The 116,287-nt window shown below is 47.5% G+C and overlaps 10 protein-coding genes across 19 annotated transcripts; 6 read left to right on the plus strand and 4 right to left on the minus strand.

Moving 5' to 3' along the window:
• The first annotated feature begins 490 nt into the window (after positions 1-490).
• Recq4 (RecQ4 helicase) lies at positions 491-7,480 on the plus strand. The gene is made up of 10 exons (XM_076793897.1): positions 491-969; positions 1,191-1,508; positions 1,736-2,036; positions 2,085-4,192; positions 4,348-4,459; positions 4,524-5,323; positions 5,446-6,069; positions 6,234-6,393; positions 6,492-6,811; positions 6,911-7,480. The coding sequence occupies exons 2-10, from the start codon at positions 1,398-1,400 to the stop codon at positions 7,139-7,141; spliced, it is 4,767 nt and encodes a 1,588-aa protein (XP_076650012.1). The 5' UTR covers positions 491-969; positions 1,191-1,397; the 3' UTR covers positions 7,142-7,480.
• On the minus strand, positions 7,337-11,046 carry LOC143357419 (uncharacterized). The gene is made up of 3 exons (XM_076793898.1): positions 10,745-11,046; positions 8,876-9,047; positions 7,337-8,307 (listed from the first exon to the last, which is right to left on the minus strand). Exons 2-3 carry the CDS (start codon positions 9,041-9,043, stop codon positions 7,915-7,917), a joined length of 561 nt encoding a protein of 186 aa, XP_076650013.1. The 5' UTR covers positions 9,044-9,047; positions 10,745-11,046; the 3' UTR covers positions 7,337-7,914.
• Positions 11,047-12,051: 1,005 nt separating this feature from the next.
• Dhc16f (Dynein heavy chain at 16F) lies at positions 12,052-31,256 on the plus strand. Its single transcript, XM_076793748.1, has 61 exons — positions 12,052-12,365; positions 12,474-12,558; positions 12,808-12,978; positions 13,167-13,390; positions 13,473-13,614; positions 13,691-13,930; positions 14,129-14,285; positions 14,378-14,480; positions 14,572-14,755; positions 14,855-15,024; positions 15,155-15,556; positions 15,813-16,044; positions 16,130-16,279; positions 16,333-16,461; positions 16,563-17,243; positions 17,329-17,475; positions 17,548-17,724; positions 17,820-18,131; positions 18,272-18,382; positions 18,486-18,622; positions 18,694-18,884; positions 18,997-19,112; positions 19,250-19,395; positions 19,489-19,634; positions 19,714-19,846; positions 19,941-20,157; positions 20,251-20,385; positions 20,641-20,826; positions 20,926-21,127; positions 21,199-21,380; positions 21,487-21,710; positions 21,794-22,002; positions 22,081-22,336; positions 22,592-22,783; positions 22,863-23,087; positions 23,228-23,483; positions 23,568-23,758; positions 23,926-24,098; positions 24,175-24,358; positions 24,438-24,609; positions 24,715-24,876; positions 24,996-25,172; positions 25,238-25,434; positions 25,544-25,789; positions 25,882-26,119; positions 26,271-26,573; positions 26,656-26,841; positions 26,926-27,098; positions 27,272-27,632; positions 27,718-27,951; positions 28,121-28,261; positions 28,361-28,551; positions 28,612-29,057; positions 29,143-29,442; positions 29,542-29,684; positions 29,795-29,965; positions 30,065-30,244; positions 30,342-30,437; positions 30,547-30,747; positions 30,811-30,928; positions 31,027-31,256. The coding sequence occupies exons 1-61, from the start codon at positions 12,208-12,210 to the stop codon at positions 31,254-31,256; spliced, it is 12,342 nt and encodes a 4,113-aa protein (XP_076649863.1). The 5' UTR covers positions 12,052-12,207.
• A 100-nt stretch (positions 31,257-31,356) lies between these two features.
• LOC143357365 (nurim homolog) lies at positions 31,357-32,811 on the minus strand. Its single transcript, XM_076793787.1, has 3 exons — positions 32,395-32,811; positions 31,739-32,219; positions 31,357-31,656 (listed from the first exon to the last, which is right to left on the minus strand). The coding sequence occupies exons 1-3, from the start codon at positions 32,525-32,527 to the stop codon at positions 31,533-31,535; spliced, it is 738 nt and encodes a 245-aa protein (XP_076649902.1). The 5' UTR covers positions 32,528-32,811; the 3' UTR covers positions 31,357-31,532.
• A 143-nt stretch (positions 32,812-32,954) lies between these two features.
• On the plus strand, positions 32,955-38,068 carry LOC143357364 (BTB/POZ domain-containing protein KCTD20-like). Of its 5 annotated transcripts, none has more exons than XM_076793783.1 (7): positions 32,955-33,249; positions 33,957-34,079; positions 34,824-34,940; positions 35,211-35,348; positions 35,445-35,716; positions 36,146-36,343; positions 36,871-38,068. In XM_076793783.1, exons 1-7 carry the CDS (start codon positions 33,131-33,133, stop codon positions 37,338-37,340), a joined length of 1,437 nt encoding a protein of 478 aa, XP_076649898.1. In that variant the 5' UTR covers positions 32,955-33,130; the 3' UTR covers positions 37,341-38,068. The 5 variants fall into 5 exon arrangements, with proteins under 5 accessions (XP_076649898.1, XP_076649897.1, XP_076649901.1 ...); XM_076793782.1 differs by having other exon boundaries at positions 35,211-35,346; positions 35,392-35,716; XM_076793785.1 differs by lacking the exon at positions 32,955-33,249 and adding an exon at positions 33,263-33,367 and having other exon boundaries at positions 33,955-34,079; positions 35,211-35,346; positions 35,392-35,716.
• A 601-nt stretch (positions 38,069-38,669) lies between these two features.
• Positions 38,670-49,096, plus strand: LOC143356966 (protein nervous wreck-like). Of its 3 annotated transcripts, XM_076793069.1 has the most exons (23): positions 38,670-38,938; positions 42,984-43,081; positions 43,617-43,662; positions 43,734-43,819; positions 43,890-44,034; positions 44,236-44,372; positions 44,482-44,545; positions 44,636-44,764; positions 44,857-44,979; positions 45,251-45,354; positions 45,476-45,620; positions 45,688-45,765; positions 45,829-45,880; positions 46,004-46,107; positions 46,318-46,471; positions 46,602-46,777; positions 46,956-47,265; positions 47,334-47,548; positions 47,643-47,742; positions 47,844-47,996; positions 48,098-48,129; positions 48,218-48,844; positions 48,917-49,096. In XM_076793069.1, exons 1-23 carry the CDS (start codon positions 38,918-38,920, stop codon positions 48,920-48,922), a joined length of 3,105 nt encoding a protein of 1,034 aa, XP_076649184.1. In that variant the 5' UTR covers positions 38,670-38,917; the 3' UTR covers positions 48,923-49,096. The 3 variants fall into 3 exon arrangements, with proteins under 3 accessions (XP_076649184.1, XP_076649185.1, XP_076649183.1); XM_076793068.1 differs by having other exon boundaries at positions 38,672-38,938; positions 48,218-49,096; XM_076793070.1 differs by lacking the exons at positions 48,098-48,129; positions 48,917-49,096 and having other exon boundaries at positions 38,671-38,938; positions 48,218-48,371.
• A 414-nt stretch (positions 49,097-49,510) lies between these two features.
• Scu (hydroxysteroid 17-beta dehydrogenase 10) lies at positions 49,511-52,289 on the minus strand. Its single transcript, XM_076793081.1, has 4 exons — positions 52,146-52,289; positions 51,799-51,969; positions 50,551-50,715; positions 49,511-50,229 (listed from the first exon to the last, which is right to left on the minus strand). Exons 2-4 carry the CDS (start codon positions 51,805-51,807, stop codon positions 49,636-49,638), a joined length of 768 nt encoding a protein of 255 aa, XP_076649196.1. The 5' UTR covers positions 51,808-51,969; positions 52,146-52,289; the 3' UTR covers positions 49,511-49,635.
• A 10,303-nt stretch (positions 52,290-62,592) lies between these two features.
• On the plus strand, positions 62,593-67,306 carry Valrs-m (Valyl-tRNA synthetase, mitochondrial). 3 transcript variants are annotated; one of them, XM_076792938.1, is made up of 16 exons: positions 62,593-62,785; positions 62,885-63,077; positions 63,156-63,402; positions 63,481-63,709; positions 63,784-63,963; positions 64,053-64,177; positions 64,251-64,513; positions 64,599-64,827; positions 65,151-65,273; positions 65,572-65,679; positions 65,748-65,907; positions 66,008-66,276; positions 66,421-66,633; positions 66,708-66,819; positions 66,888-67,069; positions 67,178-67,306. In XM_076792938.1, the coding sequence occupies exons 1-16, from the start codon at positions 62,698-62,700 to the stop codon at positions 67,253-67,255; spliced, it is 2,799 nt and encodes a 932-aa protein (XP_076649053.1). In that variant the 5' UTR covers positions 62,593-62,697; the 3' UTR covers positions 67,256-67,306. The 3 variants fall into 3 exon arrangements, with proteins under 3 accessions (XP_076649053.1, XP_076649052.1, XP_076649054.1); XM_076792937.1 differs by having other exon boundaries at positions 66,888-67,255; XM_076792939.1 differs by lacking the exon at positions 62,593-62,785 and having other exon boundaries at positions 62,963-63,077; positions 63,194-63,402; positions 66,888-67,255.
• Positions 67,307-67,315: 9 nt separating this feature from the next.
• LOC143356897 (kelch domain-containing protein 4) lies at positions 67,316-69,631 on the minus strand. Its single transcript, XM_076792941.1, has 8 exons — positions 69,426-69,631; positions 69,118-69,288; positions 68,772-69,007; positions 68,536-68,702; positions 68,309-68,458; positions 68,012-68,230; positions 67,577-67,930; positions 67,316-67,492 (listed from the first exon to the last, which is right to left on the minus strand). The coding sequence occupies exons 1-8, from the start codon at positions 69,537-69,539 to the stop codon at positions 67,329-67,331; spliced, it is 1,575 nt and encodes a 524-aa protein (XP_076649056.1). The 5' UTR covers positions 69,540-69,631; the 3' UTR covers positions 67,316-67,328.
• A 228-nt stretch (positions 69,632-69,859) lies between these two features.
• Fmt (phosphatase 6 regulatory subunit 1-like protein fmt) lies at positions 69,860-75,713 on the plus strand. Of its 2 annotated transcripts, XM_076794042.1 has the most exons (20): positions 69,860-69,971; positions 70,045-70,292; positions 70,665-70,744; positions 70,823-70,974; positions 71,068-71,189; positions 71,268-71,438; positions 71,583-71,761; positions 71,883-71,996; positions 72,111-72,246; positions 72,360-72,512; positions 72,622-72,735; positions 72,816-72,880; positions 72,971-73,169; positions 73,287-73,355; positions 73,446-73,543; positions 73,801-73,879; positions 73,971-74,130; positions 74,367-75,096; positions 75,169-75,331; positions 75,422-75,713. In XM_076794042.1, exons 2-19 carry the CDS (start codon positions 70,233-70,235, stop codon positions 75,314-75,316), a joined length of 2,829 nt encoding a protein of 942 aa, XP_076650157.1. In that variant the 5' UTR covers positions 69,860-69,971; positions 70,045-70,232; the 3' UTR covers positions 75,317-75,331; positions 75,422-75,713. The 2 variants fall into 2 exon arrangements, with proteins under 2 accessions (XP_076650157.1, XP_076650156.1); XM_076794041.1 differs by having other exon boundaries at positions 75,169-75,713.
• The last annotated feature ends 40,574 nt before the right edge of the window (positions 75,714-116,287 follow it).

Consider the following 116,287-nt stretch of genomic DNA (forward strand, 5'->3'; position numbering starts at 1 on the left):
AGCGAGCTTCAAAACGTAGATCGTAGAGGCTTGCAAAAGTTTGTCAGCTGAAAACTTATCGCGAGCTGGCAATTTCATTTATTTCAACATTTTCGAAACTTCAAACGAACTGCTTCCTCGCGATCTTAACCTTTTTATTATAGCACGCCGATGGAAAACCAACCACGAATCGACGTGAAATCCCTACCCTACCACGCGATGCATACTTTGTCATCGGACATTGTCATTCGACTTTCATTTATTCGGATCGATGCCACACGGCCACTCGCTACACATGCGTGCTTGCCCTGGTTACCTGCCGGTCGTTTCTGTAATTCTAATCAACCGTGTCGATTAAATTTCACGGTCAAAAAGTCAGCCAATTAAAATGTTCAAGAGGAACTCTTCGTCGCATCATTCCTTTTCGATGCGATTGTCATACTTTTTATCTCGTGCGATGACTTTCTATCTGGAAAGAACACCTGTTCGGTATGCGTCTATTTTCTTATAACGGTACCTTTTATCGTTTTACCAAATATAGCTACATACGTACGTGCGGGAACATGTTTATTAACATGATTAGATTTTTCGTAAGAAATCGTGTTAAAATTAACACAAAAACGTTATTCGAGACTGGAATATGCGTTTACGGTTCGAACTAGAACTGCGTCCACGAACTTGGGTCAATGTTACTTACCGTGAAACTTTGGTGCTTACGTAACCACTCCCACTATTGTGCCTAACATGTAGATTTAGAATATGAATGAGTACCCGATGTCAACATTCCAGAACACGTGCGTATAGCACGCAAACGCGAGAAAAATTCTACACAAAGAGGGTCAAACACGCGGGAATCGATATATCTGATCATCCAAAAATCCAAACGTGTCGAACAAGACCACCTATATATTTAGTCAAAAGAAAAAAAAAGTACGCACAGATGGAATACGGTCTTGTTGTAGGACAACTCGGGACCATGTAAATATCAAGGTATGTGGTGAAAAGATCCGACGCAATCATTATTACGCTATACTTTATTACGCTATCTTCTTACTTAAAGTATATTATTATCAGTATAATTAACAAAGTGTGAGATGTATTTGTATACAAATTGTACGGTAAAAATAAAACGGGTTGTATCGTGAAAATGAAATAATGAGAAATTAAAAGAACGTCACTCGAATGTATCGAACGTTACTTTTTTTCAAAAGAGCTCGCATCTGGTAGCGAAACGGACAGGCTCGTCGACTGTCGCTGTCATGCGCACTTTGCTCCTGAATACTTGTATATAGTATTTTACGCGGGATGCTCCCGCAGAGTTTAGGGTACTCGCGTGATCTAACCTTCAATATATTACAAATCGTTCTCATATGTAGAAGTGCATCAGTTTTGCGAGTATTATTATTCCACATCCGAACATGAATATATTAGAGGATCCTGTTTTCAAAACAACCTATCAGAAATACAAGGTTCGCGTCAAATTATGGGAAAGTCGCTTTACGGAAAAACATGGACGTAAACCAAACAAGGTATTTATATATACACTATTTATGTAGTTTTTTTGTTGCAAAATAATCGGTGTTTAGAAAGACATACTTTAGTTTTCAATATCGCTTATCAATCGGACCATAGTCTTCGTTAAATGTAGACTATTGAAAATTAATTTTACTTACCGTTTTCTGTACACATCAATTTACAGAAAAAAATGCTATATAAATACCTTGACCTTTAACAAACATCTGTTTGCAATTTTTAGAATGATATAAAGGAGGCTGACATAAAAATAAAAGAAGCGTACAAAATGTATTGGAAATTAAAGACACGCGCCTTAGAAGAAACGCTTACGGATATTACATTCTCGGACGAGGTACAGGAGGTTATTTCTAAAGAAATCGTAACACGTATGTCGGTCGAAGAGATTGGAAACAAAAGCGAAATATCGATGTACGACGATAAGTATTGTACGAAAATTACAATCGCGGAAACCACTGAAAATGCGCATAAAGACAGAACGATCGTAGTAGATGGCATAGAGAAAAAGAATACCGTAAACGCTGGTACGATCGATACGATAAACATAAATGAAAAGAATCTTGAAGATGCAGGGACAAAAAGTACAGAACCTGTAGAGGGGAAGAATATCGAAGACGCGGGTGCAAAAGATACAGAGAACGTAGATCCGTGTTGCAGCAAAAATCAATCCACGGATTGCAATTTTGTAAAAGAGGTAACAGAATTGAAAAATGTGAAAGGAGTTTGGGGCGAACATTTGAGTAAAAGCAACGAACAAATGCCTAAAAAAAGACAGTCCTTAGTTATAAGTAGATCAACGTCTTTTCAACTATCGCAGAATAAATTTCAAGATTCGAGTTTTACAAAGAGGAATCCTAGAAAATCTTTATCCGCGACAAAGTTAAAAGTCAAGTCAGAAAAAAGCATCGATGCCGATGCGAACGGTAACGCATCGACGAAGGAACAAACCGCAACCACAGACACAAATATCAACAACAGAGTTGACGTCCTCGAGGAGACGAAAGGTATGTTTGGAGATCCGGTGAAAGTTACGATCGTCGAACGCAAACCAATCACCCAAGCTATCGGCACGGTGCAGCAATTAATAGAGGGTCATACGGTTAATAGAAATTTGAATCCAGGCTGGTTGGATAGGTGTACCAAGCAGAATAATTTGGAATATCCAACACTGGATTCTCAGAGACTTTCCGGTACAAGTGATTCCGGAATCGAATTGATGGAATCCAGCGTTCGCTCGCCCAAAGAGTATATACAAGCGCAAGCACCTGGATTCGTACAAATATCCGACGAAGAAGATTTTGTCTGTAACAGCGATTCGGAAGAAGACCATAGAAAACGTATCAGAAACTTTAAAAAACGATCAAACGACCAAGATAGCTGTCCCGCTAAAAAGCTCTGCATAGATAATAACGTCAGCGTCCGTATTATGAATTCGAATGGCAATGTTATTACACCTCCGAATGAACAAAAACCGTGTACCGATTATTATTATAGCGCTAGCACTATTCCTGCAGTGAAAACTAACGATTCAAGCGATAAAGAAACAAAAGCAAGAAACAGTAGCAGCAGCGGAACAAGCAAAAATATAATAAACGATCCACTACATACTGCAAACGCAAAGTCGAATAACGAACAAGTCGCGGATGAATCGTCTAACGAAAAACAACCGCGTCGCCGCAAAGTTGCTAGAAGGAGAATCAAAAATGTTTCGTCGGACGATGAAGGTGACGATCCAGATTTCAATGAAAACGACGGAAACGTTACGAACAAGAAAACGAAAACGCGAGCAAGTACCGCCGGCAAAAGAAATACCGTAAAAGGAACGAATAACAAAAAGGAGAAGAAAAGTACTTTGGAAACAACGAGATCTTCCAGAAGGAAAAAGACTGTACGGCGTGACGACGACACAGAGGACGATTTTCTACAAACCGAAACTGCAGGTGCGAATAATACGACAGAGAAGAAACAGCCGACGATATACGCTATAGAAACTCTACAAGCTGTTCCACGTTTTATGATCAACAAGAAAAGTCAAGGAGACCTTATCGAGCTGTGCTCCGAGTCAGTGTTTTCTACCACTGACGATGTACCCGTCGATTCGGCTCTATCCACGAGACCAAAATCAAAATTGACGGATAAAGAAAAATTGGAGAAAAAGGTAACCGACGGGAAGATAAATGAGAACTTTGTCAGAATAAATTTAAAAAAGAAAGTGTTTGTGCGCGGTAAGAAACACTTTAATTTCTCAAAGTACAAGAAAAATCAGTGGAAACAACGGAAAAAGGAATTGGGAGCTAGCGAGGGTAGTTTGGAGGTGGCTGATTTCGTTGAGAAACACAGCGTCGCGACTTGTTTCCGGTGCGGCGACGTTGGTCATTTCTCGAGACTTTGTCCGAAAAGAAAAGGCGACGACCTGATACCTTTGGACGAGGTGGACGAATCCTCGGAATTCCCAACGTTGGAGGAGGCACAACAAATGGCTAGTCAAAATGCGATTGTGGCGCATGCTAATAGAATCGATCGGTTACCTCAAAAACCAGCCTACTGCTCCAAGGTGGTAGAAGATCAGTCGGCCAAAGAAGAAACCGAGAACGAGAAGGAGAACGAGGACGGGGACGAGGACGAGGACGAGGACGAGGACGAGTCCCACGACAATCTATGGGAACCTATCGAAGACGAGGTAATGTATTGATGCATACATACATACATACATACATACATACATACATACGAGATAGCACTTTGTCACTTTGTAATCATTCGTACTTACCTATACTTACTCGTAATTAGTTATCAGGTATAATCGCTCTACTCTGTACTCGATGAAATTTCTAGGTACTTTTGAGCGGACATAAAATTCCCGAAGATTTGATATCGAAATTGCTACCGCCCGAGATCGGCATTGTACGGCCTCTCTACGACACCAAGGAAGATCAATCTTGCATAGGTATCGTCGTCGCGTCGATAATTATAGGCGTTTCAGTAAAATAACCTTTTACGCGTGGTTGCAGAGACACCGTCCGAAGTCTTCGAAGCGTTACGGCAATTCGGCCACGAGACTTTCAGACCTGGACAAGAGAAAGCTGTGATGAGAATACTCTCCGGTCAATCGACTTTGGTCACCCTGTCGACTGGCTCCGGCAAATCTTTGTGTTACCAATTACCGGCGTACCTTTACGCGAAACATTCGAATTGTATCACTCTGGTAATATCGCCGTTGGTGTCTTTGATGGACGACCAAGTGACGGGCGTGCCGGAATTTCTAAATGCGGCGTGTCTGCACACGGGTCAAACGCAAAAGGTGCGGGACAATGTAATGCAAATGGTGAAGCAGGGTAAAATGGATATTTTGCTAATTTCTCCGGAAGCTGTGGTCGCCGGCGAGAAGTCCACCGGATTCGGAGCGTTGCTCAGACAGCTTCCCCCGATCGCTTTTGCCTGCATAGACGAGGCTCATTGCATCTCGCAGTGGTCGCACAATTTCCGTCCATCTTATCTAATGGTATGTCGGGTGCTCAAAGAAAAATTAGGCGTCCGAACGGTGCTGGCTCTCACCGCTACCGCAACCAAAACAACCGCCGAAAGCATCGTAAATCACCTAGGCGTACACGATGGAATGGGTGGGGTGATATCCGATATTCCAATGCCACGGAACCTGTTGCTAACAGTCTCCAGGGACGAGAACAGAGATCAGGGTTTAATCAAATTATTGCTGAGCGATAGGTTCCAGAAGTGCGACTCGATCATTATTTATTGCACTCGTAGAGAAGAATGCATGAGAATTGCTGGCCTCGTCAGGGTGTCCTTGCAGGTACGATCATTTTTATTCGCGCGGCATTAATAACAATTACGATAACAACGATAAAAACGACGCAAGCACAACTACAACTGCAAGACTGCGTCGAGCGTTCGTAATTCGTGTTTCTTCAACAGGATCCACAGAATCCCGATAGATCCAACAGCAAAGTATCTTCGTTAGCGGAACCGTATCATGCCGGCTTGTCGGCCTATCGTCGAAAAACCGTTCAGAAAGCATTCATGAGCGGTCAGACCAGAATCATTGTGGCTACCGTTGCGTTTGGTATGGGCCTGAACAAGCCAGATATTCGCGCCGTTATCCACTACAATATGCCCGGAACGTTCGAAAGCTACGTCCAGGAAGTCGGAAGAGCCGGACGAGACGGTCTCTTGGCGCACTGTCATTTGTTCTTGCACCCTAAAGAGGACAACGACAAGTGGGAATTGCGACGGCATATTTACGCGAACGGCGTCGATAGGCACACGATAAGACGGTTACTTCAGAAAGTTTTCGTCCCGTGTTCGTGCGCAAAGCTGCGCGAGAGAAATGGCGATCGCAGATGTCCTGGCCACGAGGTCGCCATTCCGGTCAACGAAACCGTCGCAGCTTTGGATATCACGGAAGAGTCGATTTCGACCCTTCTATGTTACCTCGAATTGCACCAGAAAAGGTTCATCACCGTCCTTTCGTCTGTGTACGTAAGCGCTACGGTGTCCAGTTACAGTGGTCCTCAAGCCTTGAAACAAGCGGCGCAATCGGTGAGCCAATTTGATCAATTTTCTATTTCTATTACTATTACTATTACTATTACTATTACTATTACTATTACTATTACTATTACTATTACTATTACTATTACTATTACTATTAATATTAATATTAATATTACTATTGACTATTACTATTCCCATTCCTATTTTAGTCACCACCGCTCGCTATGGCGATAGCGTTGGACTTGCAGAAGGGTATATCGCACCAAGACAACAGTGTTATCGAGTTTCCAGTCGTAGACGTGGCATCCGCTATTGGATGGGACAGCGGAGTGGTAAAGAGTCATCTTAAAAACTTGGAATGGAAGACAGGTGTGTCCAATTATAATTATCGACCGATAAGAGGACAGATTCGAACGCGTTACACGCATTCGAATACTGATTTGTTTGGTATGCTAATATGCTTGCAGTGAACGGGACATCGAAGCGTTCATCGATTTCGGTCAGATACGATAAGCTAGGATTAAGAGTGAGAGCACCCGGCGATCTCACGGAAGAGGAGCTGGACGAAGCACTGGACGCGTTAGTTAACCGCGCACAGTTCCAAGAAGTGTCGGCTTTGCAACAACTCGAGACGATTAGCATGACGCTTCATAAGTTTAGCATGCCGTCGGTGACTCATTGCACGACCATGACCGAACAGACGACCAACAAGTCCGACGAATTGAAGATCATTATTCGAAAATACTTTGCTGGAGAAGTACTCCTAGACATCGATCCAAAACAACAAGTACGAAATACAATCGGTCCGAAAGATATCGCATACTTGCAGAAACGAACGTGTCGTTTCTCGAAACGACTAAGCGCGTCTTTTATACTTTTGTTTCAGATGAAACTGGAAAACGAGGCGGAGGTTGTCGGCGATATTCGAAACTTGATCGTAAGCTATCGGGACAATAATTTTAATGGCCGCGCGGTTGCTCGAATCTTACACGGTATACAGAGTCCAAATTATCCCGCGTACGTTTGGAACAAATGCCGTTTCTGGAGATCTCATCTTGCCTGCAACTTCAATGCTCTGTGTCAAATAGCAACCAGGGAAATTTTAGCATTACGTTAGGACGACGCGTTCGCGCAATCATAATTTATTTCTATAGAACCGTTGGCAGTGGACGCCTCTTGAAACACATGTCGTAGGACGCGATCGATCATTCGGTTAATTGTACTACGCGTAGAACGTCTAATTATTTTCAACGGGTGTTGAACCGGAGTATTTTTACCTATAGAGAAAGGAGGAGAGAAAGAGAGCGAGAGATATAATGAGGAAAATTTTATTGCTTCGATAACGAGTGACAAAGTTGTTTATACAAGTTGTGATATGCAAAATATTTGCTTACAAGTGCCTTAACGGAGTAACTTATTTTTTACATTCATGGAATAAAGTTTAATATATAACGCCTTATATTTTTTTAAATAAACGATAATCCAATGGTCTCGTTCTCGTTTCTTGTTGCAGTTTGAACGTGTAACAGATATGTTTTCGTTAATCTTCTCGAAAATATAATAGATATGCGCGAAACTAACTATCGTCACATATACTTTTCTGTTCTTATCATTATTCGATAGAGGAAATCCCCGATAGAAAAATGTTGTTTTCCCGCACCAGTTACTTGCTATCTTCTACATTCTATACATGTCGAATCCGCGCGTTAGTAATTTCGCACAACTGACAACAATAAAAATGCCTAGTAACTCGGTTACTTTCTTAATACTAAATTATGTGTAATACCAGACGCGCGTTTCTGTTGCGTTCTTCGCAACCGACGAAGGAAGAAACGATTGTAAATTATAACGCGACGCTTTGCAATGTTTCCGCGACGATGCCCAGGTTTCTCACGTTACGATGCGTTTCATATAATCGCACTGTCGCAAAAATCTTTGCATTCGTATTTGCTGCATTTTCCCAACGCGATCCATGCACGTCTCGTTTTGGCAGATCGCGCAGAATTCGGACGAGATCGCGTGAAACGGCGAACGAAAGTAAACGTTGGCATTCTTCAGTGATTTATTTTTGCGGTGTGCCCAAATGTGGAACGCCACCTCCAAGACCACGATCACCGTTAAGAACCAGCGAAAGCACACGATTGCCAGCAAGAACACGCAAATCGGGTGTATCTGGCCGAAGAAGCACGTACCAACGGGAACGGGTTCTAGTTCCCTCAGATTTTCGCTGGTCTTCTTGGAACCGTCCTTGGTCGACAACGTTTCCTTCACTTCTTTCGGAATCTAAACAATTGCTATTTATTATTATTATTAAGTCTTTGACGTACGTACCCTTAGCGTACAGGTACACGAAAAGAAGTACGATCACGGTAAATGGATGTTTATCGTTGGTCGTTCCGTTCGGACCAGTTTCGCGCGAAACGAGGGGTTTGTTCGACTCGACGACGAGTTTGACGCGAAATCGAGTTTTACAGTTTTACACGTCTACATGTTTCAATTTAACCTAGCAACTTTTCGTTTTCACTGCTCCGATTGTTCGCATTCGCAACTGTCGAGTGATTCAAAAGTAATCGAAAGTAATCGAAAGTAACCGCGGGAATCGGTCACCGTGCTTACAGCGCTCTTCGCGGCGAGGTCAGAAAACGTATCGCTTCGTACGAACGCGATATCTACGTGTATGTATGTATCGTGGCACGAATCGGTCGGTCCATTTCAAAAAATTTCTACTTACGTACAATCGGAGATACGATATTTAACGATAGAACGTTACGAGGACAGAAAAACGACTACACGGCCAGTACAGGACGGTTGTTTCGAACTAGATTTCTAGACACGCTACTTATCGTTTTACCTGGAAGCGCACCCTTCGGGTCTTGACGGTATTCGTCCCCAACAAGTTCATCTCCGGTTCCCCGGTTTCGGCATTATTCACCGCGATCACGTGCCGTCGAACCTCGTATTCGGTCACTGGCAGGCTTATGATCTCGCCAGTCTCTTCGTCCACGTAAATTCTGTCCATTTCCCTGCGAAAGATTCTCATAAGTATCGAAATGTATTCGGTACACTTACTTCCCACTTCCCTCTCTCCCCTCTTTCTCGCCCCTGTCCACCTGTGTTACTCGCGCACTCTCTCTCTCTCTCTCTCCCCCCCCCCTCTCCCTTCCTCCTGCCATTTGGCGATCGTTTTCTTGGCCGTGGCAATCGCGTATACGACCAAGGAAAACAAAGCTTAATGAATTCGAGCGTAGGTACACGGATCCTCGGGGTCACTTCCCGGATACCGCGATCTATACGATTTTTATTCTAATGGTTGGGTAGCTCGATGCGAACGTTTCTCTAGGCGGAGTGAACACCGGCGATCTCCGATCGTCGGATTACGTCTGCCATTTCCATTGACGCATCGAGTTTGCTCGATTCCAATCAATTTGCATTCTCTGCCGACCGATGTGCCATTCTGAATTTATGTTTATAATTTATGAAACGAGTGTTAAATTGAAATTGAAATAATCAGCTTGACGACAGAAACGAAAAGTGATCGTTACGTTGCGAAATCGAAGAGTCGACCAACCTTTACATTTTCTTCTTTTTTGATGAAACACGACTATTACTGTAAATATAATAATACGTATCGTCTTTGCTTAGTCTGTATCTTTATCGTTATTAATTGACCGTCTTAACTTTCTTTGGTAAACTAAAGAATATTTCATAAGACTTTCACTCTGCATAGACGATGCACAGACGATAGAAAAACGATAGAATATATCTACTCGATCGAAAACATTTAGAAACGATAGAATAAACGTAAACTCGTCTGCTTTTAGCCTGAATTTATTTAGTATCTACAAATCAGTTTTGCGTAGACTTGGAATTATTAGTTGCCCGCTCGAGCAACTCGTCGAAGAAATCGCGAATGAGATCGTTCTCGGAATCTCGAACGCAACCTATAAATGTCATGGCGGAATATTTAAATAAGCTAACGATTCTCAGATAGTGGAATATTTATGATAAAAAGTAACGAACAAACTCGCGGTTAGGAGTAATTGGTGTAATTACGTTCTGATTGCCGTGTTACGTATTCGAAACGTGAGAGCAGGTTTTGCTCGAAGACTCGAAACAACGCTAACCTTTCCGATTCGAGGCGGAACATGCAAAATCGTAATTTCGAAGAATCGTGAAAGCGTAGTTATGCCCCTGATTTATTCGTCAAGCGAAACAAACAGACTACGTATTTAATGCCTGGACGATACGTATTGGATACGTGATAAAAACGAATCGGGGATACGCGGATACACAGAACGCAAGCCGCAAGTCGCCGAGTACTAAACAAAACCGTATCGCATTCCGGGGAAAAAGAGAAAACGGCGAATCTCAAACATCAAAATACCGGACACGCTGAATTCGGATGATCGTTCGATCGTACACGCTAAATAGCAATCGGATCAATTCCAAGTGTTCGATCGAATAATGTACGTTGTATAATCGATACGCAACAACACGATCTACCGTATGTGTGTAGTTAAACGGTTAACACAGGTATTCGGGATAGACTAGCAGATTTTCCTCCTTTCCCGTAGTACGTAAAACGATTCGACTATCGGTGCGTTTCAAGCAAAAACTTCAGCCGAGTTTTCCCGAGGAAGAATAATCACCGATAAGTAAATCGGCGATAACCGAGCAGTCATTTGCATGGCTGAATAGAATTCAATAACATTACACGTACGGACGGTAGGGTGTTCGTGCAACACGCTAGTTGGTAAATAGAAGCGTATCAGATAATTCACTCGGTCTTCGATGTACGGTAGATCCAGGTTACACAGCGAACAAGACTTTGCGTCGCTTCTCTTTTCTTCGATAAGATTTGCACTCCGATGGAAAGTTGAAAGAGAATTTACGTTCGAAACACCGCGTTGCTAATAAACATGTATCGGCATCGAAATCGGAATCGAAACATATTACAACGGGGACACCGTAGCAGACACGCGCACGCAACTCTAGACTCATCCGTAGTCTGTAGTCCGACCAAGTCCGACTAAAGGTGTTCGCCATGATAACCTGTAACTACGCGGACTATAGATGGTCGTGTTTACCAATCAAACCGCTTGATCCAGTGCAGCAATAACATGCGCACGTTTTCATCTATTGTCCCTAACTAAAAATTATTCGACGGTACAACATGTACATATATTCGATTGAAACTAATCCTTACATATATCGCACTATACATCCGCCGCGTGCGAATCAAATCTTTCCATATAAATGTATGCCCATCGAATATACGCATCGTTGTTTCTGTCAAAATTACAGAATACAAGGTAGGAAACGTATCGAAAGGAAAAGTGTCATCGATATCGTAGTTCCATCTGGTTGCATCGACATGTTTCTAAAGTACAGTCCACACTTTTTTATGTTCCGTATGTACGGAATGTTCTACTTTACTATATACCATTTTCCACTGCTAATGACTCAACCCATTCGATGGAATATATAGATATTTACCTTCTCGGGTGCAATACAAAGGTTTTACAGAATTGACGACCGTTCGATTCAAGATGCGAGGGAAACACAACAAAGCCACGTGACTTTTCTCATTGTCGGTAAAGTATCGTATCTATATATATATATATATATATATATGCGTGCGTGCGTGCGTGCGCGCACGTACGTATATGTACACAGTATGTATACGAAGCAGGACCGCGGTAAGGAGAACTTGCGCCTGGGGCCAAAATTACAATTTGCGTCCCCCTAGCTCTACCAGAAGAGAATACAATTTTTTCATTAGATATTTATTCATCGTAAAGAAACTTAAAAACACCCACACAAGCAAGATTAACTATCGCCAACAATGGGAATTAAAATTTAATACCTATCAAAACTCATAACTTCACTTTCCTAGCTTTTCTTGTGGTACATAGAATTACATGGTACATATAATATAGCAAACAATACGTAGCATTTTGATTGGTACAGACGAGATAATGCATCTGTGTAAAAAAAAAAAAGTATTATAGTATTCTATAGAACAATCTGTAATTTGTAATCTGTAATCTACCGTGAAACCAAAATGAAATTTCACTTGTTTCGCTTGTTTCGTTTGTTTAATCGATACGCGACCAGTGTTCAGCGAGAAGTCGAGCGATTAAGTTAACGCGCGATACCCGTCTTCTCGCGGAGGACGATAAAATGGATCAAAATCGGATACGCAAAGAAGAAGAAAGAAGCATAGATCCGATTACCGATTGTGCGGTAGCCGAACACATTTCCGAATGCAGCGTGTTGAAAGAGGGGGTTGCGAAGGATTTTCTATCGAGACTATGTCGAAGACCACCTAGCAGTTATAATAAGTAATTATGATATTCTTCTATCGCAATATACATGGATCTTATCGTCTTTCTCGATCAGAGTTGAATCTTAATGGATGTATTTTCGTTGCCTCTGGTCAATCCTAGAGGGAAAGATGAGATCCCGTTTTTCGTGCCGCACAAGAAGCTGCTCGAGAAGATTGATCAGAAGCCGATGCTACGGGAGCCATTGGTAAGGTTGAGGGCCGAGGGTTGAGGGTTCAGGACTGAACGCTATAGACCTAGGGCTGAGAGCTGCGGGGAACTGCATACAATCACTGCCATTAATATTCGGACCATACAATTTCGATGTTCTTTTTGACAAGTTATAACAATCGGCTTACTACATGTCCGAATATTAATCGAAATCACTGTACACGCATCTCTGTTTATTTCGATGTTGCTCCGTTCGATCAACTTTGAAAGATAATTGCTTTCGTAGACCGGATTTGACGAACAGCAAGAAAAGATTAGACGAGAAGTCTGCAAACCGTATGTTCCACTCGCGAGGCCGCAAGAAGATTCATTTACTTTCGAGCAAACACAGAAGCCCTCGAGTAACGAAAGTTCTATGGAAAATATTCAAATATATTTATCAGCTTTATTAGTCCAAGTATTCTCTATTTTTATGTAAAATAAAGTAAAACTACACGCGTAGAGTAGAGTAGAGTAGAGTAGAGTAGAGTAGAGTAGAGTAGAGTAGAGTAGAGCAGAGCAGAGCAGAGCAGAGAAGAGCAGAGCAGAGCAGAGTAGATCACAGAGTAAAGTGTAGAAAGGCAAACTTGGGAATGATCGTAATAAAACGGGCATTTTCTTTTATGGAAAGAAAGCGAACCGCCACCGTGGGAAAGAGTGGCGGTTGTTGGCGCGGCCGGAGGAGAGATTACAGAGGATGCCGACGCGCCGCCGTTGGTCGATCAGTTGGAGCTGATCGAGCAGCTGCGAGACGATCCAAAAATTGGATTTTTTTACATGATGTACGCGGTAGGACGATCCTCGAAGTATTTCACCCCTTACGCCCTCAAGTGAATAACTTTGGTGCTCTTTGAATTGTTACATCGGCGTTACGAACGGGATTTTAAGATAGTCCCCGGCGATCGTTTTCAGGGTCGTGAATTACAAGGACGTAGGGAAAACGTACATGACGATTAGCGCGAACGGGGTAACGCAATACTCGTTCGACGAAGTTAGTTTCACTCCGATCGAACAATGGCAAAGGGAATACCATTTTTACTTGGAACTAATCAAGGTAAGGAATGCGAATCCTTTTCTGCAAGAGCTTTCCGGGCTTTGAGTAGTAGCTTTTGCGTGGTCTGTCATGTCAGATCAGGTCGTTCGTGGTGTTTCGGAAGTGGAAGGCATTCTTCGTGTGGAGGAAATCGGTCTCCTGCAGAAAGTTCCTGGAAGCGAGAAGTTATTTGGAGGAAAATCTGTTTATATCGGATCCGATTCTCAGCAAGGCTCTGCTCGAAATCAAGTCGATGTGCTCGGTCTTTCTCGACTCGACCTTCTTCGACAGCGCCGTTACCGAAAAGCTGTTGCTCTTTTATTTCGTGGAGAAGCAGGTTTTTCTTTCTCGATACGAACGAACCATCGAACGTCGAAGCTCGCGACCAATACTTTACTTACTTACCTACCTCACTTACTTAGTAGCTTACTTACTTACTTACTTACTTACTTACTTATTACAACAAACCGGATACATACATATGTACCTACTTACCACCCGAGCAATGTTCTTTCATTTTACGCTACATCCGTAGCTAGCCAAATTGGAACGTATCAGGCACAAGTTGGACGAGTTTCGAATACTGGCGAAAGATATCGTTAACAATGCGTGTTTGGGCGCGTTGCTGCGAGCTGGATACACTCCGGACGATTCCAACATAACGATAGAACAAACCGCTTTCGGGAAATTGGGTAATTATTTGCCATGGTGTTTCTCGAAAATCCAAAGTCTTTCTCGAAAGGTTTCAACGTTCAGACGACGACAAAGATCTCGCTTTCCGTAGGCGAATTCGGTGCCGTCAAGTTCAAGATGCCGAAAGACGGCGTTCTCAAGATGAGTTACATCGAACAGGCAAGGAAGAGGAACAAATGTTACAGACTCTCTTGGTACGCTGTCGACTTTCCTCGAAATCCTACCTTCGATTTCCATCTTGGATTCGGATCGACTCGAATGAAAAATCAATATCTTAACGTTTAGCTTCGTTCATCTGATCGATTACATGCAAGCGAACATGATGCACGGTCTCTTGATAAACACCTACGTGGAGTTTATAGATGCTCTGAAGATTCATATGGACTGTTTACCAATAGACGAGGCGATAGATAACGACGAGATCGATCAACCGTTAAAGGAAACTCGGACTTCGACGCACCGCGTTGAGGTTTACCTTCTTGAAATCTAGCTACCCGATCTTGAGAACCCACGGCAACAAGCTTGTACGTATACATACTCCATGTGCCGATAAGTCTGATTCTTTCAGTGGCCATACTTTGTGGTGGATTTGTTGATTCTGCCGTCCTCGGATGTCGTAATGGATCCATCGGAAACCATCTTCCGCTTCGTGATACAAACGATCGAAATCATGTGGGAGGAAAATATATTCGCCGTGAAACCTCTTCTTTCCGATCCGTTCTTCAACTCGTTTACCAGGTAGCGCTGCGTCTTGTCCCGCCCCTCGTTTCGTATCGTATCGTATCGTATCGACTATACGAGACCGTGGGATTTCTTGCGATCGCCGACTACATGTGATTCTCATTTCTGCGATTCCCATTAATTCGAGGCCAATGATCAATCGGAAAGTAGAAGATCGTATTTCCGGTCTTCCGCCGGATATGCACGACGTTCTGAAACAAGACCCGATCACGCACGCACTAAAGGACGAGTTGAGAGAGATTTGGGAACGAAGCTTCGACATCGTGAAACGTTATTGTCGTCGTTTCGACGAGATCCGTCAATTCTATCACGAGGATATGCTGTTCGATGAGAATATTATCCGCGACAATCGAGACTGCAAATTATTCCGAGAGTGGAGCATCCGGTACAGGAGGGAGGTGGAGCTAATCGGTAAAGTTATCGAGTATCAGCAGCTGGGCATTTTTCTCATTCAGCTCGAGCGATTTAAGGTCGCAGCGGAAATCGCTCCCAGAGGGAAGATCGGTGTCCTCGAAGCCGTTATGCCTGGGTGGGTTTCCTGATTCTTTACGACGCATCTCGATTCTACAGAAATTCACGCAACTTTCGTTCGACCTTTCGTTTCTACGTTCAAAACGGCAACCACACCGTTCTATTTCCATTTCCGTTTCTATGTATATCTCTATCTCTATCTCTATCTCTGTCTCTGTCTCTATTTCTATTTCCATTGTTATTTAGATGTATTTCTATCCTTTGAAAAGTCTTCTTCGAAATGTCTCTCGTAAAAGTTCCTTCTGTTCGATTAGTATCGGGAAAACCAGAGTCGATTCTCTGCTAACAACAGCCATCGATTCTATCAAATACCTCGAGTCCGACCCCGTCACGACGGAGGAATACGTCGCGTACATCAAATTCGTCGATAAAGCCCGAGAAACCGTCGACGAAATGGAAGCGCAACTGGATTACGTGAAAGAGCTGTACGACTTGATGGAAGAATTCGGATTTCCTATACCCTCGGTGGACATGGCTAATTACTTGGTAACGATCACGCGCTCGTACAAGCAGCTCCTACTCGTCATTCGTGTATCTTATTCGTTGTTCGTTGTTTGTGGTTGACGTTCAGGGCATCGGTACGCACTTTACCAGTTTACGTTTGGTGATGGAGAACGTGCTGGAAGAACGAGCAAAGTTGATCAACCGATTCAATTCTCAGCTTCAGAAAGACATCACAGCGTTGAACGAAAACATATCGGAGATCCACGACGAGTTAACGGTGAGTCGACTGGTTATTGTTTCCGGTGAGATCTTTACTTCCGTGTTTCGCAGCAACCTTGGCTGTTGGACTCTCAAAGCGACGACCAGGCCTGTCTGAATACCTTGAAGGAGCTCGGCAACCGATTGGCCGCCTGTGCCGCGATCGCCGAGGAGTATCATGCTCATCAGAGGGCCTTCAAGGTACCGATGTTTTACCGATAGCCCGCGTTTTCGGAAAAAGTTCGGTCGGTATTTAAACAACTCGACGTACGATACGTATATCGGCACGGCGCGCGTTACAGCTCGAGCAGACCAGATTCGACGTCTTGGATCAAGTAACGAACGAGTTGAGGCTTCGCACCTTGCTCTGGCAGACTCTGAACGAATGGGAACACGCGGTGCACCAGTGGCTTACGTCCGAATTCGATACATTGGACGTCGAAGACATCACGTCGTTCACGATGCGCACGATGAAGAACCTGATTCAATTGGAGAGAGGCTTGCCACCGAACAACATCGTTCCCGGACTGAAAGACAACGTCGAATTGCTTCGGAACAAACTACCGATCCTCGGATACCTGAGAAATCCCGATCTTCGGGACAGACACTGGCAGAAAATAGAAGCCGTGTTGAACTACGCTTTCAAGCCCGACGAGAAGAAGACCTGGACGCTGATGGAAGATCTCGGCGCGTTCCAGAAACCCAACGAACTGATGGAGATCGCTGCCATCGCGAGCTCCGAGGCCAATCTCGAGAACATGCTGAACAAGGTCGTGGATATGTGGGAGGAGCTACAATTCGTGGTGGTGCCTCACAAAGAGGACAAGGACGTCTATATTTTAGGTAGCATGGAAGAGGTTGAAACCGCGATGAACGAGAGCAGCATCAACCTTCAGACCATAAAAGCGTCGCGTCGCATAGGACCCATCCAACCTTTGGTCGACGAGTGGGTCAAGAAGCTCGATCTCTTCGTCGTCACTCTGGTACCGATCGTATCGTTTCGTTCTCATACGTGTGTAGATATAAAGTGGACGTACCGCGTTTTCATACACTTACATGTACGGACAGGAAGCCTGGCAATATTTGCAGCAACAGTGGTTATACCTCGAGGCAATCTTCTCCGCACCCGACATTCAAAGGCAACTTCCGATAGAAGCAAAGTTGTTCATCGAGGTCGACAAGTTTTGGAAAGATCTCATGAGACGAACGTTCAAGGTACTTTTTGCATTTATTCGTCACCGTGATCGTCTTTATTATATATGTATTATTACTACGTTGTATTCGTAGATGCCTTTGGCGATGCCTTGTTGCACCCAACCAGGCTTGCTCGAACAACTGGAGGAGAACAATAGGCGATTGGACGAAGTGATGAAGTGTTTGTTGGCGTACCTCGAGACGAAACGGGTAGCGTTTCCGCGGTTCTTTTTCCTATCGAACGACGAACTACTCGAGATTTTGGCTCAGGTGCGAGAGCCCCGATCGATACGCGAAAACGCGATAATAAAAAGCTCGATGTCGAGTCGGCTGACCAACTCTAATCCCCGATCGCTCCAACATAGACAAAGAATCCGCACGCCGTGCAAAGACACTTGCAGAAATGCTTCGACGCGATACACAGATTGGAATTCGCGATGAAGGAAAGCGAGACCGGCGACGAGCAGATCCTGACCACCGATATTGTAGCGATGCTTTCACCGGAAGGCGAAAGAGTTCCTCTCGGGCAAGGTCTCAAAGCTAGAGGCAATGTCGAGGATTGGCTGGGTAGAGTGGAAGAAGCTATGTTTATGACCTTGAGAAGAAGGATGAAGCAGGGAATTCAGGATTTCGATGCTAAAGGACGACAGCAATTTTTGTCGATGCATCCGTCTCAGGTTAAACGCGTTACCCTCGATTCGAGACGACTTTGTCGTCTAGTTGATTTTGAACTAATAAATCGATGTAAATAGAAATTGCCGAGTAGCAATTGTCTGTTGGCCATAACATCGTAACATCCCGATTCTGTCCATTCCAGATAGTCCTCACCGTGTCCCAGATCTTTTGGACTCGTAGGATAGACCTAATCTTGGAATCGGAGGGTCGCGTGGTCGAGTCGATGAAAGCGTTCGAGTTGCAGTGTTTCGCGGTTCAGTAGTATCTTATTTTTGTCCGAATTTTTCCGATAAGGTTCCCGTTCCCGTCCCCGTTCCCGTTCCCGCGATAGAACGACCGCTTCTCACGATTTCCAGGATTTGGGCGATCTGGCTGCAATGGTCAGGGGAGAATTGCCAAAACTGATTCGCGACGTTATAATCAACTTGATTACGGTTGACGTTCACGCCCGGGATATCGTGACCAGTTTGGTCGAAAACAACGTATCGTCCAGGTGAGATCTGTCAGATTCGCGTTGCTCGGTAATTCCGTTACCGTCGCGCGTTCTCGTGTCCTTCGCTGTAGCACGAGCTTCGAATGGACGAAAGCGTTGCGCTACTACTGGGACGCGGAAGTCGACAATTGTCTGGCCCGTATGAGCAACGCCGAATACCTTTACGGATACGAATACCTTGGCGCTCAGAAGAGACTCGTGATAACACCGCTGACCGATCGATGCTACTTGTGCCTGATGGGAGCCCTGCAATTGGATCTCGGTGAAAGAGACGAACGATTCGTTTCGCAAAACAAACTCCAGTCTCGCTCGTATTTAGTTGTCGCAAGTCCCAAGTTGTAAGTGGTAACCCGTGTATCGTGTATGTTCGACAGGCGGCGCTCCAGCCGGCCCAGCTGGAACCGGGAAAACCGAGACCACGAAAGATCTAGCCAAGGCGGTTGCCGTCCAGTGTGTCGTCTTCAACTGCTCGGAAGGTCTCGATTACAGAGTACGTTAACCATTCGAGGAGAGAATGGCAATCGGTTATCGATCGACGCGACACGATACGGGACGATTCGTTTACCCGATCGAGGGTTAAGGCTACACACCGTCCTATTACATTACCAACATCGTTTTTTCGCGCAGATGATGGGCAGATTTTTCTCGGGATTGGCCACTTCCGGGGCCTGGTGTTGCTTCGACGAATTTAATAGAATAGACATCGAGGTTCTGTCCGTGATAGCTCAGCAATTGATCACGATCAGGAACGCGAAAATCATCAGAGCGAAAGAGTGCGTTTCGAGCATCCAACAATCCAGACTAATCATTGCAAATTCGATTCGAACCGGCGCGATTTCATTCTCATTCCGTCTTTTCTGTCTCAGATTCATGTTCGAGGGTCGAATGATGAAGCTCGTGATGTCCTGCGCGACATTTATCACGATGAACCCCGGTTACGCGGGCCGTACCGAACTACCGGACAACTTGAAAGCCCTGTTCCGGCCGTTCGCCATGATGGTTCCCGATTACAGTGCGCTACGCGAGATTTTCTCGAATTTATCTCGATCGTCGTTTCTTTCATTTGTCTCTATTTCTTGTTTTCTTTGCAGAACTAATAGCAGAAGTGACTTTGTACTCGGAAGGATTCGAGTCGTCGAAACCGCTGTCGCAAAAGATGACTTTGATGTATACCTTGAGCAGCGAGCAACTTTCTCAACAAGACCATTACGACTTTGGAATGAGGTTTCTAGCATCTTTCTTACATCCTTCTTTCTTGCACCTGTTTTCGTTTGCACGCCTGCGTCCCCTTGACCGTTTCTTTCGCTGGCCGTTCAAGGGCGGTAAAGAGCGTGTTGGTGATGGCGGGCAGTCTTAAACGAAACAATCCCGATAAACCGGAAGACGTTGTTCTGATTCGAGCTCTACGCGAAAGCAACATACCAAAGTTCTTGCGAGACGACGCTGAACTGTTCGAAGGCATTGTTGGAGACTTGTTCCCAGGCATCGTGATACCCGAAGAGGACTACGGTATTTTACAGGAAACAGTTATCGCGGTAATTCTGCTCGAACTCGAACGCGAACGCGAACGCGCACAACGGTGGAAAAGATATTTTTGAATCGCCGATATACATATCTGTTTTTACAAGGTACTGGAAGAAGGCAATCTACAACCAGAACAATGCACCTTGAAGAAGGCTATTCAGCTGCACGAGTGCTTGCAGGTGAGACACGGGGTGATGCTGGTCGGACCAACCGGTTCCGGAAAGACTACAGTTCTTCGAGTGAGTTGCGAACCCGGTAAAGTCTTGATCCAACAAGCCCCCTCCACTGGGGGCTGCATACCCCGCGAGGAGCCGAGAAGCCTAAAGTCTAAACTGTTAATCCAATTGCAAAGCTTCCTTATTTTTAATTGACGGTATGTCGGAGCACGGACCCGAGGATCCGGCTTACGATCGGATCAAGACTTTACCGTATACGTATGGGTTTGACTTTGCCTAGTTTAAGACAAAGATCGAGCAATTTGTTCTCGTGTCCAGACTCTCGCCAGCACGTACAATAAACTGTACAAGATGCGCGTGCCTGGACCTGTTTACCTACCGGTTCACACGTACACGATTAATCCGAAAGCGATCACCATCGGCGAGCTTTACGGACAAGTGGACACGATGACCAACGAGTGGCACGATGGACTGATAGGATCCACTGTACGCTACGCGTGTTCGGTTGGTAGCAGCCTGGAAATCACGATAAACGAATAACGATTCGCAAGTGTTTCAACAGCATTTGTATTAACTAAAATGCTGCTCGGAACGAATGCTTAGTTCGTCACGGAAGATCATCAATGGATAGTCTGCGACGGACCCGTCGACGCCATATGGATCGAAAACATGAACACGGTCTTGGACGACAACAAGATGCTCTGTCTAGCCAACTCGGAGAGAATCAAATTCACACCGTATATGCGCATGCTGTTCGAGGTGATGGATCTTGCACAAGCGTCACCGGCCACCGTTAGTCGATGCGGTACGAGAGTCGACTACCTTCGTGTACGCATGTACATTCGCACGATAATACTTGTCGCATGCCTTTTCAAGGTATGGTGTACGTGGATCCTGCCGAATTGAAGTGGATGCCGTACGTGAAAACCTGGCTGACAACTCTTCCGGAAGCTCTCGTTAAAGACGAACACCGACAGCTTATCGTTGATCTCTTCGAAAAATACTTTGAAGCAGGCTTGGTGTTTTGCAAAACGAGTTGCGAGTTTCCGATTTCTCAGGTAGACACCGTTCTGGATAGACACGAGACAGGACGTTTTCTTTTCTTTCGTTAAACGCGTTGATCGCGCTAAGAACGATACGAATCGAGTTTACGTTTGTCGGTAGGTTGATATCGGCAAGGCGAATATGGCTTGCGCGATCATAGAGAGTTTGCTGAGCGAGCCGGGTGCTATCGAAAGAACTTTGGACAAGGCACGAATCAGAACGTTTATCACTCAGATCTTTCTGTTTGCCTACCTTTGGGCAGTCGGTGGTAACGTCGTGGATACCTCTAGGATCGACTTTGAAGCGTTCGTGAGAAAGCAGTTTGACGACAACGAGGACGCGATGTAAATCTACCGCGCTCGAAATCTTTCCACGTTTTTCCGTTTCCGTTTCCGTTTCCGTTTCCAACGAACCTTTTCCTCTCTAGGATAGCATCGATCGACCTGTGGGATCTGTTCGTGAACGTTTCGGGCCATCGATTCGATATGTGGACGGATATCGTGCCGGAATTCGTATACGACGCCGAGACCCCCTTCTTCGACATACTCGTCCCGACGGTAGACACCGTGCGATTCGGTTACATGATGCAGAAAATGGTGGAGATCAACAAACCGGTATTTTTTACCGGAGACACTGGTCAGCAATATTCGTATCGTAGGAACATGCGTTTCCTTGAGATTTACGCGATAGCGACGCACTCGGTATCGTTTACAGGAGTTGGCAAGTCGTTGATAACAAAGATTGTGCTGAACAACTTGGAGGATACGCAACTCTGGGTGCCGATCACTTTGGCTTTCTCGGCTCAGACCACCAGCGGCAGGACCCAAGAAATTCTCGAATTGAAGCTCGAGAAGAGAAAGAGGACCGTTCTAGGGGCTCCGATTGGGAAACGAGTCTGCGTGTTCGTCGACGACGTGAATATGCCTAAATTGGACACCTACGGATCCCAGCCGCCTATCGAACTTTTGCGGTAGGAAAACGCATCTTACGATTAAGTCCGATCTATGCGGATCTCAACCGGCCTTGCGAACCGGTTGTGTTTCGGAAATGGGAACACAAGGTGGTCGCGCGAGAAAATCTCTCGACGAGCTCGAAAACTCGCAAACAAAAGTATCGATCGGAATTCTATTATATTATAGTTTCTTGCATAGAAAATAACCAACTACGTACGATGGTACAATAGCACAAGTACCACAAGTACACGCGTATTCATCGATCCGCGCAGGCAGCTACTGGATTTCCACGGAATGTACGATCGAGACAAATTGTTCTGGAAAGAGGTGGAGGACATTGTCTTGACCGTAGCGTGCGCTCCTCCCGGAGGTGGCAGGAATCCGCTAACTCCGAGATTCGTCAGACACTTTGCTATCTTGCTGATTCCAGCGCCCTCCGAGTGGACCTTGAAAGGAATTTTCAAGTAAGCTTTTTCGAGAATGAAAAACGATATTTCAGAGTTACTCGAAGGAGGAGGAGTAATCGTCGAACCGATCTTTTAGAGCAATAATGCACGGTTTTTTGACCGATTTCGTCGAGTCGGTCAAACTGGTCGGAGAAAAAATAGTAAACGCGGCGGTGGACGTGTATCGAAAGATCGCCGAGGATCTTTTGCCCACACCGGAGAAGAGCCACTACATCTTCAATTTGCGTGATTTGTCGAAATGTATCCAGGGGATGATGCAAGTTCGCGCCACGGTTATAAAGCAGCCTCAAGAGATGTACAGGTAGATTCTTCGTGCCTTCGAGCTTACGCTTTACGTACACCTACGCATGTAGGTTGTCGAGTTACTTCGAGTTCCTCAACGTTCGGAGAACCTTCGAGAAATTTGAATGCCTTGTTGGATCGCGATTCGACTCTTCGTAGGCTTTTCTACCACGAGTGTCTTCGAGTGTTCCACGATCGGCTGATAAACGCAGAGGACAAGAGTTACTTTTACAAGCTTCTGAACAGCATCTGCGCCGGCACATTTGCCACCGAGGTCGTACGTCTTCCGGACGAGGAAGTCATCGAAAAACCGCCGGCATTGTTGTTCGGTGATTTCATGGCGTTTGGAGCTGCCAGGGAACAAAGAATCTACGAAGAACTCACAGAGATGTCGAAAGTCAAAAGGACTTTGGAGGTGTTTGAACGCGAAACTCTGATTCGATCACCAAATTCGAATCAATTTGAACTCTCGAACAAACGAATACTGTCACGATTCTAGGATTACTTGGAAGATTATCGTTTCTCCGTCGGCAAGGACATGGGTATAATCTTCTTTATGGACGCCATCGAACACGTTTGCAGGCTCGCGCGAATTCTCCGGTCCGAAAGGGGAAACGGACTTTTGGTCGGTGTCGGAGGAATGGGAAAGCAAAGTCTGACGAAACTCGCGTCTCACTTGAACGGTTACAAGTTTGTATCTAGACAGCTCAAGTCCTAGAATTTCTTTCCAAGATGAACGTGATCGAGTCGCATCTCATCGCATCTCATCGCATCGCATCGCATCGAATCGAATCGAATCGAATCGACTTCGAATATCGTATATATACATATATGTATGTACCTTTGAATATTTTAAGGTGCTATCAGATCGAAGTGACCCGAACGTACGACAAAAGCTCCTGGCACGAGGATTTGCGACGTTTTTACTTCGAACCGGGCGCTCTCGCCAAGCACACAACCTTTTTATTCACGGATACTCAAATCGTGCTCGAGGACTTCTTGGAGGACATTAACAACACCTTGAACACGGGTACGTTCGCCGTTTCATCGAAAGAGAATGCAATTTTTTTTTTTTTTGAGAAAGCAACTTATAACATCGTTATAAGGCGAAGTGCCAAACTTGTACGACGCGGATGAACTGGAGAAAGCCATCATCGCCACAAGACCCGCTGCAAAGGCAGCAGGGATCAGCGAGGCGAACAGAGACGCTATCTACCAGTTTTTCATCGGAAGAGTTCGAAATCAACTTCATCTGATGATCTGTATGAGTCCCATAGGCGACGCGTTTCGGTAAGTCGGTCTCGAATTATTCGATAGGTCTCGCGTTAGGACCGATCCGCGTTAGTTTCGCGACTCGTTTCTTCCTCAGGCACCGCTGTCGCATGTTTCCGTCGTTGGTGAATTGCTGCACGATCGATTGGTTTACCAAGTGGCCGAACGATGCCCTCCTCTCGGTAGCAGAGAATACATTGTCCGCGATGCTACCGGACGATTCGAAAATACTCGCCGGACTCGGTTCGATATGCGTCTTGATCCACAAGGTATCCATCCTATTGTCCCTAGGCGAACACGGTGCCATGCCGTCGCGTATCGCGCGATCTTTTCCATTCGTCTTTTCAAACACGCACGGTACGATACAATTGCAGTCCGTCGAAGAAGCAACTGTCCGATTCTTCGCGGAAATGCGTCGCAGGTATTACACCACGCCCAGCAGTTATTTGGAGCTGTTGAAATTGTTTCGAATCACTTTGGAGAAGAAGAAGAAGGAGATCGAGACTCTGAAGAACAAGATTGCGAATGGTCTGAACGTGAGTGGCCTATTCAACGAAAACGGGGGTGGAAAAGGAAAAAGAAAAAGCTAAAGAAACGTGTCACGAGATAGACGATGCATATATACATAACACGTTCCTTCCGGTCGTTTAAACAGAAACTTCTCGAAACCAACGAGATGGTTGCTGTCATGAAAGAACATTTAGTTATTCTTGCTCCGAAGCTGAAGGTAAGCACGGACGAGGTAACGAAGCTGGTGAAAATGATCGCGAAACAGCAGACAGAGTGCGACAAAGCCAAATACGTGGTCAGCGCCGAAGAAGCTACGGCAAAGGTGGGAGAGACGCGATTCTTTCGCCCCGTTTTCTTCGATGTTTATCCAAGTTTGTTTATCGACAGCTGAAAGCCGAAGAGACGGCGATTCTCGAGGCTGACGCCAGACAAGACTTGGAAGCCGCGATACCCGCTCTGATGGAGGCCCAAAAGGCGTTGGAGGCCTTGAACAAGAACGACATCAACGAGATCCGCGTGTTCAACAAGCCGCCGCATTTGGTTCGCTTCGTGATGGAGGCCGTTAATCTGCTGCTAGGCGAAAAGTCTGTTCGATCCCATCGATCCACGAATCTATACTACGTATACATATGTACATGGAATCTTTGCCGCCCAACCAAATTACCAACCAGATCGTCCGTTCCATGTCTCTAGAACGGATTGGCCATCGGCCAAGTTGGTCCTCGGTGACATACATTTTCTCGACCGTTTAATGGCCTATCCCAAGGACGAGATAAGCGACAAGCTTCTGAACAAACTGCAGGAATACGTGAACCATCCAGAGTTCCGGCCGGATCTGGTTGCCAAGCAGAGCAAAGCGTGCAAATCGATGTGCATCTGGGTGAGAGCGATGGACGGCTACGCAAAGATTTACAGGGTCGTCGAGCCGAAACGGCAAAGGCGAGTTACTCCTACAGTTAGAGGACACTCGATTCCAAAGTCGATATCGATAGAGAGATCGAGGTTATTCGGAAATTGGTTGGTCGGCACAGATTGCACGCAGCGGAACAAGAATTGGAAACGATCGAACGAGTCTTGGCCACGAAGCAGGCGCAACTCGCCGAGTTGGAGAACAAGATCTTGCAGTTGCAGCTTCAATACGATTCGGCCGTCAAGAACTTGAACAAACTCGAAGCAGAGATGATGCTCGCGGAAGCCAGGTTGAACCGATCGGGTCGATTAACGTCCGCGTTGGTGGACGAACGGATACGATGGGAACTAATGACAAAGGTGAAATGTTTCTCTTGGACGCGACTCGACGCGACGCGACGCGACGCGACGCCACGCGACGACAGCACGACCACATAATATATTTCGGAAAACACACGACACGACACTCGCGAAACTACATAATCAATTTTCTGTTCGCGCCGACTGTTAGGGGTTCGACAAGCAAATGATCAATTTAACGGGCGACACGCTGGTTGCTGCCGGAGCTCTCGCCTATCTTGGCGCCTTCGCCAACGAGTACAGGGAAGAGTTGATGAAAACGTGGCTAGACAGCTGTAGAAACTATGACATAAAGACCACCGAGAACTACAGCCTTATCTCGATATTGGCCGATCCTTACCAGATCCGTCTCTGGAACACGCACGGGTTGCCAAGAGACAAAGTTAGCACGGAGAACGGTATCTTGGTTACGCAGTCGAATCGTTGGCCTCTGATGATCGATCCCCAAGAACAGGTGCTATCGTATCGACTTGCCAACAAACCCAGCTCGTTTCTTCTTTACTTAACCGTGCACGCGATCCTACGCGTTCGTGCAGGCCAACAGGTGGATACGAAACATGGAGCAGGACAAGAATCTGAAGATATGCAAATTGACGGACGCGAATTTTACGAGAATACTCGAGACATCCATTCGATTGGGGACGCCCGTGTTGCTCCAGGAAGTGGGAGAGGTGTTGGATCCTAGTTTGGAACCGGTGTTGCTCAAACAAATCTTCTTGCTGGTTGGTATTGGTATTGCAATTGCTATTAGCACTCGATCGATATATTATATTTGCTGATAACGCGAGTTTTTTGCTTCCGTTCAGGGTGGTAGGCTGTTGATACGATTCGGCGATTCCGACGTCGACTACGACGAGAATTTTCGACTGTACATCACAACGAAAATCGCGAATCCCCATTACTTGCCCGAAGTCTGTATCAAAGTGACTATAGTCAATTTCACCGTGACCATGGGAGGTCTCGAGGAGCAACTACTGGCGTAATTCTTTGCTTCGCGCAATAGTTTACTTTACTTTACTTTACTTTACTTTACTTTACTTTACTTTACTTTACTTTACTTTACTTTACTCTACTCTACTTTACTCTACTCTACTCTACTGTACGCGATGCTCTCGTTCAGAACGTTTCGAATGTACACCTTTCCACCTATAGAGACGTGGTACGCCTCGAAAGACCCGATCTCGAGTCGATGAGGAACGATCTGATAACAAAGATCAACGCTGACAAAGGTCAACTGCAGAGCATCGAAGACAAAATACTGACGCTGTTGTACGGTGCCGGTGACGACATCTTGGACAACGAGGACCTGATCGAAACCCTGAACGACAGCAAGGAAACCTCGGCGATCATCGCGACCAGACTGATCGAGAGCGAAGCCACCGAAGAGAAAATCTCCGAAGCGCGTGAAAAATATCGATCGGTGGCGAATCGCGGATCTGTCCTCTACTTCGTCGTGGCCAATCTCGCGAATATAGATCCTATGTATCAATTCTCGCTGAAATATTTCAATCAGGTAAATTCGGCGAAATCTCCTCTACGTCTACACCACCGATCGATTCCACCCCGATGATCGATCACCTTTTATCGTTCATCTGTAGATATTTAATTTAGTGATCGAGTCGACCGAAAAGGATGAGAATCTAAGCCGACGACTGCAAATGCTGCTCGTCGAAATCACACTGGCCATTTATACAAACGTTTCGCGAGGTCTGTTCGAAAAGCACAAATTAGTTTTCAGTTTTATGCTGAATATCGCAATATTCATGAACGACAACAAAATCACCCAATCGCAATGGAATTTTATGTTGCGCGGCGCTACTAGAGCCAGCTCGGTGAGTCATAGTCATAGCATCGAAACGAGATCGTTTCATTATACAACAGCGACATGTTCAACAGCAACGTGTTATAATATTATAATAATTTGATCGTGACGCAAAAAGAATCGTATCGCATCGAACGCAAAAGTAAAAGTTTGCACTAATCGCAATGTTCTCGAAGCAGGAAGACAAACCGGATATCCCGACTTTAACCACTCAAATGTGGGTCTTGATCAACTATCTAGCCACTACGTTCGCCAGCTTCGAAAATATCATGAACGATGTCTTTAAGAAAATCCCCTTAACCATCGGATACTTTGAAGAAGTAAGACGCCTTTTTATTAGTTCGAAATAAACTGTAAACTGTAGACTGTAAACTGTAAACTGTGAGGGTAACGGTGACGCCGCGTTGTGTCGTTTTCAGGTGATCAACGTTATTCCATCCAACAGGAACAGCGCGACGGCCGATTGGGACAATCTACTGTCCGACATAGAAAAGTTGATGCTACTGAAAGCTCTGAAGGAAGAGCGTTTGATCTTTGCGATCACGGCGTTCGTCGCGAAGAATCTCGGTCAAAAATTCGTCGAATCACCCATGGCTGCGCTGCCGCTCCTGTACTATAGACCCCGGAACAGAAATGATTTTTCAGAAAAACAAACAAAATTCTTTTTCAGATTCGCAGACACGTCAAACAAGATACCGCTGGTGTTCATCCTGACCACCGGATCCGATCCTTTTAGCGGTTTCCAAAGATTCGCGGCCGAGATGAATTTCTCCGATAGATACAATTCGATCTCTCTCGGGCAGGGTCAAGGGCCTGTGGCCGAAGGACACATACGAAAAGGCACCGTCGAAGGCAGATGGGTATTTCTGCAAAATTGTCATTTAGCTACCTCGTGGATGATCAGCATGGAACAAATCATCCTGGAAATTGCCGAGGAGCAAGAAGGACGGATCCACAATGATTTTCGACTGTTCATGAGCTCGATGCCGAGCGTCGCTTTTCCGGTTTCCGTTCTTCAAAATTCGGTGAAGGTGACTAACGAACCACCAAAGGGTCTCAAGGCTAACATAAAGAGGGCACTTCACGATTTCGACGAGGAATTCTTCGAGTCTCACCGTAAGAAGAAACAACGAAAACGAAAATCGCTAGCTAAGAAACAATGCTCCAAGATGGTTTAATGGAGAGCACACTGTTCTTTCAGATTTAAACGAGAAATGGCGGAAACTCATATTCGGAATATGTTTCTTTCACGCGATTATTCAAGAAAGGAAAAAGTTTGGGCCCCTGGGATGGAATATTCTTTACGAATTCAACGACAGCGACCGGGAGTGTTGCTTGCTGAACCTGAAACTGTTTTGCGTGCACGATCGAATACCTTGGAACGCGTTGATATACACCACAGGCGAAATCACTTATGGCGGCAGAGTTACGGACGGCTGGGACCTTAGGTGTATGAAAACCATCCTAGACATATTCTTCTCTCCTAAAACCCTGAAAGACGGTAAATTTGAAGAAAGTTGTAACCGTTCGACACGCCCGACTTGTCTACTCTACGCTCTACGCTTTGCTCTCTAGTCTCTATAGACTTCCCCGGTTATAGATTACATTTATTCGCACTCCGGGAAATACTACTGTCCAAACTTCAAAACTCTGCAGGAGTATAAAGATTTCGTGGAGACCTTCTCCATAATCGATGACCCGGAAGTATTCCAGATGCACGAGAATGCAAACATTATTTATCAAGTAATCCTCATGCTTTGCTAAACTCAAAGTAGTTTTATAGAGAAGATTATGTGCATCGATCAGCGACCGACCGATTTAATCGTACGAATTAACCTTAACATGAGTAACAGTTGAAAGAGGCGCAATTCGTTGTAAACATCATCTTGGAAGTGCAACCGAAGGAGTCCGCATCCGAAGAAGGAAAATCCAGCTCGGATATGGCGTACGAGATCGCGGATATGATCCTAGCTCGAATTCAGGTCAAGATAGATCCTGCAAAATGTAATCCCAAACATTTGGTGGTAAGTCGAATATTTCCATCTCATTCGGCTTTGACGTTAATCGTCGATCGATCGTCGACTATCTCTCTCTCTCTCTCTCTCTCTCTGTTTCGCTCGCAGAGAGACTCGAAAGGAAGACTTCCGTCGATGACTACCGTACTCGTTCACGAAGTCGACAGGTACAACACGTTGCTGAAGAGAATACACGGCTCGATCGAAAACCTTCAACGAGCCATCAAAGGCTTCGTCGTTATGTCGGAGGAACTGGAGAATGTTTTCGTTGCTCTCGTCAATAATCAGGTTTCACCCTCGTGCTTTCATTCGTCTTGGACGATTGCTTTTTTGCTTTGCAAACTTGCGAGCATTGTACTCGTTGTACAATTTCTATTCAAATTAGGTACCGCAACTGTGGCATAACGCAAACGTCTATCCATCCTTGAAAACCTTGGGAAGCTGGATAAAGAACTTGGAGCTGAGGATCGATTTCATTCAAGTACGCGTGTGCTTCTACCTAAAAACGTTTTCGATCAAACTTCTACCGGAACTGGAAAATTATACGTATCTGTTATCGATCCTTTTGGCAACTTCTTTTCCTGTTCAAGATTTGGCTGACTCATGGAAAACCAATTTCTTTCTGGATTTCCGGTTTGTCGTTTCCACAAGGATTTTTAACGGCTATGATGCAGACCTGTGCAAGAAAGTATAACACGCCCATCGATCACCTCAAGCTGGATTTCATTCCCACCAAAGTACTTCTCGATCAAACAGAAATCGAGGAGGAACATAGGAAGTCGGAGCAGGAGGTTCAACCGGTAGAAATCAGTTTTTAAATACTCTTATCGAACCAACGATTTCTTTACGTCTAGGTGACGGCGGTATACAAAGGTCTGGAAGTGCCAAAGGATGGCGTGTTGATTCACGGGCTGTATATCGATGCTGGTCGATGGGATTTCGAATCCATGATTCTAGTAGACGCGAACATAGGTAACGTGCCGATTCGCGTCAACCGCCATCGATAAACCAAAAACTTTCGATTACACGAGCTACTTACTATACACGTAGTATGTACATACACATTTCAGGCGAGATGCATCCGTCTCTTCCAGTTTTACACATAAACCCGATATTAGAGTTACCGAAGGATGATCCAAGATACGTTTGTCCTCTCTACAAAACAGCTGTACGCGCGGGCGTATTATCCACAACGGGTCACAGTACAAATTTCGTTGTTGCAACTTTGCTTCCATCCGCAAACGAACAGGCATATTGGATCTTAAAAGGAACAGCTCTTTTGATCGAAATTATAGATTAATCTTAAGCTTCAGTTTTTCTCAGTTCGCGAAAACGAATTTTCATTAGAATTACAATGCCAATATCTTATAAGTGTATACATACGTATCTATATCTATATGTACGTGTGTATAATATATATTTATTTATCTTCGTCAAATACATGTTTCAAAATGTAAAGCCACGAAAATAATATTATATTACAAAGGCGTGAATAACTTAAATATAATGAACACAAAGGCCGAGACGTTAAAGTAGCGTAGCGTAGAACACTCTACTCTGCATGTACAAGTAAAGATTAAAATAATTCTGCTTGTTTTCTTCTGACTAGAGTAGCATGATAATTATAATCTTCGTCGTCAATGTTCCACATCAGAGCCATGTAGACTGTGAGTATCGAACCTAACATTATTCTGTCTAATCTACAAAAGGAAAAGACAAAGAAAAAGAAAAATTAATTATTTAATCGTGATACGACAATAATTCTTTCGAAATATATCTTACGTCATGTAAGGGTATATCCATAGGATAATGAGAAATCCTGTAAAACTCGGATGCCTCATGTGAGAATAATAACGTAGCAATCCACTGGATTTCATCGACATCGGACTCGGTCTGGACGAAAATTTATAGTACACTTGTTTCAGTCCGGTAAGCTCGGATATGTCCATCATTAAACATCCGCTATAAATTATCGACCAAGCCAGAACATGGAAACTGGTAAATATGTACCACAGAATATTGTTGGAAGATGTATCGATTTTCCACCATGAAATCGATGGCACGATTTGCCACTGATTAACCAGCAAATGCAGAGTCGCAGCACTGGCAATATTATATATACTTCTCTCCATATAATCCATATGTAATTTCAGAAACAAGCGTTTCATAAAATCGCCAGCCATAAGCGTGTGTTGTAGCATGAATACGCTCAACAAGGACATGTTTAAAATTAATAACCACACCACCGAATCAGCAGAATCATCTGTAATAGAAATTTATCGGATAAAGTCTCAACTTTTGCTAAGATATTCCATGGAACGATAATTGCCGAATTCAGTGTATCGGTATTACATAGATTGTTACAAACTGCACCTTACATATACATCTAGACGTATTTATATGTGTATCAACGTAATTACAGTTACTGTTTAGTTTACCTTTTTCCGGTGACACTCTCGTTCCGTCATTTAATTTGTGATTTGACAAAAAGTACGTCAGGTTACATAAAACGTAGAAAGTGTATAAAAAATACGCGGCACACGTTACTACACTGACACATTTCAGAATCATATTTGTGAAAATGTATAGCTTCTGTGCCACGAAACGAAATGCGATTCAATCACCATCACCAGCAGAAGCGTACAATTATTCTACATCGTACATACAATTACAACTGTACGTTTTAATTGTTGTATCGGCAACAAAATCTATACGATTCGAATGCGTTGATCAATACGAGTCAATATGAGAAGAATCTTATAATCGTTTACAAGTGTTTATTTACATTTTTACATTACAGCTTTCCGAGTCATTGAATATAGGCGAACCATGTAGATCCGAAACTTGGGTGAAATTATTAAACGAACCAACGAATACCTTGGCGCGAGTTCCCATCGTTTCAAAATGTTTCTCGGATGAAACGTGCAGCAATTAGCGATCTTCGGGTGATAACGCAAAAGGATAAAACCAATTCCGAGTTGTTTCATACGCTGCAAGAATATATGTACTTCTTAATCGAGAATTAGCCGATTTACATTGATCGTTGTTCGGTGAACGATATCGTAAATGTTGGCGAGCTACATAATGCGATCCGCAGGTCGGTCAGTGTCTGTCAAAAGGAATTGCCATCTATGGCTGTGCGGTGTTTAGCGTTATCCGTTTCATCGGTTTGGAATGCAACTTCCTGTCAAAAGGAGAGTGCAGGTTAATTTTCAATCTTGCGGTTTCGACATTTGTTCGTCGGCCAGCTGGCTTTTAAAGAAACTCGGCTTTTACCTGTCAATATCGAACATGTGAGTATTCGGAACGCGTGTGTGAATGACGCATAAGCATTTCACAGAGAACACAGAACACGAAAGCGTATAACATAATAGAACGTTTTGCAATATTCCATCGAAACTGTTTACCATGATAAGTATATTTCGAGTGTTGCACAACAACATTGCGATATAATTTTCCACGAAAATACTTGAAAAGTATTTCTTTCCTTCAAACTTTTGCCATACCATTATTTCATCATTTGCGCGTTTCACGTTTTTATTTCGACAAATGATTGCCAGGAAGTGCAACAGTAGTTTGTGAAGTGCTTTTAAACTTCTACATGATCGATTTAATTTTTATTGCATAATCCTACATATGTAAATAGTGTCGGTTGAACATTTCTACATCCAATGAACCTAACAATATTCAAGCATCGCAAGAAACCATACATAACTGTAACAAAACATCTAGACAACATGTTATTTCTCCATGGGGTAGCAAAATGTTTCTTTTCTCTTCGTTTCTGTTGAATTGGACACAAACATGCGTACATACCACTTACAGAAACAACCACAATTTAGCTATCTTGTAGAAAAATAGTTGAGAATGCGTGCAAAATTTCATTACACGTAGGTACATTTGTTACCTGTTTAAAGATTTTCTAGAGAGTGCAAAACAATTTAATTTTCATGGTTGCACAGCGTTTGCTCGATTTTTAATTTCTAACGAATTTTCACAGCTGGTCCAAGATGTCGAACCACGCAGACCACTTGAATTATTTACAGGATAGCAGTAGCGACGCAGAAACGGACAAAGAAACAGACGACAGAGGACGACATCGTATTTATAGGAACAGAATGAGGTACAATGTTTTGTCTATAGAAAGTAGAACAAAGCAGTTATATTTCTCGATATAGAACGGAGCAAGGAAAAACAACGAACCTCGATTACGGATATATAATAATACTTAAACGTTAGCAGTTTAATTTCTTATCTCTGCAAGATAAGAAAACCATCTTAGACAAACGATAACATAACTGTTTTATCCGTAATTTATAAGTCCTTTTAAAATTCTACTTCGGTAATTATACGTTTACATCGTAGCATGTATTTGAGGCTGTTGTCGTACACTATGTTACGTGCATGTTAATTTCTTAATTAAGAACAAATATTCTTTTCTCACGTATACCTTAAATATTAGATTAGTTTGAAATCTATACGTCGAGGAACAATTTGCTCGACATTCTTTCAGCATTTTACATTACTCTCTACAAGTTCTACAACTTTCTTTCATACTGTACGGTCGTATTATCGTTTAACTGGTATCGTGTACGCTTTCCATGGAATTATTTAACGTTAGATGTCTGTTTGTCAGGCTCGTTTAGTAAGAGATCGCGGTAAGATATTAATACATAATTAGATGCATACCTTCTAAGGTCTAATCGGTCGGATAGCCGGTAGAAACGAAGAGGGCGTTATCGTAACAAAATTTCATGTACATACACGATTCTTAATCGAAACCAGTCATCGTATTAGAATTGTAGATAATACACGATGCTTGTCGAATGCAGTCATTAGAAAGGTAATGTCGTTGTTTTGCATGTAGTTGTGGTGGCTCTTCCAAACCAAAATCTTGTCTGGTTCAAAGAGACGGAAGCAATGAAAGGCACTGTCATTCCTTCAATTCTGGCAGGCAAAATACAAATATTAATCAACAGAACAGGTAATAACCGCAGCTAAACATAGGTTTTTGTATTACCATTTCGACAAGGTACACGAACGTATCAGCGACCTTTAGTACAAATTGTTTCCGTACATTGTATAACCGGAAGAAAGTTCGGGCATCGTTATCCGAGAGGTAGGTATTGTTTAGAAATTCGTTCGACACTTGTGCATCGCTTCCACGTGTTTTATTAGCTGCAACTTTTCTGTCTTGTACGGACGTTAGCGGTGAATATATTCGAACGGTCGCTTAAATTCTGCTTTGCTTCAGACTCTGTACCGGGGTTGCTGTTGGAAAAAGTCAGCAGAATCAATGTAGGGACAATTTACCGTCGTCGGCGCCCGTCATCGGTGTAAACAATCCACCGGCCAGCAACGATCGCATTACTCTTATCGTGGATAATACCGTGTAAGTGTATGTTGTTGTTATAGAGTTGGTTCAACTGTTCGAGGTAACACGAATAGAATCGTATGCGTTAACTCGAGACTATGCATTAATGTCCAGATTTATCCTTGACCGTTCCTTGTTCACCGCACATCCAAATACAATGTTGGGAAGAATGTTCTCTTCCGGCGTTGAATATGCTCAACCGAATGAACGTGGCGAATACGAAGTTGCGGAAGGCGTGTCTGCCATGGTGTTTAGAGCTATCCTCGATTACTATAAAGGTGGAGTGATACGTTGCCCACCGACAGTCGCGGTACAAGAGTTGCGGGAGGCGTGCGACTATCTTCTTGTTCCTTTCGATGCTAACACAGTGAAATGTCAGAATTTGAGTAAGTCTAAAGTTCCGATTAACCAATCTATTATACGTTTAAAGGATACACGTACTCGAAGTGGAATACTTGACATACGCAGGCAAGCGGGTTTCTACTAGACACGTACATACATATGTATGTCACTGTTCAACGCGAAATTGAATTTGCAAAGTAACCGCCTAGACATGTGCTCGGTCCTTGGACGATCCTTGGCAACAGATTCAAATTATTTCGAATTGATTTCACGAATCGAACTCGCTTCGATGTTCTTCCTAGAAATCAGATATCTACTAAAGCGGATATTGGAAATCGGACCAAGCTGATCGGTTTGGATCGGTTGGACAGTGTACTACGTATTTTGAAATTCGATTACGGCCACCGCGTAATCCTTTGAGCGCGGTGCGCGTTAAACGGGAAGAACTCTAGAAACTAGACAATTGATTGTAGGAGGGTTATTACATGAGTTGTCTAACGAAGGCGCGCGCTGCCAGTTCGAAGTGTTCCTCGAGGATTTGATGTTGCCCCTGATGGTAAACAGTGCGCGTAGAGGTGATCGTGAATGTCACATCGTCGTTTTACTGGAAGACGATATCGTCGACTGGGACGAAGAGTATCCCCCGCAAATGGGAGAGGAGTACTCGCAAAGTAAGTGCTCGAACGATACCTAGCCTTATTTTTATTACTTTCTCATTTTTTTCTTTTCACGGCACCAAGGTTGGAAATATACGTACATTATACATTGCACGTTGCACATTCTATATAGAACGCTGCCACGGTACGTTGAATATACGTATAAAATAGAAAATCGATAACCACATCGAACGTGTTGTTTGCAACACTTCCGACCATATTAAGTCGGGCCGAGACGCAATCTCCGGTCTCCCATAACGATAGAAAAGATAAGATAAGATGAGACGAGATGCAATGTAATGCAATGCAATGCAATGCAATGCAATGCAATGCAATGCAATGCAGTGCAACGCAATGCAACGCAATGCAATCGAATGGATTGTAATCCCGAAAATCGTTCTTTTACATAGCTTCGTAACCGAAATATTAAACGTGTTCTAGTCTAATTTGGCCGAGCAACATGATTTATCGTTTGTACGATCAAAACAAAACAGTTCTCCGATAGCAGAATCGACCAAAGCTGTCTTTTTACTTTCCAATAGCCGTCAACAGCACCGCTATGTATCGGTTTTTCAAGTACATCGAGAATAGGGACGTGGCTAAGCAGGTGATGAAGGAACGATGCCTGAAAAAGATCCGCTTAGGCATCGAAGGCTATCCTACCTACAAAGAGAAAGTGAAGACAAGGGCGGGAGGACGGTCCGAGGTGATCTACAATTACGTGCAAAGGCCTTTCATTCACATGTCCTGGGAGAAGGAGGAGGCGAAAAGCCGGCACGTTGACTTTCAGTGCCTGAAATCGAAATCCGTGACGAACCTCGCGGAAGCTACTGCCGATCCGGTGCTAGACGCCGGCGCGAACCCCATAGGAATGGGCCTGTTGCAATCTACGGAACCAGCAACCCAACCGGAAGTGGTGATGCCCGCCGGTCCAGAAGCGGACGTCGAAGGAGCCGTGGGATTACCGGCCGATCAGGACCTCGGCCCGATGCCGGCCGACGAGTTACTATGAACATTCGTTTCCGAATCGATCAAACGAAAACTACGGAACTCTGCGACCGTTTGTGGACCGCTTTCTTCTCGCGTCAATTTCAAGCTTCAAATCCAAAGTTGATTTTCCAAAGAGGACGCTTCACAGTGGTTTCCATATATTTCTAAAGCAACCTACCGACGCACGTTAGTCGAACAAACTGTTTCGCTTAACGCGCAAACAACCTTATCGAAGAAAGGCTTAAGAAAGGAAAGGGTGGGAGGGATGCTACGGCAAGAGAGAGAGAGAGAGAGAGAGAGAGAGAGAGAGAGAGAGGCGAGTCGGGTTTCCTCGATTTTCGACCGTTTCACTGTTCCGTCCGGTCGGAGATTAATAAACGTCGCGTCGAGAAAAACGATCGCTTCTCGCTTCGTGGGGAAGGTCGTCTATACTATAGTATCTTGCGATAGTCCTTGTATGCATGTACGTAGCGTTTAAATTTATTTAACGACAAACGTTGCGCGCAACCTTTTTCAATTTTCTATGCGAGACATTCAACGTTTCTTACAACTACATATTACAAATGTGTCAAACGCGAAGCAACGGACTCGTTGTTAGGCAGATATATATATATGTGTGTGTGTGTGTGTGTGTGTGTGCGCGTGTGTGTGTGTGTGTGTGTGTGTGTGTGCGTATATATATCTGCAATAAACACTCTCCCGTTTTATACAATTAATAAAGTTGAATACCGTTTCCGAGTCTACGTTTTCCCTAGTTGTTTACTTATTTCGCCGTAACGCAAACACGATCGATCGAATGATCGCGTACACGATATCTCTTTGCTTCTAAATCGTCCCTTGAGATTCAACCCAAGACCAGGCCCAAGTTCGTCGTTCAAGAATGAAGGGGTCTCGGACAGCTTGGTGGCTCAAAGAAATCAGTCTTTCCAAGGATATTTCTATTCGGTCGTATCGCCTTTTCACTATACGAGTACACCTACTCCATCGGTACCTATTCAATGTAGAGTGCTATTGAAAAAAACTATCGATTATCAACTGTAAACTGCAACGTGAGCGATGAACGATGATATTTTTTCGGAACTACCTACAGGCTCGATAGAATTGTTTAGTTTTCGAAATTGTCTGAATTTTGTTTGCAAACGTTCGACCGAAACGTTTTAATAAACGAGAATATGTATCTGGTGATCGGGTTCATGTCGGTGGTCGGTAAATGCCAAGGAAGCGGAGGTCAGTACAGAGTGCGCGGGTGGCGCGAGAGAGCCGAGTCAAGCCGAACGAACCGTGGACACGTCGAAGAGGGTTCAGAGAGAAAGAGGGAGCGGCATGCATAGGGGAGGATAACGAGTAACGAGAGATCCCGAAGGCGTATCATCGAGAGGACGCAGGCGCGCGTGCGATCAATAAACAGGCTAGTTTGGTCGAGGGCAGGAGAGCAGTAGCGTACGGACACGCGATCTGTGAAGAGGGTGGTTGCGCGTTCATTGTTGTGTGTCGGGTGAGGCGTACGAAAACAACAGAGCACCCCTCCCCGGCCCGGACGGTGTAAAACGGGCTGCCAGCGGTGAGGCTGCGGAGCAGGCCGCTCGACGCTCGTCCAGCATGCAACCACCACCAAGAAAAGTAAGAGAGAAACCCAACAGCCTAACACAGCCTGACAAGCCGAGAGAATCCAACAGTCTAACAGTCGTTTAACGCATCCTCGATCACATGCCAGTCTGTTCTCCTCGAATTTATATGTTCGATCGTTAACAAATTCCTGTTTCTTTTGCCAAAACCGCCCCCTATCTCGTTCTCTGTTCTCTCATTTCTTTACGCGTTCTTTACGCTCGTTACGCCGTTCCTCCGAGCAGATTTCGTTCGTATGTCCTCGCGAGTCCTCGAGAATCGGCCAACGCCGATCTAATCTCCTTGTCTCGCGTCGTTTGTCGCTCGTCGCTCGTCGCTCGTCGCTCGTTGCTCGTCGCGCGTCGCGGAACAAAATTTGCTCGACGCGATATAGACTCGGCGACGCTCCGCAACGAAACGAAACGATTTACGTTGTTTCGGTATCGAAAGAGAGCATGGTTCTCGGAAGGTGTCACGCGACAACGATAGCGACGACGGCAGCTAGAATGACAGTTGGAACGACAACGAGAATACGGGGATCCGAAAGACACCTAGTCCTGTTTTTTAGGAACGATCGAGATGGCCGCGTATCGATCTCGCCCCGCTGGCACGTCTTGGAGAAAAATTGACGTAGAGCCAGCTCGAACGTTGGCCACGATGGGAAAATCGATGCGCGCCGTGTTCGGGTCCTCGTCCGCTCGCTCCCGAGCTTACACGCCGAAAGATGACCTGAAAATCCGCGGAACGGACTAGAAACATTCGGATTGATAGCAGCCTGCAGCGTACACATCGCGCAGAGATCGCTTCCGCGTCACCTCGATCCGCTATTTCTCGCGTCCGTCGAGCGCAATTCCCTCGCACGTTCGATTAGTATTGTAAATACATACATTGTCTTCGGAGACCCAGTTTTCGTCGAATTTCTGACCATTCCTTACATATGCATATCTATAACATCGCGCCCAACCAAATCGATCCGGAATTTTGAATGTAGGACAGTTTTTCGGTAGCCATGTTTCCTCGTGATCGAGACCTCTCTCATGTTCTCGAGTTGTTGGAAAATTCTATCGTTGAAACGCTCGCATCGATCGATCGTTTAGATTCGTTCGGTCACGGTCGTTTCGAGACTACAGATTCATCGTTAAAAGATCTCGCAGCGTCCCTATAGGGAGCATTGTGGTTCGATCAAGGCCGACCATTGGCGATTAGCTTCCATATCTCGTGGAAACTTGAACCGGAAGCTTCGAGCGCGACAGGTTCGATTAAAGGATGTCCGTGCTCCGTGGGCAGTGGCCAGTGGCCCGTGGCCCGTGCTCTGCCTTCCTCGCGCAATAATATAGCCTTTATTATGCACACGGATAACGATTTCTGGTTGACGCTCAACTCTCCTAGCTCCAACATACGTACATATGTACGTATGTACTTACGGTTTACCCCGCCGATGCTCTGCTACCGCTTTCACGTTCGCGACCACGAGAGTCGAAGCCTAATTCAAGTTTCTTCTGAAACGATACCGTACGCCGTACAATATCCTTGAACGGGTTCGTTTAATAGTTTTCTGCTAATCTGGCATTTTCCGGTTGTTCGGAAGGGGCACTGACCACTGACCACTGATCGAGCAACTCCCTCCGACTCTGTCGTTCGCGTGCTGCGATTTACAACTCGGAGAAAATATTTGGCATGTTCTTTCTTCCGCGGCCGTTGTGCGTATTCAGGAGATGAAAATTGAACCATTCAAGTCGGAGGATTGATTGCACACCGCATTCAATCGATCACCTCGAAAATATATATGTATGTATATGGTATGATACGGAAGAAGCACGAACAAATCCTCGTAGATTCTTTAAAAATATGAATATTAGTGCCTATTCCCGACCTAACTCCCGGCCTATTCTCTCGAATATAAATGACAGCTGCCACAAGAACTAATCGTCAAACATTTATTCGGATCGTATCTTGCGTGCAAGTTTCATTAAAACCGGACAGATCGTTTGGCCGACACCAGTTGTCGGTGGCACGCGCGGATGAACTTGATCAAACGAATAGTCCTTTGCGGAGAGGCGGGCTACGTGGGATCACGGAGGAGGCCGTCACCGTGCATGCGAGGGCAATCAAATTTACTGACCTATTTGTCGGGTTGCGCGACCGTCCCTTCGCCCTCTGTTTCACGACAATAAAGTTTCGTAGTTAAAGATCCGGGGATTCCTGACCCACTTCCACTCGTCGACTCGTACGCGTCGCGTCGATGCGAGTTTGAAGCGAACATGCTTTGGTTCCGCACCGCTCGGCATTCTGTTTATTCTTTGCATTCGGAACATTTCGTCGTCGCCTACGGCCGATTTCGCGTTTGACGAACCTAGCCGATCTCTCGCGAAGCGTACTCAACCGAAAATAGTTTCGAAACGCGAGCCGCTCAAACATAAAAATGATACTTTTTTCGGTAGACGAACCATTTCCAAAGTAATCCTCGAACACCGGTTGGCTGCATCCCTTTCTCAACAGCCGGAGGGCCTCGGCGTTGGCTCCTACGATCGATAGATGGCTTTTTCCAAAGTAATAAACGTCTTTGTCGCGGGTGTTCCGGCTATAAATATCCTTGAACGCGGTTTTTTATCCTCAACCGAAAATTCTTCGCTGTGTCACGTCGCCCACTTTCTCTCTCTCTCTCTCTCTCTCTCTCTCTCTCTCTCTCTCTCTCTCTCTCGCGTAGGGTGCTCTTGTGAAATATTCCACGCAACCATGCTGCTCTTGGCTCGGTTTAAAAAAATTCCCGTCGTGCATTAAAGTTGCATTCTTCGTCCTCGAGTCACGTTGGTCGAAGCTGCTGCTTCCAATCGTGTTGGAGACGCATTTCTGACAAGTGGAAAATGATTTTTGAACGCAGGACAAGTAGGAAAGCTCAGAAGAACTAGTGGCAAGGGAAAAGAAGCCTCGAAATTTACATCGCACTCGGCGCCGATGACCACGCTTAGCTTTCCTCCGTTTAACGATCTGCGTAACAATGCTGGAACCAGTGGGCGCGCACGCGGCGATTACGTACTAGTCTTTAGACCGTGGAAGCATTCAAAAATGCAACGCCAGACGTTCAAGGAAAATCGATAGGAGACCTGTCAGAATTTCAACGAGATCGAACGAGGTTACCCCTTTGTGCGAATTGATTAGCAGCGATACGCGCGCGTCGCGTCGCTTCCCGCCGTGCCGCGCCGCGCCGCGCCGCGTCGTTGCGTTGCGACTGGCGACGAGTCATCGCGCTTCGCGGTCAGGACTGTCTGGCCCAAAATCCCCTATACTACTTGAACAGTACTTTCCCCTTTCTCCGACTGTTTTTTATTTCTTGTGACACATAGATGAATTGTTAACGACAAAGCGGATTCGATAACTGTTTCCAACTGTTTAAATTAGCAACTGAGACTCCTCCTATACAGTATACATACAGGGTGTCCCAAAAATGTTGGTTAAAATGTTTTCTCGTTACAAAATCGGATACTCCTTATTGCACGAATCACTGGACTTGTAATCGATTTATAAGCCATCTAATATGTTCAGCGAAACGGCTCTCGGTATCAGGAGAAAGTTGTTCGTTTGTCGTTCATAAACGTAAGAAAATCCATCGAGTTGCCGTCAACCTGGGCTTGGACGTCTTGAAACATCGAGCGTGGTATTCGCTCGGACGAGCATTGACCAGAGTTCACGGGGTCAATACGATCCCCGATGCGTAAAGGGATCGTCGATGCAGCTGTATCTATTACAAAATTGAACTTGACTTCGAACACCGTTGCCGTTGATTAAAGCGTCACCCTTGTTAGCTCCCTTGACCGGTAATTATCGGATGCAACCCGTGCAAACAACCAATAATCGAAGCGGAAAGGGAGACAACCTTTTGTATTTGTTATCCGTCGCGCGGCGCGGCGCGGCAACGCTCCGGTACAACTCGTTTCTTGGATCAGTCGCCTCGCAACGACATTCAATCTGCCGAAAATCTCTTCGGTACTCGAAAACTGTCGACCGATGGAAAAGAAATTGCCGATTCCGCGATGCGATGAAACATTCTCTGTTTCCGTAGGGAAATTACGCAAAATTTCTGAAGAATGTACACGCGGAGCAGGCGGCCAAGTTGCAGGCGAAAAATCAGCACGAGTGCGACCTTCTGGAGGATATTCGGTGAGTTCCGCACTTATGTAAAAGGGGATTAGTTAAAAGACCTTTAAACGCTCTAAGCCTCCAGTCATTTCGCGTCAGCGGTTTCCATCTCTCTTCGACACCGGTCATACTTTTACTTTCGAACGGGATACAAGTTCACTCCGATCGCACCGATTCTTGACGCGAACCATGAATCGTAAATCGTGACTCGTGAATCTAGTGCTATTGCACGCGCATTCCATTGTCGATATCGTCCAGAAATTTCTACTTCGTTATGTTTGTTCGACGAGACGAGACGAGACGCGACGCGACGCAACGATCTTATCCGCATTTTGTTGTTGGAATTTCTTTCGCGTAGAATCTCTACCCGACGAGTACTATACGCGAGTCGGTCCGATATCAATGTTTGATTCATTAATTCACCGGTGCACGGTTGCAATGCCGGGTAGTTTATCGAAATTGATAACTCAACTACGAGCGCTTACGCATGCATATCCATTACATAACAATTAAGGAAACCAAAGTAACGTTATAAATTCTTACCGACTTTTTTCAGGAACTTCACGATAAAAAAATCCGCAATCGAGAAATCATATTCGGAGGTAAGTGGCTGGAGCCGCAAACTATGAAATCCAATTTGTTCGATGAACGCTCGACGAACGGTTTGTTACAGGCGCTCCTCAAAATATCTTCTGCCTATCTGAACAAGAAAATACCAAATATCCCGGACCTAAAGATCGATGGCGGAGACGAAAAATGGTAGGGTCGTCCGTTCAACCGCGATTCTCGATCGCTCTTTATAGAGTTTGAGATGTTTGAATCGCTTCAGGAACATGTGGAACGTTTGGCGGACCGTACTCGAGGAAAACGAGAAGCTGGCTAGAGCTCGGCTAGCAGCTGTCGAGGTTTTCCAGCAGCAAATCGCCGACGACGCTAAAAGCTTGAAGATGCACAAACTCCAAATCTCGAAGAAGGTATAGCGGATAAATAAATCAATATTTTTCCTTGGCACGATCAATTTCATCTTATAATACTCGTACGCTTAAGAGGTTCTCGTCCGACGATGTTCGTCGGTCCTCGAAGCAGGCTGCGAGTCAAACTTGTATTTCCCGCATTCTACTTTTCTCAATTTAGTCTACCGTTGCCGGCCAGTTATTGCACGCGTTCTGTTTCAGGCAATCGACCAACTGATGATAGTACAAAAAGAGTTGCAAATGTGCGTGCAAGACGTAGACAAAACGAAAAAGTTGTACTTTGACGAGGAGCACAGTGCTCACGACGTTCGGGACAAGGCAAAAGATATCGAGGAAAAGTACGTATTCGTCGAAGCCGAAGCCGAAGCTTCGGTTAATGTCACTTTCGCGATCGATCGATCGATCGACGGGGCTAACGATGCTGTGTGGTCGTTTAATCGTTTTCAGATTAAAGAAAAAGAAAGGATCCTTCTTTCAGTCGATAACGTCGTTGCAGAAGAACAGCGCAAAGGTAGAGCGAAAACGAATCAGTCATCGGTAATCGACTAATCGAATATTTAGCACGATAGTGTGTTTGCATTAGAGTATCGATGCCCCGCAGGTCAGCTCGAAACGCGACGCTCTGGAGGAAAAATCAACGGGAGCTCGGAACGATTATCTACTTAGCCTCGCCGCTGCGAATGCCCATCAAAATAGATATTTTGTAGTCGATTTACAGAACACCATGCAGGTCGGTCAATTCGATCCTTAACGTTTCCCTACGATCTTGGACAGTTTTACGGATCTAACGTTTCTCCCGTCTTTCCCATGTACCGCGAACAGTATTTGGAACAAGGCGTTTACGATAAGGTAGCCGAATATTTAACGCTGATGGGTCGCACCGAACTCCTGACCTGTCTGGCAACACAGAACAGCTTCACTAAAATTCGCGACCAAGCGCAACAAGTGAGTGTAGTTCGTTCGACACACGGTACCATAAACGGTACCGCGATAAACGACGAAAGGTTTGCTTCGACAGAAATTCAAACTGTCGGAAGATTGAACGCGATCCGTCTCCTTCTTGTTCAACGATTTTCGTAAACGAGACGAAGGTGTTTTCGCGTCGCGTCGCGTCGGGTTTGACGGTACATAACTGTAAACTCGTACCGGTAGACTACACTAGAAAATCATTTTTAGGAACCGGTCACCGATGTGATTTCTGTCGCTCGTGTTACAGCTCACCAGAGAGTACAACATACAGTGCTGCTGTTTGTACTATCCCGTTTTGAAGCAGCACATACAGTACGACTTCGAGTGTTGCGACAACGATCCCGTAGACAGGTCCGTGAACCATCTACTACGATAGAATCGAATATCAGCCCGTTATCGATACGTGTATCGTCGACTCATCGACATAACAACGATTATCATACTTGCGACGCGGACAATGAATTGTTTGCAGGGTAACCGCCGATCACTCTGCCGCGGCTACGCTCGGAAAAGAGGCTCGTCGCTGGTCGACGAGAATAGCGCGTGAATTAAGCAGCGTCCGGGAGAATACTAGGAAATTGCAGAATCTCGCTCAGCTAAAAGAGTCTGGACAAAAGGTAAACTGAACAAAGAGAGAGAGAGAGAGAGAGAGAGAGAGATTTCATGTTCGTATCGATTTTACAGACTGATCCAAACGATCCGCAAGGTCCGGATATAGACACGAAAATCGACGAGCTGAAGCACGCGATACGACGCGCAGAGGTATGTTTTTTCGATTAAAGAAATATTCCCTTTCTAACGCGTTGTCCATTATTTGTCCATTAGACGGCAAAGTTGAAAGCAGAGGCGCGAATAGATTGCCTTAGGAACGGCGGAGGTACGTAAAATTCTTTTTGTCCAGTCCTCGATCAGTAGTTTTTCGATTAGTTACCGATTGATTGCGTGTCGTTCGCGGTTGCGTCGACCGTCGACGACGCCATCGTTCTCATTGTTTCTTCAGTGAACGTCGACGAGTGGCTGCAGGAGGTCGAGACATTGAGCGTGCAGGACATGCCACGCTCGGCCAGCTCCCTCTCCGTGAGAACCGACGCTTCTGGAACGGCGGTACTCGCAGTCCTTATCTACTTTCGCTAATCCGTGAGACAAAATAATAGGATTGCCGTCCTATTTCTCTTGTACTCGCTATACCTAGCTTCGTTGATCGTTAAAATCGTCCAATAGGATTTGGTAGAATACTTTGGTCGAATCACGCTAGTGCAGGATACGACAAGAATAATAGGATTCCATTAATATGTTGTTTTCGACGTCGCACAGGAACATCCGTCCTCGGATTCGTTTTACGACAGCGACGGAGACGGTGGAAGCGACCTGACCACGGTCGAGCGGCCAGGCAGCGTGAAGAATGTGTCCCAGCAGGAAGAAGAAACGACCGAGGAAAGACAGAGGCACGACAGCGAGGAAGTCGACGGTGAGCGTATGGTTTACGAATCGATCGATCGATTTCGAGAGTACGATCAATCTTCTCCGAGACAAATTCGAACGGGCGTGCGGTTGTGTGCGGCCAACGATAACAATTCTACATTTCGTTTCTGTAACAGCTTTGCTCGAACAAGAGAAACAACGAATAGAGCAGTTGACCGTCGGCTGGGATGATCCCACGGCTGTCGATTGGGACAACGAGGAGAAAGACGAGCAGACAGAGGCCTGCGAAACATCCGAACCGCCTCCTCCCTCGCAACCGATTTACAAGTGCACCGCGTTATATTCCTATACGGTACATATGCACATATTCGATAGTTACTCGACGTTTCGATTTGCCTGGAGTGCCTGCCTCCAAGTGTTTGAATTACGAGATTCAGTGTCGTCGGGCGAAACGGAAACGGAAACGGAAACGGAAACGGAAGCTTTCGGAAACTTTGAAATGGCAATGGTTGCCGTGAATTTCGTTGCAGGCGCAAAATCCGGACGAACTGTCGATCGTCGAGAGCGAGCAGCTCGAAGTGGTCGGCGAGGGCGACGGGGACGGTTGGCTGCGGGCTCGCAACTACCGCGGCGAGGAAGGTTTCGTTCCGCAAAACTATCTGGATGTCGAGCGCGATCCCGAGACCACTTCCAGCCTGACTTCCCAAGGGCCGGGGCTCGTCCATCAGATATCTTTCTCCTCGGTGGACTACACGATCGACGATCACGACGCGGTCGATCCTGACGCTAACTTGCAACAGGTTGCTCCGGAACCAGCCATTCTACAAAATCATATAGGAGGTAATTTCAAGATTCTTCGACCGAACTCGAATCGAATCGACTCTTAATTAATCGCGTTCTTATCGCAGAGCCCGAACAATACTGTATCGCCCTCTACGACTACGACGCCACGTGCGACGAGGAGGTCAGCTTTTACGAGGGCGACGTTGTGAAAATTTTGAGGAAAGATCCGCACGACGTCGACGACGGATGGTGGGAGGGAGAGATCCGCGGGAATCGAGGATTATTCCCCTCTTTGATCATGGAGCCGTGCGCCGCCGACGGTTCACCTTTAACCCCGCAGGTTACCTTTCGATCGGTTTTCGTTCGATTAGCAAACCCAACTGTTTCTTCCTATTCCATCGTCTCGACATTTTCGTTTCAAACCTTACTTTTAGGAGAATATTACGCCGCCGAGCTCCGCGCCTCCCGTATTCACACCTCCCGAAGTTCCAGAGTTTTTCCTGGAGGACGAGTTGACGCAGAGCATGATGAGAGGTATGCACCAGCACGTCGATAACTAGCTGGTACAACCATTCTATCGACAAACAGAGAAACAGAGAAAACGGTGAATGTATGCGTGTCGTGTATGGTTCCAGTGAACGCGGACATGCAGCAGGCTGCCGAGAAAGTCAGCAACGCGAACGTCGAGCAGTCGCAAGATGGTTTCGTGATCAATCTCTCCAAGGACCAGAAGAGCCATTACGGCTCACAGTTCGAGGAAGACGGATCCGAGGGGCCCGGAATCGTAGGTTAGCAGAACCGATTTTGATCGTGTAGTTACCGTTACTAGCATTTATTACTTTTCTCTCTATTTAATCCGTCACTGAATTTACACAAAACTGCCGCTTAGTTGTAGAAGTGTCGGATGAATCTGGAACCAAGGTAAATGTAAAGGTAGTTCAGGGGAGAAACGATCGTTGTCCGTCGCGTAACCGAAATCTATTCACCGTTTCCCGGTCTGTACTTGCAGACAGGTGAAGAAAAAACAAAACAGCCGACGACCACCGAGAACAACAACGAAGACGGTGCCGACGACCAGTCCAAAGATGAATTTGGACTAGGCGTTGCTCAGATCGTGATCACGGCGGCGACCCCGATGGAGGAGGTCGAACACCCGTTCCCTGGAATGGAGGAGGCTGTCGACGACACGGTCAAGTCGAACGAAAGCTCCGAAGGTGGTGACATGCCGTCTAGCGCCACTACCACCGACATGAACGAAAGCGATTGCAAAGAGACCACCGTGATCATGGACGAAAAAGAGGATCAGGAGGAGAGTACCGAGGCACCGGAGGACATCGAGGAGAAGTCAACGGTGGACGATTTGCCGGCGGACTCGGCACCGTTTCCGGTTAGCAGCAGTTCTGGCAGCGAGGCAGACTCGACGACCGGCCCGAGCACAGGAGACAACTCTCAGTCGATACCGTCTCGTGGTACGGTGATCGAGGTGCAGGAACGGAAACGGGGACAGGAGCAGGAGCCGGAGACGGAGCCTGAGGCGGAGGCGGAGGCGGAGAAGGAACAGGAACTCGAACAGCAACAGGAAACAGAAATGGAGGAGATCGAGATCGTGCCGAAGAAAATGGTGATGGCGGGAAGGGCAAGTATTCCAGATGAGTTACAACCCGATCAGCTGGAGAAGCTGCAAAATCTGAAAGAATCGAATGCCTAGGATTGACCAGACCTCGGAGAGGATCCCGATTATCCTGCCTTAACAAATAAACTGGCTCTTCCGAAAAATCATCAAAATAAGTTTCAGCACTTGCTGGAATTCTGGAAATCTCCGGAAGTTATTGGGAAGAAAGACTAACCGGGAATCGTATCGGTAGAAACGGGCAAAAAGGAAAAAAGAGAAACCGAGCAAATTTTTATGTTAATACTATGTACACAACCTTTTTGCTAGACGATACTCTAGTGAACTATTTAAAAAAAAGAAGACACACTCTCTCACAGACACACGCGCGCTCACACATCCACACGCACCCACCCACCCACCCACCCACACACACACACGCGCGCGCGCGCGCAAAAACAAATAAACAGACACAGAGAGAAAAAACAAACGAAGGATGTTGCGACTTTTGCAACATATTTACAAGACGTTAATTGTACAGAGCCATAAAGGTAATAAAGAGAATTGTCGATACCTATGATAGATTGGAAACGTTTAGTTGTTCGTGTACATTTTAAGAGAATTATAATGGTGTTGCATGTACTAAGAACGTTATTCGTTTTCATTTCTCTTGTATACATATATGTATATATATTTCTGTATATCTTTCTGTTGTCCTATGTTACAAGTTTTTCGTTTGAATACAATTGTAAAAAATCCCCATTAAGATCTGATGTTTTTAGACAGTTGCTCGATATTTGTCCGCTCGTATAAATCCCTTAAGGCTGCATCCTGAGAGCACCGTCTAATCTGATCACTTCTCCGTTCAGAAGAGGATTCTCGATGATCTGTTGCGCCAACATAGCGTACTCGTCCGGTGTACCGAGTCTTGTCGGGAATGGTACCGTTTCGCTCAAAAATGCACGCACTTTTTCTGGTAATGCTTGCAGCATAGGTGTATCCATTAATCCAGGCGCTATCGTGACAACGCGAATCCCGACCTTTGCCAAATCGCGGGCCAACGGCAAGGTCATACCGACTACCCCGCCCTTGCTAGCAGAGTATGCTGCCTGACCGATTTGTCCGTCGAACGCCGCAACGCTCGCTGTGTTGATCACCACTCCGCGTTGACCGTCCCCGTTCGGCGTATTTTCGTGCATAAGTTCTACGGCTAATCTGATCACGTTGAACGTTCCAATGGTGTTCACCGTGACAACTTTCTCAAAGTCTTCTAAGCTATGCGGACGATTTTTATTGAAATTATACACTTTGAATGCACAAGCTATTCCTGCCGCGTTTACCACCACATCCAACTTCTGGAACTGCTTCTTCGTTAGCTCTAACGCCTCGGTCACATCCTTTTCCGAAGTCACCTATAAACAAACAACTGTACTACCTTCTTTTACGAGGGACGCAGCAAACGCGATACCTGCATCGCGGTTCGACATTATTACATATATACATAGTTCGTAAACGATAGAAAGAATAGCTATCGCGCGGTGCTATTCGAATGCACAATTGTACGACAAACATATTCGAATAGCAAAACCTATGTTCTCGTTCTACAATTTCAAATGTTATCCGTTGCTCTTTCCAAACAATCCTAAATTCTTGAAACAGATTTTCCGACTGTCCATTCTCATACATCCGTATATTTTTATACCAATACTAATGCTACTTTGGTAAATGCTTACATCCATCGGCGCGAATACAGCAGAACTTCCTAATTTGCTAGCGACATCGTTCCCCTTCGACGTGGGTAAATCGGCGATCACAACTTTGGCTCCTTCTCTTATGAATCTTTGCGTGGTTCCTAGCCCTAGCCCGGAAGCACCTCCAGTAACGAGGGCAACCAATCCCTGAAATACATGTCAATTATAATATTTGTTCAAGTATTCACCTTTACCACATAACATTAAATATCCTTCGATAAATTTCAAATCTTTGCACAGAGACTGTTTATTTTATTGTTAAATCGTATTCTGTGCACGTTGCGAAATGTACATATATGTATACATATATCGTTTTACATATCTTAAAAACATTAAAAACATAACAGCAGATAAAGTAAACAAAATATTCTCTGTATTATTTTTTTCTAAGAATGTTCATTATAACAAGAAAACAACACTTGTAAGAAAAATAAGATAACTATTAGGTTCATAATCATAATATCAATACCAAATATGGACCAGTCTATGAAGTACTATTAATTAGCATGAAACAATTTATACGATTGTCAATTAATCCTCGTCGTATATCATATTTCTTATTCTAAGCGTAGAAATTAAGAAACTATAAGTTTCTCTTATGAAATAATTACTTGTACCTATTGCTTTACGTTAAATGTGGCATAATAACATAGGCAAACAGTTTATTTAATACCTTGACATATTCTGTCGTTATATTGTTACCAGACAATTAAGAACGAACGGTATAATTTTCCTGTGAAATTATTGTTTACTAAAAACAACAGACATAATAAACATTCTTACGTGTCTTCGATGTTACGGTAGACTATTTGCCCATGTATATATTAATAAATTGTTTCAACTGAAACACGATGTATCTACAAATGTATGTGTTATGTGAAATGTCCTTGCATTTTTTTCAAAGTCATCTTGGTGTGTACAATAGATACTTATTTTTTATAATAATCTGATCGAGTTGATTGATCGATATTTTTGATTACAGAGTATGAGAGCTTGCCCCGCAGTACCATGTTACAGTACGCATGGTTTTGCTAATGGATAATTTCAAAGAAAAAAAGTATTTTTTGTAAGAACGTGACTTTAACAACATAAGAATATACGTCTATGGTAATGTAAGATAATAAGAAAATCGCTCACATACGTTACGATAATGCGTAAGTATTACTCGCATTTTACATGATACACGATAACATGAATTGCAATTTTTATTATAGAAAATATGAAACTTACCTTCAACATTATGAAATATTCGAAAAAAAAAAGAAAACAACTGACGCACACACACACACAGGAACGAAGTAGAAAAGTATTGGAAGACAAAGTTAGAAGAGACGGTGAACCGTTTAACGGTTATAATGTACCGGCTCTTGAATTCGAATGGCAACTACAATGTAATGGGACCTGCAAACCAAAAAAACATCATTATAATTCACTTATCTGGGAGAACTTTGGACTGTACGATCGTACCCTACCACCTCTTAAAATTTTATCGGCAATACAGTATACAGTATGCAAGCATAAAAAAAGAAAACGAAAAAGATAAAATAAGACGGCACGTGTGTGTACACTTGACATACCTTTTCCACTAAAATATATGATAAACACATGTATCTATAGAGATGCTTCCATGCGTATACGTAATTACCTATCCACGGGCGTCTCTACGTCTCTACATGTGTAGAACAGGCAACACCGCAAACAGTAAGCCCCAAGTCTAGACTTTAGCAGAGAGCATACTCTCTGACTCTACATAGACAGTAAGAACATCAATCCGATCAAACTGCAGTATATGTGACTTTTATAAAATATTCTATATAATACTTAATAAGGTCCAGTTGACTCATTTACGTTTAAATTTATCTAGGAGATATTAATTTGTTGATAATACTCGCTGTTGTATGTAAATAGACAGTAATTCGAATTTACTGTGTAGAATAGGATTATCTGTTACATAAATTGACCCTGGATCAGCCAGTTTTATAAAAGGATATGGTATTAATTCAACCTATATTTTTTAATTATTCATCTTATTTAAAATTTAAAAATAAAATAGTTTCATAAATTTTTCAAAACGAGAAACAATATATGTATATATATACGGCGTTGTCAAATTTACTATATACCGGCCTGTACTAGAGACGGCCGTGATCTATCCAATTGGTTTGTTGCTTCCACCACTGCTGTGAAAATTTAGATTTCCTTTTAAAAAATATAAAGTAAATAATTTTTTTCCGTTTTAATTTATTATAATTATAAAAGTCGGTTATCTTGCATTTTCACGAGTTATCATTGTAACTATACTTTTACTGTGATATCGAAGTAAACATGTACTTCTACAAATACATATATAAATACTTGTATATGTGTGATATCTATGGTATCTGTAACTTCTGCGCAGTTACGTTATTTTTGCTTCCAAAGTGCATTGTACATGCATCTTTATCATTTATTATTTCTATCAAATATATTCGCTTTTCCTTATCTGTACGTTTTCATTCTTATCCGACTGTGTGTAATGTATGTATATGTATACATGCATATATATATATATATATATATATATATATATATATATATATATCGGAGTATGTGCTAAAATATGTACTAGCATAGAATATTGATTGTTAAAGGATTTTCAAGAAATTTATGTACCGATACCGATTTGTTTACGCTTCAACCTTCATTTATGTGTAGACGCATGTATTGTGGCGAGATAACGAGAAGTGCCCCGGGATAGCGGATACCACAGAGGCAAAAGATATGTAACCGAGATATGTAGGTTTGGCTATTTTGGTATATTATTGCTAGTTTTCAAGCCTAACTTGGGTTAGGATTGGTTTTCGTGGAGATTTTCAATCCTAACCATCCGGACATAACCTTCATCGTTCGGTACACAGCGCGTCTAAACTTTTGATACGCAGTGTACATACACGTTTCCAGGCTAAAGTTGGGTGTTGGATCTGATCCAACCATCGACGACCGTACTGTTAAAGACTGCCAGCCCCTGTGCTATTCTGCGAGCCTGCAAGTGAGTCCCAGATGGTCCCAGGTGGGTCCCAGTGGGTCCTGGGAGTGGTCGGTAATGCGCCTCGCGACACGGCCGACCACGACATATGTGTTTTAGTTTGTTTTAGGATAGTGAGGTGCAGAGCAGTGCAGCAGCAAGTGTAAAGAGTGTACAAAATAAGTGGATGAAGATATTATCATTTGTATTAGTTTGATATTATATGTAATTATCTGTTACATGTATAATTATGTATTATTATGTTTTGAAATAAAATATTGTAAAAATAATGTATTGTTGCAAAACATATTATATCCTTTTATTATATTATATCCTTTTTTTTTATATAAGTTTACTTCTAAATTTATGTAGTAATCGTACTGTACAGTAGATATATGTGTATGTGTTGTTATGTACGTATTAGGGACCCGAAATTACGATACTTGTCTGCAGATGGCACAACCGGTTAATCTATCAATTTCGCGGCATGAGTTCAAACGCCTCAAAGTACTAAGGTACTAAACTCCCGAACGCGGCTTTATCTGGGAAGGGAAAATGGATATAAAATGTTATAAACGTAACTTGGTCGGAAAACTTTACTGTATTTCAAATAATGTTGATGGGTCGACAAAGTGATTTTCGAGATCAAAAACGAGTGTGTCGAGGGCCTTTGCTCTGTTCCTTTTATCGGACCTCCGGTTCCAGGATGCGTTGATAGTGGGGCGTCGTGAGGTCCAATCAGAAGGGTAGTCTCCTCCCCTAAGTTGCGTGGGCCTAGAATGCGTAAGGCCTCGAGGGAGTGGCCCAAGGGGACGTAATCTGAGGGGTTACTCGCGTGTAGCATGCCACGTGCGTTTCGATTGCCGTTCGATGTCTTCGTAGGTGGCCTCTTGTTCGGGGGTGACTAATTTATGTCTTCCGGGTCCTTGAGGGAGGCTGTAGAGCTGTCTTCTCTCGGGTCTGTTTTTCCTCGTTGTCCTTTGCTTAAGCGGGCCTGGTCCTAGTAGAAGTGGTTCCGCTCCGTTATCGCTTGCAGCTGGCATTCCTTGCGTCTCGCTTTCCCTACTCGAGTGACCTCTTAACTTAACATAACATTTTCTAACTGCGCTTTCTTAAAAATTATCCTTATAGAATACGTGTCTGTTCGAATACGCGCGGTATCATGTCTAGTTATTACCGAGATGGCGCCTGTTTCGATTAGGGCGACGTCACACCTCCCCCCTTAATAAAAAGGATGTTACATGTAGTAACAACTTTTACTTTAATACTAGGTAGAACACCTTATAACTAAGCGGAACAATAATAATTAATAATAATAGATTAATAATAAAATTAGCGGTAAACGCAAAAGGAAAAATAATAGCAAAGCGCCAATTGCTACAGTAGTAATAATAATAATAATGATGACAATAAAAAAAAAATATAGTATAGTATGATTATAGTATAGAAAGGGGGTAGTTATAATAATATTTATTATAGAAAGCAGAGGTACTAAAATGCTTAGTAACATAGACAGATATTTTATTTTGATATATAGAATAATAGAGAAAATAACTACTGTAACATAATCATATTAAAGGTATGCATATATACAAAAACACAAAAGAAATTAAATGACAATAGTAATAGCGATCTTAATAATGATGTTTATAATTATAAAAGGATGTGGTATGACTAAGTATAAAAATAGGTGTTACTAACGATACAGCTTATTTAGAAGATATATGCATATATTATTATTCGCCTATATTCCGCATTCATGATACATATGCATACATACGTAAGCACCCTTGCTATAATGCTCGACTCGATATTCTACAGGTATATCAAGGATCTGGTTGTGGATCGGGTAGCGGTTCAGGCCTAATATGGGCTAATTTAAGTTTATTGGTATGGACTATCTTCATACGTGATTGGTTGATTGCGATTTCGGCATTGAAATCATCAAATAATCGGGTTATTTTATACGGTCCGTTCCATTGGGGGTCAAACTTGGAAGTTCGAGGTTCGTGAAGCAGGTACACGTGGTCGTCGATCCTAAACTTGTGTGGGTTGACGTTCCGGTCATAAAGTTTTTTACACTTAGCCTTGGCTTTCTTAAGGGTTTGGGCGGCAGATGCTTGTACGGTTGTTATTGTAGAGAAAAGGTCGTCGAAGTATTGAGAAAACGTTCGGGGTGGTTGTACGTCGGCAAATTCTGAAGGGATGCGGGCCTTTTTACCAAAAATAAGTTCATGGGGAGTGAAACCTGTAGACTCGTGAACCGATGTATTGTAGGAAAACATGCCGAATCGTATCCATTTATCCCAATCTCTCTTAGTGCAATAGTGTTTTAAATATTCGATGAAGACGTGGTGAGCGCGTTCGAGCGAACCTAATGATTGGGGATGGTATGCTGTAGATTTAATTTGTTTGATTTTGAAGATGCGGCAAAAGCATTTCATTATTCGGCTCATAAAATTTCTACCTTGATCAGTGTGGATGGTTTTTGGGCATCCGAAACGAGAAATAAATTGTTCTGCAAGTGCAGAAGCAACAGAGACTGCATCCATTTCTCGGAGAGGGATAGCATCTGAATATTTTGTCAGATTATCTTGGAGAGTGAGGAGATATCTGTAACCTGATTCGGTTACTGGTAAAGGTCCAACAATGTCTAACTGTACCTTATCGAATGCCTGTTGAGGGGTGTCTGTAATACGAAGAGGTTGTTTAATCCCTTTCCTTACTAGTTTGAATTTTTGACAACTGGGGCAGGTTTTTACAAGGTCTGCGATATCTTTTCGCATTCCTTTCCAATAGAAGTCTTCACGAACACGGTTATATAACTTAGTAATTCCTTTGTGACCACCCACCACAGACTCGTGGTATTCTTTAAGGATACGACTTTGGTCGTCCTTTGGGGGAAATTTTAGTTCGTTTGAGCATATAGTGATAGTATACCCTTCCGTCGAGAAACCAGCCTTGAATAGTTTTTCTATATCGATCCAAGGAATTTGATCTAAGTCGTTACGATTTTTCGATACACTGCAAGTAAAGAGGCCAAGTCCCTTCATTAAATTTTTTAAACTATGAATGCACAATTCGATGTTTGTAAGGCTGGTAGGTGAATTGGGGGTTTCTTGGGTAATTAAGTGGAAAATATTGGTTCGACCGGATCGGATGGCAATGGCTTCACCTACGTTGGCATCCACGTTGCGCAATTCATGGATGGAGAACCTCCCTTGTTCGAGTAACTCATTACTAGTTGCAGAAGTTAACTCGTAGTTTGCCGAAATGAAATGAACTATGTGATCTTTTCTCAGAGATAGGAAATCTTTACTGTAGGTAAAACATGAATGGGTTAAAGTGTATAATTCGTTAGTGTTGAATCGGGCAGCGATCGGTGGATCTTGGTTGGATATGTTTCGTTCTTCTGAAAAAGGGTTATCGTCGGGTTCGGTAGCGTCAGAGTCAACCGTGTCCCATAAATACCTTCCCTCGATGCGTGCACTGCAGCCTGTCCGTGGAGACGGTACGGGAATTTGCGCGCGTACCGGAACTCCGACATGGCGTACAGGCGAGATTTCCCTCGTTGCGAGTACGGGTTTTATCGTCGCTTCTCGTTGCACTGCAGCTTGTCCTTGGAGACGGTCTGGGAATTTGCGCGCAGAACCGGAACTACCGACATAGCGTGCAGGCGAATTTTCCAGCGTTGCAGGAAGAAGGGTCCACACTTTACTCCCCGGGACACGATCTACTGTCTTGTCTTGTTGAGTAGTCATGCAAATGTTGTTGCAGGATTTCGATGTTATTGTGGATGGTGTTCGGGTGGATACAAGTTGGTTGTTTATCTGGGGTAGATTTCCTATCTCTTCCGCCAACTTCTCGCTAGCAAAGAAGCAGGCGGCAACGGAAGCTTCACATTCGAGACATTGAGATACTTTGCCAGGATCGTCACCCGTTTCGATATCAGCAACCGGTGTTTTGTCCGCGCGGACAAGCATCTTTTCCTGACATCTAGAGTGAGAATCCCTTTGAAGTTCCACTGCCGTTTGTTGCAAAACCTCATCCGGAACGTTACGGGAAAGAGCATCCGCGTTGGAATTTACGCGTCCTGGCTTGTATACGATATTATAATCGTACTCGTTCAATTTGATTCTCCATCGCATTAATTTGGAGGTTGGATCTTTGGTGTTGTGGAGCCAAACTAGAGGTCGATGGTCCGTGACAAGGGTAAATTTATGGCCGTACAGATAGGGGCGGAAATGATTAACAGCGAAAATTATGGCGAGTAATTCCTTTTCGGTAGTAGAATAGTTTGTTTCGGTGTCGTTCAGTGTTCTCGATGCATAGGCAATAGGAAGATCTTTGCCTATATCACCCTGACTGAGGACGGCACCGATGGCATAGTTGGAGGCATCGGTAGTGACTATAAATGATTTGCGAAAATCCGGATATTGCAGGAGGGGTTGCCGGCAGATAGTGTCTCTTAGGTTTTCAAATGCTTCTTGCGCAGCATGGTTCCAGAAGAATGGAGTACTCTTTTTTAGCAATCGAGTCATGGGTTTTGCGAGTCTCGCGAAGTCCTTGATAAACCTGCGATAGTATCCGATTAATCCTAAAAAGGATTTAATTGTTTTCCTATTCGAGGGTACCGGGAACGATTTCACGGCTTTAATTTTACCGGGGTCCGGCTTCACTCCTTCGTTAGTGATCAGATGCCCTAGATAAGCTATTTCTTTGCGAAGAAACATGCACTTTTCCGGTTGAAGTGCCAGCCCAGCGTTTTGCAAGCGACCTAGCAGAGTGTTTAGTTTTCTAGAGTGTTCTTCGAATGAATTAGCATAGACGACAATATCATCCATGTATACGAATAATTCGATACCCTGTAGACCGACGAGGACACGATCCATAAGCCTCTGGAAGGTGGCTGGTGCGTTACAAAGACCAAAGGGCATTCTATTAAACTCGTAATGTCCAAAAGGGGTTGAAAATGCGGTTTTTGATTTAGGAGAGGGGTCCATAGATACCTGATGAAACCCTGAGGCTAAATCGAGCGTGCTAAAATATTTAGCACCTCCTAGTTGATCGAGGATATCCGTTATATTAGGGAGTGGGTAAGCGTCGTTAATTGTTTTTTCATTGAGTCTGCGATAGTCGATGACCATTCGCCAACGAGGTTCACCAGACGAATCCGGCTTCTTCGGCACGATCCAAACAGGTGAATTATATGGGGAATCGGAGGGTTCGATGATTTTATTGTTAAGAAGGTCTTGGACTTGGTTCTGAATTTCTGCCTTGTGGATCTGAGGATATCTGTATTGTTTGGTGTGTAGCGGGCTCTCATCGGTGGTAATTATCTTATGTTTTACGGTGGTGGTGGACTCTAATCTATCTCCAGGTAAGTGAAATTGGTATGCGTAAGTAGCAACACTTGATAGAATACTAACTCTTTCTTCCTCGTTCAAATTATCTAATTTAAGAAGGCCAGAAAGCTTTGAAAGTCTCTCGGCAGAGGAGCGTTGGTTGTCTATACCTGGGTTACCGATTCGAGCAGAACGGGCTAATGGGGGTTGAGCCTCGAAATCTTCCAGTTCGACCGGAGGTAGAGTAATATTGACCTGATCATACGTACAATTAATGGCGAACAATTTTACATGACCCTGATCTTGCGAAACAATTGCTTCTCCTACGTACACTCCCGGTCCGAAATCCATTTTCCTAACGTAACCTTCCCTTAAATTTGGAGTTTTAGTAGGAATTTTAATTAACGTTTTAGTTCGCGGCGGCAAGTCGAACGAAGGGTGGTTACAAAACGGAATTTCTTTATTCCCTAAGATTAGTGAACTTGACAAATTTTCTCGAAAAGCTAGAAGAGCCTGCTGTTTAGTAAGGAATTCCATTCCAATAATTCCGGATTGTTCTATGGGGAAGCTATGGTCTACTACTTGAAATTTTATTTCGACACTCAGCATATTGAGAGTAATTTCTCCATAGGTTCGACGAGTTCCTGTCCCAATGCCTCTCAAATGATACGAAATTTTAGTGTTAACATGAACCTCTGGAGAAATCGCACTTTCTTTAATTAGATTCAATTGTGAACCGGTGTCAATGAGGAAATAACCCTGGTTGTTATGGAAAAAACAATGATCTATAATTATGACGGGGAGTTGGGTTGTTCGCTTTCGACTGAGATCGTAGTTAACCTGGCAGAGTCGGGTCGCGCTTTTATTGCTACACTCTTCGTAGCGCTGTCTCGAAGAGCGAGATTGGAGTTTAAATTACGCCCAGGTGCAATGTATGATGATGGGTGATTATCCCTACGTCGTTCCTGATCGCGCTTAGTAAAACAATTAAACTCGTTATGACCTTTCCGTTTACAATAAGTGCACATAAGGGCCTCCCGCCGTTTGAAGCTATTGCAGTTTTCTGACGCGTGACCCGGTTTCCGACAGGTATGGCAGTAAAGGCGTGAACGACGATCATCACCGCCTCGTGTTGCCCGGATTTCGTTTACCCGGACTGTCTCTATTTCTTCGCGAGGACGTCTCGTGTCAAATCTTCGTTCTTGCCCACGTTCGCGACGATCGTATCGCACGATTTTTTCCCGACGAACACGAGCTCTATTCTTTTGATGTTCCTCCTCGTCCATCGCCAAATCAATGGCCGCTTGGAGAATCGCGGGTTTTCCTTGACGAACCTGAGTCTCGATTGTATTACTCAATCCCGTGATGTAACAACCGCAGGCGTTGTCTATGGCCCTAGTCCGTACTCCATATGCGACGTCCGGATCACATTCTTCATCAATCGCGTCAAGTATATCGTCTAATAATTCTTTGACTCGATTCCCGTACTGGAGTGCAGATTCTCCGATTTCTTGATACATATTCGACATACGCGTTTGGAGGGTGTCGAGAGTGTGCCTTGGGGTAAATGCACGTTCCAAAGATTTTAGTAATTCTTCCAGATTATACGTATCTCGTTGTCGTCGGATATGACTTTTCGCGTCCTTAATTACTTTTTTCTCTATTATTTTAACAAGAAATTGCCGTTCGTTCAACTTTACCGCCTTCCAAATATCGCGGCATAATCTCGTAAACTCTTTCACCGGTGTAGACTTCCCATCAAATTCAGGCAAAATTTCCGAGGCTAATTTTAAAGAGATTTGGCATCCGCCGACGGATTCGACATTAGAGACAGCGGAAGCAGAAGATAATTCCTCTATATTCGAATTTTCGTACTGTTCAGACACAATCGATGGGGGTTGATACCCCGGTGGCCGAACAAATGGTTTGTCAATTTCATTTCGCATGATCTCAGGGTCACGCCAAGGGATAAGAGAGAAATCGGAGGAGCTATCAGACCGTGAGGTTCCCTGCGGGCACGCGACAACCCACGAGCTAGTCGATCGACTATCGTTACTCATGTTTACACTAGACAATTATCTATCTTAATCTAAATACCAAACTAATCTAATCCTGACTGGTCACTCGAGATAGAAACAATGAACGTGTGTCTTACACTTGAGCTGCTGATGAGTTGACGATGTCCGCTGCTACTGAATTCCAGAAGGGTAGGTTCGTTTACTAGATGTTGTTCCCTTCTTCAAATGGACGTTGAATGTGCAGCTATCAGGATGGCAGGTGCGCAGCAGGTATCCAGTGATTGCCAGTGATTTCAGGGTTGCTTTAGGCTAGCTTGCGTGGCCGCTGATAATCACCTCTTCCGGTATTCACCCGTCGCTCCCTGGGGAAACCACGCCAAAACCCAGGAGGGAAGAGTGGCACGAAAACTCAGTTTGTAATTCACAGTTCAATGTTCACCTGCACTCTTTTATTGTCCTTATTTAATTAAAATACACTGTTAGTTCAGTTCGAATTCTAAGTCACAAATGTGTTCTTTTGAAAAAGCGCGCACGAAAGTTGGCGTATCCCACCGCTGTCACCACTGTTATGTACGTATTAGGGACCCGAAATTACGATACTTGTCTGCAGATGGCACAACCGGTTAATCTATCAATTTCGCGGCATGAGTTCAAACGCCTCAAAGTACTAAGGTACTAAACTCCCGAACGCGGCTTTATCTGGGAAGGGAAAATGGATATAAAATGTTATAAACGTAACTTGGTCGGAAAACTTTACTGTATTTCAAATAATGTTGATGGGTCGACAAAGTGATTTTCGAGATCAAAAACGAGTGTGTCGAGGGCCTTTGCTCTGTTCCTTTTATCGGACCTCCGGTTCCAGGATGCGTTGATAGTGGGGCGTCGTGAGGTCCAATCAGAAGGGTAGTCTCCTCCCCTAAGTTGCGTGGGCCTAGAATGCGTAAGGCCTCGAGGGAGTGGCCCAAGGGGACGTAATCTGAGGGGTTACTCGCGTGTAGCATGCCACGTGCGTTTCGATTGCCGTTCGATGTCTTCGTAGGTGGCCTCTTGTTCGGGGGTGACTAATTTATGTCTTCCGGGTCCTTGAGGGAGGCTGTAGAGCTGTCTTCTCTCGGGTCTGTTTTTCCTCGTTGTCCTTTGCTTAAGCGGGCCTGGTCCTAGTAGAAGTGGTTCCGCTCCGTTATCGCTTGCAGCTGGCATTCCTTGCGTCTCGCTTTCCCTACTCGAGTGACCTCTTAACTTAACATAACATTTTCTAACTGCGCTTTCTTAAAAATTATCCTTATAGAATACGTGTCTGTTCGAATACGCGCGGTATCATGTCTAGTTATTACCGAGATGGCGCCTGTTTCGATTAGGGCGACGTCACAGTGTATATGCGTATGTGTATGTTTGTAGAATCGTATAGCTATATATATAGCTTTTAGTTGAGGTCAGGAGGGAATGGGTCTAGGTGGCACTGCTAATGTCCACACATTATACATGGGAGATTGCTCCCCCTGATATAAGCGATGCACAGAATGCACTGGAATTCACTTGGAAAAATCTTTTAGATTTTGTGAAATATGGGCTATTTCAAGATCAATTAGAATAATTTGTATAATCCTATGAAATGATGAATGATTAATCTTAGTGTCGCGAAATTAATGTTTTGGCGTTACTCTCTGCTTCTACTATTGGTTATGTTTCTTTGAATGAGCACGAAAGCAAACTTTTCAAGTATCTACTGTTACGCTACTGTTACTTTATTTCTGTATATAGAATGTATTTAATGCGATTGAACGATTGTCTACGTAATAATTCTTGTTACAAATATTATTGTAATAGATTTTCCACTCAATCGTTATCAGGTAATAATGAATCTGAAATGATATATTTGTTTTGAAACTAGTAACATTCATCGAAACTTCAATTCAATTTTTTCCCTTATTAACGTTCTTACGTCTTAGATTTTCCAACAACTTTTAATCCTCGAAACATAAAATATGATTGGTATAATTCTTGGGAAAAGAATAAATATTTTATCGTCAGACCCAGTGAAAAAGATGTACTGAGAATGTTATTACCTCCTCCGAATATAACTGGAACATTACATTTAGGACATGCGTTGACTATTACGGTTCAGGATATACTGGCAAGATGGTATGTTTCTAATTAAATTTTTTAGTTTGCAATTAGTCTATCGAATGTAAGTCTAAGCATATTCTACAATATATTTAGGTACAGAATGAAAGGTCATCCTGTTTTATGGATACCAGGTTTAGATCATGCAGGAATAGCAACGCAAATGATGGTGGAAAAGCATCTTGGCAAAACAAAAGGTATGACAATATCCGACATAGGGAGAGAAGAATTTCTTTCAGTCGTATGGGAGTGGAAAAATCAGAAAGAAACTGGGATAAAGAGTCAGTTAAAAGCTTTAGGAGCCAGTTTAGATTGGTCTAGAGAATATTTTACCATGAGCAAGGTATTTCATAAAGTTGATTTTTATCAAATTTACTTAAAGTTCTCAATTTTTATTAGTTTTCTATCGTACAAATTATAGGATCACAACAATGCGGTGATAGAATCGTTCGTAAGACTGAACGAGCGTAATTTAATATATAGGAAAAAAGATTTGGTCAACTGGTGTCCTACTTTGGGCAGTACGATATCCGATATCGAAGTAGAGCATGTGTTTATTACCGAGAAAACGGATCTGGAAGTTCCAGGATACGATAAGAGGGTAACATTCGGCATAATAGCATATATAGCTTATCCAGTTAAAGATTCCGGTAATACTTCAATTCAAACATTTTCTATTTTATTCGAAGCAATCGAAATCCAAGATAATATTACGTTTCTTTAGAAGATGAAATAGTGGTGGCGACAACCAGACCAGAATCTCTTTTCGGCGATGTAGCGATCGCTGTACATCCAAACGACGAAAGATATACGAAATACATTGGCCAAAAAGTTTGGAATCCCCTAAGGGAAACTTATATACCTGTCGTAGCTGACTCTTTAGTCGAGAAAGATTTCGGCACTGGTAAGTGTATTAGAGTTATTAGGTATCGTTATTATGGTTCAGGATACCGAATACTATCTGTAATATACGGTAACAAAAGTAATTTTCAGGAGCAGTAAAAGTAACGCCCGCACACGATCGTACAGACTACGCGATTGCTAAAAACCATGGATTAGACATTATCGAAGTTTTCGATGAACATGGAAAGATCACGGATGCAGGAAAACAATTCAAGGTGCAGCAATATTTACAGAAAACGACCATGTCACGGTTGTTCACAACCAAAACTAAAATAAAACGTGTTATAGGGTATCCCAAGATTCGTTGCGAGAGAGAAAGTTTTAAACGAATTATCAAACAAAGGTCTCCTGAGACGTGTTTGCGATCATAAAATGCTCTTACCAAGGTGCTCGCGATCTCTGGACATCGTAGAATATGTACTAAAGGAACAGTGGTTCGTAAAATGTGAAGACATGGCTCGAAAAGCAATAGATGCAGTGAAAGAAGGTTATTTACACATTCTACCTGCTACACACGAGCAATCTTGGTACGACTGGCTCGAAAATATTAGGTAGGACGAATTCTATAGATAAAATGCATGAAAATAGTTTACAATACCCTCTCGTAACGATTCTCGATCGCAATGCTTGTCCTAGAGATTGGTGTCTATCGAGACAGCTATGGTGGGGTCATCGTATTCCAGCTTATAACATTACCATCGGAGACAAAGTCGAATGGATAATTGCTCGAACTGAAAATGATGCGCGACTTATTGCTCGAAATACCTATGGATCCAGTGTGAAATTAAATCAAGATCAGGATGTTCTAGACACATGGTTTTCTTCTGCGATTCTTCCTTTTGCTGTACTAGGATGGCCAAAACAGGTACAATACACGGACTACTACATGTATATGTATACAACTTGTAATATACTTAACTAGAGCACCTTACCTATTTTTGTATCTCGCTTAGTACGATTAGTTTGCTGGGGGAGGGAACGATGCGATAAGCAGCAAGTTTCTCTCAAGATCATATTTTCGGAATTTCAAGATCATCGATGCTTTCTTCATGTAAAACGAGACTTTGTATTTTCATTGCCAAGATCAAGAATTCGTGTGACCGTTAGTAGCAAAAGATATTCTAATCCAAGTGCTCAAGTTAAGTGGAACACACACCCTGTATGTATGTGTCGTAAATGTATTTTTAGACGAAGGATTTTAAGAGCTACTATCCGTTAACATTGATGGAAACTGGACACGACATCTTATTTTTCTGGGTTGCACGAATGGTTATGCTAGGATTGGAGTTAACCGATCGTCTACCGTTCAATGTAAGACTTCTCTCTTTCCTGACCGAAACTCGTATGCTGCCTCTCAAAAGTTTGGAACATATCGCGACTTAAAGAAGACGTACAAATTCAAGTGAATTCGTTCTCAACTGTAATTACAAGGAAAATGTTTTGATAATTGTCGTTTATCCATATCCTAGGAAAATAATTTGATATAGTAATAATAATAATAATAATCCAAATAACGAAGGATACTCTAAATTTTTGAGTGACAATTTACATTTTTCATTAATGCAATTCATTCGGAACACTGATTCATTTAGATGTTGTTGATGAGCAGGAAGTACTTTTACATGGTATTTTATGCGATGCCTATGGGAAAAAAATGTCTAAAACACTTGGAAACGTTATTTCTCCAGAAAATATTATTAACGGTGCTACAGTAAAAGTAAGTGTGAATGTATATTTTTGAAATTATGTTAATTACTCTTACTCAGAAAATCTTGATACAAACAGGATCTTAATGAACAAATGAAAGAAAGTTATAATTCAGGCATTCTTAGTAAAAAGGAATTTGAACGACTTGTATCTGGAAATAAAAAGATGTTTCCTAACGGAATAAAAGAATGCGGTGCCGATGCTCTACGTATGACATTATGCAGTCATAATGTTAAAAGTCGGTATACGTTCTATCTATAAATATATGTATGTAGATATATGTGAATATACAGTAAAGTCTTGATCTAACAGTAAGCCGGACGTTTCTCTCTGTATAGATGAAAAAATCAATTTCGATATGATGGAATGCGAGACAAATAAATTCTTTTGTAATAAAATTTGGCAAGCAAGCAAATATATTATACTCGTAACAAGCGGTAAACAATATCAACAACCAAAATGTCTAACGGTTATCGACCGTTGGATTTTAAGTCAATTATCCGCAACAGTCAAGGCAGTTAACGATGCGTTTTTGCAACGAGATTTTCACAAAGCTATCGCATCATTAAAATCGTTCTTATACTATCGATTTTGCGATTTTTATTTGGTAAGTCCATATTAAAAAAATAAAAAAAAAATATTGTTTCACACACACACACACACACACGCACACGCACGCACGCACGCACGCACACACACACACATATATATATTGGAGAATAATTAATTCATTGTATTCGTAACTACTTAGGAGGCTACAAAGTGGGGATTCAAAACTGAAAATTCAAATATTATGCAAAGTCATACGTACAGCCTGAGAACCTGCTTGGAAGTTTCAGTACGATTAATTTCTCCAATAATGCCATTCTTTGCCGATGAATTGTATACCAGGTTGTCAGACAAATTTTCCGAATTTTTATCAGTGCCATCGTTAATGGAAGCACCATATCCAATGCCACAACAGGTAGCATCTAATTGTGCTTTAATACAGTAAAACACTATGACATTTCAACATCATACTTGTTACTGTTGTTATAGTTTAATACATGGAAGGATGACATTCTCGATCACAGAATACAGAAAGTGATAGATATGATATTGGAAATTAGGAGCATCACTGCTAATGTTAGTAAAAAAACGGACCCAGAAGGTAATTTGTTGGAATTACGAGAAAAGGTACTATTTTACTGAAAGATTAAAAAATATTTTTATTTTTAGTTCACATTGTAACTTGCGATCCTGAAGATTTTAATTTTTACAATGAAATTATACACTTGATTAAAGGAGGAAGCAAAATCAAGAATATTTATGCATCTTTGAAAAGTAATCATGTTAAAGAAGACAAAAATGGTGTTTATTATTGTTCAAGTTCTCAATGTGTGTTGTTTATTACCGCAAAGGTGACAATTTTATGCTATATTATACATTCGTTTTCGGCTAGTTCACGTTTATACGTAATATCGTGTATTATAGTACTACTGTATGTATTTACATACGTTTCTTTCCAGGATTCTTTGGTCTTGGAGAAAGTGAAAGAAAATATAGATATTAAGATGTCGCAACGGAAGGCCGGTTTAAAAGCTTAATTAGTCAACATTACTTGTGATTATAAAAGAAGAAGAAGAAGAAGAGAAAAACAATATATCATCAACATATACATCAATTTTCATAAACTTCCATACGATCATTGTTACGGTTGTTTTCATCTTCATCACTGGTATCGCTATCTTCTTCTTCCGAACTTGAACTACTCGAGTCGAACCAAGTTTGCGAAGATAAATCATCCGCTATTATCGTCCTCCATTCGTCTAGTTTACGGCAATCTAGACACATACAATAAAGACGTTATGTAAGATAGTTTGTACAATATATGCATTTATATATAACATATGTATGTATGTACGTACCTAAACTGTAGAAATCGTTCAGCGTATACTGACGGTCTCCATCTTCAAACATACCCCCGTACATGTATAAAACATTTTGCTTTATAGCAAGACCTGGATTTATTCTTGGACATGGTACAAACATATTTTCTTGGACACTGTCTCTTTTCTGCATAACAGATCCAGTCGGAGCTGGTCCTACTGTCATTGTGAATATTCCATCTTCGTCAGTAATTGTAGACTGAATAGGAACAGGCACAGTCACAGCTGATGAGTTTTCAATTTCATTATCGCTATTACTTTCTTCTTCAATATCTTCTTTTACTTTCCTTCTGCGACGTCGTGCGATCGCGTCTTTCTTTCCAGTTAACATTACTGAAAGTAACTACAAAACTATTAGTGAAAGTATGGAAATAGCAGTTGGCAAACAATTGTATCGTAATCGATTATCCTTACCCGTGTGCCATTGTAATTTGTCCAAGTCTAAAGCTATCAGGTCATTGTAAAATGTTCCACGAAGTTCTTCCTCGTTATCTTCTTCGTCGAAAACTCCACCAAACATATAAGCTAAATTTGACTGTACTAGAATAGCAGATGCACTACAACGCGGCGATGGTTTGGCTCCAGCCTGTTTTACAGACACCCACTTCCACTTTAAGCCCGTTTCATCATTCTCTGTAATCAAAAATCAACTTATTAATAATATTTTTAATTTTAATTATCTGTAGGACACTACTTTTCGAAATAGCTTACTTTCGGGAGTCATCAGAAACATATCGTTATGAACAGTTCCTTTTTCAACATCCTTCTTTGCTTTTTCCTTACTGTAACCACCATATACGAGAAGCTTATTTTCAGGTGTTGGCAGCACTATACAGCCAGATCTTGGAGGTGGTGGATTACCTAAAATATGATAATTCCATTATCATAGGAACAGTTTCTAAGACAAACTTCTCGTATGTTATCCGTTACAGTATTACCAGATAATTCAATCTTTTGCCAAGTATATGTTTCAAGGTGAAATACGTGCACGTCGTTAAAGTATTTATAGTCTCTTAAATTATCATGAAATCCTCCAAAAACTATCAATTGCCGTTTTACATGGACCATTCTGTGACCGCTTCTAGCCGATGGACCTCCAGGTGCCCTACTCAAATTTGATTAAACCAATAATAAAACAATTATTTTGCTCAACTTTTACAGAGTATGCACATACAGAATTTTTTCCCATTTCCTATCTCCAATCCGATAAACCCACAAGTCTTTATAATGATAAAATTGTGATTCCGATGGACTGGAAAATTCGCCGCCGAATACCCATAATTCCCCCTTATTCGTCTGTGTTGCTACCATTTGGTGGCCACAGCGCGGAGGTGGACCTCCAGGTGCTTTTACCACAGTCCATTCATTTTTGTTTATGTTGTATGTAAACATGTCCCCGTAAACAAACGTCTATGTAAGCAGAAATAAAATTTCATAATATTCATTAATCCTTTCAAGTAAGTATTATAATTTAAGCTACGATTGTATGGCAATAGCGCAGAAGATATTTCTTGAAATACCGTTCGTCCATCATGAAATTCTCCTCCAAGCATAATAAGCTCATCCTTAAAAGGATGCGCTGTTAAACTAAAATTGACACGTCGGGACGGCGGTTCCACCGTCTTTTCAACGACACGTTGTCTTCGAGCTTCTTCCTTTTCAATTTGGGCAATCACACTTTCAATATCATCCTAAAACGAACACGTTAAGTAAAGTAAAGGAATCGATTAGCTTTACAAAAGATCGTTACACCTATATGTACATCTATTATAATTAATAATTTTCTTTTTGTTATTAGGTCTTTCTTATAAATACACGTCCAACTAACCTCTCCGAGTGCGGCTAATTCCTTTTTCTGTTTCGAGTTCAATTTCTTTTCGGTTTTTAATGCAGTTTTCACACTACCGCTGATTTTCTTTTTATTCTTGTCTTTCTTACCCATATTAATTACTAATTTCCTATGAATTTGGCACCAAAATTTGTCTACAAATTCGTATCCATCTGTTTCCGCTCTTTGTGCGATCGATCTGCCCTCTATAAACGAAGCCAAGGTTTGGCCCCAATTTGGCCTGTATTTCTAATTTCTTTTTCATTCTATGAAATTCTTTTGTATTCTCTGGATTCTTTAGGTTCGAATTTTTCAAAAGAAAATTTTGCAAATATTTGTCCAACATGTAAGTAAGTATATGTACCTAAAATTTAGATTTAGATAATAAATAAGCGATGCCCGGCGATACATTTAAATTTATCGAATAGCAGAATCGAGTGTTTGAAATATCATTAGTCGTTCGACTAGTCGATTGCAGTGTATCGCTTCTGCAGCAAACGTCAAAGTTAAAACAATCCTCGACAGTTTCTGCTTTTGGGAGGAAAGGTAACATTTTAAAACCAGTTTTATTTTCAAGGAGAAGAAGCACATTTTATTCGTTGTATTTTGTCTCTTGCAGTGATTGTCACTGCAACTATAGACAGCGTCGTCATCGTTTTAATACGTGTCCATGCGATGTTAGTTGGCTCTCCTTCTCGCGAAGTATTACGTTATTTTTTTAGTGGCCACCACTTCAATGTTGTGATTAGTTTCGCGTCCGATTAATCGTACTGTAGTCGAATCAAAGACAAAACAAACGGCCGCATCATGTTTTGGTCCAAGAATTACGTGACATCGCCTAATATGGAGGCACTCCTTGATAAAGAGGTAAGTAAATTTATTTTCCGTCTATACACAAAGAGAGAAGGAGAGAGGAAGAGAGAGAGAGAGAGAGAGATGTAATTCTGCTGGTTGCTGGTTTGCAAATATTAACAACCAATCAAAAATTCATTTCAATATACTCTTTGCATTATTGCCTTTATCTTTTCTGACAATATAGTTACACGAGATTACAGTGATACTTTTGCATTAGTATATATAATCTAGTCCCCTTATCTTTCCCCAATATCATTTACCTGGGTCTTTCTAAACATAATTAAGAACAATATAACTGTGTAATTTGTATGAAATATCAATTTCTATGAGTCCCAGGCGTTTCATCGACATTCAAAGAAATTGAAAATGTATTTATAATTTTAGGATGTTACTTTATATGAAGTGATGGACGAAGATGATATATTGATAGAATGTAGAACCCAAAATAAAAAACTTGTGGAATAGTAAGTAAAAAAGAAAATAAAATTCGTCAACTGCCAACCACTGTTTTAAAATCGACTCTGCGATATTGTTATTTCTAGTCTAACTAGATCCGACGTGATGGAAGAATTGATAACACTCACAACCAAGGAACCGTCGACAGACATAGAGGAACGTTCCCGCTACAAATATCCAAGTTTAGCTTGCGAATTACTAACTTGCGATATACCAACTTTAAATGAGAAATTGGCAGGTGAGTATTCAAATTAATCAATCTTGGAAAAATATTAAAGATGGAAAAGAGATTACAGCACAGACAATACATGTATGTGTTTATATATTTCAGGCAATGAAGCACTTTTGGCAAAACTGTATTCGTTTATCGATACGGATCAACCATTAAATCCTTTGTTAGCATCATTTTTTAGTAAAACTATCGGAGTACTAATCGCCCGTAAAATAGATCAAGTAATTAAAAATTAATCTGCAGTTTCTTTATAGTATAGAGTTTTAATATAAATGCTACAATTTAATTTTTTTTACCAGAACTGGTACTCGTATCAGTTCACTTGTTTACAGGTTTTAGAATTTTTGATAAATCGCGAAACATGCGTCAATCTGCTTTTGCAACATTTAGAAACTTCCGCAATTATGGACTTGGTACTAAAATTGGTAACTCAGGTTGAAGGCAACGACATACGGCAATATGTATTAAATGTGAGCAATCATATTTTTCATTATTTTTCTTAGTACTACGTATATAATATATTAGGCAGTGCAATACTCGGTTTTAATAATATGTACAGCTAGCTGCTACATTGTTTTGTACAAAATTTGATGTATATATGTTTGCTTTGACAGTGGTTAGATAGTCAACACTTAGTGCAAAGGCTGATCAAACTATTGTCTCCTAATTCTGAAGCGAGTAAACATGCGAACGCTGCACAGTTACTTTGCGATATGATAAGCGTTAAAAGAGAAAATCTACATACATCTACAAAAAATACCGATCCAGATCCTATCTTAAATACTCTTGAATCGTAAGTAGAATAAATCGAAAGGAAATAAAATAAAGATTCGTTATTGGATTATCGCTCCTGAAAATACCTCTAATAAACGTGATTTCTTCATCTAAAGGATGTCGTGTATTCTCTTTTGTAGGTCGGATACGGTGTGTCTGCTGTTAGAAACTATCTTAAACGGAGAACACTTGGAAAGTAGTATTGTCGGAGGAATTCAAGTACTTCTCACGCTTCTTGACAAAAAATGTAACAAGTAAGTATGCAGTTGCTGTTCTTCATATATGTGTACATTGTATAACTATAGTATGTTTGATCGTCTTACAAAGAATCGAATACACTAAAAACAAGAATATTTCTTCTGTATCAGTGCATTAAACGAAGGAGATGTCCATGGTAACGATATTGGGGATGAGGCCACAGATAAGGAACAACGTGTAAAAATTTCGAATGCGACACTGCCTTACTTAGAACAACTTCACAAAGTCTTATTAGATCCACCTTATGTAAGTGTACAAGTAAACATACGGTTCAGGTATAGGTATAGGTTTTTATATACATATAGGTATCTTGTACGTAATAGATAATATTTAAAAAAAATACGTATCTTCTATCGCAGAAACCTCCTGTTAAAACTACTGCAGGAGTGTTAGAATGTCCATTAGGTAATACTCGTATACATGTCGCAAAGTTATTCGCTGCGCTATTGACGGTAGAAAATGTAAAAATTTATGCGACCTTGATAGAACTAGGAACATTCCGAACATTACTGGTGAGACAATACTTACTACTACTACTACTACTACTGATCGTAGAACGTAATGAAATAACGTATCGGTTCAAGTTACACTACATACACAATCCTATGTGTTTTCTTCAAGGATTTATTTTTTAAATATACATGGAACAATTTCCTACACACTCAAGTACAATCGTGCCTGGCTTTAGCTATTAATTGTGATTTTAAGGATGCAAATGACATTATTTATGCTACTGTGAGTATTCTAATCAGTGGTAAAAGTACAGAACGAAAGAGAAAGAAACATTATGAACTCAATGACAAACGAATTTTCAGATATTTATCGAATGCAGATTAATAGATCAAATTTTAGAAGCATGGGACAAGAATAATAATAAACAGTATGTTGAACAGTAATATACATGTTCATCTTTTTTGTTACGAGACTACAAAGGTAATTTTCATTACAACCGTTGTTACCTATATTTCAGATATTCAGAGAATGGCGTTAGAGAAGGATATATGGGCCATTTAATAAATATTGCAAATAATATCGTTGAGCAACGTAAGAAGAGCGTAAACTTAAATAAATTTCTGAAGGCTCATTTATCACGTAAGTGTCTTAACAAATGGAAAAACCTTGTGAATACGGATTTAGCAAAAATTAACGAGACTCATCAAATAATTCTGGTAGGTTACAATTTTTCACAAATCAATTTATCTACTTTTCGATTCTTACAAGGCTATGCTTACGCGGTGTTGTCTTCGTTGTCATGATAATGATTGAATGAAATGCAACATTTTTAGAGTGGAAACGCCCAATTATCCTGCGAAAATCCAGACGGGTACAGTTCTTATCCTCAAGAAGTCGAACAAGTTAGTACACTATTTGTACTATTAAGTAAGTAAGTCGATTCGAAACTGTTTCTTTTATTCTATTACACAATTGTTCTATCACGTAAATAGCTTTACACCAACTACGAGGGTCAACAAATGACACCGCAATTTATCGAAAACTTTGGCTTCAAGAATAGCGAATTTAATGGTACCGATTACAAAATTCAGTAAGTACTTAACATTATGACTTGGCTCATACATATACATAATAGGTATCTCGAAATGTATCCTTCCATCGTGAATGCCGTATCACACACGACCACTAATACATGCTTCTCTATAATCACTTCGAACTCGTACTGTAGATAGTTTAAAGAAATCTGGGTAGAGTACAAGATTCTAAAGTATTATCATCGTGTCGTTCACAAACACTTCTGTTCTTAAAGAAAAAGAAAAGAAAAAAGAATAAAACATATTATTGTAGAGACAAGGTTGATCAATTAACAACGTTGGCCTTTACCGTCAGCGAAGATTACGAAGAGAAAGAAGACATGTTCAATAAGGTACAAAGTGCAGTGCTATATACCCTTTGTGGAGGGATGTAAATTTTCAATATTTTCAGTTCGCTAACTGTGAATGAATAATTATTTGCAGATATGCGAGGAGAAACAAAAAATTGGTTTAGAAGACTGTAGCGCGGGAGCAGAATGGGGCGACGAAGGCGAGCTTACTTTCCAAACTGTTGTAGAGAAACATTGTTGGACAGGGAAACAGCATTGTAACGATTCGAATTCGTTTGACGAAGATGACGAAGGTTTGTGGTGTTTCTATAAATATAAAGCTTTCTATAAATATTCCAACTTATCTTGATATTTATTCGCAGTTCTGTATTTATGAATCAATTCGTGAATAGTAATAATAGTTTTTCGTTATTTCAAAGAAATATTTGTGTAGATGTAGCGTAATTATTAGAAATCCTGTTAATAAATCTGCAATCGAAACATATTTGTGAGAAATATTTTCTCATAGCTGTTAATATTATTATGTCAGCTTGGGATTCAACCGAACCGTTATCTACCGGTAATACGCTTCCTGAAGTGAATCCATGGGATAGTGCACCTTCAGACGGAGTAGCTGATTCTACTGGTTGGGCAAATTTTGATACCAAGTTAGGCGATGAACTTCAAGGAGGAGGAGAAAAAGAAGAAGAAGAAGAACGAGAACGACAAGAAGAAGAGGAAGAGGAAGAAGAAGAAGAAGAGGAACGACAGCAACAGCCTTTAACAACGGATTCGTGTAAAGAAGAAACTGTAGCTGTACCGGTGGTGGAAGCTGTTGAGACGGGTCAAGTGAAAGTTGGAAATACTGATGATAGTACTATTTCAAACGCAAAATCGAATGCGAATCAAACAAGTATCGAGGAGAACTCGTATTCTGTTGTTTCTGCTGTTGCTTCTGTTCCTTCTACTGCTCCAGCTCTTGCTCCTGCTCCTATTCCTGATTTTGCTCCTGCTGCTGCTCCTACTTCTGCTCCTGCTCCGACTTCTGCTACTTCTCCTGCTCCTACTCCGAATCCTACTTTTGCTTCTACTCTTACTCCAACTTCTACTTTTGCTAGTACTCTTGCTCCTTCTCTCGCAACTGCTCCTGTTTCTGCCCCTATTCCAGCTTCTGTTCCTGCTACTGCCCCTGTTCCTGCTCCTAAAATTGCCCCTGCACCCGCTCCCGCTGCTGATAGGAATGCAAATTCAAGTGAAATTCCTGAAATTTCAGATAGCAGGTAATTCAAACATAATTACATTTGTAATATTGTGTACTAATTATAAAAACATACAATATGTGCATATTTCAGAGGAACCTCAAATGAAGAAACCCTAACGAACACGGAACTCGTACCTACTACCGTACAGTGTGAGAAAGCCTTGAACGATAACAAAACTGCATGTAGTTTAAACAACGCGGCGTCGGAAGCGTTGTCGCCACCGAAAGATGCCAAATGAAACGCTATTTCTTAAGTACGGCATTGCAATAGAACAAAGAAAATCATATCAGTATAAATTTGTACGAATGTCAGAGTATATATTACGTCCCTATATTTTCATTAGATCACATTGATTGTGCTTGATTGCGTTGGCGCCCGGGGAACTATAGTTTACAGCAGGGTATAAATGCGGATTGAAAAGTGAAAACAAAAAACTCAACAACGCTCAACTATGTTTAGTGTGTATATTACTTGATATATATGCGCATGTTCTCAGATCGCCAACGTTTCGATTGTAGATACATCTACGTGAAATACAATTTTCCAAACATTCTCGGTGAATATTATTACTGTGAAAGTTTCTCGAAATCTCTTTATTTATGTATACCTAAACAATATAAAAAGTCTACCGGCTATGCGAATATTTGTTCTTTTTTTTTTGTTTCTTCTTTTTCTCTGTTAGGCGTTTGGTATTATGCATAACGTGACGAACAAAGTACAATTTGTACAGAAACCGAGCTGATAGACACTGAGATTGATCGAACTTTTGCTTGATCACTTAATACCTGGTTTCACAGAAGTATTACACACCGTTATACATATACATATATATTGTAATGTTTTAAATGATATCGATACGTGGCTTTTTAAAAGAAAAATCACTCTAAATAACGATATTTTACAAAGAACTGGTGCTTCTGCTTCTTCGTTCGATAAGACAAAGGTACTTATATGTGCAGTGCCTATTGTTTCATTAAAACGTATATGCTCGTGCAACGCTACGATACAAACACGAAAGGAAAATGATGTATTTTTATTACGTTGATAAAATTCAGCCAATGTATACACACGTAATGTAATCGAAGTATGTATTTCAGTGAACTTGTCTTTATTCGCATTCCAGTAAGAAAATTCTACAAGGATAGATAACATATATTATAATGGTCTTTCAAAACGATCTTCCAAAAAGGTATAGAATTAGATTGAGAAAGGTTCCAAACTGAATGTGGTGTATTCTTTGGTTAATAATGTGTATAGTTTTTCTTTTTAAAGTAGAGGTTCACCAATTAAATTCCCTAATTGTTCGAAGGATTTTGTTTGCCTTCAGAATTTTTGCTATAAAAATGTGTTTATAGTACCATACACAAAATATTGTACATAAGTAATAAACAAACAGTGTTCAAAACCCCCAAAATATTATAATTATTACTTACAACCATTATTACTTTTAATACTTTTATTCAATGCTAATACTAGTGTTGCTAGAAAATTTTTTTCCTTTGACCCTAAACGCTGACCCTAACCCTAACCCCACAAACTTAATCCTAACCCTAACCTCCAAGACCGAAATCTAACCCTAATCTCTGACCCTAGCACTAAAACCTAACCGTAACCCCAAAAACACCTAAACCTAACCGCTGATCCTAGACCTAACACCTAACCCTAAACCCAAAATCCAAATAATTTTTCTTTCTTTTTTTCACGTGCTTTCCAACCCGAACCGGGTTAATTGTTTTTATTTCAGCGTACTATAGCTAGATTTCAAAGTTAACCCAGTTAAAATTTGTTTTCACGGCGATTTTCAATCCTAACCGCGTCGGCTCGGGTTGCGATTCGGATTGCGACTTTTTTTTTTTCTTTAACCCTAATCTCTGCCATTAGCCATAAATCCTAACTCTAACCGCTGACCCTAGCTTCAAAACCCAGCCCTAAACACTGACCCTAGCCCAAAAATCTAAACCTAACTGTTCAACCTGGAGCCTCGCGAGAAATTTAGGGAGATGAACTGAATTTCGTTAATTTGCAAGGTGGTCGAGAGATGCTCTAGGAATTCCTTTCTTAGTGGGAGATTCGGTAGAATAGACGGCAGTTGTTAAAGAAAGTTGAGATTTTGATGAAATAGCTCGATTGAGCAGTCTAAATATATTCTCAACAAAAAATACAAAATAACGCACGAAAGATTTTCGCCTTCGCGATAACAAAGCAGAACACGCACGCGTTTGCTACGCAATCTCAAATAACGAACCGCAAGTGCTATGAAAATCTCTATCCGAATCGAAAGTGACGGAGAAACGACACAGAACGCACGGAATCAAAAATGACCGGAAGCTAAATTATGTGGGGTTTCTTGTCGAAAAAGGAAGATAGGCGAAAGAGCCACGAGTGGCTCATGAGCCACCAGTTCAGCAGCCCTGCCATACAATAACATATGTAGCGTGGCCAGTTGACCACGCGAACATAGCTAGATATATATATAGCATCGATTAATGGCGCGGAGAGGGAAATTTAAATATAAGATGTAATCGCGTATTTCATACATACGTATTTTATTTGGGCGCGATAGTTTAGAGTAGGTAAAGAAAGACCGGGAGAGTTCCATAGAGATCCTTGACGAAATTCGAGTCGGCGAGACTAATTGCGGAATTTAGAGAAAGTCACGCAGCCTCTTAGAGTAGCTTCTCCAATTCTACATAAATTAGGGATAGTCGAAGTCCGGAATCAGTTAAGGACAAGAGGTCATAAATTCCGAGTCAAGGACCTCTTGGAACTCCCTCGGACCTCTCTCTCGTTCGGTCCCACATGGCCCCACGTCCCTTGTTTTGGCGGGGCTTCACCCTCACGCGTACCCCACTCCCGTGCGTGCGCTATTAAGATCCATCCACTACCAATCACCATCAAGCAGCAACCGGAACACGAGTGATCCGACGAATCAACGCCTAGCCAGAAGATCCCAATTTTCCTATTGGCTAAGGAAGCGAGAAGGAAGAAGCTAAAAAAGGGATTCGAAGCTCCAGGACGACACAGAACTCATTATAGAACCGAGGGAGTTACATCTCTAAGAATTTCCAAATAAATCTTTAACAATTATTTTCGCCATTTTACTCTGTGTACGAAGTTATTTCTGAACCTCCACGAGCAGAGCGCTTCAGCGCTCCACGGGCACCCGAACCCACAACAAAAGTCCCCATCCCACCACACGGCGACGCAACACATAAAATGAAATATAATAAAATAAAATAAAATGAGTTCAAAATAAAATGAGATAAAATAAGATAATGATATAAAATACAGTAAGATACACTGAAATAGAATAAGATACCATAGAATACACTAAAATAAATACAATATAACAATGAGGTAAAAATAGAAACAGAATAAAATTAAGTAAAATAACTTTTTTTTTTTTTTTTTTTTTTTTTTTTTTTTTTTTTGCCTAGTGTGTCGTGTAATTGGCAATAGGGTTAGTGCCAAGCAAATATACATAGCATTCAATTTTGACTCAAAACTGATTTTCAATGTTTCAGGGCCTGCCACCGCTATCGTTGTTATTCATTCGCCTCTTGCTGAGTTTATCGTTTGATATAGACTCACAAGAGAAACGACTAAGAATTAACCGGACACACACCTTGGACTTTACCCTCTGTCATCAGTAATAACTATGTCAAAAATCTATTTCGCCGCCTACATTCAGAATTTGAAATAATTTATCGCGATCAATGAATGTACTAAATTCTCACCGGTTATCTACCCTCTTTGTGCTCGAGAAGCAAGGGTTCGGACTCGTCGGCGAAGCCGACGAGGCGCAAAGTCGCCGCGATGCAGCGACTTCGCGCCGAGGAGGGGCCTAATCTTCCGAAACAAGTCTTAAATTCATCTGTGCGTCCTTCTCCTTCTTTTCGACCCCTTCCTTTTTTCTCCTAAAATCCTTCGTTTCCGAGAAAAAGCATCCTCCTGCTATTTCTAAGCACTTTTTCGAAATTTTTTCTTACTCCCTCCGACCTCCTACGCCGTGACGTATTGGTTTAGCATCGACAATGCGTAGCCGCAAAAAAATTTTTTTTTTTTTTTTTTTTTTTTTTCCCCCGCTCAAAATTGGTAGCTATTGATAAACTATTGATATGAATATTAATGAACTATTGATGTGTGTATTGATATCACTCCCTACTATACCACTTTATTTTATTTTGTTTAGAAAATTATTAAGAAACACTGAGATTGTTCATTCCTCAATATTTCTACTCTACTCCACTCGCGGTTTATGCAATATCAAAACTCTAACTAAATTTTTTCTCAAATGACTTCCTACAGAGAAGTTTCCTTACACACAATAGTCCCAACCCTAACCCTAAAAACTTAACCGTAACCAACAAAAACCTAACCGTACCTCCAATAAACCTAACCCTAACCATTCACACTAGCTCTAAAACCTATCCCTAATCCTAAAAGTTAACCCTAATTATCGAAAACCTAACCCTAACCCTAAAAAGTTAACTCTAACCACCGACACTCTAACCCTAACCTTCGAAATTCTAACTCTAACCATGAAAATCCTAACCCTAACCATGGAAAACCTAACCCTAACCACGAAAAATCTAACCCTAATGATCGAAAACCTAACCATAACCATGGAAAACATAATCGTAACTTACGAAACCCTAACCCTCAAAAAGTAACCCTAACTCACCAAAACCTAACCCTAACCCTCCAAAATCTAACCCTAACCCTCCGAAAACTAACCCCAACCCACCAAAACCTAACCCTAACCCTCCGAAAACTAACCCCAACCCTCCCAAACTAGCCCAACCTTCCAAAAACTAACCCAAACCCTCCAAAAACCAACCCTAACCCTCCAAAAACTAACCCTAACCTTCCCAAAACTAACCCTAACCCCAACCCTCCAAAAGTAACCCTAACCCACCAAACCTAACCCTAACCCACCAAAACCTAACCCTAACCCTCCAAAACCCAACCCTAACCCTCCGAAAACTAACCCTAACCTTCCCAAAACTAACCCCAACCCTCTCAAACTAGCCCAACCTTCCAAAAAACTAACCCTAACCCTCCAAAACTAACCCTAACCTTCCCAAAACTAACCCTAACCCTCCAAAAGTAACCCCAACCCACCAAAACCTAACCCTAACCCCCCGAAAACTAACCCTAACCCTCCAAAACTAACCCTAACTTTCCCAAAACTAACCCCCTAACCCTCTAAAACTAACCCTAACCCAGGAAAGAGGGTTAGGGTTAGGGTTAGGGTTAGGGTTAGGGTTAGGGTTAGGGTTAGGGTTAGGGTTAGGGTTAGGGTTAGGGTTAGGGTTAGGGTTAGGGTTAGGGTTAGGGTTAGGGTTAGGGTTAGGGTTAGGGTTAGGGTTAGGGTTAGGGTTAGGGTTAGGGTGGGGACCAAGGGGATATGGGCTTAGTAGTGGTGACTCGGATCCACTGCTAGGTATACCACAGTGGTGGTGGTCATATCCCTAAAATCCTCTACGCCCCACCTCCTCGTGGTGGTCCCTGGGAACACACATAGCTGTGTGTTGCTAACGGAGCGAGGGGTATTCCGCGGGAAGTAGTCCCAATGATGTGTGAGGCGATGCCGGCGGGATCTTCGGATCCTGGCAGGGCCTCCCTTGCCGGTAAGGCTCACACGGAGGGATGAAAAACCGCGGAATGGGTCCTGCGATAACGACCGGGGAGGTCGCCGCAGGGCTCTTGCCGTAAACCGGTGGTCATGTTTTACCGGAACGGTGGTCTTGCCTTAACCGGCCGGGCCGCGAGGATGATAACCTCTATAAAAAATCCCCAACCCTAAGCTTCGGTGCGCGGTGAGAGGGTACGCCCTGGCAACAGGGCGTGGCTGGTGGGGTACACCAGTCGCGAGCGCACCAACCACCACTGGATACTTGGCGCCTCCAGTGTGTATGTAGCCTTACCCGGGTAGTGGGGGCTCTGCCCGGGTGGACCTCTTTTCCCGCCGTTCTCGTGGGAATACTTATGGATTCTTTTACAAAAAACATAGAGGGTAAGGAGGGGTTACCACACCCGGAAGTGGTTGAGGGGGGAGCTGTGGTGGCACCTGTGCCATCACAGGTTATGGGACCACCGGCCCCGGTCGACCGTCCGAAGCTCCGGCCGAGGAGGGGGACTCCGGGGCACGATGGACCCATCGGAGAGGAGGACCGGGTGTCGGTCACGTCGGCCAGATCGGTCACGTCGGCCGGGTCGGCCGTCCCCTCCACCAGCGGTGCGGGCAGTAAACGCCCGCTCACCCCGACTCCGGGGAGAGCGTCGCCGACCCCGTCGGATAAGCGGGACAGGCTAGACGGGGAAGTCACCTTCTCCCGGCTCCCCTGCGTGGAGGTGAGGGGTATGCTCCCCGGGGAGCTAACAGCTCTCCTCGTGGGGTTGGCCCGGGAGAACCGCGAGATGGCCGAGAGGAGTCGGAACCTCAAGGGAACCTACGTCAAAGGTTTCCGCGACTCCTCCGACTTGATAGAGGAGGTCGCCAACGAAATCGACCGCAGGGGCTTCCCGGTGGGAATCCCTGCGGTTGGCGCTGGCACCTCCACCCCCGCGGATCGCGAGTCCGGCCTGCTACGGGAGCGCTGCGCGGCCCTTGAGAGGGAGTTGCGGGAGACCCGCGACTCCCTCGAAGCCATCAGAGGGGAATTGATGGCTGTCAAGCGGCTGCGTGACGCTCCCCCCCTGCCGGCACCGGTGCCCGCCGTCGTCGGGGATGCCGCGGCGCCCGCGTCGGACCTAATGGTCCAGATGCGGGCGCTCATGGAGGCCGGGCTTAGCTCCATCCGCCAGGAAATGCGGGTGGAGCTCCGGCGGGCGGTCGAGGCCGTTGCCCCGACTGCGGGGGCGCGTGGGCCACCTCGCCCGTCGCCTCGCGGGCCGCTGGCCCCATCAAAGCCTGCGCCTGCGCCTGCGCCGCCGGCGCCCGCGCCGCCGACGCCGGCCCCTGCCCCTTCCCCGGTGACGGGGAAGAAAAATAAAAAGAAGAAGAAGGGTAGGAAGGCTGGGGAGATCCCCCAGCCTCCGGTCGCCCGTCCGGCGCCGCCCCTGGCACCGAAACCGGGTCTAACGAAAGAGGAGACCTGGGTAGAGGTGCTGGGGAGGAAGGCCAAGGCTGCGGCCAAGGCTGCCGCCGCCGTGGCCGCTGCGGCGGTAGCGGCCAAGGCGCCGGCGGGCGCCCCGAGCAAAGGGAAGGCCGCTGCCCCCGCCTCGAAAGGCGGGAAGGCGGCGGCCAAGATTAAGGCTCCCCCCCGGTCAGCGGCGGTGACGATCACCGTCCCGGAGGGGAGCAAGGCCTCCTACGAGGAGGCCATTAGAAGGGCCCGCCAGGGCGTCGACCTCGACGCCCTGGGCATTGGGGCCCTTAATTGGAAGCGTGCGGTCACCGGGGGCCTCATAATCGAGGTCCCTGGTGCCGACGGGGGCCCCAAGGCCGACGCCTTGGCGGCCAAGATGGCTGCCGTCCTGGGGGGGATGGAGGTTAGGGTCTCCAGGCCCGTGAAGAAGGCGGAATTCCGCCTCACGGGCCTGGAGGTGTCGGTGACCCCCCAGGAGGTAACGGAGGCGGTGGCGAAGGCCGGGGGCTGCGCCGCCGAGTCCGTGAGGGTGGGGGAGCTGAAGGCTCCGCCCAACGGACTCGGCACGGTTTGGGTGCAGTGCCCGGCCGTGGCCGCGGTGGCCATCGAGAAGGCCGGCAAGGTGCGCGTTGGGTGGTCCACCGCCCAGGTGGTGGTCCTTGCTCCACGACCGCTGCAGTGCTTTCGCTGCCTGGCCTTAGGCCATGTACGGCAGCGATGCACAGCGGCGGTCGACCGCAGCGGTCATTGCTACCGCTGCGGGGATGCATCCCACCGGGCGGTGGACTGCAAGGCCCCTCCGCACTGCGTGGTCTGCGCGGCCGTAGGGAGACCGGCGGGGCACAAGGCGGGGAGCAAAGCTTGCTCCCCGCCTCCCAAACAGAAGAAGGGCGCAAAGGGGGGCGGTGTGGCGCCCCCCCAAAGCGCGACGAAGGGGACTGCCGGGGGGGCAGTAGCTGCCCCCACCACCTCCACTGAGACAGTGGAGATGGAGGTGGAGGCAGTCCCCAGCGGGGAGGGGGTCTCAGGCCCCCCGCCACCCTCGTCGGTGGCTGAAAAGGGGAGACCGGCTGAAGCCAATTAATGGCCACGTCCAGCCGGTCCCCCCCCCAGTTGGTAGTCCAGGCCAACCTCAACCACTGCTGCCGGGCACAGGACCTGATGGTCCAGTGCCTGGAGGAGTGGGGGGTTGGCCTGGCCGTCGCCACGGAGCCGTACAGAGTCCCGGACCATCCACACTGGTCCGGTGACGCTGACGGCTCCGTGGCGGTGTGGTGGCGTCGCCACTCGGCGACTGTGCCCCCCTGCTCCGTGGTCGAACGGGGCAGGGGGATGGTTATGGTTAAATGGGGAAGACTTCTGGTCGTGGGGTGCTACAACTCACCCAGTTGTGACTCCGCCGAACTCGGGATGTTCCTGGACCGGCTGGGGCTAATGATAGCCCCATATATAGCCGGTCCGGTGCTGGTCCTGGGGGACCTCAATGCGAGGTCCACCACCTGGGGTAACCCCGGGACCAGCGCCCGAGGCGGAGTCCTGGAAGACTGGGCGGAGGGGATGGAGCTCCGGTTGTTAAACCGGGGCTCCGTGCCTACGTGCGTGAGGTGGAATGGCTGGTCGATTGTTGACGTGTCGTTCGCGACGGCCGCCGCCTCACGCCGTGTGTCCAACTGGCGGGTCTGGGATGGAGAGACCTTGTCTGACCACAGCTACGTCCTGATGGACGTGGCTGTGGTCTCGGACTCGCCATTGGACACGCCCCTCCGACGTGGCACCCCGTCAGCGCCCAGATGGGCGCTGCAACGACTAGACGGGGACCTCCTGAGGGCCGTGATAATCGGCTCCGCCTGGCCTTCGGCCAGGGAGCGCGGGGTAAATGAGGGGGCGACTTGGATCCGGGGCACGTTGCAGATGATCTGCGACGTGGCGATGCCCCGGGTCCGAGCTCAGCCCCCGAGAAAGTCTGTTTACTGGTGGTCGGGGGAGCTGGCCGAACTTCGCAGTTCGGCCGGCCGAGCCCGCCGCCAGTACACCCGCGCCCGTCGCCGCCATTTCCTGGGCGGCGACGCGGAGCCGAGGGTCGCCGAGCTGTACAGGGAGTACAGATCGGCGGCCGTGGCCCTCAAGCGTGCGATTGCCGCTGCTAAGGCCAAGGCCTGGGATGAGCTCCTGCTCACCCTCCGTGACGATCCGTGGGGGCGCCCGTATAAGGCGGTGCTTGGGAAGCTCCGCCCCTGGGCGTCCCCGGTCACGGAGAGGCTAGACCCGGAATTTCTGGGGCGCGTCGTTGACACCCTCTTCCCCGCTGATGAAGGGAACGAGGGGAGGAGGGAACGCGCCCCGGATCCGACCATTGAGTGGTCGGACGAATTCCGGGTCACCGAGTGGGAGCTGTACCGGGCCGTCCGGGAACTCCGGGCCGGGGGCAAGAAGGCCCCTGGCCCCGATGGGGTTCCCGGTGGTATAATGGCCTTAGCTATGGAGGTCCTCGCCCCGGCGTTCAGGAGCGTCATGGACGCGAGCCTGCGCCGGGGAGTCTTCCCCAAGGAGTGGAAAAGAGCGTGCCTGGTTCTCCTCCAAAAGGAGGGGAAACCCGCAGAGTCTCCCTCTGCATACCGGCCGGTTTGTTTACTCGACGAGGCGGGCAAGATATTCGAAAGGATAATTGCCGCCCGCCTCGTCGAGCACCTGTCGCGGGGTGGTCCCGACCTGAGCGACAGCCAGTATGGATTCCGGAGGGGGCGCTCCACAATTGACGCCCTGGAGCGTCTGCGCCTCCTCCGTGAACGGGCTGTCGCTCGGGGCGGGGCGTTGTTGGCGGTGTCGTTAGACATATCTAATGCCTTCAACGCCCTGCCCTGGAAGGAGATAGTGGGGGCGATGGAGTATTTCCAGGTGCCCCCCTATCTCCGGAAGGTGGTCGGTGACTACCTCCGCGGCAGGAAAGTGATGTTTACCGGCCGGTATAACATCGTGAACACGAGGGAGACGCACCGCGGCGTTCCACAGGGGTCGGTCCTCGGACCGCTCCTGTGGAACTTGGCTTACGACGCGGTGCTGCGGGTTGTCCTCCCCCCGGATACGGGTGTCATCTGCTACGCAGATGACACCCTGGTATATGCCATGGGGGGGGACTGGGGGAGAACCAGGCACCTGTGTGAGGCCGCCCTGGACCGCGTGGTCGGGCGAATCCGGAGGATGGGGTTGACCGTGGCCGCCGCAAAGACCGAGGCGATCTGGATGTACGGATCGCCTCGGCCGCGGCGGCTGCCCCATGGTCAGAACCTCCGGATTCGCGTCGCTGAAACCTCCGTCGAGATCGGGCCCAGGATGAGATACCTGGGCCTGGTCATAGACGGCCGCTGGCGATTCGAAGAACACTTCGAGCTCCTCGCCCCCCGACTAGAGAAGACGGCAGCCGCATTGGCGCGGCTGCTGCCGAATGTCGGGGGGCCGGATTTGAAAGTGCGCCGCCTCTATACGGAGGTGGTGCGGTCTATAGCCCTGTATGGGGCCCCCGTATGGCACCGCTCGCTCAAGGCCAGCACGCCAAGCCGCAAACTCCTAGAAAGAGTGCGGCGGCGGCTGGCCTTGCGGGTCATACGGGGGTACCGCACCATCTCCACCGAGGCGGCGGGACTCCTCGCCGTGATTCCACCCTTCACTGTGGTGGCGGCGGAGCGGGCGAAGCTATACCACATCGCCCGCTCCTTCCGCCGCCCGCCGGGGGTGGAACTCACGCGCGAGGAGGAGGAGGAGCTCGAGGGCCAGAATCGCCAGGCCCGGACGGAAGCTTTTTCGGAGTGGAGGGCGATGTTGGCGCCCTCCACACGTCCGATTGTCCGGGCCCTCCTGCCCATATTTCATATATGGTGCAGGAGGCGGGGAAGGTTGACCTTCCGCCTCACGCAGGTGCTCTCCGGCCACGGTTGCTTCGGAGAGTACCTGCACAGAATGGGGCGGGAGCCGACTGCGCAGTGCCACCACTGCGGCGAAGATGTGGACACGGCGCGGCACACTCTGGAGGAGTGCCCAGCTTGGGCCGAGCCGCGCCGTGTCCTTAGAGCCGCGGTGGAAGGGTGGGACCTCTCGCTGTCGACCGTGGTCGACCACATGGTCGACAGCGTGAGGTCGTGGAAGGCGGTGGCCTCCTTCTGCGATGATGTGATCAAGCAGAAGGAGGCCGCCGAGCGGGCCCGGGAACGGGACCCGGGCTCCGCGAGGCGTATTTGGGCGCGGGGACGACCCCCGCGCCGACGTGTGCCCCCCAGTAGGGGGGCGGAGACGGTAGGGAGGGCGCGGGGGTCTCCCCCGCGTCAACGTGTGCCCCCGGTGGTGGGGGGCGGAGTGGGGTTGGCGCGGGGAGTTCCCCCGCGCCCTGTTATGCCCCCACCACTGGGGGCGGCGAATTTGGGGGCCCGGGGCGTGAGCTGACCCGGGCCCCCGGGGGGGAGCATAGCTCCCCCCGTGATAGGCCGACACCCCCCGGGTTAATTTCCCGGTTTGGGGGGGTGTCGGTCCGTCCCTCCCGTTAGGGGAGGGGGATTCGTGGGGGGATTTGGGTGAGGAAGGGTCGGGGCGTGCCGGATCGCGCCTCCGACGGCCCTTCCTTCCGGTGGCGGCGTCTTCCTGCCTCGGCCGGGGCTGGTTCCTTCGGGATACCGGCCCCGAGCGGGGCATGAAGACTCCGGGAGCTGTGGGTGGACCGAGCTGGGGCTCGGGAAGCTCAATCCGAAGGCTCCAGGGATGGGGACACCGGGCGGGTCCCTCCGCCCGGGGTCTTATAGCGTAGGCAGTGGGGGAGGTTAACCCCTCCCGCGGGGTATGATGATAGCTGGGAGGTGTCCTGTTGAGTACTCGCGTGATCCAGGCACCTCCCCTGTAGCTTAGGTGGGCGTGAGGTTTTAGTGGGTAGTCTCCGGGGGCTCGCTCCCCGGGGAGAATCCCACATAACCCCGGCTTCCCCCAGGGAGTCGGGGTATGTATAAAACATTTCCTCACGATAAAAAAAAAAAAAAAAAAAAAAAAAAAAAAAGGGTTAGGGTTAGGGTTAGGGTTAGGGTTAGGGTTAGGGTTAGGGTTAGGGTTAGGGTTAGGGTTAGGGTTAGGGTTAGGGTTAGGGTTAGGGTTAGGGTTAGGGTTAGGGTTAGGGTTAGGGTTAGGGTTAGGGTTAGGGTTAGGGTTAGGGTTAGGGTTAGGGTTAGGGTTAGGGTTAGGGTTAGGGTTAGGGTTAGGGTTAGGGTTAGGGTTAGGGTTAGGGTTAGGGTTAGGGTTAGGGTTAGGGTTAGGGTTAGGGTTAGGGTTAGGGTTAGGGTTAGGGTTAGGGTTAGGGTTAGGGTTAGGGTTAGGGTTAGGGTTAGGGTTACCAGGGCCATGTGGTTTTACCACCGGGCCCGGCTGGCGGCGCCTCCCCAGTGCTGGATCGCCGTGGGGGGGGGAGCGGTCGAGGTCGGGTTCCAGATGCGGTACCTGGGACTCGAGCTCGACGGCCTGTGGCGTTTCTGCCGCCACATCGAGTCGCTAGTGCCCCGGGCGGAGAGGGCGACCGCTGCGCTCGGTCGTCTTCTCCCGAACCTCGGGGGACCCTGTGGACGGGTGCGTCGCCTGTTCGCGGTGGTGGTGCGGGTTTTAGTCCTGTACGGAGCCCCTGTGTGGGCGTACGATGTCTTGGCCGGGGGGCGTAGCGGTGTGCGAGCACTGCTGCGCCGAATCGAGCGCAGGCTGGCCATTGGCATCGTGCGGGGGTATCGCACCATCTCTTACGCGACGGCGATGGTGATGTCGGGGCTTATCCCCCTCGAGCTGGAGGCCCGCGTGTTGTCGGACGTACACGGGTACGCCAGGGACCTCCAGCGGAGGGGGATGGCTCCGGATCAGGTGGCGCTCGATGTGGCGGAGTACAGGGGCCGCGCTCGGCGGGCCGCCGCCCGGGAATGGCGCGAAAGCCTTCACGGGACGGAGGAAGGAGGGAGGCGGGCCGTTCGGGCCATCCTCCCCGTGTTCGACCGGTGGAACAGGGGATGGATGGGGCATAGGGTCTCCTACCGAGTGACGCAGGTGATGACCGGGCACGGTTGCTTCGGTGTGTACCTGTGTCGCATCGGGCGGGAGGCCGAGGAGGCGTGTCACCACTGCGGCGAGTCGCGGGACACGGCGCAGCACACTCTGGAGGAGTGTCCAGCGTGGGCGGGTGAGCGCCGTGCTCTGCGGCGCGCAGTGGGCCATGACCTCTCGCTTCCGGCTGTCGTCTCGGCGGCAGCGGGCGGCGAGGGGGCGTGGAGAGGGTTCGCCTCCTTCTGCGAGCAGGTAATGCTGCAGAAGGAGGCTGCGGAACGGGGTCGTGAGCGAAATCACGATCCCGGCCGAAGGGGTGGGAGAAGGAGACGCAGGGCACGCCCCGGGGGCGTGCCTCCGTTGCGGCGTCCTTAACGCGGGCGGGGGCGCCCTTGGTGATCTCGAGGCGGGGGACCGACGGTCTCCTTATACTCGGTTGCCAATGGCGTCCCCGGAGGCCGTCGGACGTCTCGGGCGGGGGCCCGGACGTCCATCGGGCGGCCTAAATGGGGGGGAAGGCTTCACGTCGTCCGTTGCGTGGCGCCTTCGGATAGAGTAGGATAGGGTGGAGGCCGCGTCCCCCACCCAGGGAGGAATGCTAAGGCGGGGGCACACCGGATAGACATGCGCGCGCGGACCACGGGTGCCCCCAGGAGCCTAGGGACGGACGGGGAGGAGTTAGTGGGTATACTCGGCATTGCACCCACCAGCCGAGGAGTCCCACATAACCCGGCCCACTCCCCCCCGGGAGGGGTCGGGTATCCGTAATAGTGATTACCTCCTCGGAAAAAAAAAAAAAAAAAAAAAAAAAAAAAAAAAAATAGGGTTAGGGTTAGGGTTAGGGTTAGGGTTAGGGTTAGGGTTAGGGTTAGGGTTAGGGTTAGGGTTAGGGTTAGGGTTAGGGTTAGGGTTAGGGTTAGGGTTAGGGTTAGGGTTAGGGTTAGGGTTAGGGTTAGGGTTAGGGTTAGGGTTAGGGTTAGGGTTAGGGTTAGGGTTAGGGTTAGGGTTAGGGTTAGGGTTAGGGTTAGGGTTAGGGTTAGGGTTAGGGTTAGGGTTAGGGTTAGGGTTAGGGTTAGGGTTAGGGTTAGGGTTAGGGTTAGGGTTAGGGTTAGGGTTAGGGTTAGGGTTAGGGTTAGGGTTAGGGTTAGGGTTAGGGTTAGGGTTAGGGTTAGGGTTAGGGTTAGGGTTAGGGTTAGGGTTAGGGTTAGGGTTAGGGTTAGGGTTAGGGTTAGGGTTAGGGTTAGGGTTAGGGTTAGGGTTAGGGTTAGGGTTAGGGTTAGGGTTAGGGTTAGGGTTAGGGTTAGGGTTAGGGTTAGGGTTAGGGTTAGGGTTAGGGTTAGGGTTAGGGTTAGGGTTAGGGTTAGGGTTAGGGTTAGGGTTAGGGTTAGGGTTAGGGTTAGGGTTAGGGTTAGGGTTAGGGTTAGGGTTAGGGTTAGGGTTAGGGTTAGGGTTAGGGTTAGGGTTAGGGTTAGGGTTAGGGTTAGGGTTAGGGTTAGGGTTAGGGTTAGGGTTAGGGTTAGGGTTAGGGTTAGGGTTAGGGTTAGGGTTAGGGTTAGGGTTAGGGTTAGGGTTAGGGTTAGGGTTAGGGTTAGGGTTAGGGTTAGGGTTAGGGTTAGGGTTAGGGTTAGGGTTAGGGTTAGGGTTAGGGTTAGGGTTAGGGTTAGGGTTAGGGTTAGGGTTAGGGTTAGGGTTAGGGTTAGGGTTAGGGTTAGGGTTAGGGTTAGGGTTAGGGTTAGGGTTAGGGTTAGGGTTAGGGTTAGGGTTAGGGTTAGGGTTAGGGTTAGGGTTAGGGTTAGGGTTAGGGTTAGGGTTAGGGTTAGGGTTAGGGTTAGGGTTAGGGTTAGGGTTAGGGTTAGGGTTAGGGTTAGGGTTAGGGTTAGGGTTAGGGTTAGGGTTAGGGTTAGGGTTAGGGTTAGGGTTAGGGTTAGGGTTAGGGTTAGGGTTAGGGTTAGGGTTAGGGTTAGGGTTAGGGTTAGGGTTAGGGTTAGGGTTAGGGTTAGGGTTAGGGTTAGGGTTAGGGTTAGGGTTAGGGTTAGGGTTAGGGTTAGGGTTAGGGTTAGGGTTAGGGTTAGGGTTAGGGTTAGGGTTAGGGTTAGGGTTAGGGTTAGGGTTAGGGTTAGGGTTAGGGTTAGGGTTAGGGTTAGGGTTAGGGTTAGGGTTAGGGTTAGGGTTAGGGTTAGGGTTAGGGTTAGGGTTAGGGTTAGGGTTAGGGTTAGGGTTAGGGTTAGGGTTAGGGTTAGGGTTAGGGTTAGGGTTAGGGTTAGGGTTAGGGTTAGGGTTAGGGTTAGGGTTAGGGTTAGGGTTAGGGTTAGGGTTAGGGTTAGGGTTAGGGTTAGGGTTAGGGTTAGGGTTAGGGTTAGGGTTAGGGTTAGGGTTAGGGTTAGGGTTAGGGTTAGGGTTAGGGTTAGGGTTAGGGTTAGGGTTAGGGTTAGGGTTAGGGTTAGGGTTAGGGTTAGGGTTAGGGTTAGGGTTAGGGTTAGGGTTAGGGTTAGGGTTAGGGTTAGGGTTAGGGTTAGGGTTAGGGTTAGGGTTAGGGTTAGGGTTAGGGTTAGGGTTAGGGTTAGGGTTAGGGTTAGGGTTAGGGTTAGGGTTAGGGTTAGGGTTAGGGTTAGGGTTAGGGTTAGGGTTAGGGTTAGGGTTAGGGTTAGGGTTAGGGTTAGGGTTAGGGTTAGGGTTAGGGTTAGGGTTAGGGTTAGGGTTAGGGTTAGGGTTAGGGTTAGGGTTAGGGTTAGGGTTAGGGTTAGGGTTAGGGTTAGGGTTAGGGTTAGGGTTAGGGTTAGGGTTAGGGTTAGGGTTAGGGTTAGGGTTAGGGTTAGGGTTAGGGTTAGGGTTAGGGTTAGGGTTAGGGTTAGGGTTAGGGTTAGGGTTAGGGTTAGGGTTAGGGTTAGGGTTAGGGTTAGGGTTAGGGTTAGGGTTAGGGTTAGGGAGGAGTGGGGGGTTGGCCTGGCCGTCGCCACGGAGCCGTACAGAGTCCCGGACCATCCACACTGGTCCGGGGACGATGACGGCTCCGTGGCGATATGGTGGCGTCGCCACTCGGCGACTGTGCCCCCCTGCTCCGTGGTCGAACGGGGCAGGGGGATGGTTATGGTAAAGTGGGGAAGATTTCTGGTCGTGGGGTGCTACAGCTCACCCAGTTACGACTCCGCCGAATTAGGGATGTTCCTGGACCGGCTGGGGCTTATGATAGCCCCGTATATAGCCGGTCCAGTGTTGGTCCTGGGGGACCTCAACGCGAGGTCCTCCACCTGGGGTAACCCCGGGACCAACGCCCGAGGCGGAGTCCTGGAAGACTGGGCGGAGGGGATGGAGCTCCGGTTGTTAAACCGGGGCTCCGTGCCTACGTGCGTGAGGTGGAACGGCTGGTCGATTGTGGACGTGTCGTTCGCGACGGCCGCCGCCTCACGCCGTGTGTCCAATTGGCGGGTCTGGAGTGGAGAGACCTTGTCGGACCACAGCTACGTCCTGATGGACGTGGCTGTGGTCTCGGACTCGCCATTGGACACGCCCCTCCGACGTGGCACCCCGTCAGCGCCCAGATGGGCGCTGAAACGACTGGACGGGGACCTCCTGAGGGCCGTGATAATCGGCTCCGCCTGGCCTTCGGCCAGGGAGCGCGGGGTAAATGAGGGGGCGACTTGGATCCGGGGCACGTTGCAGATGATCTGCGACGTGGCGATGCCCCGGGTCCGAGGTCAGCCCCCGAGAAAGTCTGTTTACTGGTGGTCGGGGGAGCTGGCCGAACTTCGCAGTTCGGCCGGCCGAGCCCGCCGCCAGTATACCCGCGCCCGTCGCCGCCATTTCCTGGGCGGCGACGCGGAGCCGAGGGTCGCCGAGTTGTACAGTGAGTACAGATCGGCGGCCGTGGCCCTCAAGCGTGCAATTGCCGCTGCTAAGGCCAAGGCCTGGGATGAGCTCCTGCTCACCCTCCGTGAGGATCCGTGGGGACGCCCGTATAAGGCGGTGCTTGGGAAGCTCCGCCCCTGGGCGTCCCCGGTCACGGAGCGGTTAGACCCGGAACTTCTGGGGCGCGTAGTGGATACCCTCTTCCCCCTGAGTGAGGGGGGGAGGGAACGCGCCCCGGGTCCGGCCATTGAATGGTCGGACGAATTCCGGGTCACCGAGTGGGAGCTGTACCAGGCCGTCCGGGAGCTCCGGGCCAGGGGCAAGAAGGCCCCTGGCCCCGATGGGGTTCCCGGTGGTGTAATGGCCTTAGCTATGGAGGTCCTCGCCCCGGCGTTCAGGAGCGTCATGGACGCGAGCCTGCGCCGGGGAGTCTTCCCCACGGTGTGGAAAGAGGCGTGCCTGGTTCTCCTCCAAAAGGAGGGGAAACCCGCAGAGTCTCCCTCTGCATACCGGCCGGTTTGTTTACTCGACGAGGCGGGCAAGATATTCGAAAGGATAATTGCCGCCCGCCTCGTCGAGCATCTGTCGCGGGGTGGTCCCGACCTGAGCGACAGCCAGTATGGGTTCCGGAGGGGGCGCTCCACTATAGACGCCCTGGAGCGTCTGCGCCTCCTCCGTGAGCGGGCTGTCGCTCGGGGCAGGGTGTTGATTGCGGTGTCGTTGGACATCTCCAACGCTTTCAACGCCCTGCCCTGGTCGGAGATAATGGGGGCGCTGGACTATTTCCAGGTGCCCCCTTATCTCCGGGAGGTGGTCGGCGACTATCTCCGCGGCAGAGAGGTGGTATTTACCGGCCGGTATGGTATTGTGCACTCGAGGGAGACGCACCGCGGCGTTCCACAGGGGTCGGTCCTCGGACCGCTCCTGTGGAACTTGGCGTACGACGCGGTGCTGCGGGTTGTCCTCCCCCCGGATACGGGTGTCATCTGCTATGCGGATGACACCCTGGTTTATGCCGAGGGGGAGGATTGGAGGAGGACCAGGCACCTCGGAGAGGCCGCCCTGGACTGCGTGATCGGGCGAATCCGGAGAATGGGGTTGACCGTGGCCGCCACAAAAACCGAGGCGATTTGGTTGTATTCGCCTCGGGTGTGGCGGCTACCCCGTGGTCAAGATCTCCGGATTCGTGTCGCTGAAACCTCCGTCGCGATCGGGCCCAGGATGAGGTACCTGGGCCTGATCATAGACGGCCGCTGGCGATTTGATGGACACTTCGAGCTCCTCGCCCCCCGACTAGAGAGGACGGCAGCCGCATTGGCGCGGCTGCTGCCGAATGTCGGGGGGCCGGATTTGAAAGTACGCCGCCTCTACGTGGAGGTGGTGCGGTCTATAGCCCTGTATGGGGCCCCCGTATGGCACCGCTCGCTCGAGGCCAGCACGCCTAGCCGCAAACTCTTCGAAAGAGTGCGGCGGCGGCTGGCCTTGCGGGTCATACGGGGGTACCGCACCATCTCCACCGAGGCGGCGGGACTCCTCGCCGTGATTCCACCCTTCACTGTGGTGGCGGCGGAGCGGGCGAAGCTATACCACATCGCCCGCTCCTTCCGCCGCCCGCCGGGGGTGGAACTCACGCGCGAGGAGGAGGAGGAGCTCGAGGGCCAGAATCGCCAGGCCCGGACGGAAAGTTTATCGGAGTGGAGGGCGCTGCTAACGCCCTCCACACGTCCGATTGTCCGGGCCCTCCTGCCCATATTTTATATATGGTGCGGGAGGCGGGGAAGGTTGACCTTCCGCCTCACGCAGGTGCTCTCCGGCCACGGCTGTTTTGGAGAGTACCTGCACAGAATGGGGCGGGAGCCGACGGCGCAGTGCCACCACTGCGGCGAAGATGTCGACACGGCGCGGCACACTCTGGAGGAGTGCCCTGCTTGGGCCGGGCCGCGCCGTGTCCTGCGAGCCGCAGTGGGCGGGTGGGACCTCGCGCTGCCGACCGTGGTCGACCACATGGTCGACAGCGTGGGGTCGTGGAATGCGGTGGCCTCCTTCTGCGAGGAAGTTATCAAGCAGAAGGAGGCCGCCGAGCGGGCCCGGGAACGGGACCCGGGCTCCGCGAGGAGGGTGTGGGCGCGGGGACGACCCGCGCGCCGGCGTGTGCCCCCCACGAGGGGGGCGGTGAGGGATGGGAGGGCGCGGGGGTCTCCCCCGCGCCAACGAGTGCCCCCGGTTGTGGGGGGCGGAGTGGGGCTGGCGCGGGGAGTTTCCCCGCGCCCTGTTATGCCCCCACAACTGGGGGCGGTGAACTCGGGGGCCCGGGGTGTGAGCTGACCCGGGCCCCCGGGGGGGAGCATAGCTCCCCCCGTGATAGGCCGACACCCCCCGGGTTAGTTTCCCGGTGTAGGGGGGTGTCGGTCCGTCCCTCCCCGATTGGGGAGGGGGATCCGTGGGGGGATTGGGGAAAGGAAGGGTCGGGGCGTGCCGGATCACGCCTCCGACGGCCCTTCCTTCCGGTGGCGGCGTCTTCTTGTCTCGGCCGGGGCTGGTTCCTTCGGGACACCGGCCCCGAGCGGGACACGAAGACTCCGGGAGCTGTGGGTGGACCGAGCTGGGGCTCGGGAAGCCCAATCCGAAGGCTCCAGGGATGGGGACACCGGGCGGGTCCCTCCGCCCGGGGTCTTATAGAGTAGGCAGTGGGGGAGGCTAACCCCCTCCCCCGGGGTGGCATGTATTAGCTGGGAGGTGTCCTGTTGAGTACTCGCGTGATCCAGGCACCTCCCCTTTAGCTTAGGTGGGCGTGAGGTTTTAGTGGGTAGTCTCCGGGGGCTCCGCCCCCCGGAGAGAATCCCACATAACCCCGGCTTCCCCCAGGGAGCCGGGGTATGTATAAAACATTTCCTCACGATAAAAAAAAAAAAAAAAAAAAGGGTTAGGGTTAGGGTTAGGGTTAGGGTTAGGGTTAGGGTTAGGGTTAGGGTTAGGGTTAGGGTTAGGGTTAGGGTTAGGGTTAGGGTTAGGGTTAGGGTTAGGGTTAGGGTTAGGGTTAGGGTTAGGGTTAGGGTTAGGGTTAGGGTTAGGGTTAGGGTTAGGGTTAGGGTTAGGGTGGGGACCAAGGGGATATGGGCTTAGTAGTGGTGACTCGGATCCACTGCTAGGTATACCACAGTGGTGGTGGTCATATCCCTAAAATCCTCTACGCTCCACCTCCTCGTGGTGGTCCCTGGGAACACACATAGCTGTGTGTTGCTAACGGAGCGAGGGGTATTCCGCGGGAAGTAGTCCCAATGATGTGTGAGGCGATGCCGGCGGGATCTTCGGATCCTGGCAGGGCCTCCCTTGCCGGTAAGGCTCACACGGAGGGATGAAAAACCGCGGAATGGGTCCTGCGATAACGACCGGGGAGGTCGCCGCAGGGCTCTTGCCGTAAACCGGTGGTCATGTTTTACCGGAACGGTGGTCTTGCCTTAACCGGCCGGGCCGCGAGGATGATAACCTCTATAAAAAATCCCCAACCCTAAGCTTCGGTGCGCGGTGAGAGGGTACGCCCTGGCAACAGGGCGTGGCTGGTGGGGTACACCAGTCGCGAGCGCACCAACCACCACTGGATACTTGGCGCCTCCAGTGTGTATGTAGCCTTACCCGGGTAGTGGGGGCTCTGCCCGGGTGGACCTCTTTTCCCGCCGTTCTCGTGGGAATACTTATGGATTCTTTTACAAAAAACATAGAGGGTAAGGAGGGGTTACCACACCCGGAAGTGGTTGAGGGGGGAGCTGTGGTGGCACCTGTGCCATCACAGGTTATGGGACCACCGGCCCCGGTCGACCGTCCGAAGCTCCGGCCGAGGAGGGGGACTCCGGGGCACGATGGACCCATCGGAGAGGAGGACCGGGTGTCGGTCACGTCGGCCAGATCGGTCACGTCGGCCGGGTCGGCCGTCCCCTCCACCAGCGGTGCGGGCAGTAAACGCCCGCTCACCCCGACTCCGGGGAGAGCGTCGCCGACCCCGTCGGATAAGCGGGACAGGCTAGACGGGGAAGTCACCTTCTCCCGGCTCCCCTGCGTGGAGGTGAGGGGTATGCTCCCCGGGGAGCTAACAGCTCTCCTCGTGGGGTTGGCCCGGGAGAACCGCGAGATGGCCGAGAGGAGTCGGAACCTCAAGGGAACCTACGTCAAAGGTTTCCGCGACTCCTCCGACTTGATAGAGGAGGTCGCCAACGAAATCGACCGCAGGGGCTTCCCGGTGGGAATCCCTGCGGTTGGCGCTGGCACCTCCACCCCCGCGGATCGCGAGTCCGGCCTGCTACGGGAGCGCTGCGCGGCCCTTGAGAGGGAGTTGCGGGAGACCCGCGACTCCCTCGAAGCCATCAGAGGGGAATTGATGGCTGTCAAGCGGCTGCGTGACGCTCCCCCCCTGCCGGCACCGGTGCCCGCCGTCGTCGGGGATGCCGCGGCGCCCGCGTCGGACCTAATGGTCCAGATGCGGGCGCTCATGGAGGCCGGGCTTAGCTCCATCCGCCAGGAAATGCGGGTGGAGCTCCGGCGGGCGGTCGAGGCCGTTGCCCCGACTGCGGGGGCGCGTGGGCCACCTCGCCCGTCGCCTCGCGGGCCGCTGGCCCCATCAAAGCCTGCGCCTGCGCCTGCGCCGCCGGCGCCCGCGCCGCCGACGCCGGCCCCTGCCCCTTCCCCGGTGACGGGGAAGAAAAATAAAAAGAAGAAGAAGGGTAGGAAGGCTGGGGAGATCCCCCAGCCTCCGGTCGCCCGTCCGGCGCCGCCCCTGGCACCGAAACCGGGTCTAACGAAAGAGGAGACCTGGGTAGAGGTGCTGGGGAGGAAGGCCAAGGCTGCGGCCAAGGCTGCCGCCGCCGTGGCCGCTGCGGCGGCAGCGGCCAAGGCGCCGGCGGGCGCCCCGAGCAAAGGGAAGGCCGCTGCCCCCGCCTCGAAAGGCGGGAAGGCGGCGGCCAAGATTAAGGCTCCCCCCCGGTCAGCGGCGGTGACGATCACCGTCCCGGAGGGGAGCAAGGCCTCCTACGAGGAGGCCATTAGAAGGGCCCGCCAGGGCGTCGACCTCGACGCCCTGGGCATTGGGGCCCTTAATTGGAAGCGTGCGGTCACCGGGGGCCTCATAATCGAGGTCCCTGGTGCCGACGGGGGCCCCAAGGCCGACGCCTTGGCGGCCAAGATGGCTGCCGTCCTGGGGGGGATGGAGGTTAGGGTCTCCAGGCCCGTGAAGAAGGCGGAATTCCGCCTCACGGGCCTGGAGGTGTCGGTGACCCCCCAGGAGGTAACGGAGGCGGTGGCGAAGGCCGGGGGCTGCGCCGCCGAGTCCGTGAGGGTGGGGGAGCTGAAGGCTCCGCCCAACGGACTCGGCACGGTTTGGGTGCAGTGCCCGGCCGTGGCCGCGGTGGCCATCGAGAAGGCCGGCAAGGTGCGCGTTGGGTGGTCCACCGCCCAGGTGGTGGTCCTTGCTCCACGACCGCTGCAGTGCTTTCGCTGCCTGGCCTTAGGCCATGTACGGCAGCGATGCACAGCGGCGGTCGACCGCAGCGGTCATTGCTACCGCTGCGGGGATGCATCCCACCGGGCGGTGGACTGCAAGGCCCCTCCGCACTGCGTGGTCTGCGCGGCCGTAGGGAGACCGGCGGGGCACAAGGCGGGGAGCAAAGCTTGCTCCCCGCCTCCCAAACAGAAGAAGGGCGCAAAGGGGGGCGGTGTGGCGCCCCCCCAAAGCGCGACGAAGGGGACTGCCGGGGGGGCAGTAGCTGCCCCCACCACCTCCACTGAGACAGTGGAGATGGAGGTGGAGGCAGTCCCCAGCGGGGAGGGGGTCTCAGGCCCCCCGCCACCCTCGTCGGTGGCTGAAAAGGGGAGACCGGCTGAAGCCAATTAATGGCCACGTCCAGCCGGTCCCCCCCCCAGTTGGTAGTCCAGGCCAACCTCAACCACTGCTGCCGGGCACAGGACCTGATGGTCCAGTGCCTGGAGGAGTGGGGGGTTGGCCTGGCCGTCGCCACGGAGCCGTACAGAGTCCCGGACCATCCACACTGGTCCGGTGACGCTGACGGCTCCGTGGCGGTGTGGTGGCGTCGCCACTCGGCGACTGTGCCCCCCTGCTCCGTGGTCGAACGGGGCAGGGGGATGGTTATGGTTAAATGGGGAAGACTTCTGGTCGTGGGGTGCTACAACTCACCCAGTTGTGACTCCGCCGAACTCGGGATGTTCCTGGACCGGCTGGGGCTAATGATAGCCCCATATATAGCCGGTCCGGTGCTGGTCCTGGGGGACCTCAATGCGAGGTCCACCACCTGGGGTAACCCCGGGACCAGCGCCCGAGGCGGAGTCCTGGAAGACTGGGCGGAGGGGATGGAGCTCCGGTTGTTAAACCGGGGCTCCGTGCCTACGTGCGTGAGGTGGAATGGCTGGTCGATTGTTGACGTGTCGTTCGCGACGGCCGCCGCCTCACGCCGTGTGTCCAACTGGCGGGTCTGGGATGGAGAGACCTTGTCTGACCACAGCTACGTCCTGATGGACGTGGCTGTGGTCTCGGACTCGCCATTGGACACGCCCCTCCGACGTGGCACCCCGTCAGCGCCCAGATGGGCGCTGCAACGACTAGACGGGGACCTCCTGAGGGCCGTGATAATCGGCTCCGCCTGGCCTTCGGCCAGGGAGCGCGGGGTAAATGAGGGGGCGACTTGGATCCGGGGCACGTTGCAGATGATCTGCGACGTGGCGATGCCCCGGGTCCGAGCTCAGCCCCCGAGAAAGTCTGTTTACTGGTGGTCGGGGGAGCTGGCCGAACTTCGCAGTTCGGCCGGCCGAGCCCGCCGCCAGTACACCCGCGCCCGTCGCCGCCATTTCCTGGGCGGCGACGCGGAGCCGAGGGTCGCCGAGCTGTACAGGGAGTACAGATCGGCGGCCGTGGCCCTCAAGCGTGCGATTGCCGCTGCTAAGGCCAAGGCCTGGGATGAGCTCCTGCTCACCCTCCGTGACGATCCGTGGGGGCGCCCGTATAAGGCGGTGCTTGGGAAGCTCCGCCCCTGGGCGTCCCCGGTCACGGAGAGGCTAGACCCGGAATTTCTGGGGCGCGTCGTTGACACCCTCTTCCCCGCTGATGAAGGGAACGAGGGGAGGAGGGAACGCGCCCCGGATCCGACCATTGAGTGGTCGGACGAATTCCGGGTCACCGAGTGGGAGCTGTACCGGGCCGTCCGGGAACTCCGGGCCGGGGGCAAGAAGGCCCCTGGCCCCGATGGGGTTCCCGGTGGTATAATGGCCTTAGCTATGGAGGTCCTCGCCCCGGCGTTCAGGAGCGTCATGGACGCGAGCCTGCGCCGGGGAGTCTTCCCCAAGGAGTGGAAAAGAGCGTGCCTGGTTCTCCTCCAAAAGGAGGGGAAACCCGCAGAGTCTCCCTCTGCATACCGGCCGGTTTGTTTACTCGACGAGGCGGGCAAGATATTCGAAAGGATAATTGCCGCCCGCCTCGTCGAGCACCTGTCGCGGGGTGGTCCCGACCTGAGCGACAGCCAGTATGGATTCCGGAGGGGGCGCTCCACAATTGACGCCCTGGAGCGTCTGCGCCTCCTCCGTGAACGGGCTGTCGCTCGGGGCGGGGCGTTGTTGGCGGTGTCGTTAGACATATCTAATGCCTTCAACGCCCTGCCCTGGAAGGAGATAGTGGGGGCGATGGAGTATTTCCAGGTGCCCCCCTATCTCCGGAAGGTGGTCGGTGACTACCTCCGCGGCAGGAAAGTGATGTTTACCGGCCGGTATAACATCGTGAACACGAGGGAGACGCACCGCGGCGTTCCACAGGGGTCGGTCCTCGGACCGCTCCTGTGGAACTTGGCTTACGACGCGGTGCTGCGGGTTGTCCTCCCCCCGGATACGGGTGTCATCTGCTACGCAGATGACACCCTGGTATATGCCATGGGGGGGGACTGGGGGAGAACCAGGCACCTGTGTGAGGCCGCCCTGGACCGCGTGGTCGGGCGAATCCGGAGGATGGGGTTGACCGTGGCCGCCGCAAAGACCGAGGCGATCTGGATGTACGGATCGCCTCGGCCGCGGCGGCTGCCCCATGGTCGGAACCTCCGGATTCGCGTCGCTGAAACCTCCGTCGAGATCGGGCCCAGGATGAGATACCTGGGCCTGGTCATAGACGGCCGCTGGCGATTCGAAGAACACTTCGAGCTCCTCGCCCCCCGACTAGAGAAGACGGCAGCCGCATTGGCGCGGCTGCTGCCGAATGTCGGGGGGCCGGATTTGAAAGTGCGCCGCCTCTATACGGAGGTGGTGCGGTCTATAGCCCTGTATGGGGCCCCCGTATGGCACCGCTCGCTCAAGGCCAGCACGCCAAGCCGCAAACTCCTAGAAAGAGTGCGGCGGCGGCTGGCCTTGCGGGTCATACGGGGGTACCGCACCATCTCCACCGAGGCGGCGGGACTCCTCGCCGTGATTCCACCCTTCACTGTGGTGGCGGCGGAGCGGGCGAAGCTATACCACATCGCCCGCTCCTTCCGCCGCCCGCCGGGGGTGGAACTCACGCGCGAGGAGGAGGAGGAGCTCGAGGGCCAGAATCGCCAGGCCCGGACGGAAGCTTTTTCGGAGTGGAGGGCGATGTTGGCGCCCTCCACACGTCCGATTGTCCGGGCCCTCCTGCCCATATTTCATATATGGTGCAGGAGGCGGGGAAGGTTGACCTTCCGCCTCACGCAGGTGCTCTCCGGCCACGGTTGCTTCGGAGAGTACCTGCACAGAATGGGGCGGGAGCCGACTGCGCAGTGCCACCACTGCGGCGAAGATGTGGACACGGCGCGGCACACTCTGGAGGAGTGCCCAGCTTGGGCCGAGCCGCGCCGTGTCCTTAGAGCCGCGGTGGAAGGGTGGGACCTCTCGCTGTCGACCGTGGTCGACCACATGGTCGACAGCGTGAGGTCGTGGAAGGCGGTGGCCTCCTTCTGCGATGATGTGATCAAGCAGAAGGAGGCCGCCGAGCGGGCCCGGGAACGGGACCCGGGCTCCGCGAGGCGTATTTGGGCGCGGGGACGACCCCCGCGCCGACGTGTGCCCCCCAGTAGGGGGGCGGAGACGGTAGGGAGGGCGCGGGGGTCTCCCCCGCGTCAACGTGTGCCCCCGGTGGTGGGGGGCGGAGTGGGGTTGGCGCGGGGAGTTCCCCCGCGCCCTGTTATGCCCCCACCACTGGGGGCGGCGAATTTGGGGGCCCGGGGCGTGAGCTGACCCGGGCCCCCGGGGGGGAGCATAGCTCCCCCCGTGATAGGCCGACACCCCCCGGGTTAATTTCCCGGTTTGGGGGGGTGTCGGTCCGTCCCTCCCGTTAGGGGAGGGGGATTCGTGGGGGGATTTGGGTGAGGAAGGGTCGGGGCGTGCCGGATCGCGCCTCCGACGGCCCTTCCTTCCGGTGGCGGCGTCTTCCTGCCTCGGCCGGGGCTGGTTCCTTCGGGATACCGGCCCCGAGCGGGGCATGAAGACTCCGGGAGCTGTGGGTGGACCGAGCTGGGGCTCGGGAAGCTCAATCCGAAGGCTCCAGGGATGGGGACACCGGGCGGGTCCCTCCGCCCGGGGTCTTATAGCGTAGGCAGTGGGGGAGGTTAACCCCTCCCGCGGGGTATGATGATAGCTGGGAGGTGTCCTGTTGAGTACTCGCGTGATCCAGGCACCTCCCCTGTAGCTTAGGTGGGCGTGAGGTTTTAGTGGGTAGTCTCCGGGGGCTCGCTCCCCGGGGAGAATCCCACATAACCCCGGCTTCCCCCAGGGAGTCGGGGTATGTATAAAACATTTCCTCACGATAAAAAAAAAAAAAAAAAAAAAAAAAAAAAAAAAAAAAAAAAAAAAGGGTTAGGGTTAGGGTTAGGGTTAGGGTTAGGGTTAGGGTTAGGGTTAGGGTTAGGGTTAGGGTTAGGGTTAGGGTTAGGGTTAGGGTTAGGGTTAGGGTTAGGGTTAGGGTTAGGGTTAGGGTTAGGGTTAGGGTTAGGGTTAGGGTTAGGGTTAGGGTTAGGGTTAGGGTTAGGGTTAGGGTTAGGGTTAGGGTTAGGGTTAGGGTTAGGGTTAGGGTTAGGGTTAGGGTTAGGGTTAGGGTTAGGGTTAGGGTTAGGGTTAGGGTTAGGGTTAGGGTTAGGGTTAGGGTTAGGGTTAGGGTTAGGGTTAGGGTTAGGGTTAGGGTTAGGGTTAGGGTTAGGGTTAGGGTTAGGGTTAGGGTTAGGGTTAGGGTTAGGGTTAGGGTTAGGGTTAGGGTTAGGGTTAGGGTTAGGGTTAGGGTTAGGGTTAGGGTTAGGGTTAGGGTTAGGGTTAGGGTTAGGGTTAGGGTTAGGGTTAGGGTTAGGGTTAGGGTTAGGGTTAGGGTTAGGGTTAGGGTTAGGGTTAGGGTTAGGGTTAGGGTTAGGGTTAGGGTTAGGGTTAGGGTTAGGGTTAGGGTTAGGGTTAGGGTTAGGGTTAGGGTTAGGGTTAGGGTTAGGGTTAGGGTTAGGGTTAGGGTTAGGGTTAGGGTTAGGGTTAGGGTTAGGGTTAGGGTTAGGGTTAGGGTTAGGGTTAGGGTTAGGGTTAGGGTTAGGGTTAGGGTTAGGGTTAGGGTTAGGGTTAGGGTTAGGGTTAGGGTTAGGGTTAGGGTTAGGGTTAGGGTTAGGGTTAGGGTTAGGGTTAGGGTTAGGGTTAGGGTTAGGGTTAGGGTTAGGGTTAGGGTTAGGGTTAGGGTTAGGGTTAGGGTTAGGGTTAGGGTTAGGGTTAGGGTTAGGGTTAGGGTTAGGGTTAGGGTTAGGGTTAGGGTTAGGGTTAGGGTTAGGGTTAGGGTTAGGGTTAGGGTTAGGGTTAGGGTTAGGGTTAGGGTTAGGGTTAGGGTTAGGGTTAGGGTTAGGGTTAGGGTTAGGGTTAGGGTTAGGGTTAGGGTTAGGGTTAGGGTTAGGGTTAGGGTTAGGGTTAGGGTTAGGGTTAGGGTTAGGGTTAGGGTTAGGGTTAGGGTTAGGGTTAGGGTTAGGGTTAGGGTTAGGGTTAGGGTTAGGGTTAGGGTTAGGGTTAGGGTTAGGGTTAGGGTTAGGGTTAGGGTTAGGGTTAGGGTTAGGGTTAGGGTTAGGGTTAGGGTTAGGGTTAGGGTTAGGGTTAGGGTTAGGGTTAGGGTTAGGGTTAGGGTTAGGGTTAGGGTTAGGGTTAGGGTTAGGGTTAGGGTTAGGGTTAGGGTTAGGGTTAGGGTTAGGGTTAGGGTTAGGGTTAGGGTTAGGGTTAGGGTTAGGGTTAGGGTTAGGGTTAGGGTTAGGGTTAGGGTTAGGGTTAGGGTTAGGGTTAGGGTTAGGGTTAGGGTTAGGGTTAGGGTTAGGGTTAGGGTTAGGGTTAGGGTTAGGGTTAGGGTTAGGGTTAGGGTTAGGGTTAGGGTTAGGGTTAGGGTTAGGGTTAGGGTTAGGGTTAGGGTTAGGGTTAGGGTTAGGGTTAGGGTTAGGGTTAGGGTTAGGGTTAGGGTTAGGGTTAGGGTTAGGGTTAGGGTTAGGGTTAGGGTTAGGGTTAGGGTTAGGGTTAGGGTTAGGGTTAGGGTTAGGGTTAGGGTTAGGGTTAGGGTTAGGGTTAGGGTTAGGGTTAGGGTTAGGGTTAGGGTTAGGGTTAGGGTTAGGGTTAGGGTTAGGGTTAGGGTTAGGGTTAGGGTTAGGGTTAGGGTTAGGGTTAGGGTTAGGGTTAGGGTTAGGGTTAGGGTTAGGGTTAGGGTTAGGGTTAGGGTTAGGGTTAGGGTTAGGGTTAGGGTTAGGGTTAGGGTTAGGGTTAGGGTTAGGGTTAGGGTTAGGGTTAGGGTTAGGGTTAGGGTTAGGGTTAGGGTTAGGGTTAGGGTTAGGGTTAGGGTTAGGGTTAGGGTTAGGGTTAGGGTTAGGGTTAGGGTTAGGGTTAGGGTTAGGGTTAGGGTTAGGGTTAGGGTTAGGGTTAGGGTTAGGGTTAGGGTTAGGGTTAGGGTTAGGGTTAGGGTTAGGGTTAGGGTTAGGGTTAGGGTTAGGGTTAGGGTTAGGGTTAGGGTTAGGGTTAGGGTTAGGGTTAGGGTTAGGGTTAGGGTTAGGGTTAGGGTTAGGGTTAGGGTTAGGGTTAGGGTTAGGGTTAGGGTTAGGGTTAGGGTTAGGGTTAGGGTTAGGGTTAGGGTTAGGGTTAGGGTTAGGGTTAGGGTTAGGGTTAGGGTTAGGGTTAGGGTTAGGGTTAGGGTTAGGGTTAGGGTTAGGGTTAGGGTTAGGGTTAGGGTTAGGGTTAGGGTTAGGGTTAGGGTTAGGGTTAGGGTTAGGGTTAGGGTTAGGGTTAGGGTTAGGGTTAGGGTTAGGGTTAGGGTTAGGGTTAGGGTTAGGGTTAGGGTTAGGGTTAGGGTTAGGGTTAGGGTTAGGGTTAGGGTTAGGGTTAGGGTTAGGGTTAGGGTTAGGGTTAGGGTTAGGGTTAGGGTTAGGGTTAGGGTTAGGGTTAGGGTTAGGGTTAGGGTTAGGGTTAGGGTTAGGGTTAGGGTTAGGGTTAGGGTTAGGGTTAGGGTTAGGGTTAGGGTTAGGGTTAGGGTTAGGGTTAGGGTTAGGGTTAGGGTTAGGGTTAGGGTTAGGGTTAGGGTTAGGGTTAGGGTTAGGGTTAGGGTTAGGGTTAGGGTTAGGGTTAGGGTTAGGGTTAGGGTTAGGGTTAGGGTTAGGGTTAGGGTTAGGGTTAGGGTTAGGGTTAGGGTTAGGGTTAGGGTTAGGGTTAGGGTTAGGGTTAGGGTTAGGGTTAGGGTTAGGGTTAGGGTTAGGGTTAGGGTTAGGGTTAGGGTTAGGGTTAGGGTTAGGGTTAGGGTTAGGGTTAGGGTTAGGGTTAGGGTTAGGGTTAGGGTTAGGGTTAGGGTTAGGGTTAGGGTTAGGGTTAGGGTTAGGGTTAGGGTTAGGGTTAGGGTTAGGGTTAGGGTTAGGGTTAGGGTTAGGGTTAGGGTTAGGGTTAGGGTTAGGGTTAGGGTTAGGGTTAGGGTTAGGGTTAGGGTTAGGGTTAGGGTTAGGGTTAGGGTTAGGGTTAGGGTTAGGGTTAGGGTTAGGGTTAGGGTTAGGGTTAGGGTTAGGGTTAGGGTTAGGGTTAGGGTTAGGGTTAGGGTTAGGGTTAGGGTTAGGGTTAGGGTTAGGGTTAGGGTTAGGGTTAGGGTTAGGGTTAGGGTTAGGGTTAGGGTTAGGGTTAGGGTTAGGGTTAGGGTTAGGGTTAGGGTTAGGGTTAGGGTTAGGGTTAGGGTTAGGGTTAGGGTTAGGGTTAGGGTTAGGGTTAGGGTTAGGGTTAGGGTTAGGGTTAGGGTTAGGGTTAGGGTTAGGGTTAGGGTTAGGGTTAGGGTTAGGGTTAGGGTTAGGGTTAGGGTTAGGGTTAGGGTTAGGGTTAGGGTTAGGGTTAGGGTTAGGGTTAGGGTTAGGGTTAGGGTTAGGGTTAGGGTTAGGGTTAGGGTTAGGGTTAGGGTTAGGGTTAGGGTTAGGGTTAGGGTTAGGGTTAGGGTTAGGGTTAGGGTTAGGGTTAGGGTTAGGGTTAGGGTTAGGGTTAGGGTTAGGGTTAGGGTTAGGGTTAGGGTTAGGGTTAGGGTTAGGGTTAGGGTTAGGGTTAGGGTTAGGGTTAGGGTTAGGGTTAGGGTTAGGGTTAGGGTTAGGGTTAGGGTTAGGGTTAGGGTTAGGGTTAGGGTTAGGGTTAGGGTTAGGGTTAGGGTTAGGGTTAGGGTTAGGGTTAGGGTTAGGGTTAGGGTTAGGGTTAGGGTTAGGGTTAGGGTTAGGGTTAGGGTTAGGGTTAGGGTTAGGGTTAGGGTTAGGGTTAGGGTTAGGGTTAGGGTTAGGGTTAGGGTTAGGGTTAGGGTTAGGGTTAGGGTTAGGGTTAGGGTTAGGGTTAGGGTTAGGGTTAGGGTTAGGGTTAGGGTTAGGGTTAGGGTTAGGGTTAGGGTTAGGGTTAGGGTTAGGGTTAGGGTTAGGGTTAGGGTTAGGGTTAGGGTTAGGGTTAGGGTTAGGGTTAGGGTTAGGGTTAGGGTTAGGGTTAGGGTTAGGGTTAGGGTTAGGGTTAGGGTTAGGGTTAGGGTTAGGGTTAGGGTTAGGGTTAGGGTTAGGGTTAGGGTTAGGGTTAGGGTTAGGGTTAGGGTTAGGGTTAGGGTTAGGGTTAGGGTTAGGGTTAGGGTTAGGGTTAGGGTTAGGGTTAGGGTTAGGGTTAGGGTTAGGGTTAGGGTTAGGGTTAGGGTTAGGGTTAGGGTTAGGGTTAGGGTTAGGGTTAGGGTTAGGGTTAGGGTTAGGGTTAGGGTTAGGGTTAGGGTTAGGGTTAGGGTTAGGGTTAGGGTTAGGGTTAGGGTTAGGGTTAGGGTTAGGGTTAGGGTTAGGGTTAGGGTTAGGGTTAGGGTTAGGGTTAGGGTTAGGGTTAGGGTTAGGGTTAGGGTTAGGGTTAGGGTTAGGGTTAGGGTTAGGGTTAGGGTTAGGGTTAGGGTTAGGGTTAGGGTTAGGGTTAGGGTTAGGGTTAGGGTTAGGGTTAGGGTTAGGGTTAGGGTTAGGGTTAGGGTTAGGGTTAGGGTTAGGGTTAGGGTTAGGGTTAGGGTTAGGGTTAGGGTTAGGGTTAGGGTTAGGGTTAGGGTTAGGGTTAGGGTTAGGGTTAGGGTTAGGGTTAGGGTTAGGGTTAGGGTTAGGGTTAGGGTTAGGGTTAGGGTTAGGGTTAGGGTTAGGGTTAGGGTTAGGGTTAGGGTTAGGGTTAGGGTTAGGGTTAGGGTTAGGGTTAGGGTTAGGGTTAGGGTTAGGGTTAGGGTTAGGGTTAGGGTTAGGGTTAGGGTTAGGGTTAGGGTTAGGGTTAGGGTTAGGGTTAGGGTTAGGGTTAGGGTTAGGGTTAGGGTTAGGGTTAGGGTTAGGGTTAGGGTTAGGGTTAGGGTTAGGGTTAGGGTTAGGGTTAGGGTTAGGGTTAGGGTTAGGGTTAGGGTTAGGGTTAGGGTTAGGGTTAGGGTTAGGGTTAGGGTTAGGGTTAGGGTTAGGGTTAGGGTTAGGGTTAGGGTTAGGGTTAGGGTTAGGGTTAGGGTTAGGGTTAGGGTTAGGGTTAGGGTTAGGGTTAGGGTTAGGGTTAGGGTTAGGGTTAGGGTTAGGGTTAGGGTTAGGGTTAGGGTTAGGGTTAGGGTTAGGGTTAGGGTTAGGGTTAGGGTTAGGGTTAGGGTTAGGGTTAGGGTTAGGGTTAGGGTTAGGGTTAGGGTTAGGGTTAGGGTTAGGGTTAGGGTTAGGGTTAGGGTTAGGGTTAGGGTTAGGGTTAGGGTTAGGGTTAGGGTTAGGGTTAGGGTTAGGGTTAGGGTTAGGGTTAGGGTTAGGGTTAGGGTTAGGGTTAGGGTTAGGGTTAGGGTTAGGGTTAGGGTTAGGGTTAGGGTTAGGGTTAGGGTTAGGGTTAGGGTTAGGGTTAGGGTTAGGGTTAGGGTTAGGGTTAGGGTTAGGGTTAGGGTTAGGGTTAGGGTTAGGGTTAGGGTTAGGGTTAGGGTTAGGGTTAGGGTTAGGGTTAGGGTTAGGGTTAGGGTTAGGGTTAGGGTTAGGGTTAGGGTTAGGGTTAGGGTTAGGGTTAGGGTTAGGGTTAGGGTTAGGGTTAGGGTTAGGGTTAGGGTTAGGGTTAGGGTTAGGGTTAGGGTTAGGGTTAGGGTTAGGGTTAGGGTTAGGGTTAGGGTTAGGGTTAGGGTTAGGGTTAGGGTTAGGGTTAGGGTTAGGGTTAGGGTTAGGGTTAGGGTTAGGGTTAGGGTTAGGGTTAGGGTTAGGGTTAGGGTTAGGGTTAGGGTTAGGGTTAGGGTTAGGGTTAGGGTTAGGGTTAGGGTTAGGGTTAGGGTTAGGGTTAGGGTTAGGGTTAGGGTTAGGGTTAGGGTTAGGGTTAGGGTTAGGGTTAGGGTTAGGGTTAGGGTTAGGGTTAGGGTTAGGGTTAGGGTTAGGGTTAGGGTTAGGGTTAGGGTTAGGGTTAGGGTTAGGGTTAGGGTTAGGGTTAGGGTTAGGGTTAGGGTTAGGGTTAGGGTTAGGGTTAGGGTTAGGGTTAGGGTTAGGGTTAGGGTTAGGGTTAGGGTTAGGGTTAGGGTTAGGGTTAGGGTTAGGGTTAGGGTTAGGGTTAGGGTTAGGGTTAGGGTTAGGGTTAGGGTTAGGGTTAGGGTTAGGGTTAGGGTTAGGGTTAGGGTTAGGGTTAGGGTTAGGGTTAGGGTTAGGGTTAGGGTTAGGGTTAGGGTTAGGGTTAGGGTTAGGGTTAGGGTTAGGGTTAGGGTTAGGGTTAGGGTTAGGGTTAGGGTTAGGGTTAGGGTTAGGGTTAGGGTTAGGGTTAGGGTTAGGGTTAGGGTTAGGGTTAGGGTTAGGGTTAGGGTTAGGGTTAGGGTTAGGGTTAGGGTTAGGGTTAGGGTTAGGGTTAGGGTTAGGGTTAGGGTTAGGGTTAGGGTTAGGGTTAGGGTTAGGGTTAGGGTTAGGGTTAGGGTTAGGGTTAGGGTTAGGGTTAGGGTTAGGGTTAGGGTTAGGGTTAGGGTTAGGGTTAGGGTTAGGGTTAGGGTTAGGGTTAGGGTTAGGGTTAGGGTTAGGGTTAGGGTTAGGGTTAGGGTTAGGGTTAGGGTTAGGGTTAGGGTTAGGGTTAGGGTTAGGGTTAGGGTTAGGGTTAGGGTTAGGGTTAGGGTTAGGGTTAGGGTTAGGGTTAGGGTTAGGGTTAGGGTTAGGGTTAGGGTTAGGGTTAGGGTTAGGGTTAGGGTTAGGGTTAGGGTTAGGGTTAGGGTTAGGGTTAGGGTTAGGGTTAGGGTTAGGGTTAGGGTTAGGGTTAGGGTTAGGGTTAGGGTTAGGGTTAGGGTTAGGGTTAGGGTTAGGGTTAGGGTTAGGGTTAGGGTTAGGGTTAGGGTTAGGGTTAGGGTTAGGGTTAGGGTTAGGGTTAGGGTTAGGGTTAGGGTTAGGGTTAGGGTTAGGGTTAGGGTTAGGGTTAGGGTTAGGGTTAGGGTTAGGGTTAGGGTTAGGGTTAGGGTTAGGGTTAGGGTTAGGGTTAGGGTTAGGGTTAGGGTTAGGGTTAGGGTTAGGGTTAGGGTTAGGGTTAGGGTTAGGGTTAGGGTTAGGGTTAGGGTTAGGGTTAGGGTTAGGGTTAGGGTTAGGGTTAGGGTTAGGGTTAGGGTTAGGGTTAGGGTTAGGGTTAGGGTTAGGGTTAGGGTTAGGGTTAGGGTTAGGGTTAGGGTTAGGGTTAGGGTTAGGGTTAGGGTTAGGGTTAGGGTTAGGGTTAGGGTTAGGGTTAGGGTTAGGGTTAGGGTTAGGGTTAGGGTTAGGGTTAGGGTTAGGGTTAGGGTTAGGGTTAGGGTTAGGGTTAGGGTTAGGGTTAGGGTTAGGGTTAGGGTTAGGGTTAGGGTTAGGGTTAGGGTTAGGGTTAGGGTTAGGGTTAGGGTTAGGGTTAGGGTTAGGGTTAGGGTTAGGGTTAGGGTTAGGGTTAGGGTTAGGGTTAGGGTTAGGGTTAGGGTTAGGGTTAGGGTTAGGGTTAGGGTTAGGGTTAGGGTTAGGGTTAGGGTTAGGGTTAGGGTTAGGGTTAGGGTTAGGGTTAGGGTTAGGGTTAGGGTTAGGGTTAGGGTTAGGGTTAGGGTTAGGGTTAGGGTTAGGGTTAGGGTTAGGGTTAGGGTTAGGGTTAGGGTTAGGGTTAGGGTTAGGGTTAGGGTTAGGGTTAGGGTTAGGGTTAGGGTTAGGGTTAGGGTTAGGGTTAGGGTTAGGGTTAGGGTTAGGGTTAGGGTTAGGGTTAGGGTTAGGGTTAGGGTTAGGGTTAGGGTTAGGGTTAGGGTTAGGGTTAGGGTTAGGGTTAGGGTTAGGGTTAGGGTTAGGGTTAGGGTTAGGGTTAGGGTTAGGGTTAGGGTTAGGGTTAGGGTTAGGGTTAGGGTTAGGGTTAGGGTTAGGGTTAGGGTTAGGGTTAGGGTTAGGGTTAGGGTTAGGGTTAGGGTTAGGGTTAGGGTTAGGGTTAGGGTTAGGGTTAGGGTTAGGGTTAGGGTTAGGGTTAGGGTTAGGGTTAGGGTTAGGGTTAGGGTTAGGGTTAGGGTTAGGGTTAGGGTTAGGGTTAGGGTTAGGGTTAGGGTTAGGGTTAGGGTTAGGGTTAGGGTTAGGGTTAGGGTTAGGGTTAGGGTTAGGGTTAGGGTTAGGGTTAGGGTTAGGGTTAGGGTTAGGGTTAGGGTTAGGGTTAGGGTTAGGGTTAGGGTTAGGGTTAGGGTTAGGGTTAGGGTTAGGGTTAGGGTTAGGGTTAGGGTTAGGGTTAGGGTTAGGGTTAGGGTTAGGGTTAGGGTTAGGGTTAGGGTTAGGGTTAGGGTTAGGGTTAGGGTTAGGGTTAGGGTTAGGGTTAGGGTTAGGGTTAGGGTTAGGGTTAGGGTTAGGGTTAGGGTTAGGGTTAGGGTTAGGGTTAGGGTTAGGGTTAGGGTTAGGGTTAGGGTTAGGGTTAGGGTTAGGGTTAGGGTTAGGGTTAGGGTTAGGGTTAGGGTTAGGGTTAGGGTTAGGGTTAGGGTTAGGGTTAGGGTTAGGGTTAGGGTTAGGGTTAGGGTTAGGGTTAGGGTTAGGGTTAGGGTTAGGGTTAGGGTTAGGGTTAGGGTTAGGGTTAGGGTTAGGGTTAGGGTTAGGGTTAGGGTTAGGGTTAGGGTTAGGGTTAGGGTTAGGGTTAGGGTTAGGGTTAGGGTTAGGGTTAGGGTTAGGGTTAGGGTTAGGGTTAGGGTTAGGGTTAGGGTTAGGGTTAGGGTTAGGGTTAGGGTTAGGGTTAGGGTTAGGGTTAGGGTTAGGGTTAGGGTTAGGGTTAGGGTTAGGGTTAGGGTTAGGGTTAGGGTTAGGGTTAGGGTTAGGGTTAGGGTTAGGGTTAGGGTTAGGGTTAGGGTTAGGGTTAGGGTTAGGGTTAGGGTTAGGGTTAGGGTTAGGGTTAGGGTTAGGGTTAGGGTTAGGGTTAGGGTTAGGGTTAGGGTTAGGGTTAGGGTTAGGGTTAGGGTTAGGGTTAGGGTTAGGGTTAGGGTTAGGGTTAGGGTTAGGGTTAGGGTTAGGGTTAGGGTTAGGGTTAGGGTTAGGGTTAGGGTTAGGGTTAGGGTTAGGGTTAGGGTTAGGGTTAGGGTTAGGGTTAGGGTTAGGGTTAGGGTTAGGGTTAGGGTTAGGGTTAGGGTTAGGGTTAGGGTTAGGGTTAGGGTTAGGGTTAGGGTTAGGGTTAGGGTTAGGGTTAGGGTTAGGGTTAGGGTTAGGGTTAGGGTTAGGGTTAGGGTTAGGGTTAGGGTTAGGGTTAGGGTTAGGGTTAGGGTTAGGGTTAGGGTTAGGGTTAGGGTTAGGGTTAGGGTTAGGGTTAGGGTTAGGGTTAGGGTTAGGGTTAGGGTTAGGGTTAGGGTTAGGGTTAGGGTTAGGGTTAGGGTTAGGGTTAGGGTTAGGGTTAGGGTTAGGGTTAGGGTTAGGGTTAGGGTTAGGGTTAGGGTTAGGGTTAGGGTTAGGGTTAGGGTTAGGGTTAGGGTTAGGGTTAGGGTTAGGGTTAGGGTTAGGGTTAGGGTTAGGGTTAGGGTTAGGGTTAGGGTTAGGGTTAGGGTTAGGGTTAGGGTTAGGGTTAGGGTTAGGGTTAGGGTTAGGGTTAGGGTTAGGGTTAGGGTTAGGGTTAGGGTTAGGGTTAGGGTTAGGGTTAGGGTTAGGGTTAGGGTTAGGGTTAGGGTTAGGGTTAGGGTTAGGGTTAGGGTTAGGGTTAGGGTTAGGGTTAGGGTTAGGGTTAGGGTTAGGGTTAGGGTTAGGGTTAGGGTTAGGGTTAGGGTTAGGGTTAGGGTTAGGGTTAGGGTTAGGGTTAGGGTTAGGGTTAGGGTTAGGGTTAGGGTTAGGGTTAGGGTTAGGGTTAGGGTTAGGGTTAGGGTTAGGGTTAGGGTTAGGGTTAGGGTTAGGGTTAGGGTTAGGGTTAGGGTTAGGGTTAGGGTTAGGGTTAGGGTTAGGGTTAGGGTTAGGGTTAGGGTTAGGGTTAGGGTTAGGGTTAGGGTTAGGGTTAGGGTTAGGGTTAGGGTTAGGGTTAGGGTTAGGGTTAGGGTTAGGGTTAGGGTTAGGGTTAGGGTTAGGGTTAGGGTTAGGGTTAGGGTTAGGGTTAGGGTTAGGGTTAGGGTTAGGGTTAGGGTTAGGGTTAGGGTTAGGGTTAGGGTTAGGGTTAGGGTTAGGGTTAGGGTTAGGGTTAGGGTTAGGGTTAGGGTTAGGGTTAGGGTTAGGGTTAGGGTTAGGGTTAGGGTTAGGGTTAGGGTTAGGGTTAGGGTTAGGGTTAGGGTTAGGGTTAGGGTTAGGGTTAGGGTTAGGGTTAGGGTTAGGGTTAGGGTTAGGGTTAGGGTTAGGGTTAGGGTTAGGGTTAGGGTTAGGGTTAGGGTTAGGGTTAGGGTTAGGGTTAGGGTTAGGGTTAGGGTTAGGGTTAGGGTTAGGGTTAGGGTTAGGGTTAGGGTTAGGGTTAGGGTTAGGGTTAGGGTTAGGGTTAGGGTTAGGGTTAGGGTTAGGGTTAGGGTTAGGGTTAGGGTTAGGGTTAGGGTTAGGGTTAGGGTTAGGGTTAGGGTTAGGGTTAGGGTTAGGGTTAGGGTTAGGGTTAGGGTTAGGGTTAGGGTTAGGGTTAGGGTTAGGGTTAGGGTTAGGGTTAGGGTTAGGGTTAGGGTTAGGGTTAGGGTTAGGGTTAGGGTTAGGGTTAGGGTTAGGGTTAGGGTTAGGGTTAGGGTTAGGGTTAGGGTTAGGGTTAGGGTTAGGGTTAGGGTTAGGGTTAGGGTTAGGGTTAGGGTTAGGGTTAGGGTTAGGGTTAGGGTTAGGGTTAGGGTTAGGGTTAGGGTTAGGGTTAGGGTTAGGGTTAGGGTTAGGGTTAGGGTTAGGGTTAGGGTTAGGGTTAGGGTTAGGGTTAGGGTTAGGGTTAGGGTTAGGGTTAGGGTTAGGGTTAGGGTTAGGGTTAGGGTTAGGGTTAGGGTTAGGGTTAGGGTTAGGGTTAGGGTTAGGGTTAGGGTTAGGGTTAGGGTTAGGGTTAGGGTTAGGGTTAGGGTTAGGGTTAGGGTTAGGGTTAGGGTTAGGGTTAGGGTTAGGGTTAGGGTTAGGGTTAGGGTTAGGGTTAGGGTTAGGGTTAGGGTTAGGGTTAGGGTTAGGGTTAGGGTTAGGGTTAGGGTTAGGGTTAGGGTTAGGGTTAGGGTTAGGGTTAGGGTTAGGGTTAGGGTTAGGGTTAGGGTTAGGGTTAGGGTTAGGGTTAGGGTTAGGGTTAGGGTTAGGGTTAGGGTTAGGGTTAGGGTTAGGGTTAGGGTTAGGGTTAGGGTTAGGGTTAGGGTTAGGGTTAGGGTTAGGGTTAGGGTTAGGGTTAGGGTTAGGGTTAGGGTTAGGGTTAGGGTTAGGGTTAGGGTTAGGGTTAGGGTTAGGGTTAGGGTTAGGGTTAGGGTTAGGGTTAGGGTTAGGGTTAGGGTTAGGGTTAGGGTTAGGGTTAGGGTTAGGGTTAGGGTTAGGGTTAGGGTTAGGGTTAGGGTTAGGGTTAGGGTTAGGGTTAGGGTTAGGGTTAGGGTTAGGGTTAGGGTTAGGGTTAGGGTTAGGGTTAGGGTTAGGGTTAGGGTTAGGGTTAGGGTTAGGGTTAGGGTTAGGGTTAGGGTTAGGGTTAGGGTTAGGGTTAGGGTTAGGGTTAGGGTTAGGGTTAGGGTTAGGGTTAGGGTTAGGGTTAGGGTTAGGGTTAGGGTTAGGGTTAGGGTTAGGGTTAGGGTTAGGGTTAGGGTTAGGGTTAGGGTTAGGGTTAGGGTTAGGGTTAGGGTTAGGGTTAGGGTTAGGGTTAGGGTTAGGGTTAGGGTTAGGGTTAGGGTTAGGGTTAGGGTTAGGGTTAGGGTTAGGGTTAGGGTTAGGGTTAGGGTTAGGGTTAGGGTTAGGGTTAGGGTTAGGGTTAGGGTTAGGGTTAGGGTTAGGGTTAGGGTTAGGGTTAGGGTTAGGGTTAGGGTTAGGGTTAGGGTTAGGGTTAGGGTTAGGGTTAGGGTTAGGGTTAGGGTTAGGGTTAGGGTTAGGGTTAGGGTTAGGGTTAGGGTTAGGGTTAGGGTTAGGGTTAGGGTTAGGGTTAGGGTTAGGGTTAGGGTTAGGGTTAGGGTTAGGGTTAGGGTTAGGGTTAGGGTTAGGGTTAGGGTTAGGGTTAGGGTTAGGGTTAGGGTTAGGGTTAGGGTTAGGGTTAGGGTTAGGGTTAGGGTTAGGGTTAGGGTTAGGGTTAGGGTTAGGGTTAGGGTTAGGGTTAGGGTTAGGGTTAGGGTTAGGGTTAGGGTTAGGGTTAGGGTTAGGGTTAGGGTTAGGGTTAGGGTTAGGGTTAGGGTTAGGGTTAGGGTTAGGGTTAGGGTTAGGGTTAGGGTTAGGGTTAGGGTTAGGGTTAGGGTTAGGGTTAGGGTTAGGGTTAGGGTTAGGGTTAGGGTTAGGGTTAGGGTTAGGGTTAGGGTTAGGGTTAGGGTTAGGGTTAGGGTTAGGGTTAGGGTTAGGGTTAGGGTTAGGGTTAGGGTTAGGGTTAGGGTTAGGGTTAGGGTTAGGGTTAGGGTTAGGGTTAGGGTTAGGGTTAGGGTTAGGGTTAGGGTTAGGGTTAGGGTTAGGGTTAGGGTTAGGGTTAGGGTTAGGGTTAGGGTTAGGGTTAGGGTTAGGGTTAGGGTTAGGGTTAGGGTTAGGGTTAGGGTTAGGGTTAGGGTTAGGGTTAGGGTTAGGGTTAGGGTTAGGGTTAGGGTTAGGGTTAGGGTTAGGGTTAGGGTTAGGGTTAGGGTTAGGGTTAGGGTTAGGGTTAGGGTTAGGGTTAGGGTTAGGGTTAGGGTTAGGGTTAGGGTTAGGGTTAGGGTTAGGGTTAGGGTTAGGGTTAGGGTTAGGGTTAGGGTTAGGGTTAGGGTTAGGGTTAGGGTTAGGGTTAGGGTTAGGGTTAGGGTTAGGGTTAGGGTTAGGGTTAGGGTTAGGGTTAGGGTTAGGGTTAGGGTTAGGGTTAGGGTTAGGGTTAGGGTTAGGGTTAGGGTTAGGGTTAGGGTTAGGGTTAGGGTTAGGGTTAGGGTTAGGGTTAGGGTTAGGGTTAGGGTTAGGGTTAGGGTTAGGGTTAGGGTTAGGGTTAGGGTTAGGGTTAGGGTTAGGGTTAGGGTTAGGGTTAGGGTTAGGGTTAGGGTTAGGGTTAGGGTTAGGGTTAGGGTTAGGGTTAGGGTTAGGGTTAGGGTTAGGGTTAGGGTTAGGGTTAGGGTTAGGGTTAGGGTTAGGGTTAGGGTTAGGGTTAGGGTTAGGGTTAGGGTTAGGGTTAGGGTTAGGGTTAGGGTTAGGGTTAGGGTTAGGGTTAGGGTTAGGGTTAGGGTTAGGGTTAGGGTTAGGGTTAGGGTTAGGGTTAGGGTTAGGGTTAGGGTTAGGGTTAGGGTTAGGGTTAGGGTTAGGGTTAGGGTTAGGGTTAGGGTTAGGGTTAGGGTTAGGGTTAGGGTTAGGGTTAGGGTTAGGGTTAGGGTTAGGGTTAGGGTTAGGGTTAGGGTTAGGGTTAGGGTTAGGGTTAGGGTTAGGGTTAGGGTTAGGGTTAGGGTTAGGGTTAGGGTTAGGGTTAGGGTTAGGGTTAGGGTTAGGGTTAGGGTTAGGGTTAGGGTTAGGGTTAGGGTTAGGGTTAGGGTTAGGGTTAGGGTTAGGGTTAGGGTTAGGGTTAGGGTTAGGGTTAGGGTTAGGGTTAGGGTTAGGGTTAGGGTTAGGGTTAGGGTTAGGGTTAGGGTTAGGGTTAGGGTTAGGGTTAGGGTTAGGGTTAGGGTTAGGGTTAGGGTTAGGGTTAGGGTTAGGGTTAGGGTTAGGGTTAGGGTTAGGGTTAGGGTTAGGGTTAGGGTTAGGGTTAGGGTTAGGGTTAGGGTTAGGGTTAGGGTTAGGGTTAGGGTTAGGGTTAGGGTTAGGGTTAGGGTTAGGGTTAGGGTTAGGGTTAGGGTTAGGGTTAGGGTTAGGGTTAGGGTTAGGGTTAGGGTTAGGGTTAGGGTTAGGGTTAGGGTTAGGGTTAGGGTTAGGGTTAGGGTTAGGGTTAGGGTTAGGGTTAGGGTTAGGGTTAGGGTTAGGGTTAGGGTTAGGGTTAGGGTTAGGGTTAGGGTTAGGGTTAGGGTTAGGGTTCGGGTTAGGGTTAGGGTTAGGGTTAGGGTTAGGGTTAGGGTTAGGGTTAGGGTTAGGGTTAGGGTTAGGGTTAGGGTTAGGGTTAGGGTTAGGGTTAGGGTTAGGGTTAGGGTTAGGGTTAGGGTTAGGGTTAGGGTTAGGGTTAGGGTTAGGGTTAGGGTTAGGGTTAGGGTTAGGGTTAGGGTTAGGGTTAGGGTTAGGGTTAGGGTTAGGGTTAGGGTTAGGGTTAGGGTTAGGGTTAGGGTT

Source organism: Halictus rubicundus, chromosome 9 (genome assembly GCF_050948215.1).
Source record: "Halictus rubicundus isolate RS-2024b chromosome 9, iyHalRubi1_principal, whole genome shotgun sequence".
Lineage (NCBI taxonomy): Eukaryota > Metazoa > Arthropoda > Insecta > Hymenoptera > Halictidae > Halictus > Halictus rubicundus.

Excerpts from the sequence above, each read along its gene's own strand:
- LOC143357364 (XM_076793782.1), top strand. The coding sequence starts at position 33,131 with ATGCAACTTCCTGTCAAAAGGAGAGTGCAGGTTAATTTTCAATCTTGC. Across the intron at positions 33,250-33,956 it reads TACCTGTCAATATCGAACAT|CTGGTCCAAGATGTCGAACC; the intron begins GTGAGTATTCGG and ends GAATTTTCACAG. Across the intron at positions 35,717-36,145 it reads AGTGAAATGTCAGAATTTGA|GAGGGTTATTACATGAGTTG; the intron begins GTAAGTCTAAAG and ends AATTGATTGTAG.
- Recq4 (XM_076793897.1), top strand. The coding sequence starts at position 1,398 with ATGAATATATTAGAGGATCCTGTTTTCAAAACAACCTATCAGAAATAC. Across the intron at positions 6,394-6,491 it reads AAACTTGGAATGGAAGACAG|TGAACGGGACATCGAAGCGT; the intron begins GTGTGTCCAATT and ends ATATGCTTGCAG. Across the intron at positions 6,812-6,910 it reads ACATCGATCCAAAACAACAA|ATGAAACTGGAAAACGAGGC; the intron begins GTACGAAATACA and ends CTTTTGTTTCAG.
- Dhc16f (XM_076793748.1), top strand. The coding sequence starts at position 12,208 with ATGGATCAAAATCGGATACGCAAAGAAGAAGAAAGAAGCATAGATCCG. Across the intron at positions 18,885-18,996 it reads AGCCCTGCAATTGGATCTCG|GCGGCGCTCCAGCCGGCCCA; the intron begins GTGAAAGAGACG and ends TATGTTCGACAG. Across the intron at positions 24,610-24,714 it reads TATGCGTCTTGATCCACAAG|TCCGTCGAAGAAGCAACTGT; the intron begins GTATCCATCCTA and ends ATACAATTGCAG.
- Valrs-m (XM_076792937.1), top strand. The coding sequence starts at position 62,698 with ATGTATTTAATGCGATTGAACGATTGTCTACGTAATAATTCTTGTTAC. Across the intron at positions 63,403-63,480 it reads AATATTTTACCATGAGCAAG|GATCACAACAATGCGGTGAT; the intron begins GTATTTCATAAA and ends TACAAATTATAG. Across the intron at positions 65,680-65,747 it reads TTAACGGTGCTACAGTAAAA|GATCTTAATGAACAAATGAA; the intron begins GTAAGTGTGAAT and ends TGATACAAACAG.
- Scu (XM_076793081.1), bottom strand. Across the intron at positions 50,230-50,550 it reads CTGTATTCGCGCCGATGGAT|GTGACTTCGGAAAAGGATGT; the intron begins GTAAGCATTTAC and ends GTTTGTTTATAG.
- LOC143356966 (XM_076793068.1), top strand. The coding sequence starts at position 38,918 with ATGCAACCACCACCAAGAAAA. Across the intron at positions 45,621-45,687 it reads TAAAAGAGTCTGGACAAAAG|ACTGATCCAAACGATCCGCA; the intron begins GTAAACTGAACA and ends TCGATTTTACAG. Across the intron at positions 48,130-48,217 it reads CGGATGAATCTGGAACCAAG|ACAGGTGAAGAAAAAACAAA; the intron begins GTAAATGTAAAG and ends CTGTACTTGCAG.
- Fmt (XM_076794041.1), top strand. The coding sequence starts at position 70,233 with ATGTTTTGGTCCAAGAATTACGTGACATCGCCTAATATGGAGGCACTC. Across the intron at positions 72,513-72,621 it reads GAACATTCCGAACATTACTG|GATTTATTTTTTAAATATAC; the intron begins GTGAGACAATAC and ends GTTTTCTTCAAG. Across the intron at positions 72,881-72,970 it reads GACAAGAATAATAATAAACA|ATATTCAGAGAATGGCGTTA; the intron begins GTATGTTGAACA and ends CCTATATTTCAG.
- LOC143357419 (XM_076793898.1), bottom strand. The coding sequence starts at position 9,043 with ATGGACAGAATTTACGTGGACGAAGAGACTGGCGAGATCATAAGCCTG. Across the intron at positions 8,308-8,875 it reads CCCGAAGGGTGCGCTTCCAG|ATTCCGAAAGAAGTGAAGGA; the intron begins GTAAAACGATAA and ends GCAATTGTTTAG.
- LOC143356897 (XM_076792941.1), bottom strand. The coding sequence starts at position 69,539 with ATGGGTAAGAAAGACAAGAATAAAAAGAAAATCAGCGGTAGTGTGAAA. Across the intron at positions 69,008-69,117 it reads AATTTCATGATGGACGAACG|ACGTTTGTTTACGGGGACAT; the intron begins GTATTTCAAGAA and ends CTGCTTACATAG. Across the intron at positions 68,459-68,535 it reads GCAAAAGATTGAATTATCTG|GTAATCCACCACCTCCAAGA; the intron begins GTAATACTGTAA and ends ATCATATTTTAG.
- LOC143357365 (XM_076793787.1), bottom strand. The coding sequence starts at position 32,527 with ATGATTCTGAAATGTGTCAGTGTAGTAACGTGTGCCGCGTATTTTTTA. Across the intron at positions 32,220-32,394 it reads GAGAGTGTCACCGGAAAAAG|ATGATTCTGCTGATTCGGTG; the intron begins GTAAACTAAACA and ends TTTCTATTACAG. Across the intron at positions 31,657-31,738 it reads TGGATATACCCTTACATGAC|ATTAGACAGAATAATGTTAG; the intron begins GTAAGATATATT and ends TTCCTTTTGTAG.